The 144,179-nt window shown below is 33.9% G+C and overlaps 2 protein-coding genes and 2 long non-coding RNA genes across 4 annotated transcripts; all 4 read left to right on the plus strand.

Moving 5' to 3' along the window:
- Positions 1-11,262: 11,262 nt before the first annotated feature.
- LOC128555101 (uncharacterized) lies at positions 11,263-24,880 on the plus strand. The gene is made up of 4 exons (XR_008369789.1): positions 11,263-11,369; positions 17,753-17,826; positions 18,376-18,432; positions 24,699-24,880. It is a non-coding gene; the product is annotated as an uncharacterized LOC128555101 (long non-coding RNA).
- Positions 24,881-26,666: 1,786 nt separating this feature from the next.
- On the plus strand, positions 26,667-38,802 carry LOC123563925 (cadherin-99C-like). Its single transcript, XM_053525677.1, has 8 exons — positions 26,667-26,807; positions 27,889-27,972; positions 28,647-28,757; positions 29,794-29,913; positions 30,246-30,398; positions 37,085-37,166; positions 37,436-37,545; positions 38,401-38,802. Exons 1-8 carry the CDS (start codon positions 26,667-26,669, stop codon positions 38,800-38,802), a joined length of 1,203 nt encoding a protein of 400 aa, XP_053381652.1.
- Positions 38,803-48,078: 9,276 nt separating this feature from the next.
- LOC123562746 (uncharacterized) lies at positions 48,079-54,385 on the plus strand. Its single transcript, XR_008367088.1, has 6 exons — positions 48,079-48,154; positions 48,426-48,661; positions 50,562-50,685; positions 51,067-51,192; positions 52,594-52,767; positions 53,840-54,385. It is a non-coding gene; the product is annotated as an uncharacterized LOC123562746 (long non-coding RNA).
- A 14,447-nt stretch (positions 54,386-68,832) lies between these two features.
- Positions 68,833-74,307, plus strand: LOC123563924 (uncharacterized). Its single transcript, XM_053536519.1, has 2 exons — positions 68,833-69,608; positions 71,500-74,307. Exons 1-2 carry the CDS (start codon positions 68,940-68,942, stop codon positions 72,505-72,507), a joined length of 1,677 nt encoding a protein of 558 aa, XP_053392494.1. The 5' UTR covers positions 68,833-68,939; the 3' UTR covers positions 72,508-74,307.
- The last annotated feature ends 69,872 nt before the right edge of the window (positions 74,308-144,179 follow it).

Below are 144,179 nucleotides of genomic sequence, written 5' to 3' on the forward strand. Positions count from 1 at the left end.
TTTCTGACCTTCTTTGAAAAGTTCTCATATTATTATTATTTTTATTGTTTTTTGAGAAATTCAGAGTAAATCTGTAGGAGAAAACTAACACTTATGTTTTTCATATTTTACCATGTATACATTTGTAAGAAGTGCGATATAGAAAATCTATCGTTCATTTTGTTATAATTGAATTCCTTTTCAGAGCATATATAATCAAGTTTGTATGTGCAACTTGCGATTTGGAGAACAAATTAATGTTGTCCCCATTTGCTAATAGTCTCTTAGACCGGCCACTAGACTGATAAAGAATTTGTCACAAAATTTATGCATTTGTAGTTTTCTCATATTTAGTGTAATACTGACAACATTTCAAAGTCTGGGAGAAAATGACATCGTTCGCCATAAAAACTTGTATTTATTTCATACCTGGAAATACAGTCAAGTCTTGACTCGGACGCTATCTTCTTATCGTTAATATGCTTATAAGCGTGGTTATACTACATTTTTTTTGTTTTCTCATGACCTTTCCGCACACACGCTCGATGATCGTTATTCTTTTTGTGTACATCAAAATAGAACAACGTATTTTTATTCAAATATTATCAAATTATTATTCTTTTGATATTTGATTACATTTGTGTTGTAAAAGACAAGAAATTGGAAGTCAAAATACTACTCAAGAATTTTTTATAAACAACCATCGCAGAATCTAAGTTTACACCATTTATTTAGACATACGCAAACTGACTGAAACTGGTGATTTTGTGAAAAAGATGGCATGAGAACGCAACGAGCACATAAGTATAGAGTATTCTTAAATTTTTTTGTCTTTATTTCATTTGCAGGAGTATCATCCTTTTATATATTCATCCAAATTAAACTTATCTGATAAGGATTGTCAAGATTTAAGTCAATATCTGTAACGAAGTATATTTGTAAAAGATGAGAATGGTACATCTTTAAAGCAAATGAAGTCGCGTCCACTTAAAGGTTTTCTTAAGATTCATCCTTTCTCATTCAGTAATGCAAAAACGTCTGTCGCTGTCTTTAATTCATTTCTCATCTAAATGCGTACAAAGTTTACCTTTCTTATATTTTTTCCAGTAAGATTCCTCGACAGTGAATGTCAAAACATTCAGTTTGATATGATAAGTTTATAGTAACTTGCAACAATTATTGTCTATGCCCAGTGCCTGTGTTTTGAAAATATATAAATAAACATCGCTTTTTCTTTTGAATATTAGACATGGAACTGAAAGAGTTGGTAAAATATTCCTGCAGCTTTGCCAATATTTATAATTTTGTCTCATCAGACTAGTCTGTATGGTTGAAATAAATTCGGAAAGTAAAAACAGAATAGAAGAAATCCTTCATATCCAGTGAAGATAAGGTGTGCACATGTAAAAGCTTTTAAATGCATTAACTTTTGATAAACACAGGTGTTTGCGGATACAACAGACTTTAGTAGCATCAGCAGAAATAGAAAGTTTGGACAAAAATGACTCAGGCAGTTTTTTCTTCTGAGTTTATAAGCGAAGAAAGCAAAATAGAAAATAGTTATCTGGCAGGTGAATACTAGTCCAAGGTTTAAGGAATACGTAACCTGAAAACAAAAACAAACAAACAAAAAAAAAAAAAAACAAAAAACAACCACATATTCATGAGAAAATTATTTCATCTCGGGCAGCATATACTGCAAACCAGCTCAAGATTATTAGGATTTTCAGGGATGGTTTTAATTAACTGCGGATGGCGATTGTTTTAGCGACGGTTTTCCGAAGTGTATTTCCTGAATTAAAACCAGGAAATAATATAATTCCCCGTGTGGTGTAACATTAGACTAGTGTAACATATTTAAGTACACTCAGTCTGAAAATTCTTTGACGGTCAACAAAAACAATCATTGAAAAGATTGATCCTACTTCTGTCGCAAACCATGGTAGGTGGTTTCCAGTCATATATAACAGGTACTCGCACTTCGGCAAACTACCCATGGCAATGAGTATATCAACGCCCCAGAATAAGAAGGGCGTACAAGTGTTAGTTACGCCCCTTTATGAATTATACATTTTTTTAAACTACATACCAAGGGGCATAATCCTATTATTTTATTTTGTTACAAACTGGTGTGTTGACCAAATTCACCAATAATAAAAGGGCGAAAGTAAATTATTTTTCAAAACCATAGTAATAGAAGGGCGTATCTGCACTTAAATATTATACCAGAAGGGTCCACTTATGCCCTTGTTATTTCTATAGAACTAGAAGGGCGTATCTGTCATAGTTTTTTTTTCGTTTTGCCGAAAACTATGATTTTCCACTTACGTCCTTTTTATTCCGAGGCGTCGATGTACCGTTAAAGCCTGTGTCAGATAAGAACACCGTCGCGACAATTTAGCAATCAAATGGAGTTCCCTGTTATTTTTCATACCACTTCGGGACAGTCAGGGGATCAGTCAAATGATTTCGTTGCTAGAACAAGTACTAGACACCAGCCTAAAACGAACACATCAACGCATATCACTGCACGACAATTAGAGAACCAGACAAGCAATCAAGCCGAATGTCAGTTATATCCCGTGCAGGCAACGAGTCAAGTTCATACCATCCCGCAATCAGGCAACCGTTCTAGCCATCATTACATTCAAGACAGGCCACCAGTCAAGCGCGTACATCACCGCGTCATTCACAAGCTTCATGACCAGTACCAGGCGACCGGATGAACAGTCAAACAATTCACTGCCAATCTCTCACCCCAGGGCCCTCAGATTACGAACCACAGTCTCCTTCAGGTAAATTAGTTCTCATTCACTTAATGGATTTTCTGTTCGAACTAAGAATGTATAGGTCTTTGCTTGCTCTCATGCTTATTAAGTAAACTATCAAGAAAGGCAGTGTACGATGGTGAAAACGCGATGGTACGATGATGAAAACGCGATATTACATCGACATTTCACCATCGTAGCATCGCGATTTCATCATCGTGCCATCGCATTTTCACCATCGTACCATCGTTGTTTCATTACCGTGCCATCGTGCCATCGCGGTTTCGTCATCGTACCATCGTGCATCGCGGTTTAGTATTAAATAAAAAGATACAAAAATTTAAATAAAAAACAAAACAAAATCAAAAACGATTGTCCAAACGGAACACCGTAGTTCTGGGAGCTTTATCTCACTCTGTCCCTCTGGTCAGATTGCTTTGTGTCTGTACTAGTAGTGGATATATTTCGCGCTCTGTGTTGCTATTAAGTAAAGCGCCTTTGAACGTGTTTATCGTGAAAAGGGCGCTGTCAAATATGGCATAATTATTATAATAATAAAAAAGCAATAATAATAATAATTTTGCTACCGATTTGAAAAATGCGAGAGTCTTTGGGAAAATCACGATTTTGATGACATATTCATTTTCCAAAACAATTTTACAGTTGTAAATTGACGTAAATGTTCTTTTTATGGATAGATTAAATAACTTATGCCAGTGTGCTTTAATACGGTAGTTTCAAGCTGATTTTTACCTATAATTACTTCCCTTTATCTTCAATAAAACACTAAAAAGTAATGTGGCGTGTTCAGGTTATAAAATCAAATCGACACTGTGTGTATCTCTTACTTATTTATTCATTTTACAAAGCACAGAGAAAAAATTGTAGATATTGTAAATTGATATGAATATTTTAATCCATTTCTTTTGATGAAAAGGAATATTTACACTATATAACTAAGTTCTCCTTCCAAGTGAGTTGGAAGTCCGTTTCTTACAGTTTATCTATACTAATACCAGCAAACATAGTTCTCAACTCAAATATACACATGTTAAATTACTATGAAAATATAACCATAGGAGTCCCTTGACTTCCATTTTTGTTTTCTTTTCTAATAACTATGACATTCGTACTCTTACGAAGCAAGAATGCTGACTGGCACTTAATGAACATCGGTTAATACATTATAGTATATTAAACAAAGAAAATAATTCACCACGTTAATCTGATTTTGTAATACACTGTGTATGGTTATGTTCAAATACATGAATAATATTAGACATGATCTGTAAATTGAATTAAAAAATGCATTGATACATGTAAACACCATATGTTGACAGAAATTGAAAGAGAACTTGGTTCCTTTTTTCCCTTTCAATATAGCGTTAAAATATACGGACAAATAAACGTTTCTCTATCATCAAAAGTGACTAATTGTATACTAAGTACTGATAAATGTGGCAGATAAATAACTTGCCTTTTTTATTTCAACTTTGGAAAGAATTTAGTTTAAGTGTTATAGTTTTGTAGTGTTCAAATTAATGATTTTACATATGAGCCGCACCATGAGAAAACCAACATAGTGCGTTTGCGACCAGCATGGATCCAGACCAGCATGTGCATCCATGCAGTCTAGTCAGGATCCATGCTGTTCGTTAACAGTTTCTCTAATTGCAATAGGCTTTGAAAGCAAACAGCATGTATCCAGACCAGACTGCGCAGATGCCACTATGTTGGTTTTCTCATGGCACGGCTCATATTATGTATTTTCATGTTTTTCAGTCTATTTCTGTTATCATTTGTGATTCATGCAGACATAATAAGAATATTATTTTTTATTTAAAGTGTAATCATGGACCAACGCTTCCGTAAATTTCTCACATACCTGTAAGAATTTAAGAGTTGTGGTGCGCGGATTACATATAACATATATTCTTTGACCGCTTGTACATAATTTTATCTTCTTATTTTCCTAGATTTTAAACTGTTTTCATTTCATGCATATTTCTTCCAAATGCATTTTAGGTACAGTTTACCTTCTTCACTTTTTCCCATTTAAATTCCTCGACAGTGAATGTCAAAACATTCACTTTGATATGATAAGTTATTAATAACTTACAACAATTACTGTCTAGGACCAGTGTATGCGTTTTGAAAATATATAAATAAACCTACTCGCTTTTTCTTTAAATATTATGCATGGAACTGACCGATTTTCTAATATATTCCAGCAGCTTTGCCAACATTTACAATTTTGTCTCATTAGACTAGAGGCTGTATGGTTGAAATAAATGCGGAAAGTAAAAACAAAATAGAAGATCCAATGAAGATAAGGTGTACACATGTAAAAAGCTTTTAAAAGCATTAACTTTTGATAAACACAGGTGTTTGTGGATACAACAGACTTTAATAGCATTAACAGAAATAGAAAGTTTGGACAAAAATGACTTCAGGCAGTTCTTTTTATCTTCTGAGTTTATTAGCGGGGTAATGGAAATACGTAACCTGAAAAAGACAACAACAACATATTCATGTGAAAATTATGTCTTCATGGGCAACATCGATGTGTAAGACTAAACCTTGTAGCTCAAGATTATTACGATTTTCATGCATGGTTTTAATTAACAGCGGGGTGGCGTTGCTTTGGCGACGGTTTTTGGAAATGTATTTACTGAACTTATATAAAACCAGTTAATAATATAATTGCCCGTGAGGTGTAACACACGTAAGTACACTTTAAACTATATACAAATGTTCGTGCTGTTTGAACAACATTTAGAAGAATTGAAATAAAATCATTGCAAACTCAGTTCAAAGCTGAATCAGAGTGTTGTTGATTCTTTTGTAAATATATTTCAAAAAGGCATTAAGTCTCATCACTTGATTTTTTTTTTTAACCACAGGTCAAATATTCACCCGCTCAACCAGGAGGTCGTGGGTTCGAGTTCGCCTGTGGTCACGACTACGACTTCTCATTTGACACCAGTACTGGTTTCTCCAGGAAGCGGACTCAAATAAGCTTGAAGCTTTCATCACAGTCGAGCTAAAATAAATATATTATGAACTAAATATTTGATTACTTATTAGACAAAAAATATGGAATTTATGGAGCAGTTTCAGTTAGTTTAATAACTACGGACGGTATGCTAAACGGCTGCTTTTGAAATGTTTGACATAAATATTTAGCCATACTTCTAAACAATATTCTTGGTATTCCACCGTGACTCCTTTTTTCTTATCTTGATGTCTTGATGAGCTCTTGCCACTGATAACAAACATCACAAATACATCAATGGAAATAGGTTATGTAGAGTTTAAAAGTGCTAGGATAAGACCCCTGCTTAGGTCTTGAACCAAACATTCTCAAAAACTACAGGCCTGTGTCTAACCTCCCTTTCATTTCAAAAATCTAAGAAAAGGTAGTAGATGCGCGTCTTGATCGGTACTTGAGTGAAAATAAGCTACATGAGATACTGCAGTCTGCTTACAGAAAGTTTCATTCTACTGAGTCGGCTTTGATAAAGGTACAGAATGACATCCTCACATCTCTCGACCAAAATTTTGTAACAGTCCTCGTGCTACTCGATCTGTCTACAGCTTTCGACAAGATTGACCACCAAACACTGTTACACCGACTCTAACATCATTTTGGAGTCACAGACAAAGCACTTGAATGGATGTCATCATATCTTAGTAACCGCTATCAAACTGTGTGCGTTGATGGTGAGTTGTCGACGCCTATGTTGATGAAATACAGTGTGCCCCAGGGATCAGTGCTTGGTCCAAAGAACTATATCATGTACACTAAACCCGTGGGTGCCATATACAGACGTCATGGACTTCTTCATCATTTCTACGCCGATGACTTTTAGTTATACCTATCCTTTAAGCCGATAGAGGCTGTGGCTAGAAGTGAGGCTTTGCGCCGCTTTGAGAGCTGTCTGGCTGAAATTGTCTCGTGGATGCATTGCAACATGCTGAAGCTCAATGCTGATAAAACGGAGGTAATGCTATTCACATCAAAGCGTAACTCCTAGTACATTGATGACGTCTCTGTGAAGGTCGGTGACTCTGTGATAAAATCCACAAAATGTGTTAGGAATCTTGGTGCAGTATTTGACAACAGTATGAATATGGAACAACAAGTCAACTCTGTGTGCCGGGCTGGATATGCACAACTACGCAGAATAGGTCATATCAGATGGTATCTTACCAGTGATGCCACAAAGACCCTTATCAACAGCCTGGTTACTTCACGGTTAGACTGCTGTAATGCCTTCTTAAGTGGTATTCCAAACAGCACACTTAACAAGTTGCAACATGTCAAGAACACGGCAGCTCGCGTCATCACTAAGACGCCCCGTCGCAATTATATAACACCGATCCTGAAGGAGCTCCATTGGTTGCCAGTAAAATACAGGGTGCAGTACAAGGTTCTGACCCACACCTTTAAGGCTTTACACAATCAGTCCCCTGCCTATATTAGGGATACGATAGAAGTGTATTAACCAGTCAGAAACCTAAGATCATAAGACACACTGTCACTGGTTATGCCAAAAACTAAAACCATGATGTAGGGCAATCGCAGCTTTTCGTTCACTGCTCCAAAGCTTTGGAACTCCCTTCCTGTCAAGATCAGGGAAGCTCACAATCTCGCTGCTTTCAAAAGCCTGCTAAAACCCCACTTCTTTTTACAATATTTCGTTAACTGACCGATACATTGATGTTGTTTATTTTTCTTCATAAAAGAGCGTAGAACAGTATTTTATCCTAGGGTCACTGTGTGCAATTTATTCTGTAAAGTACTTTTGAACGTGTACATGTATGTGCATGAAAAAAGTGCTATATAAATGTGGTATAATTATAATAATAATAATATAATTATCAAAGAAATCACAGGAAAAATATCACTAGAAAGCTTTTGACTTTCTAGCATTTATTCAAAAAAGGCTTTGAAACACACTAAACATGATATCTATCTAAGCATATGTTTGAGGAGAATAAGTGTTTGACCCGCCTTTGGGACCCTGAAATTTTGCTTACAATCAAAGTTAGGATGATCACAGATGGCCAAGCAGATGCTTACTTTAGGATATAACAGAATAGGCCCACCACATGGCCCTCCGTCTTTCAGTGGTCAGTTGTTTTAAGTGAAGTTTCATCGTACATTGATATTTCTATACACATACGCAGCCCTCCTTGGCCCTTTGATTTGTAGAAAAAATAGTGAAATGTCCCATATTGTAGCTTATACATGCACTTTCCAACGACACTAATCCTTTTGAAATGTGACATTGAATGGGTTTAGCAGCAGTACACTAAACAGAGTGCCAAATACGAACATTTTTTCAAAGTATTTGTATACATATGTATGTAAAAAATAAAAGTGTTTGACCAGAAGTTGGGACGCTGAAGTTTTGCTTACATTTAGCGCTAGGATGGTCTAAAATGATCAAGGACTTGACGATATAACAGAAAAGCCCAAACACCCGAGCCTCTCTCTTTCAGTTGTCAATTATTTTCTTCGATTAAAGTTGATCCAAGTTTGTACTTTTGTATATCAACACGCGGTTGTGCTTGGCCTTGTGATTGATAAAAAACAAGTGAAAGATATCACATTCCAACTTGAACATGTACTGTCCAACGACACTGAGCCTATGAACTGTGATATTAAACGGGCGAGCAGCTGTACACTAAATATACGCCAACACCGAACATTTCTTACATAAAGTTAGATACATATGTTCGTAGAAAACAGCGGCTTTTGACACAAATTTGGGGAGCTGAAAATTTTGTTTGCAACCAACGCAATCATTGTCCTAGATGACCAAGCGATTACTTACTTTCCGATATAACACAATAAATCCACCCAATGGCTCTTCCTCTTTCAGTTGTCATTTGTCTTATGTATCGTTTCATCCGAACTTGGATATTTCTATTGCCACACGCGGCCCTCTTCGGCTTAGTAATTTGTAGAAATTCAAATGAAAAGTATCACACTGTAGCTTGGCATATGCTCTTTCAAACGACACTATGTCTTTTGAAATGAGACATTGAATGGGATAGCAACAGTATATGTCTTAAACATAACTATATGCATATCAATGAAGAAAATAACAGTTTTTGACCCGACTTTGGGACTCTGAATTTTTTCTTCCAATCAAAGCTAGGATGATCCCAGATGACGATACAACGTAAAAGACACACCACATGACCCTCCCTCTTTCAGTTGCTTTCCAGATGCACGCACGCACGCATGCACACACACACACACACCCACACGGCTACTTAAGAGTTTACAAGGGTTGTCTATGACTTGATAGATTTTCACCTCAGATAACCTAATTTCGGAGTTCTCCGACCTTCTATTAAACAAATATTCTGACAAGCCTCCTTTCCGGTAGGAAAGGTGGCCCCTATAGGGTTTTAACAAAGCGTTTTCTATGCTTTGGCATGGTGAACTAGTTGCTGACATCACATAACTAAGTTTCAAACTTATACAATATTTTATAAAGACAAAGATTCTGACATACATTTAAGAATACCAGCTTGAAGACGAAAATGTGGCTACTAGAAATTTCATATCAATTTTTTTTTTATTCTTTGACCTCGTAAACTAGTTTTTATCTCAGTAATCCAGTTTCAGACAGCACTAGATTTGTTAGTCTCAAACATTCTTACAACTATTTATGAAGGAAAGATAGAAAATGTAGCTTCTAGGGTGTTAAAATGTTATCGATAGCAATGAATACTGCTTTAATTATTACCATATTGCAAAATTAAATAAACGTATACTGTTTACTTAAATTATATAGCTTATTTTCTTATAATTGGATCAATATTCAGCTCGTATCTTGGCTTTAATTTCTCTACTGGAGTTATCAAAAAAGCTCTATACAAGTTGTAAATATACACCTTTAGTAGCTGTCTAACGTTTTCGATTTCGTCGTTTAGGTTGTACATATAGTGGTGTTAAATGAGAAATTACATAAACTCCTCTTGCTATTTTATGTTTTGTCAAAGCATCTGGTATTCATGGCGTTAAACCTTTAATTTCGTTTATTTTCGATTTTCATTTTCTTAGCCCATGGATGCTTATGCTTTTTTACTTGAAATAATTGTGTTAATAATTGTTCTCATGTATATATATTATTAGACACATGTTGCTCATGCATATACGTTATGCTCTCCACTATTGGAGGAAATAAAGAATCTATCTAATCTAGTTTTTGACCTCAGATTTTTAAATATGACCTAGATACTACAGATGCACAAAATCTAATATTTTTATGAAGAACAGTTATAGCATATAATGTTAAAAATGTTTTTCTGTGATTTAAGGTGATCAAGTTTTGAATCTTCAATCTTGATCTAGATTTTATAGACATAAACATTCCGACAAATTATTATGCAGAGCAGATAGAAAATGTGGCCTCTAAAGTTATCTTAATTATTTGACCATATGACCTAGATTGATTTATCCCTGATAACCAAGCTTCCAAATCCTCCGAAATTTTATTAAGGGAATCATTTTGATCAAAGTTCATTAAGATTGTTCTTAACTTTTGACGTCTAGTGTAAAACTGATGACAAACGTCGTACGACAGAATAAAAACGGATGACAGACATAGGGTGATAATATTCGCACATCTAAATATAAAATGTTTTATTTTTAAGAACGAACTTTCATCGGAAGTATGAATATTAGGGATATATTTATATATATGAAAGCATAACTATTTCTTATAGCATAATCTTGAAGATATATTTAAAAATGATATATCAATTTTAACTTAATTTTATGTTAGTATATTAACAAAACATTGTTTTGCAATATAAACGCATTACAGGCAAAACATTTTAGTTTTATTAAACTCACACTGAAGAAATCGGTAGCGGTGAAATATGTGAAGAAAAAATATTTCTGCATAAAACCTCATATCATAAATCTAACAATGCTTAAACACTTTGAACAAAAACTTAAGCAAATACAATCGATTGAAACAAATTTATTTCACTCTCTGTATAGGATTAGTTCACTGTTATCTGGTGTTAAAATATTGATTTTTGAATATATCTGATAAAGCTTAATATGGTGGCGTATTTTTGCCACGAGATGGTGAGGTACACTGTAACTATCACAATGATAGTGTAAACTTTCAAGGAAATGTGTGCATTTTTATGAAAACATTTCAGCAATAAATAATATTTTCTATAAATTTCTATTTTTTTTTAACTGAATATAGTTTTGCGCTAAAAGTCGCGTAAATGCTTGGAACTGTCACGAGGTGCTGGGTATCTATTACGATAATATTCTAAACGTTCCAGCACAGTTGTGCATATTTATGAAAACAAGATACGATACGGTCCCTGGTTATCTTACGGCAGAAACATGCCACCATAGCTTACGAATCAAGCAAACTGATGTTATACTTTTGTCACGATGAGTACATGAACTCGGTTTGAGATACGTGATTATTACATAAGAAATACCTGTACATCTGGAGAAACGGGTGACGTTTGTTAGTTATATTGAACCGAAATAAACATCAGTTAGTTAAAATTTATCTGATTTTAGGTGAAGATTAATTTCATATCAAGGTGGACATCATTCTGTCTTCTGTAAGTGAATTTTCATTAGTCTTTGCAACCAATCACTAAGTTTTATTAAAAACCACTGATTTATTCACTTTATGTTAAAACACAATAACTAGTGTACAGGCAGTTTTGGTTATTTTTATGCTCACAAAGGTGGGCATATTAAAATCGCACTGTCCGTCCGTCCGATTTGGTTGTCATTTCATTCTTTGAAAAGAATAGAATGACCACTTAAGTGACAAAAGACTAAGGTGGTTATGGAATGAATACAAAGGAGTTCTATTGTCCTAGGACACACTTCCTACTACCTAAGGTATCAATCGTGTGCTCATCAGTGTGTGCGTCCGTGTGTCCGTCCGTGTTATTTCTTATCCGGGCTGTAACACTGCCATCCATAAAAAGATTTGCATATATGTTAACCATAAAAAGACGACGTGTCATACGCAAGACCAGACCCTAGCTCCAAGGTCAATGTCACATTTAGAAGTCAAATGTTAACCAGGTCTGCTTCGTGTCCGGTCCAAAAACTCTGTTATCCATGAAGAGATTTTGAAATAACTCGGCATAATTGTTTATCATAATAAGATGTTGTGTCATGTGCAAGACCCAGACCCCTAGCTCCAAAGTCAAGGTCACACCTAGAATTCAAATATTATTAGTTACACTGCTTGTTGGTGACAGGATACGGGATATACGCTGTCGAGGAAATCCATATCAGGCGAGAGCGAAGCTGGTTAAATCACAAAACACAAAAGCTCATTTACACAGGTTATGAACTGGTTTAGATTAGAAACACTAAAAAACTTCTTGTTCCATCCCTTCGAAAGTTACCGGATATCACGATGTCATAAATGTCTTGATACACGGCTTTCATCCCGTTTCCTGGTAAATCATTTATCTTGCACGTAGATTAAATGATCCTACAACAAACTGCTGAGCAACAAATATGTCAATTCCTTTATTTCACGATGATTTAACTATTTAACTTCTAAAACAAGATTTCAACGTTCGTGTATTCCATACAGAGTTATTCCGCTTTTACGGCTAATTTTTGTCAAACTTCATGAGCCTCAACTTAAGTAGAATGAAATCGGCAAGAAAACACTAAATTTACTCTCGGAAACGATACTATCATTGGAGCTAACAAATAATCTGGCTTGATTCAATTAAGCCAGCAGTGTGGCAGCCATTTTGTTTTAATCAAAATTCATATCTGAAATATACTAGCAAGATATGGAATATATCCTGTCTCCACGTGACGTCTATTGACCAATAGAAATGCAAGAAACTTGTAGGAGGCAAGATAATAACAGTTGTCCGGTTTATAACTCTGTCATTCATTAATGGATTTTAACATTACTTGGCATAAATGTTCCCTATAATGAGATGACATGTCATGCGTAAGATCAAGATCCCTAGCGCCAAGGTTAAGGTCTGACTTGGAAGTCAAAGGCTAGCATGGTCTTTTTCTTGTCTGATCCATAACACTGCCATTTATCAAGGGATTTGAAAATAATTTGACACAAATGTTGAGGTGAGTCGCGCTTATGACCCGGATCTTTCAGGTCAGGATCAATGGCACAAAACGATTCATACCTTAACTAGTCTGGCATATTTTGCGCAGACAACTGTAGCATTCTTGGGCACCCTTCGGGGGCATTTGTCATTAATAGTGACAGTTCTTGTTTAAACATACATTCATCAAAAGTTATCTATCAGATGCCAATTAAATAAATATAAAACCTTTAATGGATTGATTTTCAGGATAAACAGTGATCATTTGAGATGTATTTACTGTAACACCTTTGTGAAAAGTCACGCTATAAAAAACCAGAACGATATTTCTCCGACAATCAGCTTAGCAACGGATGTAATGAATATGTAATTTTGATTATGTGATTATCCAAGACTATATTCCTAGCCCCATTACAGATTTAAGCTCGATATGCCCATACAGTTATATTTTGTCCGCAAAGGAGAAGAATTCTATAAGACTTGTCTTTCGTTTTTATCCTTTCCTGTTTTGTCTTCACTACAGTATGTCATATGTAAAAATATATGTACTATATTTTGGGAATAAATATGTTTAAACTATCCAAGGCTCTATATGGAACGTTTATGTTTAACTTAGTCTTATTGTGAGTATTACCAGGTTCATGTAAAGGATTTGGACTGTCTGTCAACAAAACTTATTATGTATGAATAAGTGTGAATAATATATGAAACAATGAATCAGTCTCGATTATTGGCCAAAAAGGATGTTCAATCTTTTTAAGAGGAGCCTAAGAGTTTAGTGCAAATCCACATATATTTTCTTTTTCTCTGAACAAAAAGTTACAAATTCGTGTAGTGTTTGAAGTGATTCAGTCTCTTAATTCATGATGGCGATTGAATTTAAAATGACAGTCTATTTCTGTGTAATGGGGTCAGTAAAAAAGTAACAGAGTTTTGTAATAAAGCAACCCAGGCTTTGGTTATACAAAATGTACCACTTTTAACTCTGTGGAGAAGGAAAAAAACAGAAAGGATTTATTTGTGTGTAGCACTTTTTTCTGATAAGTTAGGGATGATGTTTGATATAGTTTGGTACTTTATGGAACACAGCACAGCAGTTCGGATTGTTCATGGTACTGTAGAGATAGTTGAATCTATTAGAAGATTAGAAGATAACGATAGAGTTTGATATATTAACAGTTAGTATGAAAATGAATGTTCTCTATGCTATGACTCCAAATGACCAGATAATATAACAAAATAGAAAGTGGAAAACCACAGAATGCCCAACACAACCAAAAAGCAAATGTTGCAGGCTCGGTTTGTGCCTGTTCGTGGACTGAAGTTGAAATGCAAACTACTTTCCACGCCCTCAGTTCCTGGGTTAAGCAGAATATAACATTTACACATGTTATAAGTACCAGAATATAAAGTAGAGACATCCGCATTGTATTTATACGGAGGTACACATAGAACCTTTATTAATACACAGAGTGTAATTCCATGAAAAGCGGAGTTACGGTAATATTCCCAGTTAAAATGATGGCTTTGCCCTAGACGAGAAAACAATGGACAGACTCAAACAAACTGGAATTTAGAGAGGGGATCTGGGATCATAGAAGTTGCATCACAGAAACTGACAAAAGACAAAATTTAAAAAGCCGTCACCATATCCAAAGGGTGATTAAACAATATCCAAAACTATTAAAGCGGGAACATTCAAGCCGAAATGTTCAAGCTGAAAAATTAAGAGGTACACAGACACAACATAAATGTCGTACTGAACTATTTGAAAACAGTGAGCCCAAGTATTTAAAGACTTTTCACGACCGCCACATGGTACTTCAAAATTGCTGTTGTAATAGTCAATAAAATCTATTAAAGTTGCTTTGGAAGCATAAAACGCACCCAAGCATCTTAGTAGCAGACACAGTTTGACTGACTTTTTTAAGGAAACTGCTTAACTACTTCATATGTTTTTGGCACATTTTCTCTTGACAAAAGCTCTTTAAGCTGAAAACCCATCGAAACCGAACTTAAAGGCTTAGATCCACTACTATATAAGTGCACCTCTACCCAATCCAATAAAAAAAAACTTCAATTTTATCTGCTGCTTATCAGCGATTATGTAACAGTAGCTGATTAGAACAAGCAAATTCGATGAATTGGTATCCCCCGCCGAAAGGGTCTGTGGTGAGGAATGGCAAAAAATTGAGGATGTTACTAAGAAGCAAATAATTTATTTACTCAAAATCAATTAAACAGAAAATGAATGCTATTTTTGGTGTGTGTGTGTGTGTGTGGGGTGGGGGGGGGGGGGGGAGGGGCGGGGGTGATCGGGTGAGGTTACAAAACATCACATGTTAATTATAAATATTGATGGAAAATGAAAAATGAAAAAAAAAATGGGTGTGGGGGGGGGGGGGGGGCGTGTGATGCATGATCATGGGGGTGGGCATGACTGGGTGGAGGAGTGAGGTTGGGGAACGGTTAATCTTTGCATGTTGATAAATATTCATGGAAGGTTTGGAAAAAAAATAATAAAAAGAAATGATTTTTTTGAGGGGGTGGGGGGGGGGTGCAGGGGGAGGGGGTGTGACCAAGGCAAGGTGGTGACCAGGTGTGGGTACACAACTTCATATTTTTATAATAAATGTTCATGGAAAAGAATGGAAGAAGTGTAATGAAATTCTACCAATTGGTTGCTTTGTTATGTACAAATCTGTAGATTTACTAAACAATTAAAGGGCAAAAACTTTAAGGAAAATTGACCAATTAAAAGAAAATGACAAGCATCATCGAAGTATGTTGGTGCATATTTATTTCAAGTTACATGAAATTCTACCAGCTTGTTACTGAAAAATGGCTGCAGACGTGGATTTTTCATTAAATCAAGGAAAATAACTCTAAGGGAAATTGACCAATCAAAAAAAAAAAAAAAAAAAAAAAAAAAGACTTGACGGGCATCATCGCAGGATGTTGGTGCATGTTTATTTCAAGTTTTATGAAATTCTACCTGATAGTTAATGAGAAATGACTGCGGACGGACATTTTTGGGCATTTTTCATTAAATCAAGGGCAATAACTCTAAGGGAAATTGACCAATAAATTGAAAAATTGACGGGCATCATCGCAGTATGTTGGTTCAAGTTTATTTCAAGTTTCATGAAATCCTACCTGCTACCTGTAGTTACTTAGAAATGGCTGCGGACGGACGGACGTCCGCACGCACAGACGTGACGGACGGACAACGCCATTTCAATACCCCCTCCCGATTTCATCGGCGGTGGATAATTAGCGCAGCAGTGGTCCCAGCTAATTCATGAAGATGTGTACAGTGGAGTTGAAAAAAAAATTCCTTCAGTTAATGTGGAATAATAATAAGAAGAAGAACAATAATGATAATAATAATAATAATAATAATAATAATAATAATTCTTTTTATTGTATAATATTACAAATGAAATAATGAAATATATAGTAATAATATTAAAAATAATAATGATAATAAAACACACTGTCAGATACATGTATTATAATAGTGAAAACTCATTGAGTTTTTTGTGTTTACAAACAATATTTTTCAATAGCATAATTATGAAAAATGTCATATTGATCATGTTGATGAAGGTGATCCTTACATTATATTTATACAGAATACTTACAAAAAGAATGGTAAATGATTTTCTCAATGACATATACATGCAAACACCATTATTGGAATTTTATTTTATTTTAATACTACTATAGACTATAGGTAAAATCAAATTAATGTGTTCCATTTTTACTTAATTTTCAGTTTCAGTAATAAGGTGCCTAAAGTGTACTTTTTTATGCTTTACTTTATAACACTGAAATGCATATTCGGTTTTCAATCTTAGACAAATGTTTTTTACAATATTCAGCAAGCATTAAAACAAGAATTTTAGATGAGAGAATGTCACATTTTTCTAAAATATCACACATCTCCAGACAGAACTTGAAAAAAATAAAAACTTGCTTTTTCCCCTAATTAAGAATTTTTTATTATTTTATTATTTCGTTTGTGATCACCAAATATTTTTCTTTACATAAAAAATGCCAAAATAGGTATAACTTTTAAAGTTATCATATATTTATTTAAAAAAGTACACTGTTTCACATTCTCACTAATTGATACACTTGTAAGATAGATTGACTCTCCAATAAACAATGGAGCGGTGGTGTAGTGGATAAGGTGTCGGCCGCTCAATCAAGGGGTCGTGGGTTCGAGCCCCACTGGGATCACGACCATGACTTCTCATATGACACTAGTACTGGTTCTTCCAGGAAGCGGACTCGAGAGTGGTTACAATAAGCTTAAAGTTTTCATCACAATCGAGCTAAAACATATTAGTATAAACTAATAAACAATGACCCTTGTTTATTGAAACCATACTGTGATAGTCATTAGCCCCCAACTGTGCTAATAAAGACAGAAATCCCTTGGCCCACTGCCAAGATCTAGGCCTTTAAACACAGACATGGTCATCGTTCATTTTAGAGCAATACCGTTGCACTATTGTATTCTTGTTACTTGTACTTGGATTCAAGCTTGGGCCGCGCTGGCTAAATGGTACCGAGATTAACAACAGGATTTAAGCTGATTGCTTATCGTTCTATATGTTTATAGTTCTATTATTCACTTAATATACAGTAAGATTTAGTAGGAAAACAGTCAAAGTAAACATTGATAATAGTGACTGTTATGTTAATCATTAGGTCAACCTTTGGCTAATACATGAGAAAATAATTGTCGGAAATAGGATGTAGCAAATGATATGGTAGCCACATAATGAAAAAAACAAAAACAAAAAACAAACAAACAAAACATTATGAACTTTTAAGTTACTATTTCCAAACTCGTGGCCAATTATGCCTTTTATTTGCTTCAGATATGAAAACCTAACCATGATCAAAAAAGGCTGCATTATCTCCTGCGTTTCCCTGTGCACCTTAATATACTACGGTAATAAAACTTTTTTCTTCCTTTAAATTTAATCTTAAGGGATTGATCTAAACCTAGATAATCTTTAACAAAATATCTAACTTGGCTAAATATTTGACGAATTAAAGCTCTAGTGACATTGCAAAATCACAACTAATTTAAAACCGTAACCTTTATCCTGCTCAATTTCTATAATGGATTAGTCCATCATTCAATTTGGGCAGTACCATTTATTATTCAAAGGGGTTTTCACTGAAAATTAACTGACTGAATAGCAAACAGTGCAGACCATGATCAGACTGCACGGATGTGCAGGCTGATCTTGGTCTGCAGAGGTCGCAAATGCAGAATTACTTGCCGCCAGCAGGCTAAAGGTTTTTAATTGTTACATGGATTAGATACTAATCTACTTTTTTCTTTCTTGGAAATGACTAAACTTCTGTTCGCGTCACAATTACAACGAATGTAATCACCTTTTACGAAGGCTTAATAACATGACAATAAAGTTGTAAATAATATAAAATGTAAAACTTCAAAGAACACTGATAGTATGTGTATTTATTCTTACAGCGGACGCCATTTTTGATCTACAGCCTGCGTATTCGATAACAGAAGCAGACTTTAGTGGTTTGTATAAATACTTATGATAAACAATTATACATCAAAGCTGTCAGAAATAAAAAGAAACTGAATGTAGTGAAAGAAAATATGTGGTAATTTTGATGGCATTTACGATGCCAGTTAAGAACAGTGTTTTCGGCATTAACTTTTAAGGCCAGTTTTTCGGCAGTTGAAAGTTAACGACTCAGTGTTGCAGCAGGTAAACTAAAAGTTTTTCAGAAGTTACAGTCAATCATCAGTGCATTGGCAGTTTCACTGAAAGGTCCGTTGATATTTCCCTAGTTACATACTGTTTCGGCAGATACACAGATTTAGCAGATACATTGAAACAAATAGTGACAGTCTTTCGAAAGGTGTTTTTGGCAGTTATATTGCAAGTTGAAGTCACTTTTTTGGCAGTTACACTAACCGGGTGGCCAACCAATATGACTTTTCGGTATCACACACAGAGGGAAAATCGCTCGATTCAGGTAACATTTTTGCTATCTATTTCCTTATTACTTGACCGATTATAATAACATAAAAATACGTCGAAGACATTGGGGCTTTCCTCGCCACAAAGTGTCTGCAAAAAAGTCTTAATACTTTTCGCCCAAATGTCTTTTTAGGTTTTTGTACCAATATGTTTTTATATTACCAATATGTGACGCGATAGCATGGGGAACAATAACGTAGTAGACAAGATTGAAATTGACCATGTTACCTCCCTTGTCTATATTTATGGGGGTTTTTTATGGGTGATTTTTTATATAAAAGTTCTTGAATTTCATTTCAAAAACCATTTAAAACAAAAAAAAAATCCGTTCTATCATAAAAACTTTTCCTCTCTACCATAGCACGTGACGGATCCCTATGGTCGCCACCTCATTGATTCGACTTTGAAAACAATTTGAAAATTGTACGTATAAAGGGAAGAAAGTATTTTAAGACACGCATACTAGTGCATCTGTCTGGAATTTGATTGTCTAAAACAGTTGCGTTTAATATTTACATCGAAAACTGCAGTATTTGAATGAGTAACTTGGGTAAAAAGTGAACTCGGGTTTGTTCCAAATATATTTGTAACCATGTTGGAAGGTCGGCTAGACGTGGCTACTGTGAAAGAAAACAACTGTAGTAATTGCTTATGAAGACATTTCTAATATTGCAAAGTATGTGCGTTAATAATTTAGAGGCAGCTTTGAAGAATTGTACTCTCAAAACAACAACAACAACAACAACAACAAACAGACAACAAAATTGGTTAAGTTCAAAAGTTGTGTTCACATGAACTTTTACTGTAATGATAAATTAAACTACATGTAATATACTCAAAGACCATATGTGAGGATTCATAGACTGGTTGTTGAGCCACTTGAAACTCTTCAAGTTGAAGGCATCGTTGTCAGTATAAGTACATACACCTCCAAGAGTAGAGGATATGGAAGGGGATGAGGAGCAGTCCATTTTACTTCACAGAATGACAGTGGTTCTGTCGATGAGGACGTCATTGCTAATGTCTTCAGTATTTGTGATATCAGTATTGCATCAGTTGGAACCTACCAAGAATGGTCGGACAGTTATTGCGTGTTTTGTTGCTGGACAGGCCAACAGTTCTCAAGTTTTTTAAGTTGAATAAACGCAGAAGTGTATAAAGTTGTGTTCATATCTGATGACCTAACTCCATTTAAAATGAAGTTTAGAAACATTGTTAAAGCTCTCAATGTGTTACAAGGGGATGTGTATACAAAGGCGTATGTATTCAATGCACATATAAGATGAAGAAGTCATTGTCTTCTCTTGAAGACAGTTTTGAGTTAAATGTTGAAGTTGACTTGGAAGCTGTTGATTGGAAAGATCATTTTAAGGAGACACCGAGTTTGAGCCCTCCAAGAGTTAGAAGCTAGTAACATTTCAATGATCATGTCACATGATCATGTATATAGTTCATTATCTGATGACAAACTACCTTGTAGTGGAAATTTCTTTTGTTAAAGGTATACAAGACTCAAATTGTGAAAACATTAAAATTAGCAAGTTTATGCGTATTAACAGTACTATACATTAGATTAGAATTAAAACTCACTGCAAACGTGTATAGCTAAAGACAGTATAACTGTGTAAATTTGTACTACCACTAAATCTGGAATGTTTTTAAGACATGATTGTTACTGCTTGACATTCATTTATGACTGTAGTTCTACATGTACATGTAGAATTAATTTATATATTAGGAAAGTTATTATAATAATTATACTTGATGGTAATCTTCTACAACTGAGCTTAATATCTAAAGTGAAAGATAGCCATTGGATATATTTTTTTAATGTTTGTGGCCCCGTGCGCGGTAACCCCATTAAATATGATTGGATATTTTTAATGTTTGTGGGAAAATGACAAAACTACATAATCTAGATTTTGCTATTTTTGTTAAAAGTTAGAATGAACTTGTGTCCAATTCTACTTAACACATGTACAATTTACTACAAAGATACATCTTTTAACCTGTACATGATAGAAGTTATGAGTAAGCCATGATACAGGTGTAAATGTCAGGTTGAATTTTTTAAGGTAAATTTTCAAAGTTCATTTCATTTGGAACAACAAGCATTTATAAGTATAGCCAAAAATCTGCCAATTTTGCATGTAACAGGTTATCATCTAACTTTATTCCCTTTGTGAACTGTCTCACTAATATACTTTTGAATGGAATACCTTTCTTTGTTGAATGTTGTAAAAGAAATTTACATTCAGAAGCTTTCATTTGATATATAACATTATATTCTTTTTTTAAATTCTATTTTCTAAATTAATGGCATGAACAAAAGTTGTATAGATATGACTCACTAGAAGCTCACTAGAATTTTGATACGTTTAACTCTTATCATGCTGGACACAATTAATTCTGCCTTTGCAACCAGTGTAGATCATGAACAACCTGCACATCTGTGCAGTCTGATCATGGTCTGCACTGTTTGTCATCAGTCAGTTAATGGTAGTGTCCAAATTGAAAGATGGACAAGTTCATTATAGAACTTTAGCAGGGTAAGTTTAAAAGAGTTTAGAAAAATGATCTATATGTTTTATTGCTAGAGCATATCAAATTGCCCACAAAAATCTGTAAAACAGGCAAGTTTCTAAGTATGATGTAAGTATCGTATTTGTATGGAAGGGGATATCCGCAATTTTACACATTTTATTAGTTGATATTTCAATATGCCAATTCATTTCCCATGTTTCTTTTAATACTAGCATTATGCCTATTTGTATGTTCATTAACATTATATAATTCTAATAATGACACTAGTCAGTGTGTTTTAATGAAATATTAAGATGTTTCAGTTATAAATTAATCACACTACTTCAAATGCATATATTTTAATTTAAATTGCGTTGATTGTTTTACAATTCTTGTTACATTTTTTGTTTGCAAAACATTGTTTATATTTAGATACACCAACAGTACTTTAAAAACAGAGGCATAGATAAGATCTTATCCAGATAAGAACTTATGTATGTGTCTGATAAAAACGAACATCGTTTGCACAATGAAATGTTGATTATACAAATATATAACCGTCCTCATAATAATGTCTGCAACAGAATACGATTGTTCTCCTAATAATTTTGACGTTATAAAACGAAGCCGAGAACCAGTCCTCATTATGACGACAAAGGTCGCCGTATAATAAATAACTGCTCCCTCTCCGGTGCAACGTCCATTTTCACCTCGTAGAAAACACAGCCACGAAGTGTTCAAACTTGCAAAATATGACTATTTTGGGTATAGACCCGGCTCGAACCCCTATGACCATAATATATACAGATATTATACATGATCTTGTAGGCATAGGTACTAGCTAAAGATTGAGACCCTGTTCGGTTACCTCGGAGAGGTCGTACAAGGTCACAAGCTAGTGTTCGAACTTAGAAAATCTGCTTTTTCTGACCATGTCGGAAAAAAATTCAATAAAATTCGACCTTGTATCACCTAAACATATACCCGTCCCATACATTGATGTGTTGTTATGGATCCTGGCTATCTATTGACACCATGTTCGTGTATATTGGATAGTCCTAGGGGTCGGGGCGGGTCGTGTAAGAAAACTATTTGGTCTTCTAACTTCGTATTTGACCATGTCTAAAAGGTTATCGACAGGGTTTGAGCCCCTGTGCCAAAGAAATATACATATATTATACATGGCCATATAGGTATGAGTCCTGGCTATCGAATGAGACCAAAACATGTACCACTTTTATGCATCGTCGACTAGGTATGGGTCCTGGCTACAAAGTAGCACGATGTTCGAGTACCAGAGTTGGCCATGGGTGTCAGGAGAGGTACTACACGGAAGTTCGAATTTCAGTTGATATTGACACTATGTTAGATTTTGACTTTTGTTCGAGTTTCTACATCCCGAAATCCATGAAAGTTGATAGGGGGGTTAGACATGACCAGCAAATTACCCGTATTGATTTTTAGGCCAATCGGTCATAGGTCAAGGTCACAGTGACCTGTAACATGAAACTGTTTCCAGATGATCACTCACGTACGCTTGGGCCTATGATCATGAAATTAGAGAGGGAGGTTGATCATGACCAGCAGATGACCCATATTGATTTGAGATCAGTAGGTCAAAGGTCATGGTCACATTGATCCTGAACATTTTAACAGTTTCTTGATGATAACTCAATAATGCTTAGGCCTAGGATCATGAAAGTTTATAGGGAGGTTAGTCATGAATTGTTCTGTTGGCTTTGAGAAACTATATTTCATGATGTGTTTGATCAGAATTGGAATTTTGATGTTCAGACTTTGAGTTTAAATGCTGGAACTTCTGTTACAGTATTTTTAAGATTGACTTTGTATCTGGACAGTACTTTAATATTTTGCCATATATTTTAGGCATAATATTCTTATGACCAAAATTTGGTTTGTTTCTTAAGATGGATGTATCTAATCAAGTATATGTTGAAGTAAAATTCAGTTTTTATTCTAAATATATAAAACGTCAAAATTTACGTTTCAACATAGCGATATATGTTCTGTTTCTTTGATTATTGTGTTCTACTTGTTCAATGACTTTGAAATAAAATCTTGAAGTCTTGAAAATCTTGATATTGATTATTTTATTATGTCTAAGTAATATGTTGATTAAACTCTTTGTCCGCCAACAATTTTTCACTGACTTCAAAATACTTTGTCTAGTTAGCTCGACTATACAAAGTATGGAGAGCTGTCCTAGTCGACCCAGCGTAGGCGGCCTTCCGCATCCGCACTTTGGTCAAAGTTTTGACTTTATCTCTGTAATTACTTGATGGATTTGTTTCAAACTTAAAATAGTTATTTCTCATTATTCCCCTTTTTACTTAGAATTTCAGGTTAAAGTTTTAATGCACTTTCCTGCAATCTCAGTTATTACTAAATGGATTTGATCTAAACTTAAAATAGTTGTTCCACCTTATCACCCACATCATATAACACAAGATTTATAACTCTGATATCAATATTTCATGAATTATGTCCCCTTGTACTTAGAATTTCAGGTTAAAGTTTTCATGCACTTTCATTCTTATCTCAATCATTACTAAATAGATTAGATTCAAACTTGAAACAGATATTCAACATCATCACTCACATCATATGACAATAGGGGTCATAACTCTTGCACAAATATTTCATGAATTATCCCCCCTTTATAGTTAGAATTTCAGGTTTAAGTTTTGATGCACTTTTACTCTATCTCAGTTATTACTTAATGGATTTGATTCAAACATAAAATAGTTATTCCACCTTATCACCCACATCATAAGACACAAGGTCCATAACTCTGGTGCCATTATTTCATGAAAATGTCCTCTTTTACTTAGGCATTCAGATTAATTTTGATGCAATTTCACTATATCTCAGTTATTGCGAAAACCGTTATTTTAGATATTTACGGGCAAAGTCCCGGCAGGTGGTTTCCAGGACAGGACCGTATATTTACGGGGAGACTGTAACTTTTGTGTACCGTAGTAACTACAGTATTGCCCTTTATTTTATAGTTAATACTGTTACAGTCGGTCCGTAAATTTACGGAACTGTCCTTGAAACCAACTGCCGGGAATTTTCCCGTAACATTTTACGGTATTATTTACAGTGTATTTTCGTAGTTATTTGCATTAAAGTTAAAACAATATCGGGTAAACACTATGGAATTTTATTCTGCAGTGAATATTGTTGAACATAAATTATATCAAATAATCAAAAATGCATTCAACTTTGAAGCAAGAAAATGTATATATTCCAGGTACTGTTATATTTAATGGAACGAAAACTCCAGGAGACACTGTAACATTCCGAGTGAAAAACCCAAATGCTACAAAGGACCCAAACGGATTTGCAAATAACATAAACAATGCTCTTTTGCTAACCAACTACAATACTGCATTTAAGCTTGAAAACACAAAACAACTAGATCTGGAGGAATTCTGGATTAGCGTAAGTGACATGCTGTGAATTGTTATCAAACAAGAACTGAGAGAAACATATATCTTCTTAAAGCTTTTACGCAGAAAGTCAACCGAAAAATGTTCTGCCAATGAATGTAAACACCAAACAGTATAACATTCATTTTGTTAACATGACCTTGAACTTTTGCTTGATCAAAATGAACCGCAAACATGAACATCATTGCAGAAAAATCCACATACTATTGAACAGTGTTTAGTTTCTTAAAAACACTGTGCATACAGATATAATATTACATTGCTACTAGAAATAGCAAACCAATTTCGCGCAATTGTGATGTTGAATAGTTCTGAAAGCGGCATTTAAGTCAAACAAACAAGCCAAAATCGAATACTTTTATAAGTAATATAATAAAAATGTTTGGGCTTTGAAGCTGTTATGATGTGACCTGCTACTCTGCAAGCTTGGTGCACAATATATCAGTCCGTATTAAACTACAGATCCTAGGAATGACATCAATCAAAAATGTGTTTTAAAGAATAATGATACTTCTAGCACAGTTTTGCCGTTGTGATGGTTAATCTAAGGTATACCAGTAATACAACAAGTACTTTTGGTAGTTTTACCTTCAGCATTGTCAGTCTTCAACTTTTTCGAGTACAGGGTAAATATGAAAATATTTGGCTATGCTGCTTTTGTTCTTCATAACTTACGCAAGTCTTCTGGAAGATATGTGGAATATATGGAAGGCCTGTGCGTCAAGCTTATTGTTAAATGCTTCATATCAAATAGTTAATGCTAAATGCTTATTGCTAAATACTAGTTGCCAAATACCGGATATCAAGTGGTATTCGTCTAATTGCTACCTGAAAATTGTGGAACATGCAAAATGCTTATTGTTAATATCATTAGCTGACAGATACATCATTAAAATAAGCACTGGCCTTGTAACATAACTTTGTCTCTTTTAATAACTTTTTTTAGACATATAACAATGTCGGTCACATTTTCGCATAGCCAATAGTGTTATTGCTTTGAATTCAACGCTTTTTAAAGAATTGAACGTTACAGCAATTAGTTTTTTAAAGTGATACAGATCATTAATTCATACAGTTCAAGAACTTGACAATAAACACTTGTATGGAAGGCCGGTTAGCCATGCTAATTGCCAAATCCTGAATAAAAAAAAATGAATGATAATGCCAAATATTTTATGTTACATGCTACATACAAAGTGCTATACGCCATATATTTAATGCTAAATCCAAAAAGTTAAATGCCAGATGGTTTTGTCGAATTGCTAAATGATAAATGATTATCGTCAAAGTCTTTAACTTATAATAATGAGTTAATGATTTGTTTCTTTAAACTAATAAATGCTACTTTTATTTCTGTGAAAACATAAAATGTTTTATTAGCCTTATTTAAAGCAATAATTTAACATGTTCTACCAGTCATAGGAACATGGGACTTTTCAAACTTTTTACTCTAAAATGAAAACGTTTTAATAGGAACAAAGATATGTTATAAAGACCAATGACTATCTAAAGGACGAAATCATCAGCCCTTTTTTTTAAAAGAGCACTTGGCAGTAAGCCATTGGCATTAATTAGTTTTGCATTACGCAATTTTGTCAAAAAGCATTTAGCAAAAATCAGTTTGCTTTTAGTCTAACTAATTGTCATTTAGCATTTGGCGTTTAGCATGACGCATCGGCCTGACATAATTCACCAATAAGCAGTCAGAAGTAGGCATTATATGACATTTCTGTTTCCTGAAGAAAATAAGTTATGAGAGAAAAAAGCGCATGTACAGAAGAAACACTTGTTTTATGAAAAAAGATATGTGTACGTTTCATTTGAAGTTAAATTCTAGACATGATTTTTTTCTTCAGTATGAAGTTGACATTACAACGATTACCCTGACAGTTACTTACAGAGGAAATACGGTATTATTTATGTTATCTTTTGTAATGTATATATATAAATTCAATCATCCTCTGATAGCACGGCTACTGTAAAAAGACGTACCGTTTTCAAGTATATGTTTTTGATGCAACGCCTTTTGGGTTAGCCTTAAAGTAAATAAATATATGGTTTATGAGCACACTGTGAGCATCTTCCGCGATATTTGTTTCTATGTACTGTTTTTGTAGACATATAATGTTTGCCCTATTTTCAACTTGTTTTCTGTCCGTCTCGTATTTTGTGTTGTGTATGTTGTCTTGTGTGTTGTTGGCTTTTATATTTTTCTCTTTCTCCTCACTACCCCAATCGCCCCATCCGTTATTTCCCCTGCATTTACGCTTTCTTGCATTTGCACCACCTCTCCTTTTGCTGTGGATAAGTCATAGTGTCCACCGTAGTTTTGGTAGTCGGTCATCTAAGGGCGGTGCCCGGCTTTTGTGTTTTCCTGCTTGTGTGTGTATGTGTATGGGCGCGCGTGCGTGCGCGCGTGATATGTCTGTGTGTCTTGGGTGGTGCCCCACTGTGTTGTTTTATCTCATTTGTCTGTTTGTTTATCTGTGTATGTTAGTTTTGTGTATGTTTGTCTTTTGTGCGTGGTTGTATGTGCTACTGTGATTTGCGTTGTGGGGTTGCTGCGTTTGTGGAGCATGGCTTTCCCTTTTGAATATTCATCCTTGCTCCACTCCCCTCCCCCACCCTACTCCCCCGCTACACCCGAACCGCTCCCCATTTTTTGCCCATTGCCTCTTCCTCCGCGCCTTTTTCTATATTTTGCATATAATTAAATGTACTAGTAGCATTTCTGAAGCAACCCGTCTACAATATTTTTCCGTTACAGCTTCTTTTTGTTGTGGACCTACTTTGCAAATGCGTGGCTCTATTACTGTGTTTTGGGTGCTCCGTGCTTCCGGGAAATCGACTCTTACCTTTATTTTTTGGCCACTATAAATAATTGTGTTCATGAAAGATGACAGAAAGCATGAAAGATTCAGGCAAAGAAGTTATTGGTATGATAAGCTAACATTAATATTCACATATCATTGTTCTCGTGATATTTTACAGGTAGATGTGTTCATAAGTGTGACGCCAGTGAATGAATTCGCTCCAGTATTTATAAACAATCCTTACAATATCACATTACCAGAGGTAAGTCAGAACATTGAGATCCAAAAATTAAAAACTTTATTTCTAAGTCCTCGAAATTACAAAAATGTATGTAATAAAACGTGTATTTTATTAATTTTTTATATTGATAAATTAATTTTTGGTATAATTGTAAGTTATATCATCTATCGCAAATAACGACAACTCATGCCTCAGGTAGGTTTTTATATGTCAGCCTGTCTGGCAATACCAATTCACTGATTACGATCAATACAAAGGGAGACCATAATTTAGAAAATAAGTAAAACTAATGTGTCATAATATTTATAAATTGTCACAACTAAGAAAACGTGTTTTTGATTATGATGTCCTTTACATCATTGACGCAGTGGTTTCTTTGATGTTACCTACTTAAAGAGATACATTTAACATTTAAAACTTCACTAATAAAATGATATTTAGCATTAGTATTTAACTACACAGTACGCAGACAAGACATGATACTGGTTCGGGCAAAATGGCATTACACCACATGTATGGACATCATAATTAGTTTGATATTTAATATCATTCCAATATAACAGGTGTTTAATAATAACTATTATTATTGATACTGCTATTATTATCATTACTGTTGTTGTTGTTATTATTATAATAATAATAATTATTATTAGATACTGTTATTTATATTGTAACTTTAATGTATTACTTTGAAGTCCACGCGGGTTGGCACTGTGGTATACAAACTGAAGCCAAAAGTTCAAGATAAAGATGTGGGAGGTGTTCATGACTTTTATTTCCAAATTCATCCATACAGTTTAAATGACGTAAGTATAAATCATAATATAAATATTTGAAATACAAACAGTTTCCTGCATTATCGTTACTAGGAAACTCTCTGACCTTTAATACCCTCACAAAAATGTTTGAATGATGCATATAGATGTCATCTTGCCATGTGGGGGTCTGCAGCTACAATAACATTCGTGGCGCGAACTGTCCCACATATTTTAAATGAATTCCATTGAGATAACTAAAGTATTGATTTAAGTTGTGCATGGCATGTTTAAAGATTTGTCCAATCATTGCGGAGTTAAGGGTTTTTAAACTTATATAAAATGTGAACATGGCATTATTGTTGGATGACTTAAACTACTCCCAGTCGTATATGTTCGTGCATATTTTAGTGTCAGTTGCGGAGTTGTAGTTTTGTGTCCTTAGACTTACCGCTTTATTGGAGAATGGTAGTTTGTTGGGAGTACTTCTCCCAAAGTTTCCAAACTTTTTTAAAACACATGAAACCAAATTGTAGATACGTGCGAGGTCTGTTGAGGTATTCGTCTTACAAAGCTGTATGCGGGAATATCTCTCTTGACATTATTACAAACGAGTCATCAGTGTACAGGATGAACACTTTCAATTTTTATGCACACAAACTTGAATAAGATTTAAGTATGTATATATACATGTATATGCAAATACAATACAAAATATGTATTATAATTATAGCTAATAGTGCATTCTAAGAAACAGGATTCGTCTATACAGGAACGTTTAAAATTATGTGTTAATTTTTATAATATTGTTACAGTATAATTCTGTGAAATATTTGCGTAATGTTTTCCTCCGTGGACATTTTATAATTGATGATTTCATTTATTCTAGACGTTAAACAAATCGCCGTGGTCCATAATTTGAGGTAATATGACCGGTCTATATTCAACACTCGGTTGCTGGGCTCAAGTCAAAACTGGTGTGAAGATCTGAGAGAATTTATTTCTGATGAATTAAAAAAAAAAAAAAAAAAAAAAAAACAATTGAATGACATTCATGTCAGTAGGTGTAAATTATTTCTATTTTCAGTACGACGGTTCTGCCTTTTTCAGTATTCCTGCTTCTTCAACAGGAAATATTACTCTAACAAAACCGCTTGATTTTGACACAATGGCAAAGAATACCCGTTTCCTGAACCTTAGTGTAGCGGTAAGAAAAATTTGCATGAAAGTTTTTGATGCTTTTTTTAAACTCCATAATACCCATAATTGAGACGTCGAAATAAATTGTTACTTTTACTTGTTTATTGGTTCAACACAATGATGATGTTTCCTAGCATAAAATACTTATTTCATAAAATAAATCAAAGTTAGAATTCATTTTAACATATCATTATATACTATATATTAAAATACTTTCTAACAGTACATTTAGATTAATTCTGATATGTTTCTGCGGGTACATGAAAATCATCAGGCAGTCCTTATGATTGATTAACCCGTAAAAATCCCGTCAATGCCCTGGTAATGTTTATCTTAAAGGATGGCCAATCAGCTGACTCAAAAACAAATCAGACCACATTGCAAGTAAATATCTATGATGCAGACGACCAAGTACCGTATTTCGAGTATCCAAATTGTCCAGCGCCGTGTCCAGCACCGGCATTTGTGTCTGTAACGCATCTGGCGTACACGGTATGTTGAAAAACTACTTTTTTTATTCTATGTTCTGACCATACAGTATTTGTCAAAATATTTCGAGTAATCGTGTTTTTTGTTGTTGTTTTTTTAGGGCGGGGGTGGGGGTGGGTGCCACAGTCTTTTTTTACTACTTTCCGGCATACATGTTAAGCTTATCACTAAGACTTTACTACCGTATTTATTTTTACATATTTGGAATTAACAAATATCAGTCTGTTATATTCAAATGAAAGTTGAGTGGGGCGTATTATGTGAACACCCGTAGCAGGCGGTCGGCGTCCAAAAGCATGTCCGCTCTCTAAGTCAAACAGTATTCATCCGATCTTCACTAAACTTGCTGACAATATTTGTGGGCATAATATCTCGGCCAAGTTCGATAACCAGCCAAATCGCCCAAGGCACTCTTGAATTATGGCCCTTGAATTACTCAAAATCGGCAAATTTATATTTGTCCGCTCTCTAAGTCAAACAGTTTTCTTCCTATCTTCACCAAACTTGCTGACAATATTTGTGGGCATAATATCTCGTCCAAGTTCGATAACTAGCCAAATCGCCATAGACAGTCTTGGATTATGGCCCTTGAATTACTCGAAAACTGCGAATTTAGCCTTGTCCGCTCTCTTAGTCAAACAGTTTTCATCACATCTTCACTAAACTTGCTGACAATATTTGTGGGCATAATATCTCGGCAAGTTCGATAACCAGCCAAAACGGCCGAGGCACTCTTGGATTATGAGCCTTGAATTACTCGAAATCTGCAAATTTAGCCTTGTCCACCATCTAAGTCAAACAGTTTTCATCCGATCGTCACTAGACTTGCTTACAATGTTTGTGGGCATAATATCTCGGCCAAGTTCGATAACCAGCCAAATCGCCCCAGGTACTCTTGGAGTATGGCCCTTGAATTACTCAAAATCTGCAAATTTAGCCTTTTCCGCTCTCTAAGTCAAACAGTTTTCATCCGATCTTCACTAAACTTGCTGACAATGTTTGCGGGCATACTCCCTCGGCCAAGTTCGATAACCAGCCAAATCGCCTTCGGCAGTGTTGGATTATGGCCCTTGAATTACTCGAAAAAATTCGAATTTAGCTTTGTCCGCTCTCTAAGTCGAACATTTTTTTATCAGATCTTCACCAAATTTGCTGGCAATGTTTATGGGCATAATATCTCGGCAAAGGTCGATAACCAGCCAAATCGCCCGACGCACTCTTGGGGTATGGCCCATTTTTCACTCTGAATCTTTTTACGGGCGTATTTTGTGACAGTTTGGATCTTGTTCATACTACTAGTAGTTCAAATGGCGTTTCATTCTGTGTTCTAATTAAGGTATTAGATCACTAATAGTAATGTTTTCAAAACGGCCTTTGCTTGGTATATTCTGAAAGGTAACCGTGTTTCGCACTATTTTGCAATTTTTAAACAACTTTTACCGTGGCGTTTTTTATAAATTTTATATAACTTATGGTATCTCCTCAAGCTCCAGTAGAGACAAATTTCAAAGTGATGGCCATTATCCAAAACGTTTGCAGAGAATTCATTTTACCATTAATTTTAATAAAAGAAACATCAGACTATTGGTAAACAATTATAAAACACAAAATAAAAATGTCAATATCATATTTTCTATGGTGCCTCAAGTAAACGGATTTAATAACACAGAATTCATATTTCAACATTGAAAAATTAAGGTCGAATGCTGTGTTTCTGTTTTGAATTTTGCTTACTTCAATTAAAAATAACCTTGGGGCAGACGTAAAACCTACCTAAATTTCATCCACAATATATAATCTAAGAGTAAAAGCAAAATAGAGAACTTTCACCACATGTAACTAAATATTTTTCAAAGATGTGTAACTCTACCCCTTCTGTTTAAGTAGTAAATTCACTTTGAACCCCAAGAAATCGCTTATTTAATATATCTTTTTTTCCATTTTGTACAAGAAATCAATAATAAGTCTTGAAAGAAGTAAAAACTTACTAGAAAAAAAGGAAAATAAAGAGAAAAAAAATTGGTCCCAGTAGGGCTTGAACCTACGCCCATCTAAGAATTGCAGTAAAAGTAGGTTTATGGTAGGAATTGAATACTCTTCAAAAAGGAGGTTCTCTATTAGTGATCTAATACCTTAATTGTAAATCTACATATTTTTGTTAGTTCAAAGGTAAATTCTGCATTTTCAAAAATGTAGAAAATAACTTGTTATACATTTAATCATACCCGTGTTTTAGTCATTTTTGAAGAATTTCTAGAGTACAGTGTCAACAAAAAGTTAAAAGGGATTCTAACACGACCAGCAAATAACCTACATACACCTAGAGCAAAATCTATCTCTGGTTATTCTGCAATAAATCACTCGCGTGCAATGACGTCATCCGATCCAGGTGCGCAGCACGGTCGTAAAAAGTAGTCACCATTTTTTCTAACACTGTTGAAACTAGTATGTCGTGTTAGAATCGAAATAATAAGTTCCCAAGTGGGATTTATCGTAGAATAACCCGTGTGTTTTGTTCCTATGCAAAACAATATATCACTCAGGCCTACAGTCATTGTGATATATTCTTACGCATAAGAACTCAAAGCTCGGGTTATTCTACGATAAACCACGTTTGGGAACTTAATATTTCTTAAATCAAAGAAACTGAATTTTACGCACAAAGAGTTGATTGATAAAATAGATGAAACATTACATGTTTGGTTTTGTATAGTACACTGAAAGGAGTTTGTACAAGTTATGTTTCGAGTTACATATAAACGATTGTAGCAACTGGAGATCAAATGACCCTGTTACTTAGCACAGTTACTTTGTAAGACAGACCATCTGTATTTTCATAGAATTATTCCGGTTTATTTCTAAAAATAGGTTGCGAAAAACAAACGCGAGTGTGTCGTTACGCTTTCACAAGGTCACTATTTTCAGGGAAATGCTGCAAAGTTTCTTTTTGATGCATTTGTAATTATTATAATGTCCCCATGCTGATATTTAATATATCTTTGATTAACGGCGTTACTGCATTTTGAAAATTTATGAACTTATTTGTTTAGAATTGGCTGTTTAGTAAGGATAGAAAACTTCTTTAGAATATTTGAAGTATCCAGTTGGATCGAATCCTTTTCCGGGTTCTAAGGCATATGTCAATAAAATTACAACTCTTTATTTAATTGTAGCATATAATTATATTTTATTTGATGCCCAATTTTCATACAAAACATATCTCTTTCTTTCTGCAGTTAACAACGTTGAAACAACCTAAAGTAAAAGTCCATTATGAACATAATCGGAGTAATTTTGAAATGGATCGGACTATATACATTATATATGTATGACAGCTCTTTGAAGTCTGTTTATTTCATTTAGAACGAATAACACGTTTTCACTGTCGTCTCACATCTAATGGCACTGGATGTATCTAAACGATTGCAACCAAATATTATTATACAACGCCGTGGATATTGTTTTGGTGTTGTCCGTCCTGTTGTTCTTCTGTCCGTGCATGCGTGCGTGCTTCTGTCCAAAATTGAAAATGCTTTATATTCAACAAATGTTCAAACTCAACAAATTTTCATACTTCACACCTTTGTTTTTGTTTTTATCTCTACTAAAACAGATTTGAATGAAAATTGGACATATTGTTTAATGATCAGTTCAGTCAGATAAAACATACAGTGGTACGAATTGTACGTACTATTCGTTGAGCCATGACAGTTGCAATACGGTAACTCAAAAATAAACCACGAAGTCACAAAATGAATGAAATGTGGTGCTGATCTATATGCGGCAAGTAAAGCAATCTCCGGGACTAAAGAATTCTGCGGCCAATATTATTTCAAGGGATCTAATCCTGACATAGGATACCATTCTGCAAGTGCGCTTTAATAGATTATCGGATTTGTATTGAGAAATAAGCACGAATTCTTCAGTTGAGATTTTATGCTACATTAGCGGTGCAATATTAATCCGCGAAAACATGAGTGCATATTTCTGGGTGCAAAGCTTATCATCAGTTTGTTTCATATTCATTTTTACTTATATATATTTTGCTTGGATGACAAAGTTTGAAAATTATTGAGGTAAAAGTACTTCTTTATTCCACGTCGTCCATAAATGTGGTGTCATTAGTGAAGTCATAAACCTGAAATAAAATTAACATGTTGCTACTGAACATATTGACGGATGTTCCATTTCAACTAAACAGAGTTAAACATTCAGTATACAATTATTTGAAATTCATCAAATTTGTAATTTCAAGGTGTTTTGACTTTTGGTTTAAGGGTGACCTTATTGTTACCCTTAGAATAAAATGAGTTTTCTTCAGACTATTATCGTTGTTATGTTTATTTTGATAATTTATTCAAAGCTAGAAAAGTTGTTAAGTATTATCCCCCTTAACGTAGTAAAAGCAGAGTTTTTTCCCTTGATTTTGTATGCTGATAATTAAATAAGTATTTTAAGTAGAAACACCAAACCTCACACAATGATTTATTAGCACAAGACCTTTGCTCACATGCTGTATTATCCTCATTGACACAGTAAAATCAGTTTCCCCCTTGATTTCGTAAAGAAACTTTTTTGACTAAGTAATTTATTGATGAACCTTTATTTTTAACGCAAATGTAGAGGCTGTGGTGCATTTGCAATTTCGTCAGGATCACTTTGTTACCTTCAGAGTTTCAAAATGTATTGTCCTTTAATTATTTCATAATCCATCAATTCCAATATTACAAAGTCATTCATTAATGGATCTTCATGCAATTTAACAAATATTGATCAAATATTGATCATTACAGGGCGTTGGTGCACATCTATCATTATAACCTCTTCAGTAGCCGTACAGTTATTGTCATTTTATAATGTCTCCCCTCACTGGGGGAGTCATATTGTTTTTGCCCTGCCCGTCCGTCCGTCCATCCTTCCGTCCGTCCGTCAAACTTCATTTCCGATCAATAACTAGAGAACCATTTGACCTAGAACCTTCAAATTTCATAGGGCGGCAGGGCTTATAAAGTAGAGGACCCTATTGTTTTTTGGGTAACTCCATCAAAGGTCAAAGTCACAGGGGCCTGAACATAGAAAAACAATTCCGATCAATAACTGGAGAACCACTGAATTCAGAATGTTGAAACTTCATAGGATGATTTGTCATGCAGAGTGGATGACCCCTATTGGTTTTGGGGTCACTCTAATAAAGGTCAAGGTCACAGTGGCCTGAACATGTAAAACCATTTCCGATCAATAACTTGAGAACCGCTTGACCCAGAATATTGAAACTTCATAGGATGATTGGTCATGCAGAGTAGATGACTCTTATTGATTTTGTGTCACTCTAATAAAGGTCAATGTCACAGAGGCCTGAAGATGGAAACCCATTTCCGGTGAGTAACTTGAGAACCACTTGACCTAGAATGTTGAAACTTCATAGGGTGATTTGACATGCAGAGTAGATGATAGCTATTGACCTTGGGGTCATTCTATTAAAGGTCAAGGTCGCAGCTAACACAAAATGGAAATCCCTTTCTGGTCAGTAACTTGAGAACCACTTGATTCAGAATGTTGAAATTTCATAGGATGATTGGTCATGCAGAATGGATGACCCCTATTAGTTTTGGTGTCACTCTAATAAAGGTCAAGGTCACAGTGGCCTGAACTTGTAAAACCATTTCCGATCAATAACTTGAGAACCGCTTGTCCCAGAATATTGAAACTTCATAGGATGATTGGTCATGCAGAGTAGATGACCCTTATTGATTTTGGGTCACTTTAGTAAAGATCAATGTCACAGAGGCCTGAAGATGGAAACCCATTTCCGGTGAGTAACTTGAGAACCACTTGACCTAGAATGTTGAAACTTCATAGGATGATTGGAAATGCAGAGTAGATGCTAGCTATTGATTTTGGGGTCATTCTATTAAAGGTCAAGGTCACAGCTAACACAAAGTGGAAATCCCTTTCCGGTCAGTAACTTGAGAACTACTTGCCCCAGAATGTTGAAACTTCATGGGGTGATAGGAATTACAGAGTAAATGACCTTTGTTGTGTTTGGGGTCACTCTATTAAAAGTCAAGGTCGCAAATACATTTCCAGTCGATAACTTGAGAACCATTTGACCAAGAACCTTCATATTTCATAGGACTTACAGAGTAGATGACCCCTATTGTTTTTGGCGTCACTCCATCAAAGGTCAAGGTAACATGGGGCTGAACATAGAAAACACTTTTCAATCAATAACTTGAGAACCACTTGACCCAGAATGCCCACAGTTTTGAAACCTAGTTGGATGATTGGACATGCCAAGTAGAGGATCCCTATTGCAGTTAACCATCAGTGTCTCTTTGACTTTTACTCCTGTCCCCTATTGACTTCTTGCCTATACGACTATGTGTTGGGGAGGCATGCGCTTTTCTACAAAATCATCTTCTAGTTTTATATTAAGTTAATAAATTCCAACAAAAGAAACGAACCTTCATGAAACTTAGTACTGATATAGTATACTAAATGAGTTTTTTCTTTTGATTTTGCAAAAATAGGAACCAACAAACTATTACATGGTCCTTTTTGTACATTATCTGTGTATATCTGGAAATTGAATATCTTTCAAAATACTGTCTCCTCATTCAAAAACAAGATATTAGGCGGAGGATATAATTTAGATAACTAGAAATACTTGTTTCCTTTTAATGACTCAGGGTCCGTTGGAGATCACACCACCACTGAAGGGAAAAGATGATGACACTCTTGGGACTTATTTACTTTATTCTATAAAGATTGGTAAGTTTATTGTGACCTTACATGTGAAATAATGGATATTAAAAATTAGCCGTTTTTTGATATTGTAAAATTGTTTTGAATCACATATCTTCCTTTGATGAAATATTGACATATTTCACACCGTTTAAGGATTGTTTAATGATTGTAATTAAAAATAAGAATGGTAGTTTATTTAGTTAAGGTTAACATTTTTTTATGCATCAGTTTTTATTTCTGTTTATATTGTCTGAACTGTATAATACTGACAATTCAAAATGGCTACATTTTAGGTAACAAGAATAATTTATTTACCATGGACCAAAGCACAGGTGGTATCACGCTAAGAACTTCTGTTGCTGCAGCTAATCTACCGGACACAGAGTTTAGGCTCGTTATTGAGGTACATAGCACATAGAGTTAGAAGGATAATATATGTTGTATTCACCATCATTTTCGTTTACTAATTTTGACTCTAAATACAGTATCGGCGAGTACATGATCACTCACCAAAATGGGCTCGAGCATATCTGGAGGCTTTGAATTCTTCATTTGAGGAAGCCACCCAGCTGGCCGATGGATTGTCGATGGTTCTACCCAGGTGCGAGCTCGTGACGAAATATTGCACGGAGGGGCACCTTGGTTCTTTCCCCATCAGCATAGCTGGAAAGTCGCCATATGACATGTAATTGTGTCGCTGCGACGTTAATTTGGACACAAAAATCTTAACGTCTTCCTTGGCATCAATCTAGAATCAACAGGTGTCGTTGATTTGTTTTACATTATTATTGCAGAGTTACCATTCTAAGTTGCATAATTTCCTTCTGCAAATATTTGATTTGACCACTGACATTTACAGACCACACCTACTCATTTTTGATATTCCATAAAATTTGATATTATTTCATGTTATCTTAGTTTATATGTATCACGTATATATATGCCTATGGTTCGTATACACGTATATATATGCCTATAGTTCGTATAAATTCTCTCTAAGTGAGATATTAAAAAAACATCAACGAAATGCCTTTCAAACACACTGGATCCCGGAAGGATACAAGAACATAAAGATAAAATTATAGAGTATGAGAAAATATATGTTCAAACAGTGTCAAAAGTTTAATTATAAACCATTTAACTTTTGACACTGTTTAAACATATATTTTCTCATACTCTCTCTCTCTCTCTCTCTCTCTCTCTCTCTCTCTCTCTCTATATATATATCTTTTTACTATAATAGTATTTTGTACTTTAGGTAAGAAAAAACCTACAAAACATTGACCTCTCATCCGTTGCCGTCCTGAATGTGAAAGTCTGGGAACGTTGGCAAAATGACAACAACTATCAAGGAAATGAATCAACATGTGACAATGACAAAGTACATCAAGGAAATGAATCAACAAGTGACAATGACAAAGAATATCAAGGAAATGAATCAACAAGTGACCACAGCAGCGGGCAAAATGATGTATCCGCCTATAAAACTGCTGTTATTATTCTTGCCGTAGCTCTTGCAATTGTTACTACTGTTCTTTTTGTTGTGATTGTAATGTACATGTTTCTACGCAGGACAAAACAGCACACAGACACAGAACTGCACAGCAATTACCAAGATCTGTCTCCTCATCATTTGCGAAATGGTGGTGTTTATTCTTGAAAGTAGGATTTGGTGCAAACATTATATCTTATTAGAACTATGGTTACTTTTTCCTGAGTGTAAGTTTTGCCTCATAATCATAACAAACATGTATAGCTGAAACAGGAGGTACAATGCTCTTTTTATGTCCCCGAAGGGAGGCATATAGTTTTTGAACCGTCTGTCCGTCTGTCGGTCTGTCCGCAATTTTCGTGTCCGGTCCATATCTTTGTCATCCATGGATGGATTTTCAAATAACTTGGCATGAATGTGTACCACAGTAAGACGACGTGTCGCGCGCAAGACCCAGGTCCGTAGCTCAAAGGTCAAGGTCACACTTAGACGTTAAAGGTCATTTTTCATGATAGTGCATTGATGGGCGTGTCCGGTCCATATCTTTGTCATCCATGGATGGATTTTCAAGTAACTACGCATAAATGTGTGGCACAGTAAGACGACGTGTCGCGCGCAAGACCCAGGTCTTTAGCTCAAAGGTCAAGGTCACACTTAGACGTTAAAGGTCATATTTCATGATATTGCATTGATGGGCGTGTCCGGTCCATATATTTGTCATTCATGCATGGATTTTAAAATTATTGGGCATGAATGTGTACCACAGTAAGACGACGTGTCGCGCGCAAGACCCAGGTCTGTAGCTCAAAGGTCAATGTCACACTTAGACGTTAAAGGTAATATTTCATGATAGTGCAATGATGGGCATGTCCGGTCCATATCTTTGTCATTCATGCATGGATTTTAAAATAACTACGCATGAATGTGTGGCACAGTAAGACGACGTGTCGCGCGCAAGACCCAGGTCCGTAGGTCAAAGGTCCTAAACTCTAACATCGGCCATAACTATTCATTCATAGTGCCATCGGGGGCATGTGTCATCCTATGGAGACAGCTCTTGTTAAACAAACATTTGTTCCAAGCCTAGCCTATAAAACTATATATTCTCCCTGTTATAGCCATGCCACCAATTGATCTTTAAAATAGATTTCCAAGACCAGGAAAGTAGATGCAAAAAATGTTATAACAATGTCCACAAATACTCGATTTCAATGCAAGAGATACTACAACATTTATTAAAGACCTCATTACCATGCGAACAATCTCATATACATACAATTGATTATGTGTATTTGTATTTCTACTGCTGATAAAAATGAATCATAAAAGCAGACATATTAGGCTTTATAAGCAAACGTTTTAGCTATAACTGAGATGCCAGAAGCATGGTCCATTAATTCCAGTTACAGTTTAATGCATAAAAGAGACAAACAATGTTTTAAAGCAAAGCGACCAAACAGATATAACACATTATAAAATGTGTAAAAGTAGCTATTAATGCATGAGCGTTGAGTGCACATTTCTACAGCAAACCTATACACGGTATTGTATGAATCGAATACAATTTTCTGCAAAACAAATTGTTAATTTGACTTAAGTAACTGATAACCTCAACAAAAAATGTAAACTCAGCTTCCGAGGTATTTGATGGTGATATAGAAGTCGTAACATAGTTTGTCTATATATCATAATCATTCCTTAATTTCACTCACCAAATTTCAAACTGTAAAGTAACGACGTTCTAAGTATATCATCATCTTACACATATACCTAGAAATCTTTATTAACTGTCCGAATATGTACATGAAAAAAATCTATATTCTGTGCAAATTTTCTTTCACTCGGTTGAATGCACCATGGTAAAATGTTGTTTGTTTGACTTTCGAGAAATTTTTATCTTGAAATCGTAGGTGTGTTTCTTTAAAACTGTTTCACGTAAAAAAAGCTATATAACTTACATAGAAATAGTATATAAACAAGAAATATCTTTAAAAATGATGGTCGGCGAATTGTAATAAGGAAAGAAGTTTATGAATTTTTCATCTAACATTCATCTTTCATCAAACATTTTTCAAATTGTAAAACTAAACACCGCACTTTAACAATTTAAATGGTTCTCTTTTAATTTTTCGCAAAGGTTTCGTAGGGTTGCAATTTTGTTTCGTTTATCCTTAGACGAATAATTACAGCAGTAGTTTGATGAAGATTCATGAAGCGGTTCATGAGAAGAGGTCATTAAATGTGTTTATATTTTTAGCTCAATTGGTCCCTATCCCCATTTGTAACAAAATAACAGGAGACCTTACGATATTGTTACACATCGAGTTTGATAAAAATCCATTACATTTTAGTGGTTAATGCGAAGAAAGGCATATCTACTTTTAGCTATAGTGGTCCCTAATAGGGCCCAAGTTCCTATATAAATAAATTTGGAAGAGGATCTTATAATGATGCTCCAGACCAAGTATGACAAAGATCCACCAAGCTGTTCATGAGACGCTGTATAAAGGCATTTCTAGTTTTAGCTCTAGCAGCCCCTAAAAGGGGTCAAATGTCCCAGCTGAACAAAGTTGGCTGCGGGCCTAATAAAGATGCTACAAATCAAGTTTGATTAGAATACATGAGAAAAATCAATTAAAGGGCTTTTTTATTTATTATTTTTATTTATTTCTAAAATAGGCCAACTGATCCCGCTTTAACAAATGCATATTCGCTATAATTCATGAATCTTTGGACAATGAAGTCACACCTATAAAAAAAGTGAAGGTCAAGCAAAACTTATACAATTGTAATTATTTCAATATTTCTGTTTCATAAGCAAAGTTTGACTGTAGTCATTTCACATAGATAAACTGTATGCAGCGTACCTTCATTTCAGTGTAATGAGATTCAGTCATTATATAGCATATATATAATAAAACAGATTTCAACTGAGTTCAATATTTGCATACCATACTCAAGAAAAATATTCCTATATAATAAATCAGTTAAATAATTTATAACAAATATATCAAAGCAAACAAGTACTCATTTTAATATGCAATCTGAATATGTCACAAAAGCAAGAAACCTTTTCATATACAGACGACAATTGTAACAAGGAAAATCTTTTAAAAAGCACTTCTCTACATAAAAGACTCTTATCACACCCTTATTCGTGTGACACATTTATTTAGGCAGTTTTATGAACAATGAGTGTAGTCTTGTTAAAATACAAAATATTCAGAAGTGGTGTAAAATAGTATTTATATATGTCCAAATCTTTAAATCTAAGTTCTAGAATCCTGTTCATATTTTGTATGTATATATGTTAAATGTGTGTTATGTAATTGTAAAGCGCAATAGAATATTTTATAATTTTTGCGCTATATAAATGCCATGTATTTGTATATTTGTATTTGATACGCAGACCGTATTCTGCTCTTTCTTTAATTTGATATATGTTGGTATTTGAACAGGTTTTTATCATATTTATTAAACTTACTTATCATTTTGAGATATATCAATATTCTTGCTAAATATACTGAGCCAAAGTTAGCTTTAAAACTGTGAACAGCGTCGTTTAGGATAACGCTTTGTCTACATTTCACTCAGCGTAGCACAATCAACAGAGTGAAAGAAATTGACACTCTCGTCCAATCAAGCAGAGTGTTGCATAAATCTTCCATTTTGATAAATTATCTATAATGCGTTATCAAGTAGTTTGATTTGCAAACTGAAGTCACGTGGCATAGGTAACGAAAACCAATTTAGACGGCGTCGCCGAAAAACTTGATGGAGATTGTTTAATAGTAAACCATGTCGTGCAATAGTTCTTTTTATCGGATAATAAAGAATCATCTTGTAGTCGGGGAACGGATCAAAACGTAATACTCAAGAAAAGTTTTCACTTCTTTTTTGCCAGTTGGTTAAACAATAATCTATGAAATTCGCAAGTAAGAAGAGTATCTTGGTAGTAAAATAACAGAGTTAAACTTATTCCGAAAATGCATTTTGATCGAGTGACCCCAAAATCAGTAGGGGTCATCTACTCTGCATGTCCAATCATCCTATTTAGTTTCAACATTCTGGGTCAAGTGGTTCTCAAGTTATTGATTGAAAAGTGTTCTCTATGCTCAGTCTGAGGCCTTGACCTTTGATGGAGTGACCCCAAAAACAATAGGGGTCATCAACTCTGTAAGTCCTATCACCCTGTGAAATTTGAAGGTTCTAGGTCAAATGGTTCTCAAGTTATCGATTAGAATTGGATTTCCTTGTTCAGTCCGCTGCGACTTTGACTTTTGATAGAGTGGCACCAAAAACAATAGAGGTCATCTACTTTGTATGTCCTATCATCCTATGAAGTTTCAACATTCTGGGTCAAGTGGTTCACAAGTTACGGACCGGAAATGGATTTCCATTTTCTGTTAGCTGCGACCCTGACCTTAAATAGAGTGACCCCAAAATCAATAGGGGTCATCTACTCTGCACGTCTAATCATCCTATGAAGTAACAATATTTTGAATCAAGTGGTTCAGCGGCCAATATTACTTCGAGGGATCTAATCCTGACATAGGATACTATTCTGCAAGTGCGCTTTAATAGATTATCAGATTTGTATAGAGAAATAAGCACGAATTCTGCAGTTGAGATTTTGCGCTACATTAGCGGTGCAATATGAATCCGTGAAAACATGAGTGTATATTTCTCGATGCAAAGCTTATCATCAGTTTGTTTTATATTCATTTTTACTTATAGAATCATACATATTTTGCTTGGATGACTAAATTTGAAAATTATTTCATGGGGTGATTATACAATACCCAAGGCTATGAAAGCGGGAGTATTGGAACTACCCAGGTCGAAACGGTCATGCTGAGAAACTAAACAGTACCAATAACACAACATAAAAGTCGTGCGGAACGATCTGAGAAGATCGAAATATAACAGATCTGATTGAATGTACGGGGAGACATTTTACGGCCGCCACACGGCACAAAAAACGCTGCTGTGATAATAAAATAGAAAAAGTGGAAACTTCACAGGTCGCTCAACACGACAAATACGAAAATGTTGCAGGCTCGGTTTGATTGAACCTGTTCACGGACGGTAGTGGAAATGCATGCTACCTACCACGCCCTCTAGCCCCGGGTTGAGCAGAACTCAACATTTACACATGCTAAAAATACAAAAATCAATTTAGAAACATCCGCAGATGTATTCAAACGGCGGTGAACATGGAACCTTCAATGATACACAGGTTGTGGCGTGTAATTCCATGAAAAACGGCGTTTGGTCACCAGATGAAGTAATAGGTTTGCCCCAAACGAGAAAACAATGGGCAGAACTAAACAAACTGGAAATTAGAAAGGTGATCTGAGGTTATAGAGCCTGCATATCACAGGAACTGTCGAAAGACAAAATTAAAAAGCAGGCACCATATCCATGGGGTGATTATACAATACCCAAGGCTATGAAAGCGGGAGTATTGGAACCACCCAGGCCGAAACGGTCATGCTGAGAAACTAAACAGTACCAATAACACAACATAAAAGTCGTGCTGAACGACCTGAGAAGATCGAAATATAACAGACCAGATTAAATATGGTGAACAGACAGAAAGAGGGACAGACGCACGCGCCGTATCATAAAATGTCCATTTTTCAAACATGAGTGAATAATAAAATATAACTAATTTCACGTTCATCTGGCATCAATACAACGGATCGACCATGGCCATAACTTGATTCCCGTTGTACGTAACAACACGTGATCCGATAAAAAAAAATCACAATTGACCATCAATGTTTTGACTGAGCCGTTAATGTGTTACCGGGTCTTTACTTTTTGTGTATTATTATGACCTCAAGCTGTAAAATCAATCTCTTGCAATTAAACAGTATGCAAAAATGGTCGAAGTATTCTGCAACCTATTCTCAAGCTATTTTGATGACACAGGTTGTTTGCTTTTTCTAATGCACAATGATTATCAAGTTTAGGATGGTTTAAACTTAAGCAGCTACGATATGATATACAAAGACCCATCTCTGTTGGTGTAGGTGTCTATATTTTAGACAAAACTATGTGAGCCGTGCCATGAGAAAACCAACATAGTGGGTTTGCGACCAGCATGGATCCAGACCAGCCTGCGCATCCGCGCAGTCTGGTCAGGCTCCATGCTGTTCGCTAACAGTTTCTCCAATTCCAATAGGCTTTAAAAGCGAACAGCATGGAGCCTGACCAGACTGCGCGGATGCGCAGGCTGGTCTGGATCCATGCTGGTCGCAAACCCACTATGTTGGTTTTCTCATGGCACGGCTCATGTTATTTTCGGTTGTTGTTGTTTTTTAGAATTAAAGATTCGTCCTTTATCATTCAGTGAAGCAAACATTTCAGTCGCTGTCTTTCATACATATTTCTTCTAAATGCATTTTAGGTACAGTTTACCTTCCTTACTTTTTCCCATTAAGATTCACCAACAGTGAATCAAAAGGTATCATATTGTAGCTTGGCATATACACTTTCAAATGACACTTTTGAAATGTGACTTTGAATGTGTTAGCAGCAGTACACTAAACATAGTGCAAACAACGGACATTTCTTTAACATGATTATATTCATTATGTGCATTGTATGTAGAAAATAGCAGTTTTTGACTTGGCTTTGGGACACTGAAGGACAGCACTAGCGAGTGAAAATGGTATATTCAGTGTCAATGAGATTTTAAAGCAACCTTTTTTTTTGTATAGGCTAAATCAAATTCTAGATTAGAAATTATGTCATTTTCGACACTTTCGGTTGGACTTCTGTGGTTAAATGTGATACAGACTATTTACTCAAGCCCCTGTGCTTTTTAAAAATAAAATCAATACTCCTTAAGGTATAATTAAGTAGAATAATCTAATAAAAGAAAAAGTTTACGTTCTTTAACATTGGAGTTCTAATACTGAAGGAGGAAAACATTTTTACCGCGAAAATTATTCTACTGAATACAAAATATTAAACTTATAATATGATTTAGACATCATACTAATTTTACTCATGTGATTTAAAGACTTGTATCAGATTGAATATATTCTTACAACGTGCGTTTAACACGAGGATATATTTTAATGTTGTGATAACGTGAAGACATTGATTATAAAATCGACATTTCGAGGTAGAATCAACGGGAATAGACAAACATAGCTTGGTAATATTCAATGCACCGGTCCCTATCTGATATCTGTTTTAATTAATGAAGTATTTCAGTACGAAATGTATACTTCAGTTTTGCATTTGTGTCGTAGCTTTATACCAAACATGTGTTTAAGATGCTTTTTAAATAGATTTGTTTAGCCTAGTTTACTTGTATGCACCATTAACAATTAACATGCAGCATGAAGTAGGTGTCCTTCAAAACTTGTGCAGATGATGATCGTAGATACGATTCAAGTTCCACAGTTTTATTTATAGCAATCTATGTATCATCGGAAGTATCTGAAATAATGTAAAATCGATCTGTCTGTGCTAACGTATTTTTTTATAGAAAAGTAGACTTTTCGTTATATCTTTGAATGCATAAAATAGATTGTAACTAAAGGTTACCCATCATCCATTTTTGAAAACAAGTGTGATAAGTATTTTAAAATTAACTGTGTTCCCTTATATCAGCTGCAATTTTTTACACACAATGTAGGCATCATTTTTAACACTGTTTTCAATTTCGTTTTGACATGATTCAATTTCTAAAATGCAATTAAAAAATGAATTGGCGTTATTTTAATTGTTTGGGGTGACTAGTTTTGTCATACTGACCAAAATCACGCAACAGAAGAAATTACGCAACGCCACAAAACTTAATTTCAGTTTTAATACGTTAAAACTCTATTGTTTTCTATGTGACAACAACTAAATTTTTATATAAAAGAGCTGACTAATGATATACTTGACACTTTTCTTGTATAATATCTTGGTCAATGCAGTTCTATATGTTAAGATTATAATTTAGACTAAGTCTACATTTAATGAAATGATATGAGCGATATGACGCAAGATGTAATTTGAATTAATTAATTCAAATAAAATAGTATGTATGCCAAAAATAAACAAACGTTCCACTATGAACAATTAGAAACATACGTTAGTAATATAAAATAATATTGGCAAAACTGCAATTATATCTGTTTTAGTAAATTATATCAGTCTTGTGCGATTTCTTTTGATCAAAGCAAATTCTATATTTGTAAATTGTTTTATTTTTCCTTGTACATTTGAAGCCAACACATTGCCATACATGAATTGTTGACATTTAAGTAATTTATCTAAATAAATTATGAGCAAAAACGTAAAACAATGTAACAGAGATAAAGTGACAATCCTGTTTGATATATAATCGCTTGACACCATTTATTTACAATAAGGAAACGTTAGTCGAAGTGTTACAATTGTTATAAATCAACGCCATAACCGTTCTTTACGAGTTATCAAAATAGATACCGAATACTTCCTGTAGTTTAATGATTGAAATTCACTTATGCCACGCTGCATTGCCTCAAAAGTATTTCATTTAGATAATTATATCAGGTAGGGATAACCTCCAATTAAAACTTGTAAGAAATCGATGACCCCTTTGACCATGTTATATTTATAAGGTAATATCACCTGTCTTTATCTCCTAGGGAGGTATTCCCTTTGTTTTTACCGGCGAAGTCATTTTTGAAGCGCAGTATAAATACGGTTTAAAAGAGTTTTGTATACTATCTTCAATAACTGTTCTTTTGATAGCTGGTTCAGCGAAAGTTATGCAAATAATTTGTTTATTTTACATTATAATACGTGTATATGTAAAGATCCTTATATATATATATATATATATATATATAGATCCAGTGTGTTTGAAAGGCATTTCGTTGATGTTTTTTCTTTAATATCTCACTTAACATTTATATTAACAGACGGTATTGTGGAGGTTTTCTTCCATTGTCTGAGGTTGTCTCTGCTGCTAAACGTACACACACAGATATTATTTCTTAAGCATAAATTCATTAGGAAAAACGTTAAAAACTCTACCGAATCACTTATAAATACGCGTGCGCATATTTTCTTAACTACAGAAAGCAGCATTTGTAAAATGATATATACTGTGAAATTACTACTGAGTGTGTCAATTTTCTTATTATATAATAATGCAAATATATTATGCGATAAATGACGACACGCCATTCGTCTGACTTATTGTATTCCCAGATAAACGTTTGTTTCAAAAGTTTAATACTTTACAGCAGACGAGTCGGTCTGTCACAAAAGAATTGAAAAGCATTTTGATACTCGTTACGTACCCGGCTCGTAGCTACACTGAGATACAGGGAAGCTTGTGCCTCTCTGTTTTCTGCCGAGATAAAAGAATTGTGTAGGCAATGAATATTGAGGCACTCTTATTTCGTATTGTTTTCTGTTTACCTTACATGCTTAATCGTTGTTCCAGGTGCCGACACCATTATGACGTGGCTTGTGATGCTGGTTTTACTACAGGCTTTTACGTCGCCAGTAACAGACGCCTGTAAGTCATTTGTTTAATTTTCGTTTTAATAAATGATCCAAATTCTGATACGAGTGTACGTAGTCTTTGATAAATTTGCATAAAACATTGAGCTAAGTTTTCTTTTTAATTTCAAAAGATATTCTACTTGAATGCTGTTTTGTCCAGTACAATTACCGCGATATCAATGTGTCAAATTGGCAAATATACCATTGGTGTTTTTTATCGAGCCTAAGAAAATTCAGATAATTTTTGTACAACTTGTGCCATAGTCCTTAAATGTCCTTTTCAGGCTTAGATATAGCTGTTACGGATTCATGTGGTGACTCATTCAGCATGGAAGTGATAGAAGATGCTTGTGTGAGGTATACTGGAGGGTATTTGGACTACAATGGCTGTACACTTTAGTTCACCAATAGCGATAGACTGTATAAACAATTCTGCATCAAACCAGAAACTTTACAACTAAGCTGTAGTACTGAAGTGAAATATTACAGGAGTTTTGCAGACGATTTCTTTGGTGCCGAGGTATGGATTTATCACCCCTTCGTCTCCTTGACGTTGGCGTGTTGGTGTGTCGGTGAGTCGCACTAACACGTCAGAAAATAAGCACAAATAACACGTCGATACGACAAATAGAGAATAACGGGATAATGTCTTTTGATATCAATGTTATCAGGCCGAGGTTGGTATGGGCTGGGAGAACCTCGCCCTTCCACCCATATCTACAGAGTCTGATAACACTGATTTCTAAAGTCATTTGTCTGTTATTCTATTTATCATGCCTCATATGACCTGCCTAGAACAACATATGTGTCAGGTTTTGGTAGTAGATGCAAAGCGTTACAAACGGTTAGGGAGGTAGTTTGCACCGCCTGGGTATGGCTAATCTTTACCTTGGAAACTAGCACTTTATTGTTTTCTTATTTATTTTTGTGTGTAGTTTTAGTTGTATTTTTGTATATTTTTCACTGTATATACAATATATACTTAATCATGATGACGTACTATTTACACCTACATCAAACAAACACTACAAACATTCTGTCTACAAATATAACTTAATTTGCTTTTAACTTATAACTTTTAATTGGTAAAAACTGACTTCTGAAGCAAAAATAAATAAATTCGTATTTTAAGAATTTGAAAATTCACCCGCTCCTGAAACATCTGAACGAAACAATACGGCATCGTGATGATGTTGTCGACTGTGATGATGATGTCGTCTGTGATGATGATGTCGACTTTGATGACAGTATAGACAGTGATGATGTTGTCTACTGAGATAATGCCGTCTACTTTGATGACAATGTCGACAGTTGTCGTCCTACAGAATCCCGACTAAACCATATAAACATCTCACCAGGATGTACCATATACGTTTCCATAGACTCAGTTCCAAAAGAAAGTGTGCACTTAGTTTTCTGTTATTTTTTCTCTGTTATTTTCATGAAAACTTATAATGTTTGGTACCAAAATTTAAATCAGTTCGTAAACAAATTGGTGTGCATTTTAGATTTTGAGTTATACCTGAGAGTTAGTGTATGAAAAAATGAAACAAAAACGTCGGGGATTTTTTTTGAAATATTTAAACTTAAAAAGTGCACACTTTCTTTTGAAACTGAGTATACTGTGCTGATGTTGTCTATTGCGATCATGTCGTCGGCTATGATAATGTTGTGGACTGTGATGATGTTGCATACTGTGATAATGTTGTCGACAGTGATAATATTATCGATAATGATGATGATGTCTACTGTGATAATCTTGTCGACTGTGATGATGTTGTGTCGACTGTGATAATGTTGTCGACTTTGATGATGTTGTGTCGACTGTGATAATGTTGTCGACTGTGATGATGTTGTGTCGACTGTGATAATGTTGTCGACTGTGATGATGTTGTGTCGACTGTGATAATGTTGTCGACTGTGATGATGTTGTGTTGACTGTGATAATGTTGTCGACTTTGATGATGTTGTGTCGACTGTGATAATGTTGCCGACTGTGATGATGTTTTGTCGACTGTGATAATGTTGTCGACTGTGATTATATTGTCAACTGTGATGATTTTGTCGGCTGTGATAATGTTGTCGACTTTGATGATGTTGTCTTCCGTGATAATGTTGTCGACTGTGCTGATGTTGTCAATTGTGATAATGCTGTAGACTATGATAATGTTGTAGACTGTGATGATGTTGCATACTGTGATGATGTTGTCGGCAGTGATTCTATTATTGACTGTGATAATGTTGTCTACTGTGATAGTGTTGTCGACTATGATTATATTGTTGACTGATGATTGTATCGGCTGTGATAATGTTGTCTTCTTTGATCATGTTGTCAGCTGTGATGATGTGGTCGGCTATGGTGATGTTGTCGACTGTGATGAAATTATCTAAATGTTGTCTTTAATTTTGATGTTTTACAGAGGAAGTTTACTTGTGGGCAAATATCTTACGACGAATGGTGTGACTCTTCTTCGAGTGTTTTTATAAAAATCACTTCTTTGAGCGGAAGTGATAAAGTGACACTAAAAGTGTCTTTAGAAAAAGGTTAGTGATATTGATTTTGACTATGCTAGATTGAAAATATGAACAGTTGTTACGTATGGGTTATGTTATAGCATACAATTATCATGTTAGTGTATATTAACAGGAGTAAGAATCAGCTTTTTAATACTACACACTTAAAACATGTATATCGTAACTTTGGCGTTATCATCAATTATTTACGGCAGTTCTCTATGGTTATTTGTTTTCCTATTTCGAAATTTGTTTTATGTTTTCGAGATCTCAAACATACAAAAATGACGTTTAATGCTAAACTGACCCTTTGTTATTGTTATATTAATAATGATAATAATAATAACAGAATGAAACTGTTTCGTGATAAATCCCATTATATTACAATTATGAGACTTCTCTGCATTTCAGAAACGGATTCCACGATCTCCCCCGGAGTCATGGTGGCGATATGTTTTTCCTCAGCAATTGTACTATTTATGATAGTAAGCTGCATAATCATGAGATGTCATTACCAGAATGCGCGCGTTTCAGCAGGTTAATATATATCATTTAAATATTTGTTCTCCGCTGCTTCGTTGGAGTTACCGATATAAAAATAGTAATTCACGCTCTCCAGTCTGTCTGCCCTTCTCTCTTTGTCTTAAAGGATTGTTGGAAAGGCCCTGTTCAGGTTCACAATGTCCGCTGCATAGCTCATATGACCTATGAAGTATTTGATGAAATCATCCGGATTGGTGTGTTGATGTGTTATTGATATGCGTATGTCAACGGCCATTCTAATATATCTTACTCAGCTACTGTGCTTAAATGTGAATGTGTTCGATGAATGATACAAAGATCGTGTTTGCCAATTAACTTCAAGTATTATTAACAAACTAGGAGTACTTATTTCTTGTTCTCTGTATAATATATTCGCATCTGTTGATTCTATATTGCATTTAGAAATTGGTATTCTGCTATTGTGTTGCATAACATCGTGTCCAATCGGATTGTGTGTGATTATTATGTACATGTATCTTGATTATTATATGGCACATCCTTACATGTAGTATACGTTTGTTGTTAAATTAACAACAGAGATATTTTTGAATAGTTATTGTCTTATGACACTGACATATGGTATAGACTGTCTATATTTAAAATATTAAAAATCAAACAATGATATATCATAGGCTAGTAGCTAGTCTATCTGTTCTGTGATAGTTCGAAAAGTATGTAGGATATTTTAATGCGATCAGGTAAAGTGACATATAATTATAAAAAACCACCTCCTACTAAAACGGAGCTTGTTTGAGATACAGATGAAACTCTGTTTCTAGAACTTGCTTATAACTCTCAAATTCCGGCTATCTCAAAGTCATTTCGAGTCCCGCCCCTATAGCATGTGCACAAAGCATTATTTTAAGTCGAATTTGCGTTATCTTGAAGTAAAACGCTCGATCCTTTGAATTGCAGATACCGAGATTTAAATTTTGACTGTTAAATTGGTCACTGTGTGGGTCTCAGTCGCCTCCGGGAAGGATCATTGACTCCGAATAAATTACCCCTTATGTCTATGGGTTTGAGTGCCGCTCGGATCATCGTGTAAAGGAGTCATCGAACAAGCTTGCTGAATGTCAGTGGGTCTACCACGCTATCCGTTTTTTCCCCAAACTTTGGGAAGTAATTCCCGTACTGGCACCTGGAGTTTTCCCAAAGTAGAACCTGTGGTCTTTCTGGACTTACACATGGGGTCTTCCTTGCCTGGTACCTTAGGTATTCTGAGTTCTTCATAGACTGGCTTCTGGTTTCTTCCCGGACAGGTACCCTAGGTCTCCCTCCACTTTTAAAGATGTTATAAATTCCCGTGTAAAGAAATCACTGTGGCTCCTTTCGTACCTTATATATTGTGATACATGCTTAACTTATGTTTTACTTATTTCTGTGGTATTGCAGGTCCAACAAATGATGTGACAATGCATACTTCAGCTGAATACAATCAGTCGGGACTGTCTGGGAACCAGCGATCCGAGATAGATGGGTATCAGTCATATCCTACAGGTACTCACGCTCTGTCGGAAACAGCGCTTCGGCAAACAACCCATGAGGGACGAATATTCCAGTATTTTTGTAAGAACAGACAATTTTTCGTTTCATTCCAAGAAGTTTTAATACATTTTTCAAATTTTGATTCATATGATATGAATCACCTCTACAACTCGATGTTTCGAAACATGTGATTATAAGATTCAAAGACTTAAGTTACAAACAAAAGGAACTTTATTTTCCTGTACAATAAAATTTGACTTATAAATGAAAATCATACCAGTACATTGAATTTGTAATATTCCAGTATTTTTGTAAGAACAGACAATTTTTCGTTTCATTCCAAGAAGTTTTTGATACATTTTTCAAATTTTGATTCATTTGATATGAATCACTTCTACAACTCGATGTTATGTCGGCACAAACTTCTTTTGAATTCAAGTTGCATTAAATTCATGTAGTTATGCGCTCTGCCCGTCTCATAAGTTAAAAGCACTGAGAGAATGTTTTATTAATTTGCACATCTTGGTGGAGATTCGACAGGTATCTTTCTTTAAACATTTCTCACATTTATACAATTTGAAAGTACTCCCTATTTAATCAAATCAAATGCTTTTCTAAATTCACATACTTATCTTATTAATAAAAATGTGTCGCCTGATATCTTTTTTAAACTGTCATTACGTATACATTGTACTTATATAGAGTGAGAGGTGTGCGTGGCGTTAAGGTGACGTTATTGGCTTACGATCTAGGACAAGTTGCAGATTCGAACCCACGGTAGTCATATTTTGTTTGAAGGGTGCAAAATGATAAGAGCATTGTCCCGACCGCTTCCTCAGACGAAATGTGGAAATAGACATTTCCGCTTTTCTTTATATCCATTTTTATCATGTTTGTTTAATTTGCAACACAGAACGTGTAGTATTTACATGCATGAGCAATATCTAGTATTCAATGAAGCATTTTTGAAATCTATAAAAAGACAAAAGACGGAATTTATGAGGTGTTTTGTTTCAAAACCCAAGGTTTCACAACACAAAAAGTCACAGCACCAACACGTCACCGCAACAATACAACGTTGGCGCCGTGACGTGTTGGTGCTGTGACCTATTGATACGTCTGACAAACATGAAGGTGTTTTCTTTTATTGCAGATGCACCCCCACCATACGAGGCTGCCATGAGTTCCACTTATGATGAAAAAGTATAAGTTGGAATGGGATAGCAAGCGATGTTAAAACAGTTTTCAGCACTCAGATTAAATCAAAATATCTAAACACCTTAATTTGACTTTAAGTGAAAATATCTTTTTAGCCGATTTTATTTCTATTTCTTATATGATATAGCAATTATTATTATACTTTTAACCAAACTTTGAAGTCACTTAAAACCTGAAGAATTTTGCACAGTTCTGGTCTTAGTTTTTAGCCTTTTCGTTAACCTCATCAAACCTTACACCCTAATAAAGTGATATTTTTTAGACCTGTATGCGATATCGAAATTATCCGGAATTTATTCTCTCAGATTAGATTGAAATATTACACTAAATTCTTCTTAATTTGACTTAATGTGAAAATATCATTTTGCGAATTTGTAATGGTGATTTATTTCTTTTATCTTACATGAGAAATTGTATTTATAAAACTTTTTATCAAACATTGAAAACACTCAAAATATGAACAAATTAGTTTGAAATACTGTACTTTATTGTTCATCCAAAGCCAATGTGATATCTTGCATAGGCAATTGAAATATTCCCGCATATAAAAAGCAACATTTGTCTATAATGAAACAGCCCGCAATTTAGCCTCTTTTGTTTGTTTTGAAAATTATTAACATCATTTAAAAAGATATCATGTGAAACAATTCCTTTAACATTTGTGTATTCAAACACTTTTGAAAAAAGAAATAGTCTGTACATTCAGTATGATCATATTGTCAAAATTAAGTCAATTTCTTCAAAGTCAATGCTATGTGCTGTTTTCCTAACGTGAAAATGAAGAGCTTGGTACAGTTTTGACCAGCTTTAGCTTATTTCCAAACTATATAAAATCGTACACGTAATAAATGAAGAAAAAAAAACAGAAAAAAAAAAAAAAAAAACATACACACTCCCCCAAAAAGAAAATATTTTTATAACGATATTTGTGATTTTCCCACAGCTACCTGTAACGACAATCGGAAAATTATATTTTCTCCGTGTTCTACTTCGGCATTCTCCGGATTTTATGGACGATCATAATATCTGCATGCGCGTTGAGCTATGTTTACGTCCGTAAAATGCCGAATGGTGCAACGACAATACGCAATTACACGAAAATGGCCGATTGACATTAGACGTGTGTGGCGGAGGTCGGAGAACGGGACATCAGAGAGAGGGGTATACGTGTTATTTACAGAACATTTTAGATATAGGTTATTGTATAATGATCATCATCTACATGTCAATATTTTAAGTCAGTACCACTCCCTATTGCTTTGCCTTTTAGCTTGGATTAAGAGTTTAGTTAGGAGGAATCTCCGTGTTCGCGGTGCTCTTCGAATCACTTGCCACTCACTGCTGTGGGTTCGGATCCTCTCTCGAGTCCAGAATTCTCATGTGCGGCACCTTTGGTTTTCTTCCTCCAACAAAAGCTTGAAAGTCTCTATTTGACATATAATATTGTCGTTATGACGTTAAACCCGGTTGCTCGCCCGTGATGAAATAATTTACGGAGTTGCACCTTAATTATAGGTATTCCCCAAACAACAAAAACTGAAAAGTTGCTATATGATCTGCAGAAATCACAAATATATGCCGGCATTTTGATTAGATCTTCCGACCTTTGTTAGGCTGTTTTTTATTAGTTGATGGTTTTTTCTTTTCTTTTTTCTTTGCAAGAACAGAACAAGATTGGAGGCACCCCATGGGATATAACTGCAATGGTACGAAAGTTGCGGTTCGAAAATTACGAAATCATCTGTTATGAATAAAATTATTAAACAGAGTTCCATATTAGCAGAATACTAATAACGTTGTTCTTACAAATATCAACTGTTTATGGTTGTTTTAAGGTAGTTCTGCATTTTCAGATGAAATAAGGAAAATCCGAGTAAACCACGGCTTTTCAAAACATAAAAAAGAATACATAGAACATTCGGTAAATTATAAGCTAGGGTCGTGTGCTTGATATCCAGGTCCAGGCACTGTAAATTTCTGAGATGCTCTCGAGTGTCTACCACCTACCTAGAGGCCTGTACTGGTTCTTCCCAGGAAAGACGGTTTCGCGTGTATCGGTGCTTTACACCGGGCACGTTAAAGAACCAGACTGTCTATTCACAAAGAGCTAGGCTAAGTAAGTCGAACAGGCCTGTATCTAAAATTATTTCCTTTCTACACTAATAGACTTTTGTAATCGGTCACTGTTGTAATTGCGATAACTTGGATACTATTTAAATTACACAACTGAAATTTTCTTGATCACCTTTGTTCCGATATGCTATTTATTCGTTAGAGTAATTTTCATTTAAAATGGCTAAAATCAATCGCACGTGGTATACTTTATTGTTAGTCTTAACGGAATATATCATTTGTGACCGATTATAAATGTCAATGAGTGTATCTGTTCTGGGAGCTTTATCTCACTCTGTCCCTCTGGTCAGATTGCTTTGTGTCTGTACTAGTAGTGGATGTATTTCGCGCTCTGTGTTGCTATTAAGTAAAGCGCCTTTGAACGTGTTTACCGTGAAAAGGGCGCTATACAAATCTGGCATAATAATAAAAATAGCAATAATAATAATAATTTTGCTACCGATTTGAAAAATGCGAGTCTTTGGGAAAATCACAATTTTGATGACATATTCACTTTCCAAAACAATTTTACAGTTGTAAATTGACGTAATGTTCTTTTTTATGGATAGATAAAACGTCTAATGTCAGTGTGCTTATTTGTGTCAGAGATAAAATACGCTAGTTTCAAGCTGATTTTACCTGTAATTACTTCCCTTTATCTTCAATAAAACACTAAAAAGTAATGTGGCGTGTTTATGTTACAAAATCAAATCGACACTAGTAGGTATCTTATACTTATTCATTTATTTTACACAGCACAGAGAAAAAATGTGGATATTGTAAATTGATATGAATATTTTAATCCATTTCTTTTGATGAAAAGGAATATTTACACTATATAACTAAGTTCTCCTTCCATCCTAGTTGGAAGTCCGTTTCTTATGGTTTATCTATACTAATACCAGCTTTCATAGTTCTCAATTTAGATATACATATGTTAATTTGCTATGTAAATATAACCATAGGAGTCCCTTGACTTCCGTTTTTGTTTTCTTTTCTAATAACTATGACATTCGTACTCTTACGACGCAAGAATGCTGACTGGCACTTAATGAACATCGGTTAATACCTTATAGTATATTAAACAAAGAAAATAATTCACCACGTTAATCTGATTTTGTAATACATTGTGTATGGTTATGTTCAAATACATGGATAATATTAGACATGATCTGTAAATTAAATTAAAAATGCATTGATACATGTAAACACCATAATTATGTTGATGGAAAATGAAAGGGAACTTGGTTCCATTTTTTTCCATTCAATATAGCGTTAAAATATACGGACAAATTAACGTTTCTCTATCATCAAAAGTGACTAATTGTATACTAAGTACTGATAAATGTGGCAGATAAATGACTTGCCTTATTTATTTAAATTTTGGAAAGAATTTAGTTTAAGTGTTATAGTTTTGTAGTGTTCACATCGATGATTTTATAAATTATTTTTTATGTTGTTTTTTTTTTCAGTCTATTTCTGGTATTATTTGTGTTTAGATTCATGCAGACATAACAATATTATTCTTTTTTAAAATGTAATCATGGACCAACGCTTCCGTAATTTTCTCACATACATGTAAGAATTTAAGACTTATGGCGCGCGGATTACAAATAACATTATATTCTTTGACCGTTTGAAGATTATGTCATCACGGGCAGCATTGTAGGTAAATATAGACGCGCAAGACCAAAAATTGTAGCTCAAGATTATTACGATTTTCAGGCATAGTTTTAATTAACAGCCGGGTGACGATTGTTTTAGTGACGTTTTCTTTTGGAAGTGTATTCGCCGAACTATATAAAACCAGTTAATAACACAATTCCCCGTGAGGTGGAACATATGTAAGTTCACTCAGTCTGACGATTCTTTTTACAGTCAAATTGAAAAAAAAATCCTTGAAAAGATTGATCCTATTTCTATAGCACAGTCAGTTGTAATACATGTCTAATTATTTGAAAATTCAGAGAAAATATTTCAGTTCTTATTAGAAAAAAACAAACTGTGGAAATACAGCTACAGTTTCTATTTACTATGGACGGTATGTTAAACAGCCACTTTTGAAATCTTTGACATCAAACAATTAGCCATACTTCTAGATAATATTCTTCTTATTATGAATTTCCGTTGCATAGGATATATTCTACTCCAGTATGATAAAGAATTTCAACAGACAGAAGTTCCCGTGAGCTTGTTTACTGGCGGATACAACTTTAGAAACGTCGATAATGGAGTTCCATTCCACTTAGTATTCAACCGTGACTCTTTTTCTTCTATGCCCTGTATTATTTTCCGCGGCTATCTTCTTCTCAAACAAATCACAGAGAATTCCAATAAAAAGCTTTTGACTTTCTAGCAGTAGCTCCAAAACGCCTTGAAACACACTTACGTGATATCTATCTAAGTACATTATGAAGAAAATAACAGTTTTTGAAACGACTTTGGGGCACTGAAGTTTTTTTGCAATCAAAGCTAGGACGATCACAGATGACTGAGCAGTTACTTACTTTTACGATATAACAAAATAGAACCACCCTATGGCCCTCCGTATACCCCCATTCATCACTCCTTGGCCTTTTGATATGTAGAAATACTAATGAAAGGTGTCATATTGTAGCCTGTCACATGCACTTTCCAACGAAACTACGCTTTTTGAAATGTGACATTGATTGGGATTAGCAGCAGTACACTAAACAGAGTGTCAAATACGAAAAATTCTTTAAAGTTTTGTATACATAGGTATTTTGAAAATAATAGGTTTTGCTTGCATTCAGTGCTAGGATGGTCTAAAATGACCATGGACGTACTTACTTTACGATATAACAGAAAAACCTGAACACGAGAGTCTCCCTCTTTCAGTTGTCAATTTTCTTCGATTAAAGTTCATCCAAGTTTGTACCTTTCTTTACCAACACGCGGTGGTCCTTGACTTTGTGATTGATAGAAAAACAATTGAAAAGTATCCTGTTCCAACTTGAGACATAAACTGTCAAACGACACTAAGCATTTGAAATGTGATATTAAAAGGGCGACCAGCTGTACACAAAATAACCTGCCAACACCGGACATCTCTTACACAAAATTAAATACATATGTCCGTAGAAAATTGCAGATTTTGACACAATTTCGGGAGCCGGAATGTTTGCTTGCAACCAACGCTTGGTTGGTCCCAGATGACCAAGCAATTACCTACTTGACGATAAAATACAACATATCCACCCCATGACCCTCCCTCTTTCATTGTGCAAAAACGAACTATACTTAAATATATATGCATATATATGTAAAAACCAGATTGTGACCCGACTTTGGGACACTGAATATTTTCTTGCAATCAAATCTAGGATGATCACAGATGACCATTACGTTACGATACAACAGAACAGACCCACCACTTGGCCCTCCCTATTTCAATTGTTCATTTTTCATGTGAAATTTATTTCCTGTTTGATAATTTCTATGCCCACACGGGGCCTTCTTTGGCTTTGTGCTTCGTAGAAATACAAATGAAATGTATCATATTATAGCTTGTCATGTGCACTTTCAAACGGCACTAAGTCATTTGAAATGTGACTTTGAATGGGTTAGCAGCATTACACTAAACATAATGCAAAAAACGGACGTTTCTTTGACATGTTATATACATATGTATGCACAAAATAGCAGTTTTTGACCACACCAATGGACCTCTCTCTTTCAATTGTCTGTTTTTTTATGTGAAATTTTATCCGTGCTTAATAATTTCTATAACCATACGCGGCTTTTCTTGGCTTTGTGATTTGTAAAAATACAAATGAAAGTTATCATATTGTAGCTTTGTATATGCACTTTCGAACGACACTAAGTTCCAGATGACCTATTAGGAGAGATCGTGTTTGTATACAAATTCTATTTTTAGAACTGATAAGACAGTGATCGGGTGGGCAGAAGCCGACCGTCCATGTTTTTTGTAAACAGTGATGTTTTTCTAACGGTCTAAACTTTCTTAAAACACAAATTACATAAATAATTTTTTGATCAATGGAAAGGTTATAAAACAAGCAATTTATTGATTACTTTTAATTGTTAATTCGAAATAAAATGGATTAATTATGAACGCTTAACTTACACTGTTTTTCTAAAGGTTGTGAAAATCACTACGCCGCTTTTAAAATTATATGTCATTTAAAACGGTTATTCATTGAAAAAAGATATTTGGATACAAAAATATGAAGATTGTTAGTATTTCAAATCTTTTTGAATTTTGAAAATCCATAAATGAGCAAAAAAGTTATTAAAAATTAAAAATTCTGATTCAATACGCAAACGGTGTTAAAATCATTTGTTTTGCCAACCACCAGATAAACAGATGTTAACGCGTGACGTCACGGCGATCTCTCCTATTACTTACTTTACAATATAATAAATAGACCCCTCTCTATCAGTTGTCAATTCTCTTAATATGCGAAGTTTTATCCGTGCTGGGTTATTTCTAATCCCACACGCGGCCCTCTTTGGCTTTTTGATTTGTCGAAATACAAATGAAAGGTATCACATTGTAGCTTTTGGCATATGCACCTTCCAACGACAGTTTAAAATGTGACGTTGAAAGGGTTTAGCAGCGGTATACGCAAGAGAATACCAAAAAAAAAAACCCCGGACATTTCCTAAACATATGTATGTACATAATTTATGTATGTAGACGATAGTAATTTTTGACGCGGCAGTGGGACGCTGAATCTTTGCTTTCATTCAACGCTAGGATGGTGTAATATAATGTAATTACTTACTTTACGATATAACAGGTAGCCCAAACAACCCGAGCCTCCTTTCAGTTGTCAATTTTCTTCAGTTAAAATTCATCCAAGTTTGTTGATGTTTCAGGTCAACAACCGTTAACAAGTTACTTCGATAAAAACAATATCAATTATAGCGTGTTCTTTGGGTAAAACTAGGTCAGAACATCAGTGAAACATAAATGAACTATTTATCTGCGTACGATGAATCTTAAAGACGCTGGCTACAGTTTCGTATTTTTTTTCTCAATAATAGATTTTGATGAAATGTTCTGTATTAAAAGATCATGTTATGATGTATTGAAAAATGAAATAAAAATACTAGGTCACCAGCTTTGTTTCAATTTAATTTGCCCCTAGATATGGTGCTATTTTAAACATTTTTCAAAATTTCTGTAATCCTAAAATATATTTCGGTAAAGTACAATAATCAGCATAAATTTGATTATCTAAGCATTTTTATAACGGAAAACAATATATCTATTTTAAAACATGGTCAGAGAAATCAAAAGAACATGATTTTGTAAAGAAAGGAATACTTGTTCAGCAGACTCAAGGGCTACTTTTGCATATTTTTGTCAGTTTTAAGTTGGTACTTCTGCTATTTTATCGAGTTTCACATAATAGAATTTAATCAAACTCTGCACATACCTTTGGTTATGTCTACCTAATCTAAAACAAAAAGAAAATTGATAGGTCACTATATTAGATTTCGCTTAAATCAAATTACAACGAGGTGGGGTGTGGCGGGCATTTATACAACGCAGGTTGGTACAAAATACTCTTTCAGTGTTTGAGCAAATGACTTAGAAATATATATATAAATTTATCAAACGACAAATTTCTTAATAAGCGGGTTTTAAGGTGTTTCTGAAGCATTTTGATGCGCTGGTATAAATAACAGGCTCCAGTATATGTCGGATTGAAGCAATTTGAACTAAAAGTACTTTAAATGTATACATTTTGTAACCATGGTGATACTTACCCTAACCTTTAGTCAGTATATTATACATTTTGTACATTAAATACATGAGAACATACAATAATTTGCGAATTTTTGCCGTACGCGACATTAGATAATCACTTCCGGGCATGCGCAGAAGACCGCACCAAGACTACAGTGAGCTACATCGATTACAAATTGGCACGGTGTTGGGGTAAATATCGCCCCGTCCGGAAAAACTGTAGCGAGTGCCTTTAAAGAAGATTAATCACAAATGTATATATAAGTATTCAAAATTTCAATATGTCGTGGTACCCTTGGTATAGTAGTAGGTCAGCAGCGTCTGGGGATCATAAGCATGTGCTAAATAACTCTATTAGTTATCTCCTGCTAAAGTGCATTGTGTACTTGGTCTGAAATATACAAAAACAATAGGTTTTTTTTAATAATACACGATTGTAACACAACATTCAATAAGCAATAGGTGCTTCCAAAATGCCCCACACAACGACTTGTGGTGCTGGTATATTTCAATTATTTATCATATTACTTGAGAATTTCGCTGTTAAGCCTTGTTAACACTCTACTTTTACTTGAGTTTCATAAAAGTAAGTCAGTATCTTTATCTCTATGATAACTGGGTTAGGTTTAAAAACTGGATTATGTTGGTCAAATACTAGGTCACTGTGTCAAATCTTAAAAACACCTTGTTACACTGAAAAGGCCACATTTTCTACCTGATCTTGATGAGAGTTGGTTCGGATTGTTTGTCTGTTTTGAGTGTAAGATAAATTTGTAATTTGGTCACATGAGAAAAAACTAGAACGTTAGGACAAATCGAAATAATCTTTGTTTACTTTTTAGAGGTCATTTTCTCAACCTGATAATCATAAATCATTTTTTAAATGTTTGTCTGTATGACAGGTTAAACGTGGGGTACCTAAGGTCAGAAACTATGTCAATAGGTCATATCATTGAAAATCTTGGATAATGGAAGACTACCTGATTTACACAAATCATAGTCAAAAGATGCGTCTATGTGAAATCTTAACCATATTGAATACCAGGCCAGGAGAGCGATACAGGGCTTTGCGTGGGCCCTCATAGCCATAATCTCTGCCTAGCATTATAAATAAGCACCATCGGATTAATCTGCTATTACATTTGCTAATATTGTATTCTTTCTGAAACACAATACTCGTTTTGGTAAACGTTTAATGACTAAGAAATACAGAACAGTTCAACAGCTACATTTTATGACTTAAGTTTCAGTTTCGGAAAGGTCTCTGATTCATACCCAGCATATTGCCAAGTTAAAATTACATCAAGCGGTCTATACTCTACGTGGCAATTATGCTTCACTGTGTTTGAAAAGGCGGATGGACCGTAATTAAATTTAAGTACTAAGATAACATCTACCAGTAGCAACGCAAAAAATATTTTTGACATAGATACCAAAAAGCTTGTGCAATATAGGGCATATTATGTAAAATAAATACTAATTTATCAATACTGACATAATCCATATATTTGTCAATCAGATTTTGTAGTACCATTGCAGAGACTTCTGTTTAAGGAACTCTCTCCGTTGAATATATATCTAGATTGGCATTTCTTTTTGTTTTGTTTTGAAGATGAGGTCATAATTACATGTACAGGACGGTAATATGTAACATTTATTTCAGGCAATATTTTGTGTCTTAACTACGACCGTAGCCTAGTCCTTACAATTGCGAGCCATAGTATTTCTTATGTTCATTACTTCTCTTCGTAGTTTATAACACGTCTAACTTATCTTGCTGCTGATAATGATATCCAACAGCCTCATTCGACAGAATGAACGCTCACTTACTAGGAAAATATATGAAAAATAACCTTTTTATAAGACTAGTAGCCGTAAATCATTTTAGCATATGCGCGTATACGAAGTAAACTATTTCAGAACGTCACAATAAGTAGACATTTTGGCGCGAGAAATTTCAACTACTATCTCTTTAACATAATCTATTACTCTAGCCTTGCGTACTCGTCTTCGATTTGATTCTGGTTGCTATTATTATAGAAAATATCATTAAACAGCTGTACTCCGTCCATCCTCGAAGATCATGGTTATCAGCATGTGAAGTTTGAAGGTCCTGGGTGCAGTGGTTCGCGAGTAAAGTGCCTTCATGCAAAAAGTTAACGTTTGACCTGGTGACCTTGACCTTTGACCTGGTGACCCCAAGGTCAGTAGGGGTTGTGTACTCAATAAGTACTATCAACACGTGAAGTTTGAAGGTCCTGGGTGCAGCGGTTCGCGAGTAAAGTGCCTTCATGCAAAAAGTTAACGTTGTGACGAACGAACGAACTAACTAACGAACGAACTAACGAACAGTTGAAAACTAATATGCCTCCCTTCGGGGGCATAAAAAAAGACCTTAGAAAATTCCAATAATAGGATATCGAGAAAAAGTACTAAAAACAAATGTCTTTGTATTAGTTGTATGCAAGGCAAAAATGAGTCTTTACTACAGTACTGATATTATATAAATTTTATCATATGTTTGACGTCGCGGGAGTGAAATACAGCCATTACATAAAAATGATAATACACTATTGTAATAAAGCTTTGACGTCGACGTTGTTAATAGTATAGGAGACGTTGGTCAAATTTACTTGTTTATAATAGTAAAAAAAGTTGCACTGTTGATGTTTCGGCAGGAAAAGCTAACATGTAATGAAAAGAATATTACAATTGTGACTTTTTCACATTGAATTTATTTTAATTAATGTATTTTTTTTAAACTAACATTTCTCTAGGGCGATTTTGGTGGTTATCGTACATGGCCAAGATGATCGGATGGAAACTGCTGGAATTAGAGAGCGGACAAGGCTAAATTCGCAGTTTTCCGAGTAATTCTAGAGCCATAATCCAAAAATGGCTGGGGGAATTTCTATTACTAAGTCTGTTACTCATTTGTATATCAGACTGATTGCTTCATACTCTGTGAATTAGACTACATGTATCATTATCAGAGAACATCATATGGTGAGGTGTGTTACATCTGTAAGGCATTGTAGCACGATATTACTAAGGCTTGTAATTTTGTGCGTGGTTCCTACTTGCGTTTAGTCGTATACGGATGAGTTTTGAGAAAGCTGAAAAAAATAACCAGTGCCATATATCTGTCATATGCAACGTATAGTAGCATTTGCTTTGTATATTTTAACTTGTTACTCCAAATTGATACCGCCATGCTCCTCTAAACGCTTGACCGATTCGGCAGTGAAGCCCCTCAAATTATAGATCATATAGTATCTTCAAACGTGAAAGCATGATTGGGCTATAAAGTTAATGATCCCTATTGTTCTGCGGGTTAGTAGGTCAAAGTTCAAATTTGTTGTGGCTGGGTAATAATTTACAGAGACATATTGCCACACTTTACTGTCCTACCAAGAATGCACTACTGCGTCCCTAAACTTGTATCCAAAATATGATATGTCTGCTGCTGTATGTATTTTTTTAGCGAAATAAGTACCCTTTGTATGTATGTATTTATGTATGTATGTTTAAATGTATGTATGTTGTATGCATGTATGTATGAGTTTTTCAAATTAATTACGTTCTACATCAATATATCATTTTAAAATTATCTCTCATACAAGTAAAGTCTGTGTTCGTTTTTCTTTTGCCTTTATGGCATGAAAAATTGACAAAATATATGTAAAACAATAGATGTGACAGTCAACATACAACAACTGCATAAATATCGCTATCATATCATTAAAGATGATTTACTTAGCTAAATATATCAAAACAATATAGTTACTTTCACGTAAAACTGCAGGAAATTTAAACATAATTATCTTCCTGGGGTTTAACGCTGTTTCTCAAGAACATTTAGGTTACAGTATAATCTCTGATAAAGGCACATCTGTGGAGCGAATGCCTCCATATAAAGACTATATTTTCTTTCTCATTTGAGAAAGTAAATTAACTTCTCAAGAACAACAACCTATGTACAACAAATTTCTGTCTTCCCAGTGGTGTTCGCTCTAGAAGTTGCATTTCGTATACGGTGTAATAATAAACATGTTAATGACTTTAACCATACTTTTTCAACTGCATTTTATACACATACGGTGTTCAGTTAACATTAACAGTATTGCTTGATTTCTTACCAGAATCCTACCAGTGTTAACATACATGTATAGCAGCTACTATACATGCTATTCTTATATATACTGTTTCAGGGAAATAACTTCCCCGCATGAATCAGAGGTGGACGAACAATGAGCTTAGACGTGATAATGTCTCCGGTATTAATCATCATGTAGATTACTCGACCAGGATCGCAACCCACAACTTCTCGATTTGATGTATTTTGTTTTTCTTCCTGTTGAGCTAAGCTAGGCTGAGATGTATTGCAACAATGAAAGATATTTTCCATTCCTTTGATCTTTCTTACAATCGACCAAGATGTCAACTTCCCTGATTCTAAGTGCTTTGATTTTTCCCGCTGACCTAAGCACTATAACAATGAAAATATATTTTTTTTTGTCCATTAATTGTAAACGGTTATGCCATTCTTTATTTTGTTGCATATTCTTTTACAAAATTGTGAACAACTTACATCAGAAAAAGCGCCTTTAAATAAGTATGATAGGGTTTCTCTGGTGTAAACACAAAATGCATCGAACAGAACTTATTGAAATAATTGAGACTTAGTTAATGAATCTCAAACATTCAGCAAAGATGTTTCTTATCACAGTTCCACATACCTGCAGGAAATGATCCCTTCAAACTGGCAATTTCATATGCGGCATGTATAAGTTGTTTGATAATTCGGTTTGATTGGGTCTGTTCATGGGGAGTAATGGAAAGTGCAACACCCCTCAGTTCCCGTTCCCTAGCTCAGGCTTCAGCCATTATAATAAACCTTATCAACACACTCAAATTCTAATGTGTGATCTGAGTGTTTACATTTTTTTGTAAGTAAATTAGATGGATTAGCTGAATTTTAATTATATGATTTTATTTCTCCGTGATTATTTCATTGGCCTATATTGAATTATATTGAATGGACTCCATGGTCCCAAAGGACCAGAAAATAAAACAACACTGAACATAAACATATTTAAAGCTGCCTATGTATTCTTTGAGCTGTTCAAAATTGCAAATATCACTAAATTATGTTTAAAACTCATTAGTTTTGGTTATCATGAGACATTTTAACATTCTTGTCAAGACCTTTGATTAAAAAACTTGGATTATGGCAAATGTTATATGACCAAAAAATATTGGATATAATCAAATTTTTGAAATTACTTTATGCACATGTAATCATAATTTAGGCAGAATTTTACTTTGGTCAAATGTCAGATCATCGAAATCCATTTCTTCGTAAAAGAAATATTATTTTCAAATAAACATCTCCTATGAAATAATCACGGAGAAATAAAATCATATATTTAAAATTCAGCTAATCCATCTAATTTACTTAAACACTCAGATTACATATTAGAATTTGAGTGTGTTGATAAGGTTTATTATAATGGCAGCTTTATCTAGTATGTTTTGTATACGACTCTAGTCAATTTTGCCAGGCCCCTATCACATGAGTCGTGCGAGCGCCTAGGATAACCCTGCCTCTTGTTTGTTTGTTTGTTTGTTTTGGGTTTAACGCCGTTTTTCAACAGTATTTCAGTCATGTAACGGCGGGCAGTTAACCTAACCAGTGTTCCTGGATTCTGTACCAGTACAAACCTGTTCTCCGCAAGTAACTGCCAACTTCCCCACATGAATTATCAGAGGTGGAGGACTAATGATTTCAGACACAATGTCGTTAATCAAATAGTCACGGAGAACATACGCCCCGCCCGAGGATCGAACTCGCGACCCAGCGGTCCGTAGACCAACCCTCTTACCTACTGAGCTAAGCGGGCGGGCTCCTGCCTCTTGTAAAATCCACCAGCCGAATACAGCTTAGAACAAGCTACTGTTATTATTGACCTGGACTGATTATAGAGCACAACAGAGGTACACAAATGACTGAAACAACGCTGAAACAAACAACTTTTCTGTGGTACAGCATGGATGATACATCTTTGTAGGGGTATTTTGACCTATCTCTACCTCGTAAAGATTTTTGTGGACGATCGTTTCCATTAAATAACTTTAGTTTGGGTCAAGATATTGAAATGAATCTTGTTTTAACTTGCTGAAATGTTTGAGTCATTCAAGCGGTCATATCATAGAAAACACTTGTTAAACATTTATAGATCACATGTCTTCTTGATTTTCATTCGTCTTTATGACCTTTAGGTCAAGTTTGGGACTTTGAGATAACAAAAAAAAAAATAGGAAACAAGGACGAAACATAAAAAAGATTTTTTTATACTTCAGTAGCAACATTTTCTACCATATTTGGATAGAACTTGGTTAGAATATGTGTCTATACAATATCTGAGACATAATTATGTAAACTAAAGGTTAAAAGAAACTTAACTATCACACTGCCTTAACGTTTGTCCAAATGAAATCAAGGGCCATTGTGATACTGTTTAAAATCTAAAAATTAAACCAAGAGAATAGCATTAACATCAGAAATCACACAGCTAAATGGATCTTCGTGATTTTGTTGTAAATCTAGTTTCGTACTAAAGACAAATTTTACCTACCATGACATATTTTCAATGTGAGATTGTCAATGTCAGGTTACTTTTTTTGTTAGGTTTAACGTCGCACCGACCCAATTATAGGTCATATGGCGACTTTCCAAACCCCAGGTGCCCCTCCGTGCATTATTTCATCCCGACCGGGCACCTGAGTAGAAACACCGACCTTCAGTAAGCCAGCTTGATGGCTTCCTCAAATGAGGAATTCAACGTCCCGAGTGAGGCTCGAACCCACATCGGTGAGGGACAAGTGATTTGAAGTCAGTGACCTTAACCACTCGGCCACGGAGACCCCATGTCAGGTTAAAGACTCGTGACCATCATGACCCTCTTGTTAATTACTTCCTTTTAGTTTACATCGCATTTGTTTCCTTAAGTAAATTATCATTCGTTTATTGTAAATATATATATAATACATTCTTCTTTGTCAATGCCAGGCGAATAATGAAGTATGGACTTTGAACCATTTTATCAAGTGTTGTGCAAATTTATAAATATTGAAATACGTGTTTATAAAATGTTTCATCTATATGAAAAAGTAAAGTAGAATGGAAGTATCAGGGCGTCGAACAGTAGAAGATGACAACATCTCGCAAGGACTCATATGTCGTCCGTGCCAAGAAGACAATGTTATTCAACAGGCTCATGGATATTGCATAAACTGCAAAGAATATTTGTGTGAGACGTGTTACAAATATCACCGTCTACCAAAACCTTCCAAGGACCATGTTCTTGTTGATGGAAATATTGATGAATACCAGTCAGAAAAGGAGTTAGATCAGGCTCCTCCTTCTGTCCCAGAAAGGAAAAATGTCTATGATACAAAATGTAGAATCCATCAGAATGAGGATTTGAAATATCGCTGCAGAGCACATAACACAATTGTCTGCAGCGTGTGTGCTTTAAAACAACACAAAGAATGTAAGAACGTAGATTACATTCCTGAAATCTGTGACTCTGAAAGTAGGCTTCTGGTGGAAAAAATCGAATATGTCGAGGGAAAAGTTGAATATATACTTAAGCAAGATAGAGAGGCTTTACAACTCGCGGAGGAATCGTACGAGTCAGCGTTGTCTGCCCTCAAAACACAGAGATGCCAGATAAATAGATATTTTGAAGAAACCGAAAAACAAATCAGCGATAAAATGTTGAGTTTTCGCGAGAAAAGCAAGAAACGAGAGGAGGAAACGCTCGGAATTGATCAGAAACTAAAAGCTGTAAGTATATAACTTTCTAGCATAACACACGCAAGTCTATAAATAATAAGCACTATTTAAGAAGCAGCAGATAACACTAATCATGTTATTCGGACAGGAAATGATTAACCACAGTGAGAATAGTTTTATCATTGTCTGTGGTAGCCTGACAAATACGGTCAAGTACGGGCGAGCAAATGGGTAGGACCTCTAATCTTCTATAAGTTAGACTGATTGCTTCCTCATATGACGACTCGAGCGAGACTCAAAACCGCAGAGATGATAAATGATTCCAATCCCACAACCGTAACCTTAAACACTCGGTCGCGGAAACCTCATTTATAAATTGACAGAACGTTAATGAAGTAGAATAAAAAATAGGGTTTTAGGATCTTTAACTATAATTGATGTGGCTGGACGTTAATGATGCATTTTTGTTGAAAATCGCTCTTACTTGCAATTTATGAAAATAACACCATGTGTTGTCAATCAGTATTGACCAAATGGTTCAACATGAAAATCCTTTTTGTAATTTTTATTTCCATAGTAAAAATGGTGTAATTTTATTTGATAGGCGGATCAATTCAATATTTAAATTAGATTCTTGATCACGTGAGATTTTGTTTATTCAATAGCGAATAAAAACTGGGTAATCATCAGTACATGAAAAAGATGAAGAAAGTATAAATGTAATTCGAAAATTAAAATAAAGATGAGTTACGCCACGTTTCTTATTTCAACTAAAAAATTGGCGGAAATCCATGAACTCGATATAAATATTTTCTTGACTTTGTTTGATACTTAGTTTGAGTAATTGTATGAGTCTTAACAATGACCCAAAACATCAATAGAACGTCTATGTATAACTGCTTGTAGGTCTGTAACCTGTTGTGTATCCAGTTGCATCAGCGTGGCGCGTAGTATTGACTTTCTAACATGTATTTCACATGTTTAAATAAAAATACCGTGAGTTCATGCGGTTATTGTTTAAATTCGTATTGATCAACAACCCCGCCCCCTCCCACAATCTTTTAAAAGCATACAGATAAAACCCTGTACATGCAAAACTACAGCTCTTTATTCCAAATGTAACACCCTCTACACAATTATCATGTCTATAAAACTCATATGACATTACATTTTGTTGCAGTATATATGTATAATAATTATATACTTGCGGACTTTTCCAACTTGACCGTTTTGTATTTCAAATACATCGTAAGTTTTAAAACACGTTTTCATCCAATCATCTGCCAACACTCATATGATATTGGAAAAATTACTGAGCCAGGGATTGCACTCGCGAACTGTATTATGTGGAACATAGTCTAGGAGTTAATGGAAGTTTTACCCATAAATGTATTTATTGAGGTCAGAAAACACTTAAATGCCACATTGCTTCTTCATCGACAAGTGCAAGCAAGCCGGAATGATACAAAGAGGAGCTAATGACTAAAAAGAAATATTTGGAATTGTCAAGTCTTGTTATGTTCCACGGTTGTTTTCTTCATTTTTTAGTAAATTTATTTAGAAAGCCTTTCTGCCTGAATGTTTGGCCGCATCATTAAGCGCAACAGTTCAACTTTGAACTTAAGCTCCCTGAGAATGGACAAACACTGGCCGCAATTTATCAGAATTAATCTTTTTTCCCCAAGAAACCGTGTCTTATAGAACTGGTTTAATTGTATTTAGTTAAATTGGTGTCTAGTTGAAAATGTCTATAAGAATAGATTGGTGTTTATAAAGACTTCAAATGAGCCACATATACCTGTCCAGTAAATTACCGGTTTGATGTTATTACACTGACAACACTACGAACCATTTATAATGCAAATCTATCTCACTTTTGATGCTATTTTGGAAACTTTATTTTCTACGTACATACAGTGATATTTAGTGTTCTAAATTTCAGAAAAAAATGCTTCTGGCCGCAGCAACGCCTAGTTCTGAAATAGAAAACTATATTTCAATAAGCAAAACAGAAGACGAAGTGAATAACATAAATGCGAAATTACAAGGAGTGTTTGGTCGTGCACGTCTGACCATATCTTATAATCCTCATCAGCCATTGCAAGTATTGGGAGAGGCTATAGTTGAGCAACAAGAAGGAGATGTAGGAACTAGGAAACTGAAACTTCTTAGAAAGGTGAATATTGCTGGAGGGAAGGCACACTGCGGTATAATAGATGTGACAATGCTCCCAAACAATCGAGTTTTACTGATACTTGTGGATCGTATAAACAGTAGACTTATAATTATATCGAAGGAATACAATGTGTCCTTTCATCAAGTTCCATCAGAACCCTGGGGTGTTACATATATATCGGATACAAAGATAGCAGTTTCGTTTGTTGAATGTGAACAAGTACAAATCATTAAGGTCATTACTGTCAAGGATACTATCTCTTTAAAAAATCGAAAATCTTTCAAAGTTTTAGGGAAACCTCTGGGGATCAGATATCGTAAATCTGACTGTTCACTGCTCATTGCTTTTAACAACTCCCAAAGATATACCCTAGAGTATTGGTCTTTAGACGGAAACTATCTGCGTACTGTCGCTTCATGCGAATACAGTATTAACTTTATAACTCTTACAGCCGATGAGAAAATACTATATTCATCTGCTGAAAAGCATCTTGTCTGTTTGCTTGAGCCAGATGGTAAAGTGTTGAAATCTTTTCAATATGCTGATGATGACAGTATGTGTGGACCTTATGGAATTGCGTCTGATGCGTTTGAAAATATCTATGTTTGTGGACAAATGCGTTTACGTGTCGTATCAAAAGAAGGGAAATGGGAACAAATTCTTGCTCAAGAAGACGGATTTGCTCCAATGTCTATACTTTCCTGTGACAAAACGAAAATACTTTTTGTTTGTCAAGCCAAAAGGTATGAAGATGTGCTTGTGTTTCAGATTTGAAGCATGTAGAATTTAAGAAGTGCTTGATGAGGACTTGTGTTGGTGTTTTAGGCATAGGAAATATAGAGCTCAATATAACTGCCTGTTCTGTGTTGCAAAAGTGCTTCTATTGTGACATTTTTATACAAGCAAAACTTACTGATATTTCATTTTAATATCGGCTTGTTAAAAGTTATTTTGTTACCATAGGTAAGCTGACAAAATCATATGAAGAAGGTTTTAAAGGGTAAATCAAACACATATGAATAAAGTATTAAAACTTCTGTTATTTATATTAACAAAACTATCATAAATTTCACTTTTGTAAAATCATTTTAGGTTATTTCAAGGACTTAGAAATCAATTTCTAGACTTTTAATAAATATATATTTCTATCATTGAAAATTAAATTGTCTATTTTTATTAGATAAAAGCGATAACTTTGTATATAAACGGAGAGCAAACAGTCAGAATAACAATTTTAAAGCTAGACTGTTTTGGGTTTTTTATGATTATTCTAAACATTTATATTAGACAAAACTATTTTCAAGAATTATCTTAATTCCGTCGAAATAAAGAACAAAAACGTAAGTGCTACATTCTTTCACGTGAATAATATGACCCTCTGATTACACCGTTGGCATAGCGGGGGAAAATGTTTAAAAAAAATGTTTTCACTATGCATCAACCGTAACAAATATTGTCAAAATGTATAATCAAACATTGCAACGGAAGGAAAAGGGTTGAATTTTGAGGAAAGAACTTCTTAGGGTTGTTTATCTAACTGACGACTCAGAACGGATTTTCTTTACCTTATGTACTTTACTCCCAGTAAGTTTTCTGTACTTTTTGAATTGGTTGCCCCTGACCATAGACATATGACAGATAACAGCATCAAAGAAACAGCGTATCCAGATCTAAGTTCATTTGCAAAACTAAACACAATTATTAGCAAAAGATGAGTCATCCATGCATTTAAAGATTTATCATTGCAAAATAAAACAACGCTAAGACATTTAGATTTAAGGGGAAAAGCAACTATCAGTGAAATCAAATTGAAAGGCATATGTATAACATAGGCAATTATGCAATACAGCGGGCATTGAAAAAGAAAACAAAGTTGGAAAACACGGGGAGGAACTGTTACACGAGACTCGGTTGTGGTGGATATCATGTTACAGATGTAGGATGCTGCTGCTACAGTTTTCCCGGATAACCTTACAGCATATGTAGGATAATAATCGCTGATGGTGGTTTGTTGACCAATGATTGGTCAAGATTTATCTCTTTTTTGCAAAAGTATAAATTGTATTTCTAGATCAATGGTATGTACGTCATTTGAGACATGAATTAACATGCGAAACACATTATACTGAATTCTATCAAGCGTTTTATGAGTCTCAGAGTACTCGAAATTTTGATATAAAATTATCAAAAAGGAATTGATTAAAAGATATTTCAACCACATTTTTTGCTCATTTGCATCGATAAAATACCCTTTCAGGTATGCACTTATAATACGAGGTAGAAAAACTACTGTGGCTCTAATTTTTCGTGGTTTTATAAAATGTTACAGTTAAGCATGATATGTTATAGTTGTGGGGTGCTACTTCTGGATGTGTTACAGATTTAGGATGATACTTATTGGAATACGCTTAGACAATATACATCGCCAGAATAGTAAATAAAATTCAAACATCATTAATTATGCGTTTATTTGTGTAAGATGTAACAAATATATTATACCAAATGCAATTTTTTTCGAAATTCCGAATCAACATTTGTATAATACTAAAATGATATAAACATTTTCAATTGAAATCTGGTGTCTATATCCAATGTTTATGACACCATAATCACCAATTCGCATGGAATCGTCGTTTGCACTTTAATCGGCTGAACCTTTATAAATAGTACCTGTTTAGGCTACCAAACAATCGATATGTCCTAGCTTCAGCAGAGCTCTAAAATTTCAATATACATACAGTTCAAAACAGATGACGGGTGGACAATATCACATAATTCGGGTCATGACATAATGAAGTACTTGCAACAGTGAGAAACTGGCTGCAATATAAACATGAAAAGGGGATATTTGGCAAAATGTTACAAAAGTAACGTGAAATCAATAGTTTTTATGGGACATAAGTAATGAGAGCGATGGAAGCGATTGATGATGAGTGTCAATATTAAAAAAAAATATTACCTTGCTTATCAAAACATTTCGACTTTTCTATACATGTTTTAACAGCTAAGGTTGTCGTCCAACGAAGGGTTCCCAAATAGCAACACCTGAAGGGAAATTGGGCATATTTGTGACATTTCATTGACTAATAAGTGCCGCATTGCAATATAGCGGCTACATTTTGGGATGTAGTGTTTTCTTGTCTCCTTTTGGCCACAGGAACAAAGAGGAGTATCAACTAGGTTTCTACTGAAAATATCATCAGAAAGAGAGCTACAGTGTGTACGGAGCCGGGCATGATATATTTGTAACTGGCGTTTTCTTACATAGAAGTAATAAGGAATTTTGGTACAAGTTGAGATCTGTCTTTTGAAAGCATTCAGGTTACGAGAGGCTCGTATGTCCTCTTTGAGTTTGTCGAACAGTTGCGCAGCAGATCGGATTGTAGAATCATGATAAAGGGAGGTATTTGCTCTTGGGATACGAAAGTGGTTTGCATTTCGAAGACTGTAGGATTCATTAGAAACAAGTGTGTGTGTGTGTGTGTTTGTGGGCTGGGGGTGGGGGGGGGGGGGGGGGGGGGGGGGGGGGGGTAAAGGTCAAGAAGGTAAGATGGAAAGATGCCGTTTGAAAGTTTGTAGAAAACTGTAAGTTTATGATTTTTCCTACGTCTTTCAAGACTACCCCAACCCACTTCGGACATGAGTTTGGTAATAGATACCAATTTAGTCTTACCGGAAACAATACGAGTGGTTTCATATTGAACTTTTTCAAGAGCTTCACATTCTGCACGGGAACAATTGTCAAAGAATATATCTCCATACTCCAGAACTGGTCTGATGTATGTCAGGTATAACACTTCAAGGGATTTACGATCGAGGATAAGTTTTAGTTTCCTCATGATATTGATACGTTGATATGCTTTTCCTAAGATATATTCGATATGTGATATCCATGTACACAACGCCTCCGCCTTTATCTGCTTATATTTTGTTATGACGTTACGTCATTGTATTATTTCAAAATGTAACTGCCTGAAGATATGTACAATTGAAAGCGCTTGCAGTGAAAAATTAAACTTATTGAAAAAAATCTCAGAAGTCTACTGCTGTTTCACCTTGGAAATTGAACTTTTATATATATAATTATATATACTCATATTTGGTTAATTAAAGGGTCCCTGTTAAATATGTATATAAAATTGTGACCCACCAATCAGTTATAATCAAAGAGGCCCATTTATCGGTTCCTAATACATTAGGCTAGTTTCATAGGAGTAACCCCCAATAGACCAATGGGGAAGTGGTAAAAGATAGTTGGGTGACAAAAGACCCACTATTCCCGACAACTTCGGACCCAACTGTTGACTTTCCGAATCACATTAGACCCTATAATTAACCAAATTTAAAACTATATACCTTTGTTTACTTTTTAGAAGCCACTTTCTCAACTTGTTCATCATAAAACTTTTTCAGAATGTTTGTCTGTATGAAAGTTCAAACGTGGGGTACCTAAGGTCAGAAACTATGTCACTAGGTCATACCATTGAAAATCTTTGATAATGTTAGACTTCCTGATTCATATAAATCATAGTCAAAATGTTTGTCTCTATGAACTCTAAGCCATATTGAATACTAGGTTATCGTTGGGTAAGAACTAGGTCAGGTGAGCGATACAGGGCCTTCAGGGCCCTCATAGATATAATCTCTGTCTAACACCATAAATAAACACTATCGGGTTCATCTCCTATTAAATTTGCTATTCTTGTATTCTTTCTGAAACACAATACGTGTTTTGGTAAACATTTAATGGTTTAGAAATACAGAACAGTTTAACAGCTACATTTTACGTTTTAAGTTTCGGACAAAAACAGACATGTTGGCACGAAAAATTTTAACATTTCTACTCCCATCTCTTTTACATAACCTATTACTCTTCCCTTGCGTACTCGTCTTCGATTTGATTCTGCTTGATATTATTATAGGAAAACTGGTAACACCAATATCATATAACAGAAACCACACCACAAATGTACTCCGTTCATCCTCGAAGATCAAAAGATCACGGCTATGTACGTCGCCGTCTTGGGCTTCTGTTTAACCTTATCAATGTACATGTAACATCTCCCTTCTGACAAAGACATGATACTAACTGTACATAAACAAAAAGCATAATGGAAATTGTCAGTTAAAAACATAAAAACTCCATGGGAATGGTCCTTGCTGTCAGATTTTACCAGGCCGCCCTGGCCCGATTATTACTTTGATGGTTTTCTCTTTAACACCTGGTTTAATAGTAGGGTACGAAGATTTACAGGTATAAATAATGAACTCCGCCAACCTCGATATCTAATATCATGTAAATGTATCTTAAAAGATGAAAATACAGATTATGTATTTTCAATTTCGTCTATCGTTAATGGTGCCACACATTTTCCAGCGTTTCAACTTTGCATTTATGTTACATATTTTAGGATTTAAAGAAGTTTACTTAGCCTGCACAAGTCTCTGTTATTCATAAGCACGTTAACTTCTTAAAGACACATCTGACAGTTTTCTATACGTATATAGGCAAAAGATTTCCTACGGACAGAATTTCTTTAAACTTTGTGTACTGACTGAGAATCAAGTTTTAAACGGAAATATGTATTATAAATGATAGGTACCTGTGCTTGATCTTGAATTGTCTTTAACCATTCTGGTTTTCTTTTTTCAATAATTTATAAAAAAAATAGACACATATTAAGATAATTTCAATAATAGAATATCGAGAAAAAGTACTAAAAACAAATGTCTTTTAATTAGTTGTATGAAATGCAAAAATGAGTCTTTACTACAGTACTGATATTATATAAATTTTATCACGTGTTTGACGTCGCGGGAGTTAAATAAAGCCAATACATATAAATGATAATACTTGTGTAATAAAGCTTTGACGTCGTCGTCGTTAATAGTATAGGAAACGTTGGTCAAGTTTACTTGTTTATAATAGTAAAGAAAGTAGTATTGTTGATGTTTCGGCAGGAAAAGCTAACATGTAATAAAAAGAATATTACATCTGTGACTTTCCATATTGAATTTATTAAGCTCGTTGAACAAAACTGATAAAATGTTCGGCAGAGCCTCGTTCTTATTATTTTATTTAACTCGTTTAATAAATTCAATATGAAAAGACACTCATGTAATATCCTCTATATATAAAATAGAACAAGAGTGCGAGACTGTCACAAATACGCCCGTCATCGAACTTGGCCTAATTCAAGAGGCATAATCCAAGAGTGCCCAGGGCGATTTCGGTGGTTATCGAACTTGGCCGAGATATTATACCCACAAACATTGTCAGCAAGTTTGGTGAAGATCGGATGGAAACTGTTGGACTTAGAGAGGTGACAAGGCTAATTTCGCAGTTTTTCGAGTAGTTCAAGGGCCATAATCAAAGCATGCCTGCGGAAGTTTCGCTGGTTATCGAACTTGGCCGAGATTTTATACCCACAAACATTGTCAGCAAGTTTGGTGAAAATCGGATGGAAACTGTTGGACTTAGAGAGCGGACAAGGCTAAATTCGTAGTTTTTCGAGTAATTCAATGTCCATAATCCAAGAATGCCCGGGGCAATTTCGCTGGTTATCGAATTTGGCCGAGATATTATACCCACAAACATTGTCAGCAAGTTTGGTGAAGACTGGATGGAAACTGTTGGGCTTAGAGAGCGGACAGGGCTAAATGTATTCAATATGAAAAGACACTCATGTAATATCCTCTATATATAACACAGAACAAGAGTGCGAGACTGTCCCAAAATACGCCCGTCATCGAATTTGGCCTAATTCAAGGGGCATAATCCTAGAGTGCCCAGGGCGATTTCGGTGGTTATCGCACTTGCCCAAGAAATTATGCTCACAAACATTGTCAGCAAGTTTGGTAAAGTTCGGATGGAAACTGTTGGACTTAGAGCGCGGACAAAGCTTAATTCGCAGTTTTTCGGGCAATTTAAGGGCCATAATCCACGAGTGCCTGTGGCGATTTGGCTTGTTATCGAACTTGGCCGAGATATTATGCCCACAAACATTGTCAGCAAGTTTGGTGAAGATCGGTTTAAAACTGTTGGACTTAGAGAGCGGGCAAGGCTAAATTCGATTTTTCCGAGTAATTTAAGGGCCATAATCCAAGAGTGCCTGAGGCGAATTGGCTGGTTACAGAATTTGGCCGAGATATTATGCCTACAAACATTGTCAGCAAGTTTGGTGAAGATCGGGTGAAAACTGTTTGACTTAAAGAGCGGACAACGCTAAATTCGCTGTTTCTCGAGTAATTCAAGTGCCATAATCCAAGAGTGCCTGAGACGATTTGGCTTGTTATCGAGCTTGGCCGAGATATTATGCCCACACATATTATCAGCAAGTTTGAAGAAGATCGGATGAAAACTGTTGGACATAGAGAGCGGACATGCTTTGGATGCCGACCGCCGGCCCGCTGCCATGGGTGTTCACATAATACGCCACGCTCTTTCAGAGATGAGCGTATAAAAAGTGGAAACTTCACACTTCGCTCAACACGACAAAAATAAAAATGCGGCAGGTTCGGTTTGATTGTTACTATTCATGGACGCTATGGGAAATGCATGCTACCTTCCACGCCATTTAGACCCGGGTTGAGCATAACTCAACACTAACACATGTTACAAGTATCTGAAACAATTTAGAGACGTCCACAGATGAGTTCATACGGCGATGCATTTAACCTTCAATGATACATTCGTGTGTAATTCCACGAAAAGCGGCGTATGGCTCCCAGTTTAAATAATGCGCTTGTCCTAAACGAGAAAACAACGGGCAATGCTGGAGTTTTGGGGCCCTGCGATTACGGAGCATGCATATAACAGAAACTCCCAAAAGACAAAATTTAAAAGCAGGCTCCATATCAAAGGGGCGATTACTCAATATACAAATCTATGAAAGCTTGAGTATTGGAACCGCTCAAGCCTAAATTATCAAGCTGAAAAAGTAAAGAGTACCAGTAACACAACATAATATATATGTTTATCCAATACAGCCTTATAAGTGTTGAGTAACAAATATCAAGATAGATATCGACGACGTGACACGTGAGATGATACATATCAAGTGTGGTTTTACAATTAAGTTTCAGAATCTGTTTTGCTTAAATAGTTATTTTAGTAATAATAAAATTTAAGTCGTTAGTAGCATGACCAAATATCCCAAACAGTTTCACGTTTCGTAAAATATATGAGCCGTGCCATAGGAAAACCAACCATAGTGGGTTTGCGACCAGCATGGGTCCAGACCAGCCTGCGCATCCGCGCAGTCTCGTTAGGATCCATGCTGTTCGCTTTCAATGGCTATTGTAATTAGCGAAACCAACAGACTGCGCGAATGCGCAGGCTGGTCTGGATCCATGCTGGTCGCAAACCCACTATGTTGGTTTTCTCATGGCGCGGCTCATATTACTCTCTGGAGTGATTATTTCAGAATAGTTTTGAAATTAACTATAACATGGTCACTTCTGAATATATTAATAGGTTGCTGCTTTACCTCAAAACATCGACACACATCTGAGATATACCTAGGTCAACACAGTTATAGATATTATTTAGAAGTGCTAGACAATACTATGTTGAAATCCAGGTCAGCATGGTCATTAACCTTTTGCTCCAGATAGTATCGGACAAAAAGGAAACCTGCTTACGAATACAATTGTCTTATTAGTATAGACGCCAATTTAATTATATAGACATGTCTGTGAGGCTATTAGATGAGAAATCAACGATATCCAACAGAAATAGTTTATACGTTATATAAACTTACCATCTTGTTCACCTTCCGACATAGCTTATTAGTATTTAAAAATGGTAATTGAAAATCGAATTTGCCAAGAAAAGAGAACTCAGAGAGCCACCACGAGCATACGACTTAAATTAAAAACCACTATATATTCCAACGATTTAAAATCAAAATACATCTTAACTTAAGTTAGATTATCAAGTATTCTGCATATTTTTGTCTGATCTTTGAATTTATCTTAATCTGGGTTACTTCAGTGTAGACGTCAATTAGTATACGAATTATGTTGTGATATAGACGATGTGATATGTAAGCAACTTAATATTGTCACATCTACGAACACAATTAATTGTCAATAACAACACGAGTCTTCTGACACGGTGGTTGCTAGTTGGGTTTTGTCGGCATGGTTAAAATCAAAGGTAACCCAGTGTAGTGTGCAAGAATAGGCTTAAGAACGATGTTGTAAGTTAGGTCCGAAAACATTATATTATTTAAATCGGCGGCTTACTTTTATCTATCTGTTTGATCGGTCTGAACAAGTGATGCTGGCCAGGCTTCGCTCAGGGCACAACAAGCTCAATGCTCACATGTACAAGAAATACAGGCTGATACTATCACCAACCTGTCCATGCAGTGAGGAATATCAGACTACGATGCATGTACTCCAGAAATGTAAAAGGCATGACCAGGAGCGAACTTCGACTTGGCCGATAGATTCCTCGATCCACCAGAAACTCTATGGAGGCATTGCGGATCCGCGCCAAACTAAAAGTATCATCGAGGCTTCTGGTCTGACAGTCTAGGACGAACGAAGAAGAAGAAAAATATATCTGTTTGATGTGAATGTCTTAGAAATATGTAACAATATTATTAAATATGGTCTCACTGAAACATTTATATTCCAGTATTTTAAAAGAGATGTTTAGTTACATGACTGGCTAGCTGATTTACAGCCATGATTATAAGTTATACCAGTCGTGAGGCATTGTTAATTAATACTTTTGAAGAATAATGTGCCGCATCAGCTGAAAATATCGTTTAATCAAGTATGATACATTTGTACAAAAAGAGCCATGTATTAACTGTATTGAAAAGATTTAAATCACACTTAGGTGGGTTTTTTTTAATGTTTCACCAAAACCTTCACCGACTGGGGATGTGTCTGTCGGATTAAGTAATATAAACTTAATATTCTAATACCGTCTATTGAAGAGATCACAAGCACGGTCATTGCGCACCACTTGCATCCTTTGAAATGACATTGCATCTTGTATAGTAACTTATTGTATTACAGACGGTCTGCTATCATTACAGCAGTAAGTCAAGTGCATTATGTCATAATTCTGGGAATTAAGTGGCATTGACATTCATAATGCTAGTACATTATTTTTAGCAGCACCTCTGCAACCAAGTTGTCTGATCTTGCACATTCCTGTTGGATTTTGTTGGCTCGTTTATCTGCTGCTTGTCTGCGAGAGGATGTCAGTTTCGATAATTTGGCTACTTTTAATGATAACCGTAGATTACATCAGCATAGACTTTGTGCACGTGTATATACTGCTATAAATTATCTTTTTTGCCTTATAATTTTTTTTTTATTTTCTACTACATATATATAATTGTATCAACAATATATATAATTAGTTCATGTCTACAATTTAAATGATGTTATAGCAGACACTGATTAAATATTTAACTTGGAAATTATAATTCCATTCAATCTGATTCGCTGCAATATTGTTCCCCGATGATAATATTATCTTGATTTGATTTCTGTTGATAACTTATGGAAGAACTGAAAGCTATCATAGCAAATACAGAAGAAAATATCCGCGATGCACAATTAACCGAAACAAAATCATTCCGTTTTGTTTGTATTATTTATGTCATTTGTATATTATTGTGATTTGATAGCATTCTTGTTCCAAATGAAACATGTTATAAATTTCCTTGCGATCCTGTTTACATTACGATACCAGATAAAGTGTATACTTACTCTGATTCGATAAAGAATTATTTGACTTCTACGTAATATGTGCATATTTATCACAATAGTTTACTTTTTACGACAGCGCTATGTTTTGTGTATACTAATTACCGTGAATCTTACATCCAGTTAGCTCTATCCAAAAACAGATTATTCCGTGGTCGAGTGGTTATGGTCGCTGACTTTCAATCACTTGCCCCTCACCGATGTGGATTTGAGCCTCACTTGGAAGACATCCAGCTGGCTCACAGAAGGTCGGTTGTTCTTCCCAGGTGCCCGCCTGTGATGAAATGATACACGGCGGGGCATCTCGGGGTCTTCCTCCACCATATTAGCTAAAAAGTAGCAATATGACTGATCATTTTGTCGGTACGACGTTAAACGTAACAAAAACAATTCAAAACAAAGTCATTGTACGAAAGGATAAATTTCGCTCTGTTTGATTTATTTGTGTATAAATATGTTCAACTACTGTGTTTTTATTCAATTTTGGTAATTTATCTGTTTGGATATAATTCTTATCAGCTCGTAGTGGTATAACATAGTCTACACCTTTTACATGTTTTTAGTAAACAGACACGTCAAGGGCATTTCAGAGACAGAAAAACAATTGGCATCCTCTGTATCATGAGTCTCTAAGCTGTCTAACACATATACATGTAGAGCGGGGTTTCATACATGACCATCTGCTGATAAGTCTGTTACTCATTTTTATATCAGAATGATGGCTTCATACTTCGTAAACTAGACTATATGTATCATTATCAGAGAACATCATATGGTGAGGCGCATTACATCTTTATAATGATACTTAATGTTTCATCAAATAGTTTTTCACTATCGGTAGTGATCAACAATTTGTCGGTATCTGATGAGATATTGAAATTGGAGCAATAGATTAGTAAGTTGATAAAATGAACAACTGCCGTTAATGAGCATTTTACAGAAGACTTTATAATTTTCGGTTTTATTCTCATAATTTGACAGAATAATATAGGTAACTTCAAAGAAAGTTTTATCTGTACTTTGTTTTTACTCGCACAACTTGACCAAACAATCAAAATAAAACTTCAAAGAAACTCGTCTTTGTACTTCAAGTATATGTGCTATAGTTCATGATAAATAAAGATGTAAGACTGATTTAAAGAGAGCATAAAATTCTATATTATCGGGCTCAGACGTTTTTGCAATTTCGGGTATATGACATACATATTACACTAAAATACCTTTAATGGCGTAAACTTAGAAATTATTTGTTGTAAAAAGCATATTTGTTGTGCCCATCTAGATTAGTACAGTGAGTTTATAGTCGAAGCCACCTATCTATGACTTACCTTACTGTAATGTATGTGATCTCCTACGATTGGAAATGCGAACAAAAGTTATAATATGGCGGATCACTAGGTTACACCCAACCCGTTTGAATGTACGTATATATTATAATTTCGTTAACTTGTATTCATATCCTAAGTTGTGTAGTACTAACTAGGGACACATTGATTTGAAATTATTTATTTCCTTTGACTTCATGAAACTTCGAGTTTAGGTTGTTAGCGTCAAGTAACACACTGAATAAAATAATAAGTTATTAAAAGTATGAAAAGCTGTATCACGTTTGTAGCCATACCAATCATTCTACACATAATGAGCAAAGTATGAATCTTTATTCTGTATTTTCGACATCAATCAAATTATCATAGACCTAAAGCAAGTGAGACTGTATGAATTGTCTCTTATCCCTTCTGAAACGTTATTATCTTATTAGTCGTCTCTTCAGATATGTTTCCACACAAATATTCACTAAAGCTAAATGCACATTACAACTTTCTTTATGGCGGCGGTTGCATGCAATACTTTGTTGTACAAAAGTAACCACTCAGTCTCGATGAGGAAATACTTTCAAACACAAAGGATACTTTAACTGCTCTTATTACATCTTGACTTCTATTAGCGTGACAAAGACATTTTATAACAATACAGTGTACGTGCTAGAGTAGCAATACATCAATTCACACCTATACATGTAACTATCAGGGTGGCCGACTCACGTAACTTTTAGTTATCGTACACACGGTGAAAACGTCCCGACTCGGGTAACATTTTTCAAATATTTTCCTTATTACTTGAGACATTTTCATAAAGAACTTTTCACCACACAAAGCATCTGCCATCAGTTCTCATTACTTTTCTCAAACACTCCGCTCAACTGCTTTTCGTGGACGAACTGTGTAGATAATGTACATACTTTAGCACTCTGAACTATGCCATGTTGTACATATTTAAGGCGTTAAAACATACTTGAACACTAATAATGACAATTATTGGGAAATGTCATCGTTGTGTACGATTTTCAAGTACATAAACTTTCTGTCAAAAACAATTATAGCATCACATCAATGTATTGAATCAGTAAACTCTTTACATGTTTATTTCTTCAGTTTTCTAATTATCCATATCAAGTTTATACCGACATTATATCGTGAAGCTATAAAGTAAGAAATAAATTAAAATTTCAAGTACGAAAACATAAATACACAAGTGCATAATGTACACTGTTTCCAAAAATAAGTATATAAAACTGCTTTGAATGACATGTGGATCCTTTAATACTTTCAAAGCTTTCCGATACTCCTGTGTACCAGAGATTGAACATTTGATTTAAATTAATTCTAATTACCTTCAAGCTATAAAATTTACGCTGCACTTTGATTCTGTTTGATCTAGACATATTCTGCGATAACCGAAATCAAATTCAAAGCCATTAGCAATTATACCTATTTAAGTTCGTGTGAATTCACTAACTTTTGTTTTAACTCTCATCATTTATTAGACTCTAAGACTGTAATTATGTCCGTTTTCGACGTTTATGCCCGCCCGCTTAGCTCAGTAGGGAGAGCGTTGGTCTACGGATCGCGGGGTCCCGAGTTCGATCCCCGGGCGGGGCGTATGCTCTTCATGACGATTTGATAAAAGACATTGTGTCTGACATCATTCGTCTTCCACCACTGATAATTCATGTGGGGGGAGTTGGCAGTTGCTTACGGAGAACAGGTTTGTACTGGTACAGAACCCAGGAACACTGGTTAGGTTAAGTGCCCGCTGTTACATGACTGAAATACTGTTGAAAAACGGCGTTAAACCCAAAACAAACAAACAAACAAACAAATCGGTATACAGTATCAGCACATTTTATGAAGCGTCTACAAAAGGGGGACGCTAGGTTAAATGGTTTTAATTAATTAAAACCTTTAGTGGTAATATTTTGATTACAATTTAAGGATTATCGTCGGAATAATTAAGAATTCCGTGAAAATGTTTCAACAAATTGTGGGAATTATTTTGACAGTTAGATTTGATCCAGTGCTTATATAATGTATTGTATGAATTAAATTTAAAGGAACTAATATAATTTACAAAATTGAATGTTATATATTTTAAGACTGTGTTACTGTAACACCTTTATTCTACTTCAATAAGTATTTTTTTGTTTTTGTCAGGGTGTGATTGCTGGCTTTCCTTTCTAAGAACGTCTGGCTCGTAACAGGTTTTAAAAACGGGACAATGTAGAACAGACAGTGAAAATATTTTCATTTTGAAAACTTGAATATCTGTGCTGTTGAAGTTATATTTTGTATTATAAATAATGTAATCCATAAATACAAAAACAGTGTTGTCATCGAAACATCTTATGTGTATAATTCACATTAAACGATAAATTTCGAAACGATCTTTCGCACTTATCGTACTAAGCAGACAGAAATGGAATCATTATAATGATTGATTTTCAGGAATTTGTAATAAACAAGACAAACTTCAAAGAAAACAAGTGCATGAAATTTTCATGTTTTGTGAAAGAAAACAGTTTTGACACAATCGTAATTGCTCCATGATATAAACTGTCTTGCTTTAAAACAAGGTTGGCACTTTAACAACAAAAACTCTTGTTTTAAACATCAAAGACCGCAACTTATGAACCATGTGTACGTTATCATACTCTGAAAAGTGAGAGTGTGGTGTAAGCAATATAAGCAGCGAAATGTTTTGTGTTTGTAATATCTTTTTAATGCAATTACTATCACAGACTATTATTGACAGTGCTTGGAAACGTAGAAATTTCAGCAATTTCTTGAACAGAATAAATCGAAATTGTGTTCAGTTTAGTTTTGTTCATGCATTTGGAATTGAATGAATGAATTTCAGACCTTTTTCATTCCGATATGCACACTGTTGTAATATCAGCATGAATAGAGCACCAAGATAAATACATTGTAGCAAGGTTAGTCGGTGTGTGTAAGCATTTGTTGAGATTCTTTTACCATAGAAGATGTAACACAACGTTTTTCGCTTGCAAATAATTTGGTTTACAGCAACTGATGGTTTAGTCTTCCTCTTGATTTTTTCTGATTTTGCATATGTTGCTTAATTGAATTTACAAATCAGAAATGACAACTATTCTGATATGCATAATACATAATAGCAAACCTTACACTATGCGCGTTTTTAAAATGCATTACATAAATTAAAAACAGCACCCGAAAAAAAAAGTGCATCTTCCAACATAAGTTAGAACAACTAGTGACGACATAAAATTAATGGAAATGAACCCACATAACTGTATAATAAACATGAATGTATTACTGTCGTCCCAAATCAACAGGCCAAGCTATTAATTTATTGTTCATCATCACTTTTGCACAAATCACCATGACATTCCAACATGTGAATTGTATATTGAGGAAAAAATTAGCAATTATGACATTGTTTACAGTAACAAAAAATGCAAATCCGTAAAAAGCTTTCTACATTTGTATTGGCAAATTTGTGATAGTGTTTAACCAAATAGACATATTAACCAAATAACATGCACTTGGTATTCCTTTGCACAGGAATTATTCAAATCACTTTCATTTAAACATGATCCGGCAATGCGCTACAAAGAATAATGTGTTCGAAGAAATAAATTTTGTTCTAGCACACTCGTCAAACATTTCAAAGCACAGTAATTGATATTATATGCCAGGCTAATTACCTCGTTAATTTAGAAGTGATAACATTATTATCTATAAAAGCTGAAGGCAAATGCAATGCATTCACCCCTCTAAAGGTAAGCGTAATTATTTGTTTTATCTGAACGATTTTATGGGATATCGTAACAGAAAAGATTATGAAATAAAAGGTAGATGAAAGGTAGACGTAATATAATTAACAAGAATAATGCTGACAATTACATTAATATAATCATTACATATTGTAAAATGTAGTCAGCATTTTGATTAAAAGTTCACTAGTCTCCGGGAAAAGTTATTAAGATTCTCACAAAAGATCTTTGGCCTGTCTTCCTGCCTAATAGTATGTATGGTACCAAAAGAATGAAAATGCTTTTGACTATCATTTGTTACCAGACACTTGCTTGATATGTCCATAACAGATCCGTGCTTATATCGCGCTTTTCATACCGTTGCATATATCTTTTGCCCACAGTCTTGCTTAGATACGTACAAATATATTTTTGCATGAAATATACAGATGTTTCTGTTTTTCATAACACATAATATAAGCGAGTGATTTATTAACTACAACAACAATACAACCATAAAATATGGTTGTGTTTTTTTTATATATATAGCTCATATGTCTATGTTTTATTTAAGAAATAATAAATATGTCTAAAATATGGGCAGATGTTCGGATGCGTAATAATTAAAACACGAGTGATTTAATATTCGCATCCGAGCGACTGCCCATATTTTATTAACTGATAAAATTATTGGAACATATTTATTATATCGATCTAACCACGCAAATTCTTCGCATTTTACAGCACTACATTTTAGCTTGATACGTCATTCGGCTGGCCATATGCTATTATAAAAACCTCCTCATGTTTGGAAAGCGTTGCATAACGGAATTTTCCGATATTCAATAAATTTTTATTAAAGTGTTAAGTAGTAACTGCTGTGAAAATGCTATTTTCAATAACATCTAAGGTTTGATATAAAAGAAATCAGAAGAAAATACTTTATTCAATGTTTATCTATGCAGTTTCTAAAAATAGTACATGGCATCTATGATGAAACTGCAACATACACATCAGAACATTGCGGCATATAAACAGATATACACTAGAGTCTGGAAGATTGGAGCATTTTAATTTATTTACTGTTGAAGTAGAATCTAGTTGACATTTATGGTGCCTACAACGCTACGCACACGACCAGGCATAGATGCACTGATGTTGAACTTGAAACTCACCGGTGTCTAGAGTGGCTGAAACATTTTCTTACGGTAAAAATATAAACAGATAAACTCATCAGTTAGAAATTGTTTGTTTCAGAAAAATTTGATGTACTTTTTATTACTACTACTTAGCATTGAAAAAGTCGAGTATTTAATCGGCATATAACGGAAGCAGCGTAGAATCTCACAGTCATGTTACAAGCGTAGGGTAGAATGGAACAGCTATATTTTATCGTAGATTCATGTATCGGCAATTTCCTTATATGTTTATATAGCAACTGCTGCGGATCGTGTTAGAATTTTCAATAATTATTATTCATATTCTTTTTTCCAATAAATCATCTCACAACTAAACCAGGCTTTGTTTACATTGATCCGCGTATACGGGAAACCTGCCCTTACCTTTTAATTTTGTTCAGCCAAAACGATATCGGATATTTATTTATTTATTTATTTATCAGTGATGAATTTTCTCATGTTTCTTGTTAATTTCGTGAGTGTAGGATCGCAGGGACAAACTACCAAACTTCGTTCCATTCTAAAATGTGTTAACACAGAGCAGTACTTCCAATGTCTGCATCAGCAGTTATCAGTACTTAAAGTATCATTAATCAATTCATATATTCCTCCTACACATACACTAAAGTCACACGTTAAATATTAAAAGGAAAAATATTAGAAACGTGATTGGAAAAAGTCACTGAACCCGGTTCCAGTTTAAAATCACTTTAAGGCATAAAACATGATGACGTTTTTACAACTTTGATATATGAGAAAATTATATGTGCAATGCCAGATAATAAATCACTAGTTGAGCTTTGTTCTACCTCAAGATAAGTTGAACAAAAAGTGTTGCAGAATGCAAAATATAACATAACTATGCTAGCAATTCAAATAAATACTGAGTAACAGAATGTTTGACCTATCTGACAAGATGCCTCACAACATAGACATGCTCAGCAAAGAGACCAATGCCTTTTCTTCTTCAAATATATTTTACACCATATCGTATTAAAGACGGATGTATTTGCTTTATTTTATTAAATTGCATTAACCTAATATCTGTAATATTTGTTCTGTATTGCTGATATCTATTTACAGCGCTGAATTAGTCGTAACACACTTGCTTTATGGACAGCCTAGCTCCTCACCATATATCTTCCATGAACTACGGAAGCAAGATTCGGCATGAAAATACATAAATTCCACGACCTAGAGACTTAACGAATATCATTATTCTTTTGCTTTCAAGTACTTACATAGTATACGAACGCACGTGTGTGTAATATAAATTATCACCATTTTTCTTTGTATTTGAGTCAATATGTTTGGAGTAGAATGTCACTGTACCAATTTAGTACATACCTACACTGTAACGTTTGATTATATTTTCTACATAATTTACAAAATATTTAAGCGCTATAGATACGGTGACGAGAGCGCACAATATCACAGACGTTTTCCTTTTATCTATAAGTACCTACAAATGCAAACTTTTACATATTTGTAAGAATGTTCCTTAAATAAGATCTGAATTTTATAAATTTCGATTAATAAATGAAAGCCTCTGCTGTTCAGATATTTCTTTGTCTTATCAGTATTATGTAACAAAAACAAGATGATTATCGAATATTTGACACGTGAGAACGCGTGGGACATATTCATCACATGTGGTATGTCAAGGACATATCTAACATGTCGGTAAGTTAAAAAAGCAAGGCATGTTACAAATAAAAAATACCATGATTAATAAGAAGGAAATCTATAGAGATATTTTCGTTTCAGAGACTTTATTGTTGGTTTTATTAAAAAATTGTTTAGTTTATGAAAACCTACATTAAAGAATCAACAGAACATAATGTTTTGTTAATTTAGTCCAACAATTCGTTTTTAAAGTTTTCTGTTGCTCTTGTAGGGGTAAGGAGTCACACTGAAACAATTTAAGTCTTATGGCGACTTTTCCCGCTTCTGATGGTGGAGGAATACCCAAGGTGCTCCTCCGGGCATTGTTTCAGGCATGGGTGGGCATCGGTAATGGGCAGAACACCCGAGCTTTTGTAATCCAGTTGGATGGCTTCCGTACATGAAGAATTACACTCCTAAAGCCACGTTCGACCAATAATGGTGAGGGGCAAGTGATTCGAAGGGAGCAACGATAACAACTCGGCCTTGGATGTTTTTTTTCTTTAGTGCCTTTATTAATTACCAAAATTAGATTTCACTACAGACATCTCCTGTTTCATGACAACAAAAAGAGCAGTGTTTTTTATTCTCCTACATTATTATATTACATATAAAATTAAAGTAAAAATTACAAATGTATATTCTCGAACAGTACTGACGTTAATTACATACATTTATTTGTTGTCCTCGGGAAAACAAATGCAAACATACTTGAAACAAGACTAACAAGTTCTTAAAGCAGTATATAAACAGAATGCAAACCGCAAACATCGAAACATATATAGATATTAATTAGAATTGATACTCACTAACTAGTTGACCTTTTTCATCCGGGTTATCTGGGTCACCTCTTTTTGCACAAGATTATATCTCACAGACGGATGAACAGGAACATTATCAAGACAACAAGAAAATAATATAGTATGGCTCGTATAGATGTCAATTTGTTAGCAAGTCTGCAAGGGTAATCAAATATATAAAATTTCGACCAACGTTAGATTATTTTTTACATATTAATAGATAGTGCGTATGTGTTGCCTAAGTAATTCGAAATGATCAAATTACTTACTATTTCAAAGAGTAAAAAATTAAGACTTAATTAATAGGCCCATGCCGTGCCAATTAGTCTGGCTACCGACTAGATAATGATTTTTTTTTACTCTTTACTGTTATATATCTTCTTTCTTGGCTCTGCTTATCTTATGTTTTGAGAATAAAATGGACATACTTTTCAGAATTGGAATATCACAGTTATCTGCTGTGAACAAAACATTCTATCAGCAGCTGGTTGACGACATCACGTGCAATTGTGATAAATTGTAATAAACTTTCCCTATATATGAATTCATTACATTTAAAACATAACTTATTCTGCATTTTATCTGATCTAAGACTTCATATAAACAAGGAAGGATTTACTGTGTATTGTCTTGTCGATTAAAACACGTTTCGTAAATTGACCTATTTTTGGCTATTCCGCCTAAAAAGATTTCAGAATGAGAAGTTGTGGCCGTGAATCTTGTCGGGGATGCATGGCAGACACCTTAACCACTAGACCAATGCTTCCAATTTCTTCTACATCATTTGACTTGTTATAAAAAATGTTATAAAATGATAAGTATTGACAAATAAGATTGGCAGAGAGATAATCTGACAATAACACCAAAAACTGAAAAGCAGTAAAAGTGTCATATTCTATTTCAAGCACTTCCTACTTGATGATTTATATATTACATCAGAAGAAAAGTAATGTGGTCTTAAATGATAGAATTAAGCTAAATATTGCTAGAAGAAAACCACATACCACACAAAATTTCAAGAACTATCTAGCTGCATTTATATCAGTAACAATTTGTACTGGACCGTATTAAGTCGTTGCAGAGATGCTTTCAGGTGTACTTATAGTGTAACAAAAATTTTCTGCAATATGTGTTTTAATTTATATGTACTTCGGCTTAATCATGATTAACAGTGCAATACGCTGAGCCTCGTTATTTCATAGAAAATATAAAAAACAATAAAAGTGTCTTATTTTATTGCAAGCACTAACTATTTTAAGATTTATTTATGTTTTAGGAGAATAAATGCGAAATAGAACGAGATAAGAAATAAAATGCAAAATTTTAAGATCTCTCAAGCTACGTATTAAGTTTGACAATGAGTAGAATATCTATTTAAACGTATGAAAAATAGATACACATGTAATAGTTACGTAAAATAAAGTATTCCCTGATTTAAGATAATATCATGGAAGTTATCAATAAATAAAATATTTAGTCAATAAACAGCACACGAAAGATCTTTTATTCGTTTATAAAAGGTTCACCGTAGTGTTGCTTATCTGAAATGTTGCCATACTGGCTTACAATACATAAAGTTAAACGCACTTATTTGTTGGTTATTTTTAACATTCGAATGCATATGAACGACATATAACTTTTGATTGCAATTATACTTCAAAACGACAAACATTTTACACGAAAACAACCAGACTTTATATTTAGTCCTAATTACTCGTGCAACAATTTTAAATTTACACTTTTTATTGGTTGAAAATTTGGTACGAATTTCTTGATCTTCGTAAAACATTTGAGGTTGTCAATCATTAGCTACTGTATCATATAAAGTTTTATCACTTGACTGATAAATCACTGAAATCACATAAAAATTTGGAGAATTTAGGTGTTCTACTATTTCTTCTACAGTTGTATGTATGAGATATGAAATTTATTTAGATACTATTGATATTGACATATACGCTTCTGAATCCATTGTACTTAATTATCCGACCTGAAATTTAATTTATACACTGTCAGCAAGATCTCCAAAAAAAACTTAACCGTATGGAGCAAAACTGTGTCATTGCATCAGAAAAAGAACACGAAATATATATATAATTAAATAAAAACATACAAAAGGTTTCGGTTGCAATGTAATTGAAGCTGCACAGGAAAAATTAAATGACACACGCATGTTTTCAATATTGTAATGTTAATGAACTTAATTCAAAAGTTGCAGAATTTCGAATTCGTACATTTTGACCGATGACTGGAAGCTGTTATACTAAACTTCATACATTTGTCAGTCATAGTCTATTTCAATACTCCATGAGGACTTGCTTGTAAATCATGATAAAATATATAATATTATACAGAAGATGGTGATTTGTTTACTAGCGTAAAGAGTAACAGGAATAACGTTTCCAAAAATCTAATTCTTCCCACTTTTGAAAACAATTGTCACACGGCTGAACTGGATTTTAATTGTGACCATTATCTGACACTAAAATACATATTTGGATTATTGGTTTTGGTCATAACGATGGATATAATCACCGTGTTTTGACGCGCAAAGATCGTTCTCTGTTGAAGTCCCGAACAAACACTTAAAACATATATATGTCTTCATGTTTTTTGATGACATTTTACGTGATTTTCTGATATATCTAAGCTTTTCAATTATATAATATTCATGGACACCAGCAATTCAAGCAAATCGCTTATACATTATCTTGCTACTTTTAGGTGAGGTGAGTTATTGTGATCGCTTGATGTCCGTCGTCCGTCGTCTGTCTGTCTGTCAACATTTAGCTTGTGTATGCGACAGAAGCTGTATTTTTCAACTGATCTTTTTGACATTTTGTCAGAATGATAACCTTAATGAATTCTAGGCCAAGTTTTAAAATGGGTCATCTGGGGTCAAAAACTAGATCACTAGGTCAAATCAAATAATAGCCTTTTGTATTTTTCAATTGATCTTCATGAATTTTGGTCAGAATGATTGCTTTGATACAATCTAGGTCAAGTTCGAATATGGATTCAAAAACTAGGTCACTAGGTCAAATCAAACAAAAACCTTGTGTATGCAATAGGGGTTGCATTTTACACCGGATCTTTATGAAATTTGATCAAAATGTTTGACTGGATGAAATCTAGGTCGAGTTTTAATATGGGTCATCTAAAATTAAAAACTAGGTCACCCAGTCAAATCAAAGAAAAACCTTGTGTACGCAATAAGGGCTACATTTTACACTGGATATTCATAAAGTTTAGTCCGAATGATTGTCTTAATGAAATCTAGGACATGTTAGAATATGTGTCTTCTTTGGTCAAAAACTAGGTCACTAGGTCAAATCAAAGAAAAACCTTGTGTATGCGATAGAGACTGTATTTTTCAATTGATTTTCTTGATTTTCATGAAATTTGGTCAGAATGATAGCCTTGATAAAATGAAGGTCGAGTATGAATATGGGTCATCTTGGTTCAAAAACTAGGTCGCTAGGACAAATCAAAGAAAAACGTTTTGTATGCGATAGACGCTGTATTTTTCAATTGAGGTTCATGAAATTTAGTCAGAATGATTGCCTTGATCAAGTCTAGGTCAAGTTTGAATTTCAGTCATCTTGGCTCAAAAACTAGATAACTAGGTCAAATTGAAGAAAATACTTGTATACACTTAAAAGACCACATTTTTGGTCATATCTTAGTGAAAATTGGTCAGAATATTTGTTTCCATGAAATCACTAGGTCAAACATGTTTACACTGTTATGGTATGTTTCTCAGGTGAGCGACTTATGGCCATCTTTGCCCTCTTGTTTTTTGTTTTTGAAGCTTTACTCGTAGCAAAGAAATTTGTTCAAGCAAGCGATTAAACTCAGGTGAGCGATGTAGGGCCATCGTGGCCCTCTTGTTTGATTTTCATATTTCTCTTTTATAATTTCTGACAAAAATGGTCCAATCACAATGATCTTAGTATTAAATACAAATTGTTTTGTTTTTCTAGACAAACTTCGATCTTCTATCGAAGGGAATTAACGATATTTAGGCGGAACAGATTGATGATTAAATGCTTGGGTTAACGATGCATTGATGCTAGACAATCATGTCCATGGTTAACTGATACTTTGACGCAATTCAGTCAATCAGTCAATCTTTCGCGCTGGTTAATAATTTATCCAGTTATGCCAGTTAGTCTTTCTTATTGTTAACCGAAAATTGATATATTAGTTATTTATTGTTAAGCGATACATGTAATGAATGCTGACTAACCGCAAAAGTTCTTAGTAAATGAAATAATATAAAAAGAAAACTTGAAGAAATATATCATGGACAACTTTCATCAACGTTAAGTTCATACTGCTTAAGGATGTACGAGCGTTTTTTTTTCAGGATATCCGCCATTTTGAAAAATGTTTTTCCGAAAAGTGCTTTCTAACAAATGTTTTGCCAAAAATTAATGGTAGATAATTAAAATATGGCTAAAAATGTACCATTTAAGCAAACAGATTCTACTTTTTGCGAAAAAAAAATTTTCACCCTTACTTTTGGCTGGTATCTGCCTCAAATTGACGTAAGATTTACAATGGGGTAGGGGAAGGTAATGTCAAATATCTATTAAAGTAGATTAGGTTTGGTTTTTAAATTTTCCTGACTGATACATATAATAATGAGCTATAATTGAAATAAAAGTTTTCAAGGTAGCGCATTGTATTATCTAGAAAACATTTATTAAAACAAAAAGAACAAAAAATACCAAAATTCACCAATTTTTAACAGTTTTTTCTTAATAAATCTCTTAGATGCATTGTGACCCCAACTTTTTTTCTTTCCATTTTGAAACATTTTTGTGGGTCATTAAAGCTGCAAAATATTTTGAAAATCTTAACGTCAGATTTTTTTTTGTAGATCTAAATACGTTTTTTTTTCCATTGACAATAAAGTGGGTGGGGTAATTATGTCAATATGTGAAAATGAAAGAGAATTGTTAGTGACGTTTATGCTTATATAATACCGGCATCACCTTGTATTCATATTAACCTATAACACCCGAAATCCCTATAACATTAAGTGGGATAATATATGTTTTATAAATTACCAACATTTTTCTAATTTTACAAAATTTCAGAAATGCTTAAGCAGTGGGTGAAGGAAATGCCCTATAAAATTAAAACGAGTTCGGTGACCTATGTTTTTTCTTCTCTTGTTTGTCTTGGAAACAAATGTTCTTCAAGCTCACAGAGTATGAAAAAATTCTTAACGTTAGAAAAAATTCGCTCCTTAATTCACATCCTTAAGTTCATACGTAAAATAAGAATATAAGTCATTATTATTAAAACGGATTGTTCTGAAGACAGAGCATTGTGAGCACCAAACACAAATTCCTGTGTCTCAGATGTTTACCGCACAAGATAATTATGTATGTAATGTTACATCAGGTAAGTTTTCATTTACAGTTTTGCCATTACCACGGAAGTTCTCAGTAAATGAAGTCAATATAAAGAAAACAAGATAAAATACATCATAGACGACATTCATCCATACATTTACAGTTTACGTGCATATGTAAAATGAGAATAGTAGACAGAATTGTAAACACGTCCGGGAAATGGATTGTTTTGAAGACAAAACAGTATGAACAACCAACATATATTTCTATCTTTCAGATGTTTACCTCACACATGCATGCTGCTTTACATCAAAAAACGTTTTAATTACTTCAACACAGTTGGCCTCATTCAGTCAATGCAGTAAATGTTGATTACTGGATCTTTATGCTTAATTACGATTGGCGAAGCAATTCACTCTAAATAATATTACTCACTCTATGTCGTGAGTAAATCAATTATTCACTAATTTCATGTTCCTAACTACAAAAACAACAAACAAACATATAGGATACAGGTCTTAGTATTTGACAGCATTCCAATGTACAAAAAATACGAATATATTTGTCTTGCAAATGTCAGACGGTACGATGTTGTGCGATGTGTTGATGATCGACCAGTAGAAGCTGGGTAAATGTGGTTATCTTTATCTTTGTACACCACTCAGCCTGAAAACATACTATCAAAATTTAAGGCAAACATACAATCAGATGTACATGCAAATCTAAACTGTAAAAATGTGCTTTCTTTTAGGTCCCGAATGAACCAAATGTAATAACTTGAACTCGTCTTATCTGGAATAGTTAAACAGCATATAAGATGACAATTCTGGTCTCTCTCAGCTTCGTTGAATAACCACAAAATAAGAAAAAATGTGCAGTGTGTAAAACATAACATTCTTTCAAGGTCAAATCAAAATTAAAATGAAAACTAGCTCAAAAGAGGATAACGGCAATTTCCATTTGATAATGAAAGAATAACATTGCATGGGAAAAAACAGCATAAAATATATTGATATAGAATTAAATGCGTACATGTGAAAGTTACTTTTCTAAATGTAGATACCGAGTCTGGCATGAAGAATTTAAATGTTCTCATATAATGTCAAATGTATATCTGCCTTTAAAGTTCTAGTAATACATGAATACTCAACAGTAATAATTATCAAGGAACTGTTCATGTCTAAAGACCCTTGAAATATAAGGTACGTAACTGTGAACCTTATTTTCTATCAGAACATAAAGGAGACATAATGTCTGGCCTGAGGAATCTCTCTAGAACTAAAAGATTACTCTTGTTTAAATCACAGTCAAAAAGTCAAAACTGCCTTTGATATTCGAATACAGCTACAAGCCATCAGCAATAACTATTAAGAAACTTGAAATGTCTGCAAGGGTGGGTGGGAGGGAATAAACAAATAATCAAAATACTTGTTATGCTGTCAAATATTCAACCTCGAGTGAAGAATATCAATTAACAATCACTTATATAGTGCACTGAAAACATGAGAAAATCGTGAATTACAAGCAGAAAACGCGGTAAAATAACTACCGGGAACTGGAGACAAAATAGTTAGCAGACAATGAAAAACGTGAATAATTTCATTTACTCACTCTATGTCGTGAGTAAATCAATTATTCACTAATTTCATGTTCCTAACTACAAAAACAACAAACAAACATATAGGATACAGGTCTTAGTATTTGACAGCATTCCAATCGAGCTAAACAAAGAAGGTAATTGTAGTGTAATAAATTAAAAAGATTCTTTTAGAAATATCCAAAGTTTTCAGAACGCTAGCCAAAGTAAACGCAGCAAGGCCTAATATTAACGTATCATAGACAAAGCATTCAAAAAACAGTCAACGCAATAATGCACGACTAAAATTTACAGCCCATGCTTTCTCAGTACAGCCAAAGCAAAAGATCACTTTTTACAGCAAACGCTTTCACAACACGACCAAACGGTCACTTTTTCGATACAGCGTACGCTTCAACAGCACTACCAAAGTAAAACGGTCATTTTTTCCAAACATCCACCGCTTTCACAGAACAGCCGAAGTAAAATAGACACAACTTGATACTCAAAAAGTATACTTATCTTTCATTGCAGTTCTCACTAAGTTTTATATGAATTACATATCTATCTTACTATCTACATTAAGCTTCAACTTGCACACCATCTGAAAATATTAATTCAAACATTAAATATTTCATTTGGAAAGAACTCGGCAAAAATAAATTACAGACAACATTTCAAAGTTTAACAGAAATGAAACGGCTAATGTTTTCGCATCACGGACTCGAAATATAAAAAAAAACAACATCATGTCTTGTTATCAAAGTTTTGCTAAAACGATATACGTTAAACTATTCACAACATCGAAAAGTAACACTTACTGCAGAGTTTAATATAAACAATATAAACACTTGTTTGGCTAGTCAGCTCTTTTGCGTTATAATCAGTCGAAACAGCAAAACCTTTTACAGTACAGTTAAAGCAAAACGGACATGACTTCCTTAGCAAATTGAGCTTGAACAGGTAACACTTAGCCGTACAAGCACAATGTAAAAAATCAGTGCTTTCGCGTATCCTTTTAAATTAAGTTTGAAGCGACTCCCTATATTACAAATGTATACTTATCTATTCATTGTTGTTCTTAGCTCAACAGAAATAAATATCCACCAAACAAGGTAACACTGATCACTACATCTGAAAAGAACATAATAAGATTAACGATTGATCTAGATAAAATAAATATATATATATATATATATATATATATATATATATATATATATCACAGCACAATTAACGTAATTGAATATGTCAAAAATGAAAAGACAAAATCCTTGTCGTTTTTAAAACAACTTCATTTATCAAAATATAATAATCATTCATTAATGCAGTACCCAATGCTGTAGCTAATGACTTCACAACACAGAAATTAAACGGTCAACAAAATGACACACGACAAAAATAAAACAGCCAACACTTCCATAGCACAGCCGACGTAAATTACAATACCTAACGTTTCCACAACACTAATAATAAGAAAGTCAACGCAATTATGCACGACTAGAACAAAGCATCCCTCACTTTCAAAATACGGCAAAAGTAAAAGTGTCATAGCTAATGTTTTCACAACACTGACTATAAGGCAGTCAACGCAATAATGTACGGTTAAAATGAACAGCCAACGCTTTCTCAGCACGGCCACAGTAAAAGGTTCCCTTTTCACCAAGAAACGCAAATGCTTTCCCAGCACGACCAAAGTAGAACGGTCACTATTTCCGCATTATAGCCAAATACTTATCTTCCGTCGCAGTTTTCACATATTTTTAATTAAAATATCTAAACAGTATATCAATCAAACAATCTCTTCGTAAAGCTAATAACTACAGTTTGAAAACGTCTCAAATTTATGTCAGCCAAACAATGTTACGGTTATCACATCTAAAATAATTAATGGATTAATGATTATATTTTGGTGTAAAAGCCAAGGTAAAACGGACAGTAGCCTCAAGCACAAACACCATCACAGCACGGTCGTAAAACAACTGAATATATCAAAACGTAATAATCCGTCATTGAAAAGAACATTATATATTAGATATTTCATATTTTCATAGCAGTTTTTCGTACATTGTAGTTTTTTGTTAGCCTTACAACTTCTAAAATAAATATCATCCACCAATCAACGTTTTCCTAATCACGACATCTGAAAACAACAATCAACAAATTGAAGATTGATCTACATGTAAAACTCTCATAGTATAACAAAAATAAAACGGTCAGTGGTCTCAAAGTACGGCAAAAATACAAAAACAAATGCATCATAGCACGGTCGTTCTTTAAAACAGCTCAATATACCAAAACAATATCTTTCACAGATTTACTTCTTTTTGTAGTTGAATTTATCACACAACTGCAGTAAGACAGTCAACACAATAATGCATGACTTAATGGCAGAAAACGTACTAATGCACGAAAGGCTAAAAGCAACATAGCTAACTCAGTAATAAATTGTCTCAAAAATCCATAAAAGTACTCTGAAATGACTAGTGGTACAAACTTATAGGCATAAGAGTTTTGCATGATACTTTTATAAATAACCAAATATATTGTGCAGAAAGTATAAAACAGTTGGAACGCTTTTGAAATAATGCACACATTTTACATTATTCTTGCATTTTTTCCCAATATCTAACTTATTTTCACCCACTTCATTTTTCAGTGTCATATGCAAAACATGGCAGAAATGAACATATTGAAAATTTTCACCTACACTATGGCCGAGTAGTCTTAAAAACCAAATTTATCTAAACATATACTTATCTTTTCACTGCAATTTTATTCTTGAAAACATTCACCACATGGTCTACACTTAACCAAATCAAAGCTTATGTGCTAAACACAACATCACACGATTCAAAATCAACATAACTGACGTTTTGGTGACTTCATGTTACAACTAAAATATAAGAACAAATGCTAAATTTTTATCATAGTTCTAACCAATTCTGAATACTGAATTGCACATCAATAAACGATCTCTACGTTAAGCTGATCATCTCTAATAATTTTTCTCAAAATTCCATAACAAGAGGGTACTCTGAAGTGACTAGTGGTGTAAGATTTTTTGAAAGATACTCTTAAAGACCCACCACGACCTGGTGACCTACTTTTTCACCAACAAAACCTTCATGAAAATCAGTCTTAAAATACAGCTATACCACAAGATTTTAGGTGGACAATTTAGGCCTTTCCTGAATAAATGTGTTTTGACAACTTCATCTGCAAACTTATTCAGGAAGTCTCTTTTCAGCATAGTTTCAATAATATATATGAATAACTATCTTAAACTGTTGAAACAAAATGTGATCGAAATTTAACTAAATACACTGATTTATGTACATATTGCTACAGTAATTCAATAAAATCTTAAAACATTACACACATTGTCTTGGCCATATATATGTCCCTGTCAATTTGTAACTAGATACTTGTTATTTCTCATTTTCTTCATGCAAAACATGTATAATTACCATCATGGAAATACAAAAGAATACAGTTATTTTGTGGTGCCTCTTTAAAAATAACCAAATATAGTGTGCAGAAGGAACAAACAGTTTCGACGCTTTTGAAGTAATGCAGCCAATTTACATTATTCTTGCATTTTTTCCAATATCTAACTTTATTTTCATCCACTTCATCATTTTTTCAGTTTCATGTATACATTCTATGCCAAACATGGCGGAAATTAACATTGACATTTTTTCACCTAAACTATGGGCAAGTAGCTTTAAAAACTGAATTTATCTAAACATATACTTATCTTTTCACTGCAACTTAATTTATGAAAACATATCCACCACGTGGTCTACATTTAAGCAAGTCAAAGCTTCTGTGCTAATCACAACATCACACGATTCAAAATCAATCAGCAACTTTCTATTGTTGTTTTCTCTGATTATGCTAAAAGCCAATAGCATCATCTGAAGAAAGAACAATTAACATATCTAATATTAAATCGAATTGTAAACGCTTTAAATACGACGAGCTGTAACTACTGTTCAAATCATTTACGCTTCGCTTCTACTTACTGATACAATATGCACACCTTTTATGTACTAGTTCATAAATCTCGTCCCAGAAGTATATACATGTAATATTTACTTTCCTTCAATAGCAGGTTTTTTCATCGTGAATTTATATTAAATAACATTAACAATAAAATGACACATTAAGCAAGAAAACATCTGCAAAGTCACAGAGAAAAACAAATAAACGCATCTATATGTGTTATACAAACCTTGTGCACGTGTACCATAAAACTTACTGAAAATATACAAAACAGATAAATTATAATATGCACGTTTTCTTTATTTGAACATTCTGACCAGACGGAGTAATTTGTTGCACAATTTGCACGAAAACTTCGTGACCCTAAAACCTTCTCTGCGGTTATTAAAACCGAATAACAAAGGATTATGAAGTTCGTCACTTACAAATTTGCTCTATAGGTAACATATCCGCCGCTTAAAATATTCAAATTGTTTACAGATAAACTGTTTCAAATTTCTACAGCCAACATTACCACTAATTCAAGTATACAGTAGGCCGAAATTAAAACTAGATATTTTGTAAATCCGTATTAGCATATATCCCTTAGCGTCGATGAACCTTACCATTTCAATAATCTTTGTAAAAGATATTCTAGTCAAAATCAAAACTTTAAGCAATATGAAATGTCTCATTTTGTGGAAACAGTATGTTGATAAATTCTAGGACATTCCCGTTACACGGGTCAAATTTTCAAACTAAAAATATTCATTTTGACAAAACACTACGGAACATAGAAAAAAGTAATAAATCTTTACCTTTCCGAAATTGCTACCTTTTTCTCTGAGTATTACGTTGAGTGTTCATTTCCAGATGCAAATGATGTCCAAAAAATGAATATTCGTCTCAGAAGGGTTTGTCAAGTTTTCTTACGAGAATAAACAAATAATCAAAATACTTGTTATGCTGTCAAATATTCAACCTCGAGTGAAGAATATCAATTAACAATCACTTATATAGTGCACTGAAAACATGAGAAAATCGTGAATTGCAAGCAGAAAACGCGGTAAAATAACTACCGGGAACTGGAGATAAAATAGTAAGCAGACGATGAAAAACGTGAATAATTTCATGCAACAAAAAGCTTTTGATGTAAAGATGTCAAGTTCATTTTAAGTACTTAATTCATGATTAGTATATTACTTTATCGTATATCTGATGAGAAAAAACAAATGTTACGTCATATGAACGAAATATAAAGTTGCCATACCCTCAAGCATTGTACTCGATCTGGTATTATTGCCAATAGAGGAAAGCACCTGATACATGAAACGGATGACGGGAAAGGGAGCAACTGAAATATAAAGACCACGTACCCTTTTACCAGTTCCGAAGTTATTTAAATGTTATGTGCAATATATATGAAGTTCGGTAAATTTAAATATGAAACACAAAAACACAACAAATTAAGTAGAAACACAAAACATTAAGTAGAAACAACATAATTAATCGCCTAGTCAAGACACTATTGCACATTGTATACGTCACAGTCAATATTTATATGCAATTACACTGGTGTCGCACTTTGACGATGCAATGATTACTTAGTGCTTGTAAAGCAACTTCTGCAATAATTTATACATTAATATTATTTTTTGTTAAGAGAAAGATAGTTAACACAGACTTGTTGAACATCAAATTAATTTGCCAAAATACGTCAGACAATTACAAAAAACACTTGTATCGTCAAAATTAACAAACCGCACTTGAGAATCTCTTAGAGCATTGAAATTAATCAACATGTTAACTTTTATCTTACATTAGCATTTGAATTATTATAATAAAATTAGATAGGCGAGATATAAAGATATAATTTACTTTGATATTGCTATTCAATCTACTGTTCTCAGAAAATGTTACACGCTCATTTATTTGAACATTAAGATATTGCCATGGAGACACCATAAAATTAATCTTTATTTCTTTTAATATTGTAAAGGGATGATGAATATGTGATAAGCCCCACTCTGTCTTGCACTATATACAAATTTTGTAGTACTAGGAACACCTTCAATTATAGTATAACATATTAATCTTATTTACACTCTCAGTACACTCTATTAATTATTATCACAATAACGTCAAACGCAATGCAAGAGATAACGAAAAGCTAGTACAAAGCTTTTCCGTACTTTCAATTACATAGATAATTTCCAAGCGGTACTCACATTAATTTTATTTCGAATTCAGTAGGGTTTTACAATAATTTGGACATCCAAACTGTTCAATATGATCTTATCAGTATCGAAATGAAATTGGCCGAGTTTTGAGAAGAAATTTTATTACATGTTTTTTATTTTGCCGAGGTAAAATCTGTTAAAGTTAATTTGTTTACCGAGAGTTCACTCCTGTCAATCGAAATTCATTTATTTATAGTATATATAATGACGCATTTGATGACGTCAATTTCTTTTTGCACCAATTTACTATCTGAGTTGTATAATAAACAAAACACACACATTAACTCGTGTCGTGCACTACAATATCTTAACTGGAAGTCGAAATGAAACATTACAGCTAAAAAAACTAACACCAGTACATAGCATTATTGATTTTGGAACTCTGCGGTAGACACATCACTCGGCATAGACATGGGCGTAGGAGCGAGTTTAACTTTGGGGGGGGGGGGCCAAACCTTTTCGACCGGCGGTTTGAGGGGGGGGGGGGGGGGGGGGGGGTGTTAGCGGCAATGTATCCTCGGTACATTATTCGTGACAAAGACTCAAAGCCTTGTACAGGGATTAATTGGGCCATAGACCCCTCAAACCTTTATGTTTTAGCAATCATTGAGTTATTCTGATGATACACATACGACTAGGCACTGAACGGTCTTAATCAATCATATTATGTATTGTTCTAATTAAGTGTGCCATTTTTTCTTACTTTCTTCTGTTGAAGCCCTGGACATACAATCAATTAGCACTGCATTTGTCTGATTGTGGTATAAAGTTGTGGAAATATCATTTCCCTTGAATGGACAATGAAAAACAAAAAAATACATAACGTTTACATGTGTAAACAGGCTTAATAGTTAGGCCTACATTAATTTTGCAGATGCTCAAACCGGAACTGTAGTTGATTGCGCTCAATGATATATTATTTTTATAAAATGTAAACAATTCTTGGCGTGGCGCGTACAGATTTCAGTACTCACACTACGGAAATAGATATTTTTAGTCAGAATACAAGGGAAGGCCAAATGCAAATCAGAAATCAGGTTGAAAAGAATTATATGATGCTAAGTAAATGTTATATTAGACTGCAATTTATATCTCTTTTTCAAAATATTCGGGGGGCCAAACTATACTTTGGCCCCCCCTCTCCTAGCTTTGGGGGGGCCTGGCCCCCGCTGGCCCCCCCTGCTCCTACGCCTATGATAGAGGACATTGGGAAATATAATTTGTTCATGATAAACACGTTCACGCTCACAAAATTAAAAAAAAATACCTACCAATACCTGAAGAGAAGTTGTAGTACAGAAAACAAATGTAAGCAACAATGGAAAAATATGTCTTGAACCTCAATTAATTTTGCTAAAATACGTCAGAGTATGAAACATAACCCGTTTAAATCATCCGTCAAAATAAACAAACTTCTTTTATCATTGTAATGCAATAATTATTTTCTATGAAATACTTGTCTGATTACTTGTCTCATGCGTTTTGTTATTTAATTGCTCATAGGCTTTTTTTAAAATTTTCAATTAACTATCTATAAGTGTATCAAAATTACAGCATAAATTTAAGACTACGTTTTAAACGATGTTTTAAGAGGGACTGATTTTGCTATAATTTTGAAATTATATTCCATACAATCTGATTCACAAGGAGTTTATGCTATTTTACCTTTATTTCCTTTGATTTATCACACAACTGAAAGATATTGTAAACCCGGCAGAAAATTTCTGCGATGCAGTAAATGTATAACTGACAAAATTAATTCAATTTCATATCACAAGGACGTCATTCTCACCGATTAGAAGATGGTTAAAATCCGGAAACGAACCTCTGATTCATTTCTTTCGTATACTTGGTTAGCATTTACACTCGTAATAACTCAAAGTAATACTTACTAACGGTTAGCAAAACAGTGATACAAAATAACTTCGATTTCTGAAAATGTGCTGCTTTAGGATTCAATGTTATTACTCAAAATTCTGCGCCGATATTGGTAATAGCGGTAGCGCTTTTCGCGGACGTTTTGATTGGTTCGCGAATTGGTTCTGTCTCAAAACGTCGTTGATTGGCTAACAACTTTTAACTTCTAATATAAAGCAAACTACAAATATCGGAGAAGTACAAGAGGTTCGACTAGGGCACTATGGTTGGCTTCTGGTGTTCGAGATTGCAAGGTGGTGGTGTCACGTCTGATCATCTCTTATACAAACAACAAGTTCTATAACTGCATATTAATGTACCTAGAAACATACAGGCTACGGGACTGAACAATAATGAACTAAATGAAACATCTCTTTTGCTTGTTTTCTGGAATATTACATAATTATATCTTTGTATTGTAAATATTTTTCCAAGATAAATTCCTATTCTATCATTATTTTACTTTTGCGTGATTCTGCTTTGAAACATGCACAGACTATTTTCAATTTCCCAAAGATAACTGTTTTTAATGTAATGTTTTTTTATAGTCATTTGTCTGTGTCGAACTTACATGTTCATCGTTGTTTGTGGCAAACCATAGTCTACGCCCTTTTCAAGAACTTGTAAACAAACACGTGAATTTCATTGCACAAAACTGGATGTCAGGCCATCAACTGCATTTTATTGAACGCGAATTCTCACTGATCTAACAGGTAGAGCGGGATGAGGTCTCGTATATAATCATAGGCTGCCTGTAGATCTATTTTGAACACCTATTTAAAATCAGATTCGTAACTTCATACCCTCAGGTAGATGTATCTTATCAGATATCATCATGGGCTGCAGTGCATTTTATCTTTTATTAATATTACTTAATGCTAAACCGATTGTTTCGTTGCCAATTCCTGTTTCAGAAATCGAAATATGATCAATGTATTAATAAGAAGAAGCAATTTTAGTAACTCATTTTAGTAACAAATTACCGATATCAATAAATTTTCCGGTTATAATCTCATTATCTGATGCAGCATCGGAGTATAGTAAACGTGATATAGCTGGCGAGGATCAGATATTCAAACACTTATATAACGAGAGGATAATACTCTACAATGTGATGTTCAGGCGCTCTTGTCGAAAAATACGTACATTTTGTCAGCTATACAAAAATGACTTTAATATGACTTTAGTCGTGTTTAGAGATATTTGGAGCTACCTTTTTTTCTTATTCAATGGCATACACTCAGTAACTAGTATTTGTTGAGATCTAAAATGCCCTGTCCTTCTAGATAAGCACACGGATTTCCTATTCGAAACCATAACGAAACATGGCCAATTTTTTAACCCGGAGAGCTATTTACTGTTGTAATACTTCACATATAAACATTACTGAAAAATCTATATGTATGTTACTTTATGGTTTTCTATTAAACGGAGTTTAAGAAGTACCTATAATGTACCTTTACTTAAAAATTTATGTGACATGTTCAGCGAACATTTGCAGTATAAATACACCATCAGTTAAATTATCCTTGACGTCGACTACCACAGCATCACCATAAACGTAAACAGTAAACCAATTCATCTGTTCTGATTATGCCACTTGATGACCATATAGTATCAAATTTTGATTTTGAACTTTTTGAATTTATATTTAGCGTGGTAAAGACATTTGAAACAATGAGATCCCAAGTAATGGAAACTGTACAAGAGTCACTCTCAATGCCTTACAAGTATTATGTATTTGAAACATATTTAAACCACAATAAAGGAACTGTATGCTACATGGGAAAATGCCATGACTGGGAAAGAATTTTAGGTGCAGGTTATTTCGTAAGCATTTCTATCATAAGATGTTTTAGAAGCTGTCAATATACTGAAAAACTAGACTATTTTAGCACTTGTTTCTTCGCCTTTCTAATTATCCATCACTCAGGTTTTCTTCCGTATTTATTTTAACTAGGAAGATATAAATAAGCATACAGACTTTTTCCACAAGTAATTCTGTGACCCTGCTATGATTTGTGAATCCTTTAATACTTTCCGAAACTTTTCAATACTTTCGTGCACAAGGGAGTGAATCTTGGATTTAATTTTATTGCAATTACTTGCAAGCTCTACAGGTGTTGTCTTATGATTCTGTTTGATCTAGAACTATTAAGTGGTAAATGAAATACAATTCTGAGTCATTAGTTAATACATACATATCCTTTGTTTCATTTAATGTACTGTTTTTTTTTCTTTCGCCATGTATAGTTCATTTTGATCGTATTAAGTTTCAAATTTATGATAATTATGAGGCATTTTTTCCAGATTTTGAATTACTGCCTTAAGGCTTTCGATAATCACCGATTATATAACATCAAGATGCAATTCAAGAAATCATTACAGGAGATAGTTTATTCTACGGAAGCTCAGAGGGGACATGTTAGTTTTAGTTTTAAACTATCTCATGGCCACGATGTAACATTTTTATTTTTTGTTCTTTTCTTTTTATATCTCGTTGCCACGAGATCAGTTTTTTATATCTCGTGGACAGGAGATAATATAACAATAAAACTCACGTGCCCCCTCTGAGCTTCCGTAATATTCAGATTTCAAATACGTTTCCTTTGAATAAACTAAATGCAGCGATTGATGTCTAATTTCCGTCTCATTGTTATGTGAGATGTATGTATTTAACAAGATATTTATTGAAAAATTAAATACTATTTTTTGCGTTTACATGAGTATTAAACACATTGGGATTTCTTAGAAACCCTTTAATGGATGATTTGCATGAAGTCCCAATGTGGTATATACCTGTACAAACGCACATAAATAGCATTCAATTCTAATATTTACATTTTACGGTAGCTTAATATAAAAACTGGTGGTATGCTTTCCACGAGTACCAGAAAATCAAAATAAACGTCAGGATACCGACCTTTTCAAGATCTAAAAAGAACAGCTAAAACCACTCGACCAATTTAAATTGTAATTTGCCGTCCGATGAAAATACAATTCCTGGTCTTTATTTAAAATATTATTAAATACTGCGAAAAGAATCATACAGCCGTGTTAATTCGTTTTTGATATTTACCATGTTCTTTTTGAAAGTTTGAAAAAAAATTTCGAACGACGCCATCATGCTAATATTTTTTAGAATGATGTTAGGTTGCGCGTGCATTCTCGCAGGAAGAACCGTCTTGTTTTTGATATTATTGCATCAATTTTGTTTATACGAAAATAAACGATTTTATCTTTCCATACAAAATGTATTGTGAAATGCATGAGTTTTCGTGTGACATTGGAATGTTTCTTTACACAACAACAGCCGTTAGGAAGCGATTTGAATTTCCAGAGATGTATATTTCAAATGCACACATAACTGGATCAATTAAATTAAGGTCGATGAGAGAGGAAACAAAATTGTAGGTATGATTTGCATATTGCGTGGTTTTATTTGGAAATGAAATTCAACCTTCGGTTTTATCCAGACGAATGCATCTACACACATCAAGCATGTCGATTACTTTCATACCTTGAAAGAAAACTGCAAATGGAAGATATCCCTTTATCATACTTAATTTCAAAATACACATTAGATGATTTTAAACAATTACCAAAGGTTAACATATCTATTAACAAGAAACAGAAAAGAATAACGAAAGACATAACAAATTACCAAGAATTGATACAAAATGTGAAAGTCTATTCTTTGAACATTCAAAAATATTTTAAAACAACCATTTGTAAAAGCATATTGATGTAAGATTAAATGATACATTTGTCATAACATCAGATCAAGTTGTGTTGAGCCAAAAATATAAAATATCTTTGTGCTTGAAATCAACTGTAGTTATCCTGACGGTACACATGTTGTCTTGTACAATTTTAAGTGCCAGATGGGAGACAAGACAGAAATGCAGGTAAAAATTGTACGGTAGGTACATTTAGCAAGAGAACTAATGCTAGACTCGTGTTTGGTTGTAAAATGATGAGCAGATATACTGTAAATAAATCATTATGAAAATAAATTGTTGTTTTTTTTTTCGTCAAAAATATTATATGACCTTTATGTAGTGTTTATTTTTGCAACCAATAAGAAATTTGTTTAGTCTAAAACCATTCATGCTTGGAGTTAAGTAGCGGCAGTTGATAAACTTTTTTTGTACAATACATACAGGTTTTAGCAGAGACATAACTTTCAATGATAAGCAAAAGATATGTTTGATAAAATATCTTTGTAGACAAATAAGAAATGTCTACCAACCACATGCATATGATCTGTGATTTTTTCTGCCATATATTAGTAAATCAAATAATTAAGAATTCCAAAGCAGCTGACATAACATGACCTTTGTAAAAAGACTTGTCTGGTTGCCGTCTAAATAACCTTTTTTTAAGAAAAAAAAATACTGTTATATATTTTGACTTCATTAGTCTTGCTTCTTATTACCAGTGTTTTGAAAAGAACATGGACACAATTATACAAAATTTGAATAGTCTCAGGAGTTATCTCCTGTGAACAAAACACAGGGTCTGAACACCGACTATAAAAAGCCGTGAATACAGTGCAGTTATGTAACTCATATAAACTTACTGAAAGCATAAATGAGAGAGCTTTCAAGCTAAAACATATTCGGCAAATTATTTTCATTTTTGATAACTTGAATATCTATGTTGTCAAAAGTATTTCAACAAGTACAAATTATCTGATTCGTATTCTACAATAAATATGTTGTCATCAAGGCATGTTTATATACAAAATAAATTGTATTATTCTAGCAAGCAATGAGGGAAAAACACGAAAACGCTGTTTCGCATTTATCGTACAAAGCAGACAGAAATATACTTTTTGTAACGATCGATTCCCGAAAAAATCTCAAGCAAGACATATTTTAAAGATAACAAATGCATGGAATGTTCGTGAGTTGTGAAGGTAAACAGCATTGACAAAAACGTAATTGCCCGTTGATATAAACATTCTGCCTTTGAAATATAAAATGCTGGCACTATAACAATAAACTCTTGTTGAAAACGTCTACGACCACATCTGTCTTATGATTGTGAGAATAATTACACATGAGCTTATGGCGTTAGCAGTATAAACAGCGAGTAACTTTGAATTTCTCATAAAATTATCTTTCTTTATAAAATATTGTCTCAAAATTGTTTCGATAGTGGTTGGAAACTGAACTATTTAGTGAAGAGAATAAGTCAGAATTGCATTAGTTGCTATTATTCATTTGTGAACAGCTATGCATACCGCTATGTATGAAGCACTTGTTGAAAAATGTCTTATTCTAAGGCATATTAAGGTACCATTTACAAATTGTTTTGCTTCCAGATGCTAACATTACATGGTATAATAATTTCTCATTTTATCTGTCTTCTTTGCATATATTTTTCAATTCGCTTTTGTAAATCAAGAAGAGTTTTCTGACAATTCCAGATTGAATTTGTCCAAACTAACGCTTATAAAGAGTTAAAAGCATCCGCGCAGTCTGGTCAGGATCCATGCTGTTTCCTTTCATAGTCTATTGCAATTGGAGAAACTGTTAGCGAACAGCATGGATCCTGACCAGACCTGATCTCAAACGCACTATGTTGGTTTTCTCATGGTGTGGCTCAAATACTTCTATCAGATATAGTGATCATATACTAGATGCGTTTATATGATCCATACAGAAAGTTCAAACTATTTGCTTGAATGATCAGCCAAATCCAGATTTGATGACCAACGGAACAACATAATGAATAAACGGGCAATGATCATAAATGACGTCATATTTATCCAGAATCTCAACAAACCTACATATTACTTTATTGCTCGATTAACATTTTTGGCACAAAAACACTTTCAATATCCAACATGTAAATTACACATTTCTCTATTACTAGAAATTGCAGAATCGCAATAAACGTTTTTCTTTTTGTCTTTTTCAAAAGGAAAACACAAACAATTTGCGGTTAGAAGTGGCAAAGTTCAGACAGATGATGTTTAGTTACCAGTATATGAAAAACTATCAGAGTACAGTGAAACATTATAAAACAGGATCTTTTGAGTCCGATAATATCGGTGCTCTGTCAAAATATGATGTCAAAAATGCACAAACAGCAAATGCATCAATTACTGTCAATTCAGGCTTATTCACCCTAAGGCCTGAAATGAGATAAACCAGGGTTGCGTAAACTGTTTGTCTAAGATTTTTGTGTGTTATTAAGATCTGTTTTCTTACTTTCAAGTTGAAGAAAAGGTCGAGAGGGGAAGAGAGGGCAAACTTGAAAGATCACTCCAGATCAGCGGTTCTGAATTGATAGCTAAATAATTTTGTTTATATAAAGTGTATTACTCACGTTTGAACTATAAACTTACACACTCGGGGAAAATACATTTCTGTACAGAATTGTGCATGTCATTATGATTAATGATCGAAAGAGATATACCGATACTGAATGACGAGATGCAGGCTTTCTTAAACGTTTCAAGACAACTTGCAATCGTATTTAAGATTTAAGGTATCCAATCCACAAGTAGGTAACATTGACCCCATGACTGTCTATATCGTTTGAAAGAGTTTTGTATGCTGAATTAGAATTGGTAAGTAAGATGACCATAAATAATACGAAAGAGACATTTCAGTCATATTTTTTGACTGCGAAATGACAAATTTTACACTGTAGTAACTAGATTTCAGTTGAATTATCATTGAAGACTATCAAATAATAATAAAAAAATTCTATAACATATTTTTGCCAAATAACTTATATTTTCTTTTTCTGTAGACAATACACTTTCAAATGATACTAAAATTATATGAGCTTACCAAGCATCAATATTTGATATATAATTTAGTTGCACTATTGTATGGTACTTGCTTATTTGTGGATCAAATGCAATCATAACGTCTACTATCGGAAAAGCATAGTTTATAATAAAACTCTTTTTTTCAAATCATTAAGATTGTGTCACGAGAAAAAATCTTTGCAACACAGCAGATTGTAAAATTATAAATAGGAAATTTAAGTTATGCCAATGTTGCTGTAGATATCTAAAATCATAAAAGTCCGCTAATGGAAGCTGTTTGAAGTGCGAAAGTCACATCGCTTGCAATCCGAAGGCTTCGTCAGGTTACATGTGACGAGTGTGATCTAGGAAATTCCTCGTATTTTTTTAGAAAGGTAAGTAACCAATCGACGTATATGTAAATATGCATTGAAATGTTTTAAAACTGAAGCTTTATTTATCTGCGTCATTTCGTTGTAAAACATCTAAATTGTTGATAGCTGCTGAGTATATGATCTGAAAAAGTAGTGCAAAGACGGAAAAACAAAACTGCTTCTTCAATTCTTTATGGGTTACTACCTTTTATCTTTGCCTTTCGTTATCATAGAAACCATCTCTGTAATGCTAAAACAGCAGGAATAAAAGGTTATAATCAAATATGATATGGATAATACTTCAATTTAATGGAAAAAATAATGTTTTAGTTTCGTAGCCGTAATAAAAACATCTTAAGAAATCATTTCCATGAAAATATAGAATCTGTCTGTTTCAGTAAGTTATCGTGTTCTTTGTGTAAAATTGTGTCGGAACGTTTGGGGCAAATTGCGCATCTGCATTGCAACTTGAGTAATGAAGACGAATTGATATCAGAAATCAATTAGTGCTTCAACCTGTACATTAAACTCTATTCATGTATTTTGTATAAGTAATGGCCTCTGTTGTTCTATTATTGTCTGGTGCTTAAAAATGAAACATTCAATTTAATTGTATAGACGAACATATTTTTGCACAATAATTTCAGTTTAAGACAATTCATATCTTTTCTTTTTGAATGTCGTGCGGCCCAAAAAGCAACGACGTTACAAACTGTATTTAATTTACAATAATAATAATTTAAAACTGGTTTATCATGCCCTGTTTATCATGTTTAAGACAATTGCAACATGCATGACGTTGTTAAAAAGTTTCTACTGGGAAAATGCTGTATATTTGCAGTAACGTTTGAAAAAAAATGTCATTTCAGATATTTTCACATTCTTTTAAATTAACAATCAAACTATTACTTGACTGTGAATTTAGAAATACCCATGGTGTCATGAGACTTAATGTTCCATCTGTGTCAGGGCGAAATAGCAACATATAACCATATCGTCAAAGTTTATTCCGATATGTGCGATTTCGCAGATACAATACGATTTTTCTTTTTTTATCATAAGGTTTTATAAGAAGACGTTTTGGAAGTATACACAAGCAAAATCAGATCAAACTTGTTTTGATTCGGTGCTAATTAAAGGAAATAGATTTTTTTAAGCAACCCTTAGCACAGGCTTAAGCGGAAAACGTTGTAATAAAACAACTTGATGCGACTCCATAATCCAAATAAACTAGAATCAGTGTACGTGGCTAGTTTACACATCCACTTTACGAGACATAAAGATCGAAGTCATAAAGGTAATTCCCATTTTAATGTTAAACTTTATAAAGCATAAAACACAGGCAAACATCAATACAGCAGACAGAATATGATTGTGTAACCCATCTCACCCGTCCCTTTCACGGCATCGGCTTCTGCGAAACTTTATTCTATAGTTTTCAAAAATATCAGATTCTCTCTGAAAAAGAAAAAAAGACAGTATCGTTTTATTTACAACTAACCGATGATCTTATATACCAGGAACGTGAAACCAAAAGTGTTATTTGTATTTACATTAACGCATGGCAAGGGCGCAATAATGGTATTGTATAACATATATGTATATATACAAACTAATATATTCTAATTGCTTCTGAAGACCATGTATTCGGCATTACTTTCTTCACAGTTTGCTTTTCTAAAGCATTGGGAAAAATGAAAATGCTATATTATAACAGCTGCTTGATCTAACTCGTATACACCTGTCGGGTAGTGTCGTTTGATTATGATTATATCGGACGAACAAATTATTTATGCCTACAAGACTGTTTATATAAGCATGTCTACAAGGTTACAAGGTTACTAGGTGAAAATATACAGCATCTAGCTGCCAAAAATAAGCTATTAGTCATATAACAGTGCAATAGCACTTAGTTCATCTTTGGCGCAGGACTCTTCTTCTGACCAATTACCCGAATTAGCTTATATTTCGGAGGTAAATTAGCACCCTAGATCTTAATGCGGCTTTTGCAAAGGTACTAGGGAGTATTTTAAGTTCTCGTCTGAAACGAAAATCTTCCCGCTTGACATTTGCTTCAGTATTTCATGTACATTTACTCTATTACAAAAACATCGTCATATGTTTTTTAAGACAGACTGCTTACAAAGGAATTTCCACAAAATGTAGTCATAATTTTTTTTCCAAAAAGGAAACAGTACACAGAGTTTTCGTGGATACGGTGTGAGACTCCCAGCGTTCACCCAGCGTTAACATAATACGGGTTTTACAAACAAGCATGTATACACAACAACAAAAATTATAAGTTTATGTGCACAATAATATATATATAATTCGGATTAGAAATATTCGTATAAAATATGTTGATGAATAAATTGTAAGGAATTTAATATATCTAAAATGTTACTCATCAACACTAAAAACCGCTAATATTTTAGCTTTTGCCAATCACACACCCCGACATTTTATTACTAAGAGCATTTTAATCAGCCTAAGTGTTGATAAACCATGCGCCGTAATTTCTTCAGTTTCATTTTACCTACTCATATTCTATATTTGGCAGAACAATACTCTCGCAATAATAACGACAGTGATAAGCAGGCAGTTAAAGTGTCGAATTCTATTTAAAGCACTTCCTGCTCTTATAGAACAACATCTTTTACGTTATTAGAAAGTGGCATAAATTCAAGAACGAACTTTCTTGCTGCATTTAGATCAGAAACGAGTAGATTATCTATAAAACAAATGAAAAAGAAACCAAAACGAAGGATCAATACACTTGTAGTCACAGCAATGCATCCTAAAATACCAGAAAATACTTTGATACGTTATTGGAAAAGGTCAAACAAAAGAAGAGTTTTGTGTCTGCAACATGTTAACAGAAGAAAACATTTAAATTTGGCTACGTGTTACATAAAGTTACATTATTTTAGGTCAAAGATTCTTAATATGTTTATATATAGACTTTTTAAGCTTCTATTGAAGTGGTCACAAAACAACCATATGTATCTTTTACACCCCTTTCATCCATTGGAATGGCACGGCACTGAGGCGTTATTATATTAAAAATAATGAACAGTCATTCTGTCGGTTCTATGCATCCTACGTGAAACATTTAGGAAATTTTTCCTGATGCTAAATGTAGAAGCAGTAAAATTATGTGACATTTATGTGCACAATACGGTATTTTTAGTAGTATCTGTGCTCCAAGTTGCATGATCCTGCACATTTCTCTTTGATGTTATTGTCTTGTTTGACTGTGTTTTGCACATAAAGACAACAACAACACTTTTCTAATATTAAATGATAAAAACGTTTGTGCACGTGCATAATTATACTCCCATTATTTACATATTCTGCACGACTAACAAAATGCCACGGATTTATAATTCATTATGATCTCAAACAAGTATTATATAGATTATAGATGTCAGCATAGAATCCAGTATTTCGTGCCAATGCTATCTGTGCAGCATTCTTTGGCTCCTGTATAGAAATAATTGTAAATTAAATTAATAACTACTTTTCAAAGCTTGTATACTTGACTGCTTTCAAAAACTTTCTCTTTCCTGAAATATTAAAGTGAAAAAGTGAAATTGTTTATTAGACTCTCCCTGACCTTTCCTTGTGTGAAATTTGTGACACCACCTGAACTGTTTCCGACACATATTAGCCAGATAAACATATTATAACAAACATTGAAATGCTCGCGACGGCATTCAATCTATAAATATTTTGCAAATAGCTAAATATCATTTTTGTGGAAATGGTCTATACATACAATGCATAGCTGAAACGGGTTATGTTTTTATTTTTTAGATCATGAATAATATGTTTATAGGCATCAGCAGGGTTCACTAACAAGTTGAGAACAGATAACTGGGTCAAGTAGACAACAGTTTGATGCCAGAAACAATTAAATGAGTTCAAATATTTCACATTAAGCGACTATATGAGGCATAAAAAACGTGATACCAGCCAACGTTTAAAGTATAAACCGATGAATCTACTCTAAAATCTGCGTTATATCAGGTAGCGATTTAATATCTTAGATACGGATCCGAGTCATGCAAGCGTACGTTTTCTCGGATTTGTGTGCTAGATCTTCTTGTTCATCAATCGATTTTTTGTCGGAATTTGTAGGGTGAAGTTTAGGTACAATTAGTACATGTGAGTAATGTCTGATTTTCAATCTGCTTATAAATGGTCAATTATAAATTTAAGCTTACTGAAACTGAGTCTTTATAAAGAAGGCTGGCCTCATAAGATACAAGAATAGCTTTTGTGTTAAATTAAGGTCTTTGATTAGAGTACAACAACGCAAATGACACTAATTGTGAAGTCTAAGAAAATTACCGGTACAAAAAAAAAAAAACATCGCAATTTTGTCAGTAATATAGGCGTTGTGCGTTTACAATTAGGTAAACAAAAATCATGATGAAGTCATAAAGATTCAAAATTAATCATTTAGGTCACAAATAATTTTAAAAAATGGTTCCTTTAAATTCTTACAACTAACATTTCTATCTTAGTTTCACGATCTCTATTTAACTCTTTAAATCTATTTTCTAGTAAAGCAATTACTGATATCCGAAAGAAACAGTTTGAGGTCTGATCCAAGTCAATCCAGTTAGTTTTCTGATACGTTGATTCCAGACAAACATGTCTGCGGTTATCCAATACAATAAACTTTGTGGGTACCGTTACAGACACGTTGCTGCCATTCAGTCATGTTTGTGGTTAACCAATACATAGTTGCCATTCAGCCTTGTTCAATTTTGTGGTTAACATAAAAATAGAATCCAGTTATTATTTCGTGATACATTTACATTAGTCGAATATATAAAGAAAGAAACAAGAATAAAACAGCTGTCACATGAGAATTGTTCCTTTAAATTGTGGTGGGAATAAATAAATAACTTTATTGACATGAATTATGATATGAAATCTATATCTGACTTTCAAAAATGATAAATCGACGCCTCAGAATTAGAAGGGCGTAAGTGGAAAATCATAGTTTTCGGCAAAACGAAAAAACGAAGAACTATCTATGACAGATACGCCCTTCTAATTCTATAGAAATAACAGAAGGGTGTTAGTGGACCTTTCTGGTACAAAATTTAAGTGCAGATACGCCCTTCTATTACTATGATTCTGAAAAACATTTTACTTACGCCCTTTTATTATTGGTGAATTTGGTTAACACAGCAGTTTGTAACCAAAAATATCTAATATGAGTATGCCCCTTGGTATGTAGTTTCAAAAAATGTATAATTCATAAACTATCATAACTAATACTTACGCCCTTCTTATTCTGGGGCGTCGAAATGAAGTTTGATATTTGTATCAATTATTTGTAAACCCACGTGTAGAATGTTGATTGTTTCGTTATTTCAGAGACGTCTCGGACGTTTTGCATGTTTTAAAACATTAGGGGTGTTCCACTTTTCATTTCCTCTCATGAACAGACGCAGTGAATCCGAGTCTGCTTTTCTTTTTTTTTTTTTGGTATTCTATATATGCTTCCAAAGAATATTTCCAAATATTGTATTGTTTCAATTTTTTCCTGTTATTTGCTTATCAATGAAACATCAGTGATACAAATAGATATCATTTATATCGATGTTTAAAAAGTAAATGAATACTGACTTCAAAATAAAAATAGATGACATAGTTAGTATTCTCATACCTACAACAGAAAATTGTTGCAACATAGAGTTATTGACAAATATATTATCGACAAATGTTTCCTTTTGTTTATAGAACGTAGCACATAATTCAATTTTATTGCTCGCTTTAACCATCTACACCTGACAATGATGCCTTCCTGTCACGAATGAAAAAAAAATAATTCCTGTACGGTACAAAAAACTTTCATGTCAAAGATTTCTACCAAAAATGATGCGTGAAACAAAACGGCATTTCTTTTTTATGTTACCGATATTACTCTCTATATTAGAAATGGTCTGTGGTTTGTTTGGGTTTCTTGTTGATAATGTCATGAAACAATAAGATGGCTGCGTCGATGTGGTAAATAGTTCTGCTACGTACAATTTAAACTTTTATATAGACTGTATTCATGCGAATGCACTATGACTATCAGTACAAACAACATGTCTAATCAGACACAAATATCAATGACATGGCATTAACCTCTCTATATATTTATAAATTAAATATAAAACATATAGAATACTACAAAATCTTTGTTTCAGTCTTTGTGAGTCAAAATCTGCATATTATGGAGACGAAAGCCCTCTTAGTGTACTATCACCATGGCGAAGTAGCGTACTGTCGATAAGCAAATATATTACTGTATCATCGTGAGTACACAATCTTACCTCGACTCTCAGTATCTGCATTCATATGTTGCAGTTCATTTCTTCTTTATAATGACGGCATAATGATTCGTCAAATGTTAATTTACTATCCGCAGTGAACAATTGATTGTTTCCTTGCCAAGTTCTGATGAGATATTGCAACAAGATCAATGCAGTGACAAGTGGAAACAATGAACTATCTGATCTTTAAGTACTGTTTACAGACGCTATTATCATTTCCAGTTGAAGTCGCGCAATTTCAGGAAAGAACCAAAACAAATGCAAAGAAATGAGTCTTTGTACTTCGCATATATATGTGATAAAGTAAATAGTAACTACGCACCAATGTGATACCAAGAGCTTGATACTAAAATATTGGGTTTAGGAGTTCTGTCAGTTGAAGGTATAAGATAATATTTAATGAGCTCTAACTTGATTAATTAAATATGTTTGTAAGAGCAAAATAAAATAGTCTGCCCCTTTTGACAGAGGAGAAGAAATAATGAACAATGGCAGTTAAAGCTCTAAATAGATTGTTTATTCATAAACTCATAAACAGCAATTATTGACAATATTTGTATATTCCTATTTTATACCATCAACTATCTCGGCTCAATTAACCACAACGAGTTTAAACGTTTAGTGTAATTACATTTTTATTTGTATACTTTGTGTATGCAAGCACAGACAATGTAAAGGGAAATTGCATGATTAAAACTGAAAGGAACATATTTTTGCATGTATGTTTCAAAAGAATAAACGGTGTGTGTGTTTATTCATCGTCCCTAAACCAATTCAAAATAATTGATCTTTCCTAAAGATGGACTTGAAATGCAAACAAAAGTTATATGACGTACCATCCATTACATGCAGAGATTTTGAATGTCCAAATAGAAGTACAATTTCATTTTACTTAAATGTAGTTTGACCCTAAGTTTAAGGCACTAACCATTGTCAGGAAATTGTTTCAATGTATAACATAGATCATGGAGTTAACTCTATGCTTATTTATTTCAGCTCGATTGTGATGAAAGCTTCACTTCAAGCTTATTTGAACCACTCTCATACCAGCTTCCTGGAAAGACCAGTATCGGTGTCATATGAGAAGGCGTGGTCGTGACGCCACTGGTTTGAACGGCCAACGCCTTAATTAGACCACGACATCCCTCACGATTACATCACCGAGTTTAGATGGTAAGGGCCATGTAAGATGCTGAAGGAAGTAGAAAACAGCCAAGAAGTATAAAGTGTGTAACCGTACTATCATTGACCATGTGCAGGGATACGTAAGAATCAAAGCACGTATCTTTCCTGTCAATATTCACAAAAATTACACTAGTCTGGACCAAGACTTTAAAAACTGTCTCTGACCTCTTCTTAAACAACAGCTGTCTTTCTAATATGCTCTTCAGGTAGACTTTTAAACGAAGGTGCACTGAAAATATAACAAAGATGAATGTGAATTACAAAGTTTTAAGTAGTTGCCATGGATCATCTGACTGTGCAAAACAAAGTACTCAATAAGAAAATGTCCTTAAAATCAACAAAATGCTTGGAAGTGCTAAATCTTGTTTGTCTCTGTCCAGCATAGCATTAAGACTGCAAACAATTTAACAGTTACTTATGCCGATAATTGACTCTTGTTGACATTAGTTTCCATTTTGATATGAACTTTTGTTCTTTCATTATCAACGTCTATTGTTTTACTTTAGTTTCACTAGCCATATCTAGCGTGGTAAAGACATTTGCAATTTGTTTCAGGGTGACTTAACAAAAATCACTACCTACAAAGAATATACTAGTGACTGTATTGCGCTTTCAAGTTAAGTTTAAATGTTTAAATATTTTTGCACGTCTGCAAAACAATGTCTTTCACAATAAATACAATACAAAAAAACACATTATTTCTGTAACGCTAGATCGTAGTGCAGGTATTTTATGCCGAATATTTGCAGATGTTATAGATTAGAAACATATTTTAGCACTGATAATGACAATGTGTGCTACATGCGTAGCTTTCATCGCTGTGGAGGGTTCCAGGTGCAAGTATAGTATGTAGTAACATACCGATATACTGCATCACTAGGCAATTTCGTATTCGTGTTTAACTTTAGATATTGGTTTTGTAATTAAAATATTTTACCTAAATGCCATCAAGTAAAAATAAATAAACTTTTAAGTACAAATGTACGCAGTTTCCGAAAATATTTCTGTAAACAGTTTTTAACGACGTATTTTCCAAAACTTTGTTATACTCTTGTGCACCAGAGATTAAACATATGATTCTAATCAGTCCTATTTACCTGCAAGCATAATCATGCGCTGTACTTCTATTTTGTTTGATCCAGAACTATTAAGCGATAAAAGAAGTAAAAGGCGAGAACACCATTTGATTTTACGCACTTGTCTGTCAAGTTTGAGAATCACAAATAAAACGAAAATAGAAGTTAACACATGCTTTATGTACTTACGTTTGGTTCAGTACAATGGTTTCATTTAGACATTTTCCCAGGTTTTCAGCTCGGCAATTCGAATAAAAGTAATTCTTTTGGATTCGTCGGTGTCGGCGCCCTGATTTGGTTTTGCACGTGAACTGATATCTCAGTACCCACTAACTGGAACGGAATGAAACGCAACACACTTGTTCATTGTGATGATCTGAGTGCGCAAGTCCCTGAAATTTACTTTGCATTTGCAGTACCCTGACTTACTTCAAATAATTATCTAAACTTTAAATAAACAAAAAGAAACAAACAAAAAAAAACAATAAAGAGGCTTGAAAATCATTTATAATCAACGATTTTCAAATAAAATATATCTTTAAGCACTTTTAAACAATCATTTGTAGGTACACAATAGTTTCAGACATATTACACACGAGTCTCACTGGAACATCAAACAGGTTTCTTCGTAAAATAACCCGACAGTTTATAAATCAATCAAACTGCTGATAAGCAAAAGGAATGAGAGACAAAAATGTCAAAGAAGCAACTGTTTATGTAGCCTAACGATACACAGGTTGTCTTGAATAAATCGATGTGCCACCTGGCAGATAAGAAACCATACATACGGTAAATACATTTAGGGTGCACAATACCGTCTTCTGAATTAGATTTTTATCAAAATGAATGATGATAGATCTGTTTGGCACAGGTTACTAAACATTATGAAATATCTTTGCAGCAAAAACGCATTTTTTATTTCGTTCTGTTTTTTACATGAATGTATCTGGATTTGAACAATAACAGACATTAAAGTGTAATATATTCCCATTATAGAGACTTTATACATGTTATAATGACCAATTTGAAGTTATAGATACATCTTAACTAGATTCTAACAATAGCTAGAGAACAGACCGAACTTACAGTTTATGATATTAGGTACATCATAAGAAAGCGACATTAAATATTTACTAAACTTTATAATTGTTATTTTGTTATTAATGAAAATATTTCTATGAAGATTAAATGAAACTTGCATTCATTGGATGAAACGCATACTTTAAAGAATGTAGTTCAGTTATAATTTATTGTGTATTTAAATGAGAGAAGTTTCAGTGTAAAGGATGAATTATACATGTAATGCAAGAGCTTCAAAATAATAATTCTAGATATGAAAGACATATTTACTATGTTTAGAGCAATGTACATATGTACGTAAGCATTTTTGAGTGTCATAACCATATGAATCTGACGTCTCATTGAATGAAATATGCAGATGGTCTGTTTCATATCTATGTTACAGAAAACAATAACGTCACATTGTTCTTTGGTTCCCATGGATTTTTTTGGCAAATAAGACTGTATACAACACATTCTAAAAATTATTATTGCATCGAATGTTCGAAACAGCTTTGACAAGACTTTATTGCTCGATGAGATAAACAGTCTGGCTCTAACATAAATAATGCGATCACTAGAACAATGACCTCTTGTTGGCAGTGTCTAAATGAACAGCTGTCAAATGAGTGTGTGAATTATCACACTCTTAACTGTTCATGGAGTAGGTAATATAAACAGGAAATTACTTTGCATTATTCATATCTTTGTGAGTAAATAACTATAGCAGAAGTTTGCAGTAAGTGCTTTATTTTTAGTTAGTACAATTTATAAGTCATCAAAGTAAACAGTTACATGTGTGTATATGTACATGTACGCGGGAAGCAAATTTGCATAAATTATGGTCTCTTCTTAAACAGCGTTTAGACCACTTGTGTTTATGTTCTTGACCAAGAACACATATTTACAAAATAAATACAAAAATTTCTGACCGCACATAGTAAAAATGTAACACAGACATATATCAAAGAATATTTTGATATTCTTTTGGATATAATTTAATCACTTCAGCAAAATACCTGCAGAAACTTCGTCGGGACTTCTTTTCATTGCCTAAAAAATTTCATTGTAAATTTACAAGGAAACTGATGTCCCGGTAACCATGTAAATATGAGCCGCGCCATGAGAAAACCAACATAGTGCGTTTGCGACCAGCATGGATCCAGACCAGCCTGCGCATCCGCACAGTCTGGTAAGGATCCATGATGTTCGCTTTCAAAGCCTATTGCAATTAGAGAAACCGCTAGCGAACAGGATGGATCCTGACCAGACTGCGCGGATGCACAGGCTGGTCTAGATCCATGCTGGTCGCAAACGCACCATGTTGGTTTTCTCATGGTGCGGCTCATATTATATTTTGGTAAGTATAATTTTGCATTTGATATTAATCTCTCGGTTAAACTCACTATAGACTCATTTAAGAGTTTGGTATGTATCAATTCAAAGAAATTGTTATAATGTATAAACAAGAGTAATATACCCGAAGAGACAATCTGCAACGCTTTCAAAGCATGATATGCGATTGCATTAAAAGCTATTTTCTTTGATGATGTTCGTTACCTTATACAAAATGAAATGATATCATCATTAGGTATTTAAGTTCAAGAAAAAAAATATTGATTTGTGGTGTATAAACTATGTATATCATATATTAAAAAATAAAGTACAAAGTCTTATTAATTCTGACATTCATTGAAGAATAAGATCGGACCTAAATATAATCAAACGTGTCATTTCCGAAATCAGTTTGTGCATAGCAGCTTAAGACAGCAAAATAAGTGTGAAACATGTTGCAAAATGTCTAGAGGATATACATCAGAAAATAAACAAGGCTTTGGAATGTATCAGCAGCTACACGATTTCTATACAGAGCATGGAAGAATTCTAGATGTTTAGTATCTGAGAGACAATTTACTTGATATTTATTCTTCATTTCCAACGAATAATTTCTTTAGTTGCTGTTGTAACATTGTTTCAAATCACATACTTAAGAGAATGATATATTCTTTTTTGTCAATTAAACATGTTCCAGTTAATGCCATTGTAAGATGTTGGTCTCAGAGATTTTATCCTGAAATCACATATTAACATAATACAATAAGCCATTTAATCCAGTGCAAAGTCAACATGATATATTTGGCTGTCTACATCGCATTCAGAAATTATTGTTAAATTCCTAGACAACATCTCGAAATAACTGTATTAGTGGATTATTCGATAACCTGTACTTCGCTAGACGCATATCAGAGAAAATGTCGAAATCTATGTATATTTTCAAAGTCATTGAAAATTCGTATTTGAAATATCTGACTGGTTGCGTTGCTCCTCAGGCTGGTGCCTTCATTTTCATGTTGAGTTGCTTTTCGCTGAAAAACTATGTTACTGCCTTTCACTCTTGCGGAAAAAATAGTACATAACGAAACGATGCTTTGCCTTTATTGCCTGCATAAATTTTCCAATTACAATGTATATGTCATTAACTCATACAAAAAGTTTCACAAAGATAAAAAACTGATCCGATTTTAGTAGACTAAGCATAGTTCAATATCGTGATGTTATGGTATCATTTACGCTGCAATGTACACCAAATCCAATGACGTCGCAGCCGGAGTATATGTTGCAGACTTTGTTATTTGCTTTTTAATTGTATAACAATTACGGCAGTCAACTCCTACCGCTGGGATATATTTGGTGCTTTCATCTTCTTGCTATGTTTAACTCTAATCTAAGCGGGCGTCCGTGACCGAGTGGTTAAGGTCGCTGACTTCAAATCACTTGCCCTTCACCGATTTGGGTTCGAGCCTCCCTGGGGGCGTTGAATTCTTCATGTGAGGAAGCCATCCAGCTGGCTTACGGAAGGTCGATGGTTCTACCAAGGTGCCCGGTCGTGATGAAATAATGCACGGAGGAGCACCTGGGGTCTTCCTCCACCATTAAAGCTGGAAAGTCGCCATATGATATATTATTGTGTCGGTGCGACGTTAAACCCAACAAAAACAAAACAAATTAACTCAAATATAATTCGTTTCGTTTAATATACCGATTAACTTTTACAAATCAGTAAAAAAAACTGAGAACTATTTATTTACAGTACATGAAGATATGTGAAGCAACACAAAATATTAAAATTACCATGTTAAAAACAATATTACATATCAAATGAAAAATACTTATTATACCTGTACGTTGAATGCTTTGTCGGTTGCCAGTATAAAAACGGTATATTATGTCTATCATCGTGAAATTCACATTCTCAGTGTTTACAACAACTGTTGCAAGATTCTTATGTAGCTGTTGAAGCGCTAACAGATTGTTTTACCTGCTGCAGTGTGTAACAAATGCTTTCATTTCAAGAAATGAAATTAAAAAAAAATAAAGTCCCGTTTTGAATTAGCCTGTATTTTCAAAATACCGATTGTAGGAGACGATTTACGACAGCGACTGCTTACAGTGTTTCAAAGCAACTCTTCCAACTGCTCGATATGGTTTTAAATGGTTATAAAACTACACAGAGATTGAATAGGTTTAAGAACTGTTGTGTAAGCAAATCATTTAGAAAATAGTGTTAAATAACCAAATTTCATTTCGTTTTCATCAGGCAGTTCACAGCCGTGCAACAGTGGCGAATGTCTCTAAAACGGTATTATAATCATGGAACAATGAGATATTGGCAAGCTTTATTATTTCTTGATTACTATCATATCGAACGGGTTCATTTTCCGTTTATTTATTAAATCCATGGCCATCTGGAAGACTATTTGTTTGTTCAACATCATTGCTTCGTATACCTGACTGTTTCACAAAACATTCAATAGAATGAAGAACGTTTTCAGAGATTTAAAGTCTCTTACAAATTGGTCGTGATTTTTTACATATCTTTCTGCCGTTTGATTTTATAAATTTTTCAAAGAGCAAATGCATTTGTACAAAAACATTATGAATCTGCTAAACTTTAAGTACTCTTTAAAAATAATGGCGTACAATAAACTTCTTAAACAACTCTTTTAATTAGTAATACAACTTCGACTTACAACATATTGCAGCAAACTGTGTAATACAAGTATAAAACATTTGCGTCAGTTGAAAGAGTATGAGTAAAACATCACTGGTTTGTTTTTGTTTTATATTGACAGAATACTAAATGATCTATTAAGATCCATTGACTAAAGAAACTTGTCCAGCAATGCAACTACTACAGGTATAAGACTTCGATTTCAAGGAGGTTTTTACTACACCAAATGTTCAAGGATAAACTTTGAGAAATGTAAAGATAGTATTTTATAATTGTTTATTCTTGTAGACTTTAATTCACATTTGGCAAAACTTATAATTTCCAAGAGAATTCAAATCTCTTATATAACGTTTTTCTTGCGGCTCCCCAAATTAAGTTGTTTTTTAACTAAACCGACATAAATAAGGCACATTGTGTAATTTTTAATAAAGGAAATTAAGGTGGATTATTTCATGCCACTTCCGACAACCGAACTTTCGCACACCAGCTTGATAACTTCATCACACGATATAATTCTGCAAATCAAAATTAAATGCTAACAAAACCGTTAAATATTATAAATTAAGTCACAAAATGTCTATATCTTACCCTTGTCTGTTCAAGGACAGTCAACGTGCGTTTTCGCATGCCTTACATTTGAAACTTTCAAAACTTGTATCATTTGTATATCTCTTAATCCGCCTTTTACGAAGCCCAATCTTCCCGCCGCAAAATGTATGATGTTAAACTTGAAAACGCGGTTCATTTTTTGTTGAAGTCTGTTCGATACTCGTCCAAGGTCAATGATATCCTATAATACTACTGCTGGAGAAATGAACGTCATTCGTCTTCCATGTCTTGTTTTGTTGGAGTGTTGTTAATTTCATTTTGAAGAGAAACTAATACAGATACGCAGTCAAGGAACATATATAAATAAGTAAGCGCTGTATATAAAATATTGTTTAAGATTGCGTTGAACCAAACACAAACATGCAAACAAACAAACAAATATGTTTAAACATTGAAACCTCTTGAACTCAGGGTTAGCAATCGGTCATTCACTGTATGTAAGCTAAACATCATTAAGTATTTTGCGATAAAAACCATTTTATCTTTCAGCTTCTGAAATTTTGTGCCAATTTTTCAATTTTTCAATCATCTATTAACCGACAGTCTACAGCTGGCTCGAACGAATGAAATGTTATTGACGAATGCAGACCTTGACTTGTTTGAAAGTTGTAAGAGAGTAAACAAGAAATTTGATAAAATACTGTTGAATTTGTTAACACATATTTCGTTTCCATCAAATACTAAAATAATACGTATAACACGGAATGTGTCAATGTAATAGTAGAAACGAACATCCAATAAAATATCACAAGCACAATCCTTGGTTATTATCGAGCTAAATTTTTTCCATTGCGATTAATAATCTGATTTATTTGAAATAATTCATTCTTTCAATCTCAACTCAATCCAGTTCAGGGACAGTAGTATGGCAAAGAAACGACATCAAACACGAAAATAAATAAAACAAAGACAATGCTGTACAGGTCTGCATAACTTTTTGCTAATGTTTGTTGTATTCTTTGTAATTCTCTTCAGAAATTCTATCGTGTCGACAGATGGAAGAATAATGCTGTAAGTCTCCATACGATCTTGCACAGAGACAGCAGTGGGCTGAAAGTAGAACAGAACAACCTGTTAATAGAAAACTAAATAATATTTGTAGGTCTCATGTAAGTCATCGCAAGGTATGGCAAATTTGCGAATAGAAACCAAGAGAATGTGTAACAACTGGTAAAACAGCATTATCGTCGTATTATGGTGTTTTGTTTTACTTAATTACACCTGTAACGTAAAAAATGTATCAGCGTCTGATGGCCCTTTCATGCTTCTATAAAATCAATACAGATTACACGAAAGTAAATTTGAATATATGACAAAAATATCTAGGTAGCAGCTCGCGAATACTCAAATCTGTGACACATGGGGTTTATACTGACACATGTAGACGAAATAAAAACTGGCCTTAACAACGATTTGACGAATCCATATATCTTTGTACACGTTACGGATGGGGGGGGGGGGGGGGGGGGGGGGGGGGGGTCCGCGCGCAAATATTTTTTTCAGGAGCTTACCTGTCGTGCTCAACCTAGATATTTCTGATGGTAAGAAAGAGCTAATTTAAAAACTGACTCCCAGTTAGCAAAAAAGAAAAAGGGGAAGTCCTAGCGCATACTTTTGGACAGGGTAACACCTGCGCGTGAACACTGACTGTAGACAAATACAAATGCGGCTTTCGTTTTCAAAGTTAGTTTATCATGATATGTGTACTTTCATTTTCATAACTTTTGAGAAAAACTGAAGGTCGTCTGATGTCATTTCTGTGTTGTCAAAAACATACGTGTGTCTTGTAGATTGTTATAAAATACATGCGATGGTCATGTGTTCAGTCATACTGAGAAATGATACCCTATGGAGATTTTCTATGCATCAACTTTGATAGCAAAGAAAAGGCAACGATTACTTGGTTTGATATCTCTTCCTACCTAATTCGGCGTTGACTGACCAAGACTCTCTCCTAAACTATATATTTTACTAAATATAAAATAGTTCTCCAACGTTGTGTTGAATGACGAATGAAACAAAAATTACCATAATGAGCTAAATGACTAAGGCACGGTATTAACTACAAATAGTATGAAAAAGGGTATCATGAAACTATTGATAAAACTTTTGGTATATTCGTCTTCTAAAGTTTTATTTCAGTTAGAAGTTCGAACATCAGTAACAAGCAAGATCACATGAAGAAAGACAATGATATTATATAAAATAATAATGCAAAAAGTAGACAATATTTACAGGTTTTTTCTCCAGATAGCATGAGACAATGTCCACTAAAAAGTTCATCAAAATAGACTGAGTTTAAGGGCCAATCAAGTGATGAAATGTCATCAATATTTCTAATTAATATTACCAATTAGTGAAAAGAGGTGTGAAAGTGAGATCCAGTGATCCTCGTTTTAGTTTGATAACAGTCTTGATATAACAGGTGATTGTAATTGTGGTAGCCAACGTTGAATATGAACAAATATTTTATATCCATTTTAACATGCCTCAAATATTTTGCAATATTAATAATAATGAGGGCTTCAAAACGCTGTTTCGTTGAGATAAAAATCAAAGGTGTTTTTGTTTCACTCGACACGATGGAAACACCACAACATACCCATGGTATACATCTATATTAATGTCAAACTATTTTCGTAAAATGAATAATAATTCAAACATTGGAATTGATAGTATAAGAGGATGGTTCTGGTAGGATATACAAGGAATAATTGTACATGTATATATACTCTCTCTTTCAAGATATGAAGTCAGAAATGTACAAACTGCATGCACAACAATTACTGTCAATTCAGCCTTCTTCAGCACATCTCATAAATTAGATAAATCAGGGCGGGATGTCTGAGATTTTCGCCTTATATTTTATTGTTGTTTTTTTCAGCTAATGTGAAGAAAAGGGTCGAAAGTAGAATGTGAGGGCAAACGTGAATCATACTGATTGTTTATATAGTCCTTTAACTCAAGTCTGAACTGCAAACGTCACTGAACATCGGTATTGTACCTATTCATGTATACAATCTCAAGTAATTGGTAAGCGGAAGGGAAGTGATGGGATTCAACCATTCTCAGTCATGCAGTTTTTTATTTTGTCTACTGAAGTTAGGACGAGAAACATTCGCAGGGTGACGTTTGGCAAGACGATTTTCGGCGGGGCGACGTCTCGGAGGGGCGACATTGGGCGGGGCCACGTTTGGCGGGGCGACATTTAGCGGGGCGACGTTCGGTGAGGTGACGTTTTAGCAGGCGACGTTCGGCTGGTTGACTTTGATCGTGGCGCCATAACGTTCAGCGAAGCAATGTTTGGCGGAGCGTTTGTCAGCGCTGTCGGGATCATCTGATATTATATTTACTTTAAAATTAGATACATAACTGACAAAAACATTGTTGCTTCAAATCATGTCTGTTAAGTTAATATTAAGAATGGTTTACAGATGATATTATAGCATATAATTATAGTATATTTAGTGGCTTTTAGAAACACAGCATATGATATGAAATATTTTGCAGTGATATTTTCACGCTTAAGTTTTGGATTTATATCAAATATGGCCTTAATTAAGATATAACATCAACCAATAGTAACGCCAACAAAAGATTTGAAAGAAATAGCCACATAAACCTTAATTAATACAGATATTAACATAAAATGTGCAGTGCCCTTGTAGATTCGTTTCTACAATGAACTCTTCAAGTTGAAGATACCACAGGGATTGTTACACTAATCTTATTTGTTTATTCATATTTGTTTAGAAGCTGATGTATTAATGACAAAACCTTATCAACTATGTATATTTTTGTCTCAGTTTGTTTATGGCCAGACTGTTAGACTATGTGTTCCCTTAGTAGTACAGCCAAAAGTTGGAAAACATATTAATTTAATGTAGTTATTTTTATTTTAACACGAGATATTTCAACTCTCTGTCATAATAATTCAATCACTCGTCCCTGATCAAAGCAATCATACAAATCTGTGGAACGGGCCCAATCGATTCTGCTTAAAATTATCATAAATAACCTAGTTACCCTATAAAATTCAAGATCACAGCATTTGATGATGAAGGATTAGTAGATCATTGTTAAGATACGTCAATTTGTGGGGCGTCGTTTTAATCTTAAAGGATAAGTAATTTGCCGCTTTTCTGTAGACCTTATCAGTGCTATATTCTCCCTTCTGTCAAAAGCTATAATAAAATGTCATGATATTGGCCGTAAATAACCATGTATTATAACAAAAAAACATTCAACTGTAAACATAAAAACTACACTCAAAAGGTCTTTGATTCTGATTTTTATGATAAGCAAAGCCAGGGCAACCTAACCCATAAATTTCGCTGATGTTTTCCTCATTATCACTTTGTCTGATAGCTGGCTACATTAAGATTCATGTTAAAAGATTAGTATGATGTTCTACATCGACAACGATAATGTAGGGTAGTAAAATAAAACATAAGTAAAAGTTATGTAAAATATTATCTCTAATATTTTCAGACGCATCAAGTTTTCATATAAACTGTATGTATTTTTGAGGTTGTTAACATCTAAATTTAAAGGGATGATTGAATATAGTCACTATTATGTTTCTCTTTCTAAATTACCAACAACATTTGTGTATTTAAAGCTCAATTAGAAAATAATAATTCTCTATACTATAGCTTTGCTGTCTCATAAATTATGTTGAAACTTAAAAGTTTATTTGTCGACTTTGTGTCAAACTTACACTGTGTAGACTTGGTTTTTCACCAAAACGTATCTTCTTTTTACTCACGACTTTAATGAATGGTTGTTGTTCTTTACATTGTCATACTGTTTGTTTCTTTTAGTTATGGCACTTTATTACCGTAAGCAAATGGTATATAATTCTAACTGAATTATACCTCATAACAATCAAAACTACAATAAAAATAATATCACATTTATCATTATAGTGGATTGTCCTGTTTTTGCCTGTGCTTTTGCCGGTTATTTATATTCTATTTCTCACAAGTTTTCTCACGACGTCAAAAATTTCGTATTTCAAATATATGGACTGATCAAGAAAATACACATTTGATAAGTTTAGTGCTGCGGATTATCATCATTTGTATCTTTACGGAACCATCTGATAGCTTTGATATACAAGAAGTACTCGACGAAATTATTGATATATAACATTACCAATTAATGTTGAATCGTTTTAAATTCATTTCGGATGACTGCGTAATGTAACTATCTCGACTTGCCGCTGATACACAGGCAAATATTAAATTAAAGTTGGTCTTTACGTTAAACTAGAATGTGTCTGTAGGACACAGGGTGTGCCCCCACTGGTATATTGGTCATAAATAAGGGGCAATAATTCAAATGTTTGCAGTCTTAAGGGGGTATATCTATAACAAACATTTTATAAAAAGGATTCATTATTCTAGGACATATACTTTTTGAGCTATGAGCATCACAAACAAAAATCCACTATTTTGGCTATTTCAAGGGCCATTACTCTGTAATAAGCACTAAGATTCCAAAGAAGAATGCCAAGTGTGCAGGTCACATCATGATAAAGACTTAAGCAAGGTTTCATGTCAATTTACATCAAATATTTTTTGAGCTAGGCACATTATTAGGTGAAAATGTGCATATTTTATTATTTCAGGGGCCATAACTTTTAAAATAGGAGGTGGAGCCAGCCAAAAAGTAAGAGGTACGCAAGTTTATATCATGATAAAGACTCATGCAAGTTTTCATCCATTTAGAACATATAATTTTTAGCTAGGTGCGACACAAGGTGTAAATGTGCACTTTTAACTATTTCGGGGGCAATAACTCTGGAAATAGGGAGCGGAGGATGTCAAAAAATAAGAGGTGCGCAAGTTCATATCATGATAAAGACTTATGCAAGGTTTAATCAATTTATATGAAATACTTTTTGAGTTAGGCGCGTCACAAGTTGAAAATGTGCATTTTTGACTATTTCAGGGACCATAACTCTGGAAATAGGGGCCGGAGCCAGATGGAAAATAAGAGGTGTGCAAGTTCATATCATGATTACGACTCATGCAAGGTTTCGTGAATCTATATCAAATACTTTTTGAGCTAGGCGTGTCACAAGGTGAAGATATGCAAGTTTTACTATTTCAGGGGCCATAACTCTAGAAATAGGGGATGGAGCCAGACGAAAAAAAGGGGGTGCCCAAGTTCATATCATGATAAAGACTCATGCAAGGTTTCATCAATTTATATCAAATACTTTTTGAGCTAAGCGTGTCAAGAACTTCGGACGGACGGACGGACGGACGCACGCACGCACAGACAATACCAAATTTATATGCCCCCACCACTCATGGGGGGGGGGGGGGGATGGGGCACAAAAAGACAAAGCAAGTAAATATTGTTGTTGTTTGTTTATTTTGATAAGGTTGTTCCTTTACTTACCGCAAATACTTGTTTTTTTTTTACATAAACATAAGAGTTTATGATTCTAAAAATAGTATGTGAAAAGTACCGTCAAAACGTATTAGATAATTTATCTAATATATTTTGACGATACTTTTCATTACTATATTGTTTACTTTATAATGTAACAAAAAAAAAACTGCATTTGAAATTTTGGTCTTAAAAGTACCTTATATCAAGGCTATTCTATTAAGGTAGTTTTGCACGTTTGATAAACCGGAAGTGATGGCGTGACGCCATTTTTCCGGAAAAAGTAGAATAAAGACTGGATTCGGCGTACGGAACAGAAAATCATTTTATGAATTAATTGCAACCTGTGTGTAAATTTATTACAATGGTACTGTTGCTATATTGTAAAGTCAAAATATGATATTAAAACATATCACATGTTAAATAATTCAAAATAACGTCACAAAATTAGCGTGAAATGTCCGGTTTACTTTAATCATGGTCAAATATCTCAAAAATAAGCACACGGACCTATATATTTTATTTCATCAAATTGTAGGCCATGTCTTTATTTACAACTGTGAGAAGTTTCATCAAAATCTACATTGTAGAAAAATTTCTATTCGCGAAAATGTTAAGAAAGTTATGATTTTCCCATAGACTCTAATTATGAAATATTACGTGAGGTCCCTATTTTTCAAATCAGTCTAGCAAAAAATCAAGAACAAGACCCTATCTTTTTTATTTGCTTAATTTTCTAGGTATATTCTGAAGTTTTAAAAACCAGTGTTTAATCAAATTCTACATTGTAGAAATAATTTCGATTCAAACGTGCAGAACTACCTTAAATCTAAAGATAATGGGATTATACTATAATTGTAACTAATGAACATAAATGGAAGCTGATATCATGATGTTAAACTACGGCAAAAACTTGAGTGTTAAAACATATACAGAATACTTAATTTATTTTTTATAAAAATGTATTGAAAACTTCTGCTAAGATTATTCTACATTTGTAACAGTCTGCCTTATCATTGTTGTGTAACTAATATAACAGTATGATTATCATATATTTGACACGTGGAATCATTTGAGATATCCATCACGTTTGGTAAATCAATCAAATATCGAGATCCTAAACACTTGATATGTTTAACATACAAGAAATGTGTTGCAATGGAACAGGCACATTATTAACAAAATAGAACAAGTGGAAACTCCACAGGTCGATCAACACGACAAAAACGAAAATGTTGCAGGCTCAGTGTGATTGAGCCTGTCCATGGACGGTAGTGGAAATGCATGCTACCGTCCACGCCCTCTAGCCCCGGGTTGAGCAGTACTCAACATTTACACATGCTACAAGTACAAAAACAATTTAGAGACATCTACGGCGGTGCACATAGAACCTTTATTCAATAAAAAGCGGCGTATGGTGCCCAGTTAAAAAAAAAAATGGGTTAGCTACAAATACCAAAAAGAAAAAAAAAACAATTTAGAGACATCTGCCGATGTGTTAAGACGGCGGTGCACATGGTCACTAGCGTGTAATTCCATGAAAAGCGGCGTATGCTACCCAGTTAAAATAATGGGTTAACCCTTAACGAAAAAAAAAGTGGACAGAACTAAATAAACGGGAATTTCGAAAGGGGATCTGAGGTTATGGAGCCTGCATGTCACAAAAAAATGCCAAAAAGACAAAATTAAGAAGCAGGCACCATATCCAATGGGTGATTATATAATACCCAAAGCTATGAAAGCGGGAGTATTGGAACCAATAAGATCTGAAATCGTTATTTATTCAGCTGCCTCCGCACATTATTCACTTTTTAGCACTTTTTCATTAATGAGAAATAAGCTAGAATAACGTTTGCAGTATCAGACAGAAGCTGAAGTATTGGCTGATGAATCTACTCTAAAATTCGAGTTATATCAGGTGGCGATTTAATTACTTAGATAGTCGGTTGGTACAAGCATAAAAACAGGAAAAGCCACGATAGTTTTCTGATAATTTCGTGCCAAATCTTCCTGTTCATCGATTTTTTTCCCTCGTTTTCTTGAGGGTTTGAATTTCGGTTGTCTATTAATTTCATACATATGTATTTCATTTCGGATTGATGTTTATTTTGTCTATAAATAATCTTCTATTATATAGGTTTATTGGAAAACAGGATGTAGCATACATTCTATTCACGTAAATTGATAAATATAATTGAACCACCTCTAGATGATAAATTTAAAGTATGTCAATATTGAATATTTCATAGCCTAGAGCATTGGCAAATTTGGACGTAACTGCTCAGTCATCTAAAGTGTGCCTTGGACTTATTCTGTTGTAAAACAACATATTTCTTCCGTTTAATAGAGGAAATTACATAATAATTTTATATAATATAAACTGTTTCTGCAGCCTAGACAGAAAATGAGACATGATTGTTAAAAAATTAGATATAAATTTTCTGTTAATGCATATAATCAATTACTCATTTGTTTTGCACAATAAACATAATAGGCATGAATAAATAAGTTACAGTTTTGCATTTGCAACTCAATGTAAGTATCATATAGATAAGCACTATCGGGTTTAAACAATATTTCATGTCATGAAGAAATTTATGTTTATTTGCCATTTCTTTATATAACAAAACATTAATGGTTAAATTAATGGACATCTGGCAACTATTTCCTTCTTTCTTCAACACGTTTTTCTTTTTTTAACTTTAAGCTTGTTTTAAGCTATTTCAGCTCCATCATTAAAGTCAGTGTGCTTCTATCACTGTGTAGATTAATCTAAATATTTAGAATTTGGTTGAGATAGAAATGATATGGGCCATTCATGTATGTTATGATTGGCATAGACTTTTGCGTATGGTTCAGCCTATGGTGTGTTTTACAGTAGTATTTCAAGACTTCCGTACGATCATCAAATTATGAGTAGGCTTCCCTCTTTTCAAGAGGAACACTCTCTACATTCTTATAATTTCTTTTAGACATAGATAATATTGAAGAAAAGTTTGTCGCATTAGGGGCAATACACTCAATACAATAATACAAAACATAGATTACATTTTGTGGACTCTATAACACCTTTTTGCTCATGGGGTTCATTCACATGATAAAGAGAGGAATTATGCCTGAATTCTATTGATTTATGTACAAAGTAATAGTAATAGGCAATTTCTATCTTTAGTTTCTCTAAAATGTTTGATAAATGTTGTCTTTATTTGACAGAATCCGAAGTACATTATAGAGAATTATTGCACCTACAATGGTAACTAAGTAGCCATTATTTTTTCTTGCACATATTAAACAAGGCAAATGAATCTGAAGATACTATATTTCTATTTATCAAAATAAATTACAATGCAAATTTAAGTCTTAATAACAAAACATAAAATACGATTTTGCACGCTTACCTGAAATTCCTACATTCGATGACTAGAGATTTTAAGTAAAATACAATTATCCCAACACAGTCATATTTAGCAAAATGCTTGTAAAGAAATTTGGATTTGCTCATTGACTAACCAGATTCTGGAAAGGAATGTTTTTAAGCATACAAAGCTCAAAGAAATATAGGGGACAAAACCTCTATTAAAGTAGATACTTAGCTTCTAAATGTAAAAAAGAACTACAGAAAGGTGTCTTAGTTGGAAAAGAATTCAGTATCTGTGTTAAAATTCCAATTAATCATACCTTTAATAGTATTTAATTTAACGTAATATCCATATATTTGCTGTGAATTAATGTGATAGCTTATTATTTGTTGTTCCCATTTTTGAGTCGGCTAAACGCTGTCAAGCGTTTGACGAGTCCTTGCTATCGCCCGATTTCTCATTCTTAAATGGCCTCACAACACAGCGAAGTGATGTAGTTCCATTAGATTGTCTCTAATTTCAAAGAGTTCATTGATCGAAAGAAGATCATTTATGTCAATCCTATTTGCTATGACCAATATACGATCTAATCTGTCATATTTATGACTTGTAATTGTGCAATACTCGAATAAAGCCACGTATTTTCTTCCGCGGTAACTCATTAAGCATAAACACGCATAACGATTCTGCGGGATTTGGTAATACATTTGCGCATATGATTTATGCCCTTTTGTCACAAAATAGCAAATATGATGTTCACAAATTCAAATAAATACTGCATATTAACTTATTAGCCAAAATATCAATTTGTTACCCTGTCCGTTTCAAAAAATAATCTTTAAAATCATTGCGCAAATAACAAATGTATTGCGCTGTGCATTTTTTGAATTGCGCAGGCTTACAAAGCTTGCGTAACATCCAGCGAAAGACAAAATATAGTTCCAGAATATACTGCTAGTATTTTATTGAGTGGGTACCTCTCAAAGCATTGGAATGTCTCTTATCAAAGAGTTTACCACATCGATGAAATTAAATTATGACAGCTTCATTTTAAATGACCCGAATAAGATATGTGCAGTACCGGTATTCTTCCGCGAGACTTCGCGGATGAATCCTAACTACATTCTGGACACTTGTCGGCGAACACGCGTGGCCTGTTTATAACAACGCTTCTACGACTTTACGTGGGTTGAATTTTGCAGTCAGTAAACGGATAAATTATCGGAAGAAGAAGCTCTTACTGGTTTGTTTAGTTACTACTGATATTAAAAATGATTTTATTTCTTATTTTTTGAGAAATAAACAAATCGGCGAAACATTAAATTGTATTTTCTTGTAGTTTTTGAAATCGGAAGTTGATCGTCTATGTTTGGCTCCTTTGACGAAACGAAACAACTTTTTTTATGAAAAAGATTTAAATAAAAGGTAATGTAACCGTAAACTTCAATGTCAGATACTGCCAATTGCTGCTAAATGTCTACGTATCATCACAATTTGTAAAATATATTGTTGAAACTGGAGAAAAGTGTAATCGTATCCGGATATAATATTTTGGGTAAATATCGAGCTGTGTTATGAAATTTTAACATTCAAGTAACATACATGATAGATATTATTGTAACAGAAATGATTCTAGAATTTATTTTTATTGCACCTACATATAATCTATATCAGACTCATATTCTAGTCCTGAGGCATGATCTGAAAGTAAAAAGATGAAATGACAGTCATACTTTGGATATTGTAATACTAGAAAGAATCTAGGTAATATTTAGAAATTGAAACAGACGATTTTCAGTTAAAACCGCACCAAAGGCTGTATCAAGGGTCTACATATTCAAAAATTTATTGTGGTAATACCCGAAACCCTACTTGCAGGAGGGGGTATCCTCCCACACCCTTCCCCATATTGCCACTTTAGAGTTTGATACATTTGCCCTTTTACTACCTGCCGCAATGCCCATTTCAAAATCTGACTGCAATTTAAAGCGGAAAGAAACACCCCTCCCCACACCCACCCTGCTAACGACCACGTAAAAATGGCTCAAACATTTTTCTGCCCAATCTGGGCCTGTCTGTCAACATGAATCAAAATGGATAATTGAAAGTGGATGGACTTCGGGATAACTGACATGATTTTTAAGGGGTTAACAAGTCTGAAATAGGATAAATGATAGTTTTAAATTAACTAAAAAAGAACTGCATTTATTAACATCGGTTACACTATATATTGACACTCGGCAACATTTACATACATGCATCTCTAAACGCAAAAGTAAGTATACTTTAAATTGACATCACTTATAATATGATTGAACAATACTTAACATATGACAAGGCTATCGCTAGGCCCATTATAATATCTGTAAAGTATCAGTTCTTTCGTCCATCCGTTACATATTGTATGTGGCAATCCGCGCTGTAAAATTTTAATATTAGAAATTGTCATATTCAAATTTTATCATGTGCGAATATATACCAGCCGATAATTGCCTCTTTTGGCAATGCTGGAGGCAAATGTTTACTGGAAAAATATATAAAGTCATGGGCAGTATCTTAGTGTCAGCTGTCAAATTGTAGTTTGTACTTTCAACATTTTTATTTCTGCGAACCACTCTTCAATTTTAGAGAAATATATTGGGTTTAAATACTTGTATAATGTCAATCAAAGTTTTACTAGGCATCGACCGAATGTTCATTTCATTTATTGTAACAAAATCTCTCTTTAGTTGGGGAAAAAAACTAAAAACCACTCTGAAACTGGTAGACTATACTGTCAGTACATCAATCATTAGCCGACTCAGGCCCTTCAGGCATTAATTTTTATCAAATTTTACTGATGTTAATGTTTATTACTTAAGAATAATATAAGAAACAGAGATGGTGTACTGTGTTCTAGTGTTTTTTTTTTTATTAATTTCTTACTTTAAAGTTACACCACCCTCAGTTTACTTTTCACAATTTGAGACCATGAGATTTATTCTGAAATAATTTAGTAATATGAACTACATAGATATCCGAATCTTTAACTCTACCAAATGGTAACCATAGTAGTTATCTCAAAGCAATTTTTTTCTTATATTAAATACATATAGTATGATATTTTTTCTGTCATTTAAATACCCTAACAATACCTAATAAATTGTCTTAAAATAATATCATTATTAAATATCAGTTTTAAAACGATTTTAAACATAAAACAAAATGGGTGAAATACTAAAAAAGTATGGACGGGAACATTATGGTGCGCTCACGATAATGTTATCTTCATTTTAGTTCTGCTTACTTATCAGTTCTAAGTGGAAACATCTACACATTTTACATATTGTTTTTGTAAGACAACACTCCAAGTTCATCATAGGAGAAAATCAAATCTTTAATTTTTATTAATACTTCGACACATGTCTGGTTGTTATCTACACATTGTTTAGCTATTGGGGGCCGTAGATCTAGTTCACGTTTATAGTTAGCTTTAGATGTAGATATGCCTGTCATTATGGCATTGTGCTCATTTTGACTACACACTCTGACATAGACTACCAGTATCAGACAGCATCATACATATGTTGCAGTGCATTTCATTTTGATGATGATTGTTAAAACTTTCATTTTATTTCACTATCGGTAGTGATCCTAAGTTGTTTATTGATATGTTGCCAACTACAGACAGGTTATTGAAACATGCGCAATGCAATGGTAAGTAGAAGTAGTATGCTTTTTATGAAATGTTTTACAGAAGCAATCATAATTTCCGGTTTCATTACCAACATTTTACAGTAGAATTGGGACAACTTCAAAGCAACTTCTCTTTTAGTTATTACAGTTTTACAAGGCTGTAATTTTTTTCTGGTTTAATTCTCACCATTTGGCGGAAGAACTTCAAACGAATACCTCCTTGCACTTCGAGAATTTGCGACATATTTAGTGATGATAAAAGAAAACATTGCTGTAAGAAGAGCATGCTACTCTACAATAATTGGGTCAGAAGTTCCTGCAGATGAAGATATGTTGAGGTACTTAGATGGTTTTAATGATGTACACATGGTAAAGCTTATTGTTAAAGCGAGAAAGGTTCTGCCCATTTAAATAATTATAATTAGTTCATACTCGAAGCCATAACAAACAAAGGCAAACATTTTCTTTCTTACCACGGCAGGCTATAATAATTAATTTGATTGCTCCTAAATATCAGTTATGTCTCTATTTGACTTTATGTCATCAACTGCTTGATATTTCATGTGTTAGATATAGAAAACGACAAAAAGTTATATTCTTCTTCTTCTTCTTCGTTCACAGATGGCTGTGTAGTCATAGCTATAAAATAATTATATGTTCAGACTGTGTTATTTCAAATTGCAGAATTGTGTATGAAGTCACAGGGAATATAAAGGGAAAGCGCACAACAAATTCCTCTGATAATTAGCAAAGCGTATCATTACATGATAATGCTGCATGACAGGTCTATATTCAACACAAATTTAAGAATCAAAGTATATATCTTTATATGTATGTATATTCAGCATCACTCGAATTATTCTTGACCTCGATTATATCACAATGATTTATAATTCCAAAGTGACTTTGTCCCTTAATTATTTTCAACAACATCCGTCTTTAATGTCGTCTCTTCAGGTAGGTTTTTAAACGAGTGTACTTTGCAAATACAAACTCATTAAAAGTAAATCAAGTTGGAGCAACACGCCAATGCCATACTTTGTTATACGCAAGTAAGTAGGCAATGCAATAAAATATCTTTATATCAATTTAAATAGAAGTGCGACAACTGCTTTTGTCAATCATCGCATCGTCATCAATTTAAGGAACAAAACGGTTTCTTGTTCTTACAACTGACTCTTGTTGACTTTATTGTTATTGATTTTAATATGAGTTTCTGTTCTCTCCCGATCAACGACCACTGCTGTTACTATTACCTGATTTCTATTTGCATGGCTGGCAAATACACAACTGTGAGATTATGGGTGACTTTACAACAATTATAATCCACCCAGAATATCTACATGTAAGTACCATTATCTTGTTTTACAGCAGTTATGGATTTCAAATGTACTGTTTTGTTATACTAATATGGACATTGTATGGTACACGGCAAAATGCCACCATTATGAAAGAGTTTTTAGTGCAAGTATATTATCACACGCCATTATAGAAGAGTGTCAATATACTGGACCACTAGTCTGTTTCCGTGTTTATGTTTTCACTTATTATCAATTTAGATTTTGAACCGAAAATATTTTATCGAAAAGCTATCAAGAAGAGAAATTAAAATTTTAAGTAAGAAATCAAATTTGTATAACCGCAACTATTACCGCAAATAAAAACGTGCGATTCTCATAGTACTTTCCAAAGCTTTCCGATGTTCCCATGAATCAGAGATAGAAAATTTGATTCTAATTAATTCTAATCATCTGGAAGCTATAACAGGTGTTGTCTTTTGATATTCTGTTAGTCTAGAGTTAAATGTGAAAGGCATGTCATTAGCAAATACGCCTATTCAAGTTTGTGTGATTGTTCGCATATTAGGACTGTCACTTTTAGTTATTAGATACATCCAATCCGTACTTGTATTTACGTCAAGTACAACATATTTTTATTCTGATAACTTTCCATTTTTTTAACAATCAGTTAGCATGCTTTCAATAAATATGGGTCCTGTGGACTTGTGTAGTTCCCATCTATTTCTGTTCTGTAACAGCCACTTGCTATTATTTAGAATTGAAATGAGTTTCCTTTAATTAAACTATATACAGCAATGACATTCCAATTCATATCAAACTTAAGCCGAAGACGGGGCATTGTAATGTTATACACATGATTGGTTGCATTTGTTCGCATACATATTGTACTCAAAAGGAGATATTATGTACTGTACTGAAATTGCTCTTTCAGAATGTGTGTGCAATGACGCACCAACGCACCAACTTTCCAACGTAGTGGACGGCTGATATTTTAAGAGATTCATACAAAACTGTACTGGATTAGTAAATTCAATGTCAATTAGAGCGGATAGTAAAATCTAATATAGGCATTAACCACTTGTTATTTTTGAGTATATGATACATGATATAGATTGTTAATTTATTAAAAATTATAACTGGGTTTTGTTACAATGCACCCTTATGCAAACATATTAGACTGACCTGAAAACGAAGAAAGCATTAATATTCGCGACTAAGAGAGTATCAAACAGTTAAAAAAAAACTTGTGACTTTGGCATATTCCATACTTCAGACATTCTATCTGTTCCACAAGGTTATCATTATCTGTGTTAAATACACGGCAAACGTCAAATTATTCTAGAAAAATACGTCGTGAAATTCGTCGCAGAGGCACTAGAATTATATGACATTAATGTGCACAATAAGATTTTTTTGCAGCGCACCATCAATCAAGTTTTATGATCGTACACATTTATTATAGCTAATGTTTTTGTCTTTTCTGTCTTTTTTGCAATAGTAAAAGCTATTGTTGTTAATCCGACTAATAATAATATAAAGCAAAGATAGATATGAAGTATGTGCACGTAGATTTACTGAATTATTTAATATTTGTTTTGCACAATAAGCAAAGTTACCCTGAATATATGAATTAGAACTTTTTCATTCTTGCATTTGATGCACGTACGTGTATATGTATGTAGAGTGATATGGATTTTAGTTCACTCTGCCTCAGTGGAGCACAAATCTCAGTATTTTATCAATTAGCGTAACA

This window comes from Mercenaria mercenaria, chromosome 2, assembly GCF_021730395.1.
Source record: "Mercenaria mercenaria strain notata chromosome 2, MADL_Memer_1, whole genome shotgun sequence".
Taxonomy (NCBI): Eukaryota; Metazoa; Mollusca; class Bivalvia; order Venerida; family Veneridae; genus Mercenaria; species Mercenaria mercenaria.

Bases quoted from the DNA above. Each gene is read 5' to 3' on its own strand.
- LOC123563925 (XM_053525677.1), top strand. From the start codon at position 26,667: ATGTACAGAAGAAACACTTGTTTTATGAAAAAAGATATGTGTACGTTT. The intron at 26,808-27,888 runs GTATTATTTATG...GATATTTTACAG, and splicing joins TTACTTACAGAGGAAATACG to GTAGATGTGTTCATAAGTGT. The intron at 37,546-38,400 runs GTACATAGCACA...TTTGTACTTTAG, and splicing joins AGTTTAGGCTCGTTATTGAG to GTAAGAAAAAACCTACAAAA.
- LOC123563924 (XM_053536519.1), top strand. From the start codon at position 68,940: ATGGAAGTATCAGGGCGTCGAACAGTAGAAGATGACAACATCTCGCAA. The intron at 69,609-71,499 runs GTAAGTATATAA...TCTAAATTTCAG, and splicing joins TTGATCAGAAACTAAAAGCT to AAAAAAATGCTTCTGGCCGC.